Source organism: Ranitomeya variabilis, chromosome 1, assembly GCF_051348905.1.
Source record: "Ranitomeya variabilis isolate aRanVar5 chromosome 1, aRanVar5.hap1, whole genome shotgun sequence".
In the NCBI taxonomy this organism is placed as follows: domain Eukaryota; kingdom Metazoa; phylum Chordata; class Amphibia; order Anura; family Dendrobatidae; genus Ranitomeya; species Ranitomeya variabilis.
Window position 1 is genome coordinate 1,089,933,086 of NC_135232.1, and position 144,179 is coordinate 1,090,077,264.

Here is a 144,179-nt window from a genome sequence, read left to right on the forward strand (position 1 = left end):
CGATCGTGGGCATTTAACCCCTCTGATGCCGCTGTCAGTAGTGACAGCGACAGAGGGGCATCACGCAGGGACAGGGGCTCCCTGCGCTCTCCCAACGGAACAACGTAAAGCGATCGCGTTGTTCCGGTGTTCAGGAAGGAGTCCCCGGATCCAAAATGGCCACGTGGCTCCTTCTGGGTCCTTCACTGAGGTGGCTTGCTGGAAAGCCTCCTGCACTGCCTGTCAGATCGCTGATCTGACACAGTGGTATGCAAAGTGTCAGATCAGCGATCTGATGAAATATAGTGATGTCCCACCCTGGGACAATGTTATAAAGTTAAAAAAAAAAAAAAATCCCCAAATAAAGAAAAAAATAAATAAATGGATTTATTGGAAAATATTTATGTAAATAAAAAAAATAAATAAAAGTACACATATTTGGTATCGCCGCGTCCATAACGTCCCGCTCTATAAAACTATCCCACTAGTTAACCCCTTCAGTGAACATCGCAAAAAAAAGTGCAATAAAATGTGATAAAAAAAGACAGCTATAAATAACCATGGTACGCCTGAAAATGCCATACAGCATCATCAGCAGAAAAATAAAAGTTATAGCTCTCAGAATAAAGCTATGCAAACAATTATATTTTATATAAAATAGTTTTTGTGTAAAATCGCCAAAACATAAAAAAAAGATATGAGGTATCGCTGTAATCGTACTAACCCGAAAAATAAAGCTGCTTTATCAATTTTACCACACGTGGAACGGTATAAACGCCCCCGTAAAAGAAATTCAGGAATTGCTGGTTTTTGTTCATACTGCCTCCCAAAAATCGGAATAAAAAGCGATCAAAAAATGTCATGTGCCCGAAAATGGTACCAATAAAAACGACAACTCGTCCCACAAAAAACAAGACCTCACATGACTCTGTGGGCCAAAATATTGACTGCTTTGCACACTCTTGGCATTCTCTTGATGAGCTTCAAGAGGTAGTCACCAAGAATGGTTTTCACTTCACTGGTGTGCCCTGTCAGGTTTAACCCCTTTACTTTTAGTTTGTATGCCCTTAAATTAGAGTCACATCATACAAAATAGTTAATAAATAAGATTACTCACATGTCTGCTTTACAATAGCACAATTTTGGAAACATAATTTTTTTGTTAGGAAGTTATTAGGGTTAAAAGTTGACCAGCGATTTCTCATTTTTACAACAACATTTGCAAAACCATTTTTTTTTAGGGACCACCTCACACTTGAAGTCACTTTGAGGGGTCTATATGACATAAAATGCCCAAAAGTGACACCTTTCTAAAAACTACACCCCTCAAGGTACTTAAAACCACATTCAAAAATTTTATTAACCCTTCAGGTGCTTCACAGGAATTTCTGGAATGTTTAAAAAATATTGAACATTTAACTTTTTTTTTACTTCAGATCCAATTTGTTAAGCAGTAGGAGCTTAACATTTAACCAGGATGAACTATGTCAAAACCAAGCCAACACAGAAAAGCAAAGCCTTTAGGCTAACAGGGTGGGTGCTGTGTCCACCAATGATTGGCTCGGATTAAAGGATTTTATGGTGAGTACACAAAAATCCCTTTTTCTCCTACGCCTCATTGGGGGACACAGGACGTCCTAAAGCAGTCCCTGGGTGGGGAACAATCAACTGTAATTGCTCCTTGTACCCACAGTTTACAGATGCGGTACAGCCACCTGCAAAATTTGTCTGCCGACGGTCGCATCTGCCGAGGCCCGAGAATGAATATGGTAATGTTTTGTAAATGTATGCAGACTGGACCAGGTCACAGCTCTGCAAACTTGTGCTGCCGAAGCTTGGTGACGGATGGCCCAAGACATACCCACTGACCGAGTGGAATGAGCCTTAATCCCTGCTGGGACAGGATGACCTCTGACTCGGTAGGACTCCTGAATAGCTGAAAGAATCCATTTGGCTATTGTCGACTTGGAAGCGGGAAACCCCTTCAATGGCCCTTCTGGGAGCACAAACAGGGCATCTGACCTGCGGAAGGACGCAGTCTGTGAGACGTACCTCTTGAGAACTCTCACTAAATCCAGTGTGTGGAGGGCCTTCTCGAAGCGATGTACTGGTGCCGGACAGAGTGACTGAGACAATCTCCTGATTGAGATGGAAGGATGAGACAACTTTTGGCAAAAAGGATGGGGATGTTCTCAAAAACCACCTTATCCTGATGAAAATTCAGGAACGGAACTTGACAAGACAAAGCCTCCAAGCTCTGAGACTCGTCTAATGGACGTGACCGCAACCAGGAAGGCAACCTTCCATGAAAGAAAGGACAGGGAAACCTCCTGTAGAGGTTCGAAAGGAGCTTCTTGCAAGACTCCGAGGACCAGATTAAGGTCCCATGGTTCCAACGGCATCTTATAGGGCAGCACCTTATGGGAGACTCCCTGAATGAACGTCTTCACTTGTAATCTGTTGGCAATCCTGCGTTGGAAAACAACGGACAGGGCTGAAATCTGCCCCTTGAAAGAACTAAGGGTGAGACCTAAGTCCAAACCGGTTTGTAAAAATTCGAAGATGGAAGGAATGGAAAATTCAAGAGAACGTCCTCGGTCGTTGCACCAGGAAAAGAAGGTTTTCCAAGTGCGATGATAAATAAGCATAGACGTAGGCTTTCTAGCGCTGATCATGGTAGAGATGACTTCCGCAGAGAAAAGTGCCTGAGTTAGAACCCAGGACTCAATGGCCATGCCGCCAAACACAGGGCCTCGTAGTTCTGGTGGCCCCTGTGATAGCAGGTCTGCGCGATTCAGTAATCGCCAGGGAACATCAGCAACTAGTTGAACTAGTTCCGCGTACCACGCCCAGCGTGGCCAATCTGGCACAGTCAGGATTACTGGTACTCCCTCTGCTCTGATCTTCTTGATGACTCTCAGCAGTAAGGGGAGCGGGGGAAATATGTACGGAAGCCGAAAATGATGCCACGGGAGTACAAGTGCATCTGCCCCGATGGCTTTTGGATCGTGGGACTGAGCTATGAAGACGGGAACTTTGGAATTTAGCCGTGAGGCCATCAGATCCACGTCCGGAGTTCCCCAACGACTGCAGATTTGTGGGAAGATCTCAAGATGGAGAGACCACTCCCCGGAGTCAAGGCTTTGATGACTGAGGAAATCTGCCTCCCAATTGTCCACTCCCGGGATGTTAACCGCAGAAATCATTGAGTGGTTTACCTCAGCCCAACAGAGAATGTAGCCTACCTCGCTCATGGCTGTGATGCTGCGGGTTCCCCCCCTGTCGGTTGATGTATGCCACTGCAGTGGCATTGTCAGACTGAAACCTGATGGGACGACCCGCCAGGAAGGGATGGAACTGGAGAAGAGCTAACCTGATTGGCCGAATTTCTAAGATGTTGATCGGAAGGCGTGATTCCTGAAGTTACCAGCGGCCCTGAGCAGTGTGATGTAGGAACACCGCTCCCCAGCCTAGAAGACTCTGTTGTCACAACTAGCCAATGTACTGGAAGAAAAGACTTCCCTTGATTCAGGGAGGACTTCAATGTCCACCACCTGAGAGACTGTCTGACTCGCTGGGGAAGAAAGAACCAACGGTCGAGGGAGGACGGGTTCCTGTCCCTAACAGCCAGGAGGGCATGCTGTAAGGGACGGAGGTGTAATTGGGCAAATGGAACCGCCTCTTTTGCTGCTACCATCCTGCCGAGGACTCTCATACTGAAGCACAGAAAGTGCGAGGTTGAGAGAGCTTCTGCTGTAAGGCTGAGATCTTTTTCAGGGGAAGAAGCACCAACCCCTGACAACGAGTCCAGTATCATTCCTAGAAAGGAAATTCGCTGAGCCGGTACTGGGGAATATTTTTTTAAGTTTATCTTCCAACCCAGGCGAGAAAGAGAATCCATTGTGATGTTCACGGCCTCCTTGCAGGCGCGGAAAGAGGGGCCTTTGATGAGGATATCTTCTAGATACGGTAGCACCACCATGCCTCGGGTGTGAAGGATGGCCACGGCGGCCGCCATGACCTTGGTGAATACCCTGGGAGCGGTGGCAAGGCCGAAGGGCAAAGCAACGAATTGGAAGTGTTGTTCCTGAACTGCAAAGCGAAGGAACCTCTGGTGAGAGGGGAAAAATGGAATGTGGAGGTATGCATCCTGGCTGTCTATAGACGCCAGGAACTTGCCTTTTTCCATGGAGGCAATGACAGAACGAAGCGATTCCATTCGGAACCGTCGTACCCTGACGAACTTGTTCAGCAGTTTTAGGTCCAGTATGGGCCGTACTGTACCGTCCTTCTTTGGAACAATGAACAGGTTTGAATAAAAACCTTGAAACCTTTCACTCTGAGGGACCGGGATAATAACCCCGTCTTCTTTTAGACAGCTTATGGCTTGGAAGAACTCTGATGCCTTTGCCCTGGGAGAAGACAGGAAAAAACGATTTGTTGGGAGGAGAATTCTATCTTGTATCCGAAGGACACTAGGTCGCGGACCCATTCGTCATGAACGACCGAGAGCCACGCGTTGCTGAAGGAAAAAGCGGCCACCTACTTTGAGGGTGTCCCCCGGATACCACAGGGAGTCATTGTGTGGGAGATCTGCCCTGTCTGGACCCCCTGGATCCTGCTAGGCCTGCCTCTCCATGAAGGGGAAGGTAAGAGGTCTGGGGACCTCTATCCCTATGTTGTGCCCTGCCGGGTCCGGAAGATGTGGAAGTAGAGGACCAATTTGAGTTGGAGCAAAAAAAAAAAAGACAAATCGGGACCGAGCCTGCTGTTGCTGGTTCCAAAAGGGTCTCTGTTATTGGAGAAATTTACTCTTCCCTTCAGTGGCGTTGGAAATTAATTGTTCGAGTTTTTCGCCAAAAAGGCGACCGCTCTGATATGGTAAAGAAGTCAATGACTTTTTGGAAGCCAGTCCCTGAGCCATAAGGACCTCCGAATGGTGGAGTTTGCTGCTGCTTGAGACGCGCAGTCAGCGGCATCCAGAGACGTGGTCACTAGAAAATCCCCAGCTCTGGCTGAGTAGCAAGGTCTGCTACCTCGGGGGGAAGATTGGTATCCAGAACAGCTGAAGACAAGACCTCAGCCCAATATCTGAAGAGGATAAAATATATCTAGTAGCTAGGCGCGATACTGGAGGATCTACCGGAGGAGACTGCGACCAATCTTTTCTTAGATCAGGAGCAAAGAGATATTTTGACTCCATGGGCTTTTGCCCTGTGAAGCCTTTATCTGGACGGATCCTATGAGATTCAACGATTTCCTTAAATTTGGGATGATTGGCGAACACTCTGTGAGCCTGCTTGGTCCTCTTAAAGGACACAGCATGATCCGTTTTAGATAAAGGTTTCTCATCTAGCTTCAGGGCCTTGTTTACTGACTCAATGAGAGAGTCCAGTCTCCTGATCGTGTTGAAATTCCTGATCTAGGAACGTGTCAGAATCGTCCTCTGAGACAGGTTCTCTACTAGCCCCAAGGGAGGGGGAGCGAGAAATGAAACTCTCAGAATCCGATACCCGGTGATGGTCTGGGGACAAGGCATGAGTCCTTTTCCTGGAAGAGTGAGAGCTCCTTGGTAAGGTACGACCCCTAGTGTACAAGGGGTTCTGATCATCGGAAGCGTTGTCCGTAAGAGTGCCCTGGTTACGTCCCCGGTCGTTGGAGGAAGGGTCTCGGAACGAGTAACGCTTTGGCCAGGGATGCCATAGACCGGGTAAGGGAGGTAGCCCACTCAGGGGGACTAGGCTCACTGGGTTCGGTATCAGTAACAGGTGGTTCCTGAGTAGTCACTGGTTCACAAGCTGAGTATAACGCAGTATTGTGCCCCCGGGGTAGAGATACCTTACAAGAGGTACAAGCAGCAAAAAACAGTGTGGGTTTTCCCAGACTTTTTCTTAGGCTTTGATTGAGACATAGTGTAGCCTTGAGGAGAGCGCTTACTAGCAGGAAAGGGTTAAGCTATGTTTCTGCAGCTTACCCAGGTCCTGTGTCTTGAGTCCCCAGGGGAGGTCCGCAATGTCCACAGAAATCGCCCTGAAGCGGTGATTCAAAACGCTGGAGCAGTGCTGCAGCATCAGCCTGTGTGGTGTCAAAAGATGGCCACCGAGATCAGGAAGAGAAGGCGCTTCTCGCAGAACGAGAAGCGGCAGAGAGTGGGCGGCGGTAACTGCCGGTGGGCGGAGTCAACGTTCCAGCCTGGAAGAGGGACTAAATTTTAAGCTTGAGGTTGCGGCCTGTAACGCCGCTACCGCTATTTGTGCGACGTGACCCACAGACCCAGGCTTTAAAGGTATCTGCGGACCTCCCTTATCCCAGGGACCAGGACCCCCCAGCGCCTTGGCCCCGCAGGTGTACTCACGGTAGATGTGGTGGGCCGGTGCTCAATCCACCGTCGCCATAGTCAGGGAGGGGGTGGAGAGCTTCTGCCACCGTCCATCATCCGCTATAACAGTGGTGATGCAGTAGGGGGCTGCATGGACGCCATAAACATCATGTCTGGCTATGCACCGGGCTCCAGGAGAGGTAACTAGAGGGCTACTCCATGTGGTTGCCTGCTATGAAGGGGGGGGGGGGATCGGAACGCTAAGGAACCGTCGCCCGTAAAGTGAGCTCAGTGCTCGCATCCAACGGTGCAGGAAAGGGTATGGGCAGGGACGCTCCGCGTTCTTGCCTGTTGATGGTTCGGGGGAGATCGGAACCTAGAAAGGGTCTGTCGCCCCCATTCGCTCCGTTAAGGGAAAAATAGAATAAAAATAAAAATGGTGGGGTCTGAAAGTAGACCCAAGTGCCTCCTACAGACACTAAGCAAGAACTGGTTCACTTGGAGCCAGCAGAAGTGTATACTGCAGGGGAGGAGCTATTCTTTCTGTATTATTTAGTGTCCTCCTAGTGGCAGCAGCATAACACCCATGGTCCTGTGTCCCCCAATGAGGCGTAGGAGAAATGAAGCCTGCGTTAATTTTTCTTCGTTTAACCCTTCACACTAAGACTATTTAGTGCTGATGCATCACACACAAATCGTATTACAAAAAATATTTAAACACAGGTTGTAAAGTAACAATAGCTAAAAAGCAAAGGAGGGGTGAATACTTTCACAAGCCACTGTAGGCCATTTATACTGCATGGAAAGCTGTATGAGAGCCACAATTGGGGGATCATATTGCATTGGATTCTTCTGTGACTCCACCAAATATATATATTTTTTTCTTTTTTGGGGGAAGGCCCAATTAGAACTCCTGCTATGGGGCCCCATGATTTCTCTGTACGCCTATTAAGAGTGTTAAACAGCCAGGTGCAGTGCTGGTTTCCGGTGGAGATTTTGAGAGCACAAATAAGCACCTGGACGTATCGGTACATCCATTTTTGGGAATGTACTACAAAATAGGACGTAACGGTACATCAAATGCCGAGAAGGGGTTAAAGGGAAACTGTCAACATTAAAGTGCAGTCAAATCTGCAGGCATCATGTTATAGAGCAGGAGGAGCTGAGTAGATTATATTCACTTGTGATAAAAGATTCCTTATAACCCATGTTTTAGTCACTCAAACCTCTGCTATTTCTGGTCCAGTGAGCAGTCCTATCAGTGACCGCTTTCTTTGTATAAGAGTGCATACAGATATAGGCGTCAATCACCAATAGGACCACCCACTGGACCAAATGTCCCACAAGGAGCAATAAATGATTAAGCCAGTGTTTATGGCATATCTTCTCAAAAACAGTACATCAACCTGCTCAGCGCCCCCTGCTCTATAACATGGTGCCTGCAGAGTGGACTGTATTTCCATGACAGGTTTCCTTTAATGCTGGATTCACTCACCTGTGTTTCAAGATCATAAGCATGTATGAAGTTATGTTCGGGTCAGCAGACACTGTGGTCCGAACTTCATTAAAACATGGATGTGTGGACTCTGCCTAAGGCCTCTTACATAGGTCCATACTTAAAGGGAAGGTGCCATCAAAAAATTTTTTTTTACAGCAATTGTAAAAATGTAAAGAATTAATGTTTACATTTTCTTAAAAAATTTTATCATTTGTTTATAATTTAGTAAAATATGAAAAATAATTTTAAAAGTTTTGGAATTTCCACTTTTAAACACTAGGGGGAGCAGCTGCTGAAATTTCAGAAAAACCTCGTGTACAACAAGCTCACATTACAGCACTGCAGTAATTATGGGCGGAGTCTGCTGACGTGTGAGGTCTCCTCTCCTCCCCTTCTGGGTGTCTGCTAAGGGATAAGAGAGGATGATATTCAGGAACCCAGTGAGCAGCCATTTTGTTGGTGACTGCAGAGTAAGGCTGCCGTCACACTAGCAGTATTTGGTCACTATTTTACCTCAGTATTTGTAAGCCAAAACCAGGAGTGGAACACTTAGAGAAGTATAACAGAAACATCTGCACCACTTCTGTATTTATCACCCACTCCTAGTTTTGGCTTACAAATACTGAGGTAAAATACTGACCAAATACTGCTAGTGTGACCGCAGCCTTAGGCTACTTTCACACTAGCGTTGTTTGCAATACGTCGCAATGCGTCGTTTAGGAGAAAAAACGCATCCTGCAAAGTTGTCTGCAGGATGCGTTTTTTCCCCATAGACTAACATTACCGACGCATTGCGATGTATTGCCACACGTCGCAACCGTCGTGCGACCGCCGCCACAAAAAAAGTTACATGTAACTTTTTTTGTTTGTCGAGTCCCACCATTTTCGACCGCGCATGCACGGCCGAAACTCCGCCCCCTCCTACCCAGACCTTACAATGGGGCAGCGGAAGCGTTGTAAGACTGCTTCCGCTGCCCACGTCGGGCATTTCTTTCACAGCATGCGTCGGTACGTCAGGCTCCTCAGATCCTGTCCTGGCGATGTGTGAAAGTGAGACGACAGGCGCAGTCTGGGGTGACGCTGGGGGGGAAATGTAGCCATATAGTAACGATAAAAATGAGACCCCTCTCTAAAGCTGCCTCACCAGCCCTGACTGCACCTAACTGGAGGTCATGCTGCCCCCTCTATTACCCCAGACCCGCGTGCAGGTGCTCAGCCAGAACCACCATAGAATGGGTCCGCTTTCTGAAGATAATACTGCCATAGTGTTCTCACATAATACCGCCATATAGATCACACATAATACCGCCATATAAATCACACACAATACCATCAAATAGATCACACAATACTGTCATACAGTTCACATAATACCACCATATAGATCACACATACCGCCAGTGTTCTCGCATACCGCCATATAGATCACACAATACCGCCACATACTTCTCACAATGCCGCCATAGTGTTCTCACATAATACCGCCATATAGATCACACACAATACCACCATATAATTCTCACAATTCTGATCAAGCATAATACCACCATACAGATCACATAATACCGTCATATAGATCTCACATAATGCCATAATACAGCATGACCCCTGCAGCTCCTGTTATCGCACACATAGAGTTGTGTGTGCAATGGGGAAAGACATGCAGGGGGGAAAGGAATGCATAGGAGAGGATTAGATACACTGTTCACCAGACAGTATCACACAGGATAGGATTAGATATACGGCTCAGCAGCCAGTATCATACAGGATAGGATTAGATACACGGCTCTGTAATAGTATCACACAGGATAGGATAAGATACACGGCTCAGCAGAGAGTATCACACAGGAGAGGATTAGATACACAGCTCAGCAGTCAGTATCACACAGGAGCAGATTAGATACACGGCTCAGCAGTCAGTATTCCACAGGAGGATTAGATACACAGGTCAGCACAGTATAGGATTAGATACACAGGTCAGCATACAGTATCACACAGTATAGGATTAGATACACGGCTCAGCACAGTATCACACAGGAGGATTAGATACACAGCTCAGCAGTCAGTATCATACAGGATAGGATTAGATACACGGCTCAGCATAGTATCACACAGTATAGGATTAGATACACTGTTCACCAGACAGTATCACACAGGATAGGGTTAGATATACAGCTCAGCAGCCAGTATCATACAGGATAGGATTAGATACACGGCTCTGTAATAGTATCACACAGGATAGGATAAGATACACGGCTCAGCAGAGAGTATCACACAGGAGAGGATTAGATACACATCTCAGCAGACAGTATCACACAGGAGCAGATTAGATACACGGCTCAGCAGTCAGTATTCCACAGGAGGATTAGATACACAGGTCAGCACAGTATAGGATTAGATACACAGGTCAGCATACAGTATCACACAGTATAGGATTAGATACACAGCTCAGCAGTCAGTATCACACAGGACAGGATTAGCTACACGGCTCAGCAAACAGTATCATACAAGATAGGATTAGATACACGGCTCAACATAGTATCACACAGGATAGGATTAGATACACGGCTCAGCAGACAGTATGACACAGGAGAGGATTAGATACACGGCTCAACATAGTATCACACAGGATAGGATTAGATACACGGCTCAGCATAGTATCACACAGTATAGGATTAGATGCATGGCTCAACACAGTATCACACAGGATTAGATACACGGCGCAGCAGACAGTATCACACAGGATAGGATTAGATATACAGCTCAACATAGTATCACACAGGATAGGATTAGATACACAGCTCAACATAGTATCACACGATAGGATTAGATACACAGGTCAGCATACAGTATCACACAGTATAGGATTAGATACATGGCTCAACACAGTATCACACAGGATAGGATTAGATACACAGGTCAGCATACAGTATCACACAGTATAGGATTAGATACATGGCTCAACACAGTATCACACAGGATAGGATTAGATACACGGCTCAGCATAGTATCACACAGTATAGGATTAGATGCATGGCTCAGCACACAGTATCACACAGTATAGGATTAGATGCACGGCTCAACATAGTATCACACAGGAGAGGATTAGATACACTGTGCAGCAGACAGTATCATACAGGATAGGATTAGATACACGGCTCAGTTAGTATCACACAGGAGAGGATTAGATGCACGGCTCAGCATAGTATCACACAGTATAGGATTAGATGCATGGCTCAACACAGTATCACACAGGATTAGATACACGGCGCAGCAGACAGTATCACACAGGATAGGATTAGATACACGGCTCAGCAGACAGTATCACACAGTATAGGATTAGATATACAGCTCAACATAGTATCACACAGGATAGGATTAGATACACAGGTCAGCATACAGTATCACACAGTATAGGATTAGATACATGGCTCAACACACAGTATCACACAGGATAGGATTAGGTACACAGCTCAGCAAAGTATCACACAGTATAGGATTAGATGCATGGCTCAGCATAGTATCACACAGTATAGGATTAGATGCATGGCTCAGCACACAGTAGAGGATTAGGTACACAGCTCAGTTAGTATCACACAGGAGATGATTAGATGCATGGCTAAGCAGACAGTATCACACAGGAGAGGAGTAGATACACAGCACAGTAACACACATGGGAGGAGATAACTGCTCAGTCAGCACCACAAAGGAGAGGATTAGATTCCCTCTCCCCCTCCCCACTGATTCTCACGGCTGCCTGCTGAGTCCTTCTCCCTCCCGTCCATGGTCTCCTCCTCCTCCTATGACTGCAGGGCTCCTGCGATCATCCTGGAAAGCTGGCCTGGAGCCCACAGAGGCAGTGTGAGCTCCAGGAAGATGGCGCTGGTCTCCTGCCTCTGCCGTGCTGTGGACGGCTCAGGGGGCGTGACCACATCACAGCAGAAAGCAGCTTTATAATGGTAGGTATAGAGTCGGCTCCCGACTGCAGATCTCTATGCCCTGGGCTGCCGTAAATGCAGAGTGAAAGTGCCGTGCAGCTACACTTACACTCCTGCAAAGCAAAATGGCGGCGCCCAGTGGCTGAAAAAAAAATTAATAATAAAAAAATGTTAAAGTTAAAAAATGTAAATTTGTATTAAAAATAATTGTTTATATAAACAATCATTTTTAATACAAAAAATAAAATGCGGCACCTTTCCTTTAAATACATGCATGAAAAAACAATACTGGTGCCATCAGTGTTTTTCTAGTATGGTTAAAAAAAAAAATTAACTACATAGGTTCTCCCACTTAAAGGTTTTGAAAGAGACAATTTATAAAAGTAATAGGATTAAACTGAAAAATCTATATTACAAATAAAAAAAAACAATCACAAAGTGAAAGACAGTACTAAAAAAATGCCCCATAAAAAGTAAGGTAGTGTGATTTCATATATGAAAAAGCATGTGCAGATAGGTTACATAGTATTACATCAATTGCAGAAGATTACAATCTAACATAACCTTATTAACCTTCCCACGTGATCTCCCCCAGTGTGAAGTGTGGGGGATCCCTTAGGCAGCAACCATGGAGCATAATGGGATGATGATTTGTTACCCGACGCTGCCTCCTTGCCTCCCACCCCCCTTTTTTTCGTAATAAAGTTTCTCCAGTTTAATCATATTACTTTTATAAAGTCTTTTTCAAAACATTTAAGTGGTGGTCTTAACTTCTACGGTGTTTACCCCCACATATTACTACATTTTGATATAGTATGGGTCTAAAAATCCTTCTAAATTGTACTAACAGATGGCACACGGCTGCCATCCATGTGCTGTCCGTGTTTTTCACAGACCCATAGACTTGTATTGGCCTTTGTCAACCATGCAGCTGGAAAAAAAACTGACACAGGCTCGATTGTATAGCAGCATAGATTGTGTGTACGAGGATCTGAGGTTGAGGGCTATAAAAAAAATCACAGGCAGGTTAACGACGCAACTATTTTTTATTTTTTTTTTACTCCTTACGTCCATGGTTTTACCACAAATCCAGGTAGATGGCCAAAATACATTGTCCCCAGTCCACAGGATCTCCTCACAGGGCAGATACCCACGCTCCTCCAGATGACAAATAACCACCCCACCATGTATCCAGGAGCAAGAGTCCTTAAGAAAGTTCTTGAAATCCAGACAACAGATCCCTCAACTGTAGCAGTGGGATCCAACCGAGCCGACAATCGATCTCCAAAACTCCATAGGCCATCCACCCATGGCTCCAGGACCTCGGCCTAGATATTCTCCCCTCAACGTCACTTCAACAAATGCCTGACTAAATATGTGGTTTCTTTTCCTCTCTGGCCCTTAAATATTTGCTTTAAGCTCAAAGAATGAAGAATATTCCAGAAGCCCATCATCTGGGACTGCATGCGAGACCTCCTGTAGCGACGGCTCGATTGGGTCTACAATCCCCATCCACACAATGAGACTAGTAGCTGGAACAACACTGGAATGATAGCGGTACCTTGATTACTAATCTTGGGTTTGGTCTTATTCATGCATAAGATCTAGCCTGCACGCCTTCCTCTGCTTACTGTCACTGAATGGAAACATTGATTCCTGAGGCTGAACTGACAAGCAAGAAAATCTCTAATAAAACAATAATATCGACTCAACTCCTTGCTTGAAAGAGTCTGCATCCTTTAGAGCCGGGCACTCCGCTCTACGTCTATTTGTCCAATAGTCTTTAGTAAGTGGCCAGCTCCTCACAGTGTGGCATCCATGAAAAACACAGAAAACACACATACTGGAAACACGGAACCGTGAAGGAGGCCTATAGAGCATTGTTAAAAGATGAAAAGTTCAACTCAACTATAATTAGGTTGAAGCCAAATAAATGAAAAAAAAGAAAAAGAAAATAATAATAAAAATAAATAGACTTCACTTTATTGCGGTGCAATAGTTATATTGTGAATACATTGTGTGTCTGGATACAAATTTTCCTCTTTGTCTATAGAAATATGACACGGATTATTCCGCCTCTTCGTTGAGAAGCTTACAGAGATTCATTTTGGTTTTCTCCATAGCTATGCTTTTAGCTCTTCGTGATGGCCTTGTAGAAACAGGAACAGGCTCTGCCACTTTATCCTCCCTGAAAAACATTGATATAGACAGGTTACATCGGGATCCTGTGGGAGAATGACAGATACAAGGCACTAAACACCTTTATAAGCCATAAGGACTCAAGCACGCGGCTCTCGACGCTCCGCTTTATATGGAGAAATAAGAGGGCTCCCATTGAATTCAAAAGAAGAGAATTGTAGCATGTTCCATCAGACGGGCAGAATTATTAAAGCAGGAAAAAAAGACAGAGGGAGTTTCACTGTGGCTTCTACATTAAAAAAATTGCATAAGGCATAGTTGCAAAGAAAAAAAAAAAACAACAACCCATGTTTGACACTTATACTCGGCTCCGCGTTTCTAAATAGTGGGGGCACTTAACAGAGAAGACATGGCCAACCGTGTCCTGCCAGATCCACCATTATTTATGCTGTGTGAACAATTCTATGCAGATTTTTTCAACTCTGAGCCCTATAAACTTGAATGTTTATTGGATGAGGCTAAGGATCAAACACCCTTCAGCAAGGTGTGCAGAATTAATAGGCAGCTTGTTGTCCTCAAGAAAAATGGACCATAAAAAAAGATTTACCTGACTCTGAAAAGTCAAAAACTGTTACAAGTCTTACAGAGTGATGCAGCACTCAGATTGCTAAGATATTGGGGTGTGATAACAGAATAATCAAAAGTTTGGTTGCGAATAGTCAACAGGGTCATAAATAAAATGTTGCGTTGAGGGGGAAAAAAAAGACGCAGATAAAGGCTATGTCCACACGGTGAGCTGACGTGAGTTCACCGGATTTCATCAGCCAATCAGCTCCGATGATCTCCCTTACGGCAACACTGCTGCGTGAGAACTTTCTGGCTTATTTTTTTGTTGCAGGAGACGTTGGCTTCAGCAGATTAGGCGTTCGGTGAGTATGGTTTAATTTAGATTCAATAAAAGATTGTCATTTCAAATAAATGACTATTCTGTGTGTGTGTTTTTATAATATCACTATGGTATAAGTAATGGGGCATCTTATAGACGGATATTCATTACTAACCTGTGGGCTTGATGTCACCTGACAATACAAAGGTGACATCAACCACCCACTACCCCACTTGCCACCGCTAAAGGGCAAGTGGGAAGAGCGAGACTAAAGGTACCTTCACACGAAGCGACGCTGCAGCGATAGCGACAACGATGCCGATCGCTGCAGCGTCGCTGTTTGATCGCTGGGGAGCTGTCACACAGACCGCTCTCCAGCGACCAACGATGCCGAGGTCCCCGGGTAACCAGGGTAAACATCGGGTTGCTAAGCGCAGGGCCGCGCTTAGTAACCCGATGTTTACCCTGGTTACCAGCGTAAAAGTAAAAAAAAACAAACAGTACATACTCACCTGCGCGTCCCCCAGCGTCTGCTTCCTGACACTGACTGAGCTCTGTCCCTAACAGCACAGCGGTGACGTCACCGCTGTGCTTTCACTTTCACTTTAGGGCCGGAGCTCAGTCAGTGTCAGGAAGCAGACGCTGGGGGACGCGCAGGTGAGTATGTACTGTTTGTTTTTTTTACTTTTACGCTGGTAACCAGGGTAAACATCGGGTTACTAAGCGCGGCCCTGCGCTTGGTAACCCGATGTTTACCCTGGTTACCAGTGTAAAACATCGCTGGTATCGTTGCTTTTGCTTTCAAACACAACGATACACGGCGATCGGACGACCAAATAAAGTTCTGGACTTTATTCAGCGACCAGCGACATCACAGCAGGATCCTGATCGCTGCTGCGTGTCAAACTAAACGATATCGCTAGCGAGGACGCTGCAACGTCACGGATCGCTAGCGATATCGTTACAAAGTCGTTTTGTGTGAAGGTACCTTAAGCCCCAGATTTGGCACATCTTCTAGACGCACCTTTTCTGGGGTGGTCGAGAGCTGATGTTTTTAGTCTGGGAGGGGGGCCAATATCCAAGGCCCCTTCCTAGGCTATTACTATCAGCCGCAGCAGTCTGCCTAGCCTTTGCTGATTAGATTTTATAGGGGGGCCCTATGTCAAGTTTTTTCTGGGGTCTCCTAGCCAGTAAAGGCCAAATATACAGCTGTGAGCTGATATTAAATAGCCTGGGAACCTTTACAGCTATTGGTTCCTTCCCAGAATATTAACATCAGCCCTCAGCATGCACACATACCCTAACAGTAAAAGATCTTAGTATCAAACGTGAGCCAGGAAGCCATTATTCTCCAGTGAGGTCATATTCTAGGACTGCAACCTCTCTAGATGCCCAGAAAAACAAGGTCGAGGTAGGGAAGGCTGAATCCCGAAATCTCTTAACTGGGCCAAGAAATATATGAAGGTAGATTTTTCAGAGGTGACTTAGGATGAGAAGAAGGAAAAAAACAAAAATCTTTAAGTGAAGACAAGTTTCTTCCTGTGGAGAAGAGCTATGTAGGGAAACTGCAATGCTCCCCTGGGAATTTAAATATGCAAGGAGCCTAAGTTCACAAAATGCATACAATACAGGTTATTATTCTAATCTTTCATGAACTTCAATAACACCACAAGTAATGAAAAACAAAAAAGCATTTGATGAAAAGAAATCCCTAATCAAGACTGAGGATAAGACCTCAGTACAACATACCCCTCAGTCGCAGGATCCGCAGATCTGCTGCTCTTTTTCCTTGTACTTGCAGAAACAGCTTTTTTACGACCTGTAGGAAGTAAGAGTAACATTAGGAAGTGACCTGCACACTTGGAATACGCTTTCTCAAGAATTCGGGAGCTATGATTAACACTTACCACTTTTGCCAGTTTTGCTTTTCACAGACTTTTGTTCATCGAACACCTCATCGTTGTCATCATTCTGATTACCTAAAAAGGACAACAAAATGGCAGAGGTTTACACAATTACATATATGTGTAAAAGATTTGTAGGTCTGCAATGCAAGTCCTAACTATTCTGCCATTGTCGCTACACCGCAACTCCAGCAGATCTACATTAATCAGTATACATGTTTGCATCAGTAGATGTGGGACTTTACTGAAGAGTGAAAGGTGCTTAAAAAAAAAAATTGTCCCAAGTTACAAGATTTTCAACCCACAATGGTCGTCCTTGAAGGGGCCATTATATCTGGCTTTGGGAAAGATTATTGTCAACCAGTAAGGCCGTTATTACAACACCTATATAGGGTGTACGGCTCTGTTCACAACATATTTTTGCATCCTGGACAATGGAAGTTTTCAGTTGGGGTAGATACACCAATAAAATGGAGTAAAAAAATGATCCAAATTTATTTTGTTAGAACAGGATTCAGATGGTTTTGTTGTTTGTACGATATAAGCCAATAACATGACAGGTGTCTTGTTTCCAAAAGGCACTTTTTTCAACAATATTCTTTCTATTTGTGGGGGATTTTTTTTTACCAATTTATGGGAAGGGGATTATAGTTATAGACAATAAGGTGAGTAATAAAACAACATAGTGATGTAAATCTTGTTCTATTAAAGTAAGAACTATTCAAAGAATCAACAGAGGGGAAAAAAATAAGGCACTTTTACTCTGTCGCCTCATTGGGGGACACAGGACCATGGGTGTTATGCTGCTGTCCACTAGGAGGCGACACTATGCATAATCTGAAAAAGATTAACTGTGGCTCCTCCTGTGCAGTATACACCCCTGGACGGCATCAGCCTTCTCCAGTTTTTGCTTAGTGTCGCAAAGGAGGCACACCTAAAGATTTTTACTCCATTTTTACTCCGTTTCCCGTTTTCCGACGGGATTACAGATGAAGAAAAGAGGGTCTCCTGTGAGACCCCCGGCATGGCTCCTTCCTCGGCCCCCTATTATGGGGTGCCCAGTTGAAGTTGAGATGGCTATTCCCCATGCTGCTCCTTCCCCAACCCCTCGGGTGTTGGTTCGAAGTCGAGACCCCCCTCCTTCCCCAATTCCTTTTGGTTTCTGGGTTGAGGTCGAGGCGAGGATAAAGGCCCCTGAAGGTGTGACAAAAGCACCCTCCCTATCCCCCTCTGGGGGTATTAGGTTGAGACACCTCAGGTAGGGCCTGTACAGGCAGCATCCTACAGCTTCCAGCAATGGGCCAGCACACTGCGCCTGCATCCAGGGACCCCAGCCCAGCTGCGGGCTCCTGTTGGGGCCGGGGGGAGTGCAGGCAGGCATGGCACATACAGACACAAGGCTCCCTGCGTCCCTGTCTCTGCGGCAGCACCAGCTCTATACTGCCTCAGGGGGACCCCAGCCGGGCTCCCCCTTCCGCTTATAGCCCCACCGCCATCCTGCCTTCAAATCCGGAGGGGTCCGGTTCAGATCCGACCCCCTCCCGGACTTTCGCGCCGGCCTGGAGCCCTTCTGGGCCTCAGGCATCTAATTTAGGCCCCGGCTTCGGCCTAGCTGAAGCAGCAGCCTCCTCTCCGCCCCCCGGCCCGCCCCCCGGATGACAAATATGACACTCTACAGTGTCATACAAGGGGCGGATCGAGACAGAAAGGGCGGGTTTTTTATAGCCTTGCCGCCTTTTTCCAGCTCTCCGCCCCCTTCTCCTCCTCTGTCTCTGCAGCCATTTTCGGCTGCAGATTAACCCTGCATCTCCCGGTCTGCAGGACCAGGACCAGGCAGCCAGTCTCCGGGGGGCACAGGACTGTGGATTTTCGGCGCTGGACCTAGGGGTACACTGGTGGGGTAAGATCACAGCTGGGTTATCTTTACTCAGCTGTGAATCCATATTACCTATAAGGCTCCCCTGTAGGTTCTCTACCCCTGTAAGGTCCATCTGCTAGTGCACTATGCCGGGCTCAAGGTCTAAGAGAACCAGGCAGAACTGCTATTATGCATTCTGCACAGCCTGCGGGACCGCTCTCCCCAGTAGTAGCACGTACCCGCATTGTCAGAACTGTATATAAACTACTGTGTCACACAAGAAGCCCCTGCCAATGCCTCGGTGTCTAATGCCACGCCGGAATGGGCTACTCAGATATCGCAATCTATGACGCAGTCTATAGATAACCTAACTTCCACATTGCTTCAGGCTCTGCAGGGTCATGCCCCGGCTATGAACGTTACCCAGCAAAGGGAGAGCTTGACTCAGGAACAAGATGCCCCTGGCACATCCACGTCTAGGTCACGACGCAAGCGGATCCATACATCAAGTCCATCTGCGTCATCCCATAGCACACGGTCATCCCCCTCTAGGGAGAGACACCGTTGCTCCAGGTCATCTAGACCGTCCCATTCCAGGGACAGACAATGCAGATCTCCGCAATCCCCAACCAGAGAAGGCCTCCTCCCCAGCCCACTCAGCAGGGGACGCCTCAGTGATACACAGGATTCGGAAGGCATCTGCGTCTCTGACTCAGACAGAGAAACGGAGGGGTCCCTGATCCCAATCCCTCCTAGCAATACAGCGCTAGTTGAGGACATAATATCGTCCATCCATCGGGTGCTGGTCATTTCTGATCCGCCACCAGAGGCCCCGGAACATCAGACTTCCTTTGAAGGACCTCTGAAGCCGCCTAAGGTTTTCTCTAACCACCAGAGTTTAAGGCGATCCTTAAAAAAACAGCTCTCACAGCCTGAGAAAAAATTCGCTAATCGCAAATATCTGGAGGCGAGGTGCCCCTTCCCACAGAAGGACACCAAGGAATGGACAGATCCACCTGAAGTGGATCCCCCAGTCTCTAGGCTGGCAGCACAGACCCTCCTTACACCGCCAGATAGCTCAACCCTCAGGGACGCAGCAGACTGGCAGGTAGAACGCATGGCTTGTTCAATTTTCAAGGCAGCAAGGGCATCCATGGCTCCTGCGTTCGCTTCAGCTTGGGCTGCCAAGGCCATCCTGGCCTGGGCAAAGAATCTACAAGCCTTCCAAGCATCCGCTCCTCAACTGTCGGACCTAGCGGTTCAATTGCAGTTGTAGCAGATTACATGCTCCATGCAGCTCTGGTTTCAGCAAGGGGAGTCGCGGGGATAGCATCAAACCCCATCAGGCGTATCCTCTGGCTGCGGGAATGGAAAGCGGACGCAGCCTCAAAGAAGTCCCTCACGCACCTCCCCTACCTCAGTGGGAGACTTTTCGGTGAACAGTTGGATACTATGATATCCAACGCCACAGGGGGTAAGAGTACTTCTCTTCCCCAACTGAAACCTAAACGCACTTACCAGAAGCGTAACCAAACTCGATTCCGATCCTTTCGGAATTCCTCCGGCTGGTCCGTCTCACGTCCAGTACAAAATCGTAACCGTTCCCCACGCAGGGACAACTCACGATCGACGCAAAGGTCGGACAAGACCTGGCAGTCAAAAGCAGGCCAGTCTAAGCCCAGAGGAGGAAAATCTCAGACTTTCTCTTCCTCATGACTCACGGACTCCGGAAGACACCACACCGGTAGGCGGCCGACTTTTGCTCTTTCATCAAGTATGGCTGCCTATTACAGAAGACAGGTGGGTCATGGAACTAGTGTCTTCCGAATACAAAATAGACTTCACCTCCAACCCACCGGACAGGTTCTTCCTCTCTGTCCCCCCAAAACCGCCAGCCAAGGCTCGAGCCTACCACCAAGCGGTCTCCTCGCTTTATTAATCAGGAGTCATAGTACCGGTACCCACGACCGACCGCTTCCGAGGGTTCTACTCCAATCTGTTCGTAGTTCCCAAGAAAGGAGGCAGCGTACGGCCCATACTAGACCTAAAACAGCTCAACAAATATGTACGGGTCCGTCACTTCCGCATGGAGTCCCTTCGGTCCATCACTGCGTCCATGGAGAAGGGAGAATATCTCGCCTCCATAGACATACAAGACGCATACCTGCATATACCCATTGCACCTGCCCATCAGAGGTTTCTCAGGTTCGCAATAGGCCAGGACCACTACCAATTCGTGGCTCTCCCCTTTGGACTCGCCACGGCTCCCAGAGTGTCACCAAGGTCATGGCAGCAACCATGGACGTCCTGCATTCCAGAGGCATAGTAGTCGTTCCATACCTGGACGATCTACTCATCAAGGCTCCCACCTTCAAGGTTTGCGAGCTCAGCGTCTCAATCACAACCGATACTCTCAGTCGTATGGGCTGGTTAATCAAACTACAAAGTCATCACCAACTCCGAGTCAGTCCCTGACCTTCCTGGGAATGTTATTCAACACTTCCAGGGGTCTAGTGCTCCTTCCCAAGGACAAGGCACTGGCCCTCCGACTAGCAGATGAAGAAAAGAGGGTCTCTTGTGAGACTCCCGGCATGGCTCCTTCCTCGGCCCCCTATTATGGGGTGCCCAGTTGAAGTTGAGATGGCTATTCCCCATGCTGCTCCTTCCCCAGTCCCTCAGGTGCTGGTTCGAAGTCGAGACTCCCTTCCCCAATTCCTTTTGGTTTCTGGGTTGAGGTCGAGGCGAGGATAAAGGCCCCTGAAGGTGACAATAGCACCTTCCCTATCCCTCTCTGGGGGTATAGGTTGAGACACCTCAGGTAGGGCCTGTACAGGCAGCATCCTACACCTCCAAGCAATAGGCCAGCACACTGCGCCTGCATCCAGGGACCCCGGCTCAGCTGTGGGCTCCTGTTGGGCAAGTGGTCCTCAGCGGAAGCGTCCATGCCCATCAACATCCTGAAAATTCGTGCCATCCTTCTGGCATTGAGGGCTTTCCATCACTTACTGGCAGCCTCTTACATCAGGATACAGTCAGACAATACCACGACTGTGGCATATGTGACTCATCAAGGGGGGACCCGCAGTACCCAAGCGACGCGGGAAGTGTCACATGTCCTCCGCTGGGCGGAGGACACAGGGTCGGTCCTTCGGCGGTCCACGTTCGGGTGTGGACAACTGGGAAGCAGACTTCCTCAGCCGACAAGGAATAGACTCGGGAGAGTGGTCTCTCCATCCCGAAATTTTCCAACAGATCTGTCTCCGCTGGGGGACCCCGGATGTGGACCTAATGGCATCCCATTTCAATGCCAAGGTCTCCAACTTCATTGCCTGAACTCACGATCCGCGGTCGCTCGGAGCAGTCGCTCTGGTTCAGGACTGGACTCAGTTCCAGCTTCAGTATATTTTTTCCACCTCTCCCCCTGATATTCAGAGGGTGAGGAAGATCAAACAAGGGGGAGTTTCAACTATCCTCATTGCACCGGACTGGCCCAGACGCACATGGTACGCCGACATCGTACAACTCACAGCAGACGCCCCCTGGCGTCTCCCCGACCGCCACGATCTTCTATCACAAGAGCCGTTCTACCACCAGAACTTAAGGGCTCTCAACTTGATGGCGTGGCCCTTGAGACCTGGGTTCTAACCCAGGCAGGGTTCTCGACAGAGGTCATTGCAACCATGATCAGAGCACGGAAATCAGCCTCTGCCAAGATGTATTACCGTACCTGGAAAGTTTTCTTTACCTGGTGCGAATCTCGTGGCTAGATTCCACTCCCTTATTCCCTACCCAAAGCTCTTGGTTTTCTCCAAGCGGGTCTGGAGGCCAGTCTGTCATTGGGCTCGCCTAAAGCCAGGTGTCAGCCCTCTCAGTGTTTTTTCCAAAAGCGCATTGCTACCAAGCCGCAAGTAAGGCCTTTTCCTTCAGGGGGTTCCCCGATTGGTTCCCCCCTACAGACGACCACTAGAAACGTGGGACCTCATCCTGGTCCTGACAGCATTGCAGGAACCACCCTTCGAACCCCTTAAGGAGGTCCCGCTCCGCCTTCTTTCCCAGAAGGTGTTTTTTTTCCTGGTGGCACTCACCTCGCTACGCAAGGTGTCTGAACCGACAGCACTCTCATGCAGACGGCCTTTCCTGGCTTGTCACCAGGCCAAGGTAGTTCTTCGTACGGTCCCATCCTTCCTTCCGAAGGTTGTGTCAGACTTCCACCTCCATGAGGAAATTTCACTACCATCCCTTTGTCCGGTTCCGGTTCATAGAGTGGAGAAGGCTCTGCATACGCTTGACCTTGTCAGGCCTTTGCGTATATACGTGTCTAGGACTGCGTCCTTCCGGAGGTCTGATTCTCCTTTCCTCCTTCCAGAAGGCGGCCACAAGGGTAGGTCAGCTTCCAAAAGCTACTCTTGCCAGGTGGATCAAATCCACCATACAAGAGGCGTACCGCCTTAAGAATCCTCTTCCAGCCGGTATTACGGCACACTCTACACGGGCGGTAGAGGCCTCCTGGACCATTCGGCACCAGGCTTCGGCACAACAAGTGTGTAAGGCGGCCACTTGGACTAGCTTACACACATTTACTAAACACTACAGGGTTCATACCCAGTCCTCAGCGAGCCTGGGTAGATGTGTCCTGCAGGCGGCGGTGCCCTAAGTGTACGGGCCTGTCTGCACAATATTCGTCCATTGCTTCCCACCCAGGGACTGCTTTAGGACGTCCCATGGTCCTGTGTCCCCCAATGAGGCGACAGAGTAAAGGAGATTTTTGTGTACTCACCGTAAAATCTCTTTCTCTTAGCCTCTAATTGGGGGACACAGCTCCCACCCTGTTGCCCTTTCCGGGCTGTTGTAACTGTTGAGTTCTCATATTGTTTCTTGAGCTCGTACATAGTTGCCTTCTTACAGGCATAATTATGTTATTCATGTTACGTTCCTCCTACTGCTTTGGCACAAAACTGGAGAAGGCTGATGCCGTCCAGGGGTGTATACTGCACAGGAGGAGCCACAGTTAATCTTTTTCAGATTATGCATAGTGTCGCCTCCTAGTGGACAGCAGCATAACACCCATGGTCCTGTGTCCCCCAATTAGAGGCTAAGAGAAAGAGATTTTACGGTGAGTACACAAAAATCTCCTTTTTTCCAAGCTTAGAATAAAATGAAGAAAGAAAAAAAAAACGGGATGCAAAAAAGTGAAACATAGCCAGGATAGGACTCATCACTAGAGTCAACCAGTTGGTCAAAAATAACACCTTAGGACCCTGAATCGAGGACATAGTTGTAGAAAGTTTAGTTGATCCCCCTAAAGTACTCCTGTCACCGCTCCACATTAAGCTTGGACTGATGAGGTGGGGAACCTCAGGCCCCCGGGTCATTTACAACCCTCGATGACCTTTTATCCAGCCCCTGGGCAGATTCTCGGTGACCGCAGTGGTTGGGCAGGGAGCTGTATTTTGATTGCCACCAGCTCATTAATTTCCTCTTGCTCTATTAGCACACACAAGCAGTGTTCACTACTGAACACTGAAGGGCATGCAATGAAAGGTTACGTCCTGACACGAGTGCCGCAGTCAGGATGTACTTTGTGAGCAGAGTTTGTACGGCCCCCGAAGGATGGTATAAATATCCACATGGCCCTTGGCAGAAAAAAAAAAAAAAGTTTCCCCACCCCTGATCTAGTGAGTTAGTAGGACAAAATGAGAGTCATCTAGAAAGCACAGCCAGCTCCATTTTGTTGGGTTTATAATCTGAGAGTGATGACAGATGCTTTTGTGCCTGGAATGGAGTAATTGCAAGTGATATGGAAAATTACTTCAGGAGAGATCTTTCAATGACACAGAAAATTCAGAACCCACCCCGACTGAAGGAAGAGAGATTTTTACAACAAAAAGAGGTGACACCAACTGGACACAACCAAATACATAGAATACTTCAGACATTAGATACAATCCACCATCATAGACAAACAGGAGACAAGCATCCTGATGACAAGGGTGGTGCAATAGACATCAGACTACACGAAGACAGACAACTGAGGGACACTTGCCTCTACAAAAAAAAAATTGAGATCTGACCCCACACAGGACGATCACAAGGAACTAAAGTTGGAATCTTGTCTGCCTGATGAATCTATAAGAGCCGATGACCTGATAACACAGAGTCCTAAAATAGGAACATTCTACATGCTTCCCAAAATCCACAAATCTGGAAATCCAAGAAGACCAATTATTTCATATGTGGGCACCCTTACTGAGCAAGTTTCAGAATGAGTAGATGGTATTCTTAAACCCCAGGTAAAAGGATGCACCCAGCTACATTCGGGACACAACTGACCTATTGAATAAACTAGCAGCAATAGGTCTTCTACCAGATGGAACCATTCTGGCTACCATGGATGGAGAATCTTTGTGCTCGAATATCCCACACCAAGATGGATTAAGTGTCTGCAAAGTCTTCATGGAAAACTCGGGAACTGATGCGAATTCTGTGGTGAAACTTAGAAAATTCATCCTCACTCGCAATTACTTTGAATTTGATAACGCAGTGGGGAAAATAAGTATTTGATACACTGCCGATTTCGCAAGTTTTCGCAACTACAAACAATGGAGAGGTCTGTAATTTTAAGTGTATGTACATTTCAACTGTGAGACTGAATCTTATTAAAAAAAAAATCACATTGTATGATTTTTACTTAATTTGCATTTTATTGAATGAAATAAGCATTTGATACAATCAAGAACAGAAAACATTTTGTACAGAAACCTTTGTTTGCAATTACAGAGGTCAGACGTTTCCTGTAGTTCTTTACCAAATTTGCACACACTGCAGCAGAGATTTTGGCCCACTCCTCCATACAGTTCTCCAGATCTTTCAGGTTTCGGGGCTGTCTCTGGGCAACATTGAGTTTCAGCTTACTCCAAAGATTTTCTATTGTGCCTGTAGACTGGCTAGGCCACTTCAGGACCTTGAAACGCTTCTTACGGAGTCACTTCTTAGTTGCCCTGTGTGTTTAGGATCACTGTCTTGCTGGAATTTTCAGCTACGACCCATCTTCAACGTTCTTACTGAGGGAAGGAGGCTGTTGGCCAAAATCTCGTGATACATGACTCCATTAATCTTCCGTTCATTATGGTGCAGTTGTCCTGTACACTTTTCAGAAAAGCACCCCCAAAGTATGATGTTTTTCCCCACCATGATCACAGTTGGGATGGTGTTCTTGGGATTGTACTCATCCTTTTTCCTTGAAATACGGCGAGTGGAGTTGTGTTGTGAATTCCGTTCTGGAGCTCCCTCCTGTAGTTGCTAATGGTATTTTTGTGAGTTCTGCCCTTGGGCTCCCTCTGGTGGTTTCGAGTGGAACTGCTGCTCCTTTAGGTAGCTGTAGCAGCTGCCATCACTGATCGCCTTGCCTGGGTTTGTTATTTAAACCTGCTCTGGGCTTTAGTTCATGCCAGCTGTCAATGTCTTAGGTTGGATTTGGTTCTCTCCTTGGATTTCTCATATGGCCTGTCCTTGTCAGCAAAAGATAAGTTTCTGCTAGTTCTTGTTTGTCCATTTTCTGTGGACACTATTGCTTTGCAAATATGTCTCTTTTTGTCCAGCTTGTCACTATGTCATATTCAGGCTAGCTGGAAGCTCTGGGAAGCAGATTTGCCCCTCCACACCGTGAGTCGGTGTGGAGTTCATTTTTGTAAACTCTGCGTGGATTTTTGTAGTTTTTAATGCTGACCGCACAGTATCCTTTTCTCTGTCTATCAAGTTTAGTATTGGCCTCCTTTGCTGAAAACTGATTTCATTTCTGTGTATGTCATTTCCCTCTCCACTCACAGTCAATATTTGTGGGGGGCTATCTTTCCTTTTGGGGTTCTCTGAGGCAAGATAGCTTTCTATTTCCTTCTTTAGGGGTAGTTAATTCTTAGGCTGTGAAGAGGTGTCTAGGGAGAGTCAGGAACATCCCACGGCTATTACTAGTGTTGTTGTTAGGATTAGGGACTGCGGTCAGTAGAGATACCACCTCCTCAGAGCTCGTCCCATGTTGTGTTTTAGCCACCAGGTCATATCAGTGTGGCCTCTTAACCACCAGGTCATAACAGAATTGATACCAAAAAGTTCTATTTTGGTCTCATCTGACCTTCTCCCATACCTCCTCTGGATGATCCAGATAGTCACTGGCCAAATTCAAACAGGCCTGGACATGTTCTGGTGTGAGCAGGGGAACCTTTTGTGCAGGATTTTAATCCATGGCGGCATAATGTGTTACTAAGGTTAATATTTGAGACTGTGGTCCCAGCTCTTTTCATTTTATTGACCAGGTCCTTTCGTGCAGTTCTGGGCCGATTCCTGACCTCTCTCAAAATTATCCTTACCCCACGAGGCGACATCCAGCATGAAACCCCAGACCGAGGAAGATTGACAGTCATCTTGTGTTTCTTCCATTCTCTAATAATTGTGCCAAAAGTTGTTGCCTTATCATGCTGCTTGCCCATTGTCCTGTAGCACATCTTATGCAGGGCTACAATTTTGTCCCTGGCGTCCTTAGACAGATCTTGTGTCCGGGCCATGGAGGAGGTTGGAAAATGATTGATATGGATTGAGTGTGAAGATAGGGGTCATTTATAAAGGTAACGAGATCAAACAGATGCAATTAATACAGACAACGAGTGCAGAGTAGGAGGACGACTTAAAGAAAAACTAACAGGTCTGTGTGAGCCAGAATTCTTGCTGGTTGGTAGTTGATTAAATTGCATTTTATTGCTTTAAATAAGTATTTGATTATTTAAAAATCATTCAATGTGACTTTTTTATGTATAGATTGTCTCCCCAGTTGGTGTACCTACAATAATAAAAAAAACTACAGACCTCCCCATTCTTTGTTTTTGAAAAAACTTATAAAATCAGCAGTGTACCAAATAATTATTTTTTTCCACACTGTATAGCTACAGGAGACTGGTACAGCAATGGGAAGTAAAATGGCTCCTCAGTACGCAAATCCTTTAATGGCCAAGCTTGAAAGTGACTTTTTATCCTCATGTCCCATCAGGCTTCTGGCCTACTACCATTAAATTGACGATATTTTAATTAGAGTGAGTCTGAGCAATAGCTAATGACGTTTCATGAACACTAATCAGTTTCCTTCCATCAACTTAACATTCAACTACTCCTGCACCTGAAATTAACTTTTTGGATACCATCATTAAGCTACAGAACAAAGAAACAGGCATCCCTGTACCAGAAGCCAATGGACCATACAATATACCTTAAAGGAGTCAGTTTTCATCCAAAAACACAAACTATTGTCTACAGCCATGCCATCAGATAGGTTTCAAACCTATGCATAGAGATTAGCTCCATGGTGGCCTCAGAAAGACCTTTTTGAACCAGGGACACCATCCAAGTACAATTGAAAACCAGACTGCAAAAGCCGCCAGAATATCAAGTAATCATCTCCTACATTACAAAACTACTAGAGGCACCAGGTTGCTTTCTTGTTAAGTCACCTAAAATCCAAATCTGAGAGTGCTAAAAGGGAGCTGGCGGAAACTACAACCTTTACATATTTGTGCTATCGCTGGTTATTTGGTCACGTGTCGCCGGGGTTTATGGTGTTTTGTAATCCTGTCCTTTGTCTTGTTATTAGTGTGTTATTTTATGATATTTCTATTTAATACATTAATACTTTGTCATAAAGCTTCCTGTTTAACGGTTCACAGCTTGTCTGCAGAAGTCAGACATACAAACAGGCACACATCTGACATCAGGGGATTTGCTTGTACAATCAGAATCCCCCTGGATGTGACTGTGGGGAAAGGAGGCCAGCTTTTATAGGGAGCCAGAAGCAAGTTACGTCCACACTCCCCCAGCCCCTTTAGTGACGTAGTGTACCAAGAGGAGGGGAGCACTCAGGTGCTGCATCTTCATCACAGCACAAAGTGACAATTGATAGTCAATATGAGTATGAGCCTTTGCAATTTTATGTTGATATGAATACTTTCTTATATTATTGGAGTACCCCTTTAAAGAGGGCAAGTGCGGGCACTTTTTTTTTTTTTATTTCCTTCTTAGTGCTCCCGAGTATTGCTTTTTTTTTTTTCTTTGAATCTCCTATACGATTTAAGAGATTTTCTTTTTTTTTATTATTATTGCTGCCTTTATTATTTCCTTGCTAATTAATGTGGTCTTACAGGATGGTAATACAGAGCAGCCGAAAGACACGCCCCAGAGGATCCTATTACCATCCTCCCATCATAAAAACAATAAATATTAGTGCTAACTACAAAAGAACCATCTCTCATTTAAGAAAATAAATGTAGTAATCAGGGGAGCAGTGTGAATAAAATAAGAGCAAAGACTGGCAACTTTTGACCTGGTGACAGGTTGTCAACCCCTTAAGGACCAAGCGATTTGTTCATTTTTGCACTTCTGTTTTTCCCTTCCAATACTCCAAGAGCCATAACTTTTTGGTTTTTCTGTCGCTATAAAATGTGAGGGCTTTCTTTTTGAGGGACGAGTTGTACCTGTGAAGGAAATAATCTATTTAATCATATAATGTAACGGAAAGGATGGAAAAATTCCAAGTGTGGTGAAATGGCAAACACAAAGTGCAAAAAATAAAAAAGGAAAAAAAGAAAGCGTTTAGTGTTTTTTTTATTTACCAGTGTTCATTTTACTGTAAACAATACCTGATAAAATGATTAACCAAGTCTGTACAATTATGGCAATACCAAACATGCATTGTTTAACCCCTTCACCCCCAAGGGTGGTTTGCACGTTAATGACCAGGCCAATTTTTACAATTCTGACCACTGTCCCTTTATGAGGTTATAACTCTGGAACGCTTCAACGGATCTTGGCGATTCTGACATTGTTTTCTCGTGACATATTGTACTTCATGATAGTGGTAAAATTTCTTTGATATTACCTGCGTTTATTTGCAAAAAAAAATGGAAATTTGGCGAAAATTTTGAAAATTTTGCAATTTTCCAACTTTGAATTTTTATGCCCTTAAATCACAGAGATATGTCACACAAAATACTTAATAAGTAACATTTCCCACATGTCTACTTTACATCAGCACAATTTTGGAACCAACATTTTTTTTTGTTAGGGAGTTATAAGGGTTAAAAGTTGACCAGCAATTTCTCATTTTTACAACACCATTTTTTTTTAGGGACCACATCTCATTTGAAGTCATTTTGAGGGGTCTATATGATAGAAAATACCCAAGTGTGACACCATTCTAAAAACTGCACCCCTCAAGGTGCTCAAAACCATATTCAAGAAGTTTAACAACCCTTCTGGTGCTTCACAGGAATTTTTGGAATGTTTATATAAAAATGAACATTTAACTTTTTTTCACAAAAAATTTACTTCAGCTCCAATTTGTTTTATTTTACCAAGGGTAACAGGAGAAAATGGACCCCAAAAGTTGTTGTACAATTTGTCCTGAGTACGCCGATACCCCATATGTGGGGGTAAACCACTGTTTGGGCGCATGACAGAGCTCGGAAGCGAAGGAGCGCCATTTGACTTTTCAATGCAAAATTGACTGGAATTGAGATGGGACACCATGTTGCGTTTGGGGAGCCCCTGATGTGCCTAAACATTGAAACCCCCCACAAGTGACACCATTTTGGAAAGTAGACCCCCTAAGGAACTTATCTAGATGTGTTTTGAGCACTTTGACCCACCAAGTGCTTCAAAGAAGTTTATAATGCAGAACCGTAAAAATAAAAAATCATTTTTTCACAAAAATTATTTTTCGCCCCCAATTTTTTATTTTCCCAAGGGTAAGAGAAGAAATTGGACCACAAAAGTTGTTGTACAATTTGTCCTGAGTACGCTGATACCCCATATGTGGGGATAAACCACTGTTTGGGCGCATGGGAGACCTCGGAAGGGAAGTAGCACCGTTTGACTTTTCAATGCAAAATTGACAGGAATTGAGATGGGACGCCATGTTGCGTTTGGAGAGCCACTGATGTGCCTAAACATTGAAACCCCCCACAAGTGACACCATTTTGGAAAGTAGACCCCCTAAGGAACTTATCTAGATGTGTTTTGAGCGCTTTGACCCACCAAGGGCTTCACAGAAGTTAATAATGCAGAGCCGTAAAAATAAAACAAAAAATTTTTCCCACAAAAATTATTTTTCAGCCCCCAGTTTTGTATTTTCCCGAGGGTAACAGGAGAAATTGGACCTCAAAATTTGTTGTCCAATTTGTCCTGAGTGCGCTGATACCCCATATGTGGGGGGGAACCACCGTTTGGACGCATGGAAGGGCTCGGAAGTGAAGGAGCGCCATTTGGAATGCAGACTTAGATGGAATGGTCTGCAGGCGTCACATTGCGTTTGCAGAGCCCCTAATGTACCTAAACAGTAGAAGCCCCGCACAAGTGACCCCATTTTGGAAACTAGACCCCCCAAGGAACTTATCTAGATGTGTTGTAAGAACTTTGAACCCCCAAGTGTTTCACTACAGTTTATAACGCAGAGCCGTGAAAATAAAAAATCTTTTTTTTTCCCACAAAAATTATTTTTTAGCCCCCAGTTTTGTATTTTCCCAGGGGTAACAGGAGAAATTGGACCCCAAAGGTTGTTGTCCTATTTGTCCTGAGTACGCTGATACCCCATATGTTGGGGTAAACCCCTGTTTGGGCACACGGGAAAGCTCGGAAGGGAAGGAGCACTGTTTTACTTTTTCAACGCAGAATTGGCTGGAATTGAGATCAGACGCCATGTCGCGTTTGGAGAGCCCCTGATGTGCCGAAACAGTGGAAACCCCCCAATTATAACTGAAACCCTAATCCAAACACACCCCTAACCCTAATCCCAACAGTAACCCTAACCACACCTCTAACCCTGACACACCCCTAACCCTAATCCCAACCCTATTCCCAACCGTAAATGTAATCTAAACCCTAACCGTAACTTTAGCCCCAACCCCAACTGTAGCCCTAGCCCTAACCCTAGCCCTAACCCTAATGGGAAAATGGAAATAAATACATTTTTTTTAATTTTTCCCTAACTAAGGGGGTGATGAAGGGGGGTTTGATTTACTTTTATAGCGAGTTTTTTAGCGGATTTTTATGATTGGCAGCCGTCACACACTGAAAGACGCTTTTTATTGCAAAAAATATTTTTTGCTTTACCACATTTTGAGAGCTATAAATTTTCCATATTTTGGTCCACAGAGTCATGTGAGGTCTTGTTTTTTGCGGGACGAGTTGACGTTTTTATTGGTAACTTTTTGGGCACGTCACATTTTTTGATCGCTTTTTATTCTGATTTTTGTGAGGCAGAATGACCAAAAACCAGCTATTCATGAATTTCTTTTGGGAGAGGCGTTTATACTGTTCCGCGTTTGGTAAAATTGATAAAGCAGTTTTATTCTTCGGGTCAGTACGATTACAGCGATATCTCATTTATATTATTTTTTTATGTTTTGGCGCTTTTATACGATAAAAACTATTTTATGGAAAAAATAATTATTTTTGCATCGCTTTATTCTCAGGACTATAACTTTTTTATTTTTTTGCTGATGATGCTGTATGGCAGCTCGTTATTTGCGGGACAAGATGACGCTTTCAGCGGTACCATGGTTATTTATATCTGTCTTTTTGATCGCGTGTTATTCCACTTTTTGTTCGGCGGTATGATAATAAAGCGTTTTTTGCCTCGTTTTTTTTTTTTTTTTCTTACGGTGTTTACTGAAGGGGTTAACTAGTGGGCCAGTTTTATAGGTCGGGTCGTTACGGACGCGGCGATACTAAATATGTGTACTTTTATTGTTTTTTTTTTTTATTTAGATAAAGAAATGTATTTATGGGAATAATATATTTTTTTTTTTTTCATTATTTTGGAATATTTTTTTTTATTTTTTTTTTACACATTTGGAATTTTTTTTTTTTTTTAACTTTTTTACTTTGCCCCAGGGGGGGACAATACAGATCGGTGATCTGCCAGTTTGCATAGCACTCTGACAGATCACCGATCTGAGAGAAGTGCAGGCTGCTTCACAGTGCCTGCTCTGAGCAGGCTTCTGTGAAGCCACCTCCCTCCCTGCAGGACCCGGATCCGCGGCCATCTTGGATCCGGGTCTGGAGCAGGCAGGGAGGGAGGGAGGTAAGACCCTCGCAGCAACGTGATCACATCGCGTTGCTGCGGGGGGCTCAGGGAAGCCCGCAGGGAGCCCCCTCCCTGCGCGATGCTTCCCTGCACCGCCGGCACATCGCGATCATGTTTGATCGCGGTGTGCCGGGGGTTAATGTGCCGGGAGCGGTCCGTGTCCGCTCCTGGCACATAGTGCCGGACGTCAGCTGCGATAGTCAGCTGACACCCGGCCGTGATCGGCCGCGCTCCCCCCGTGAGCGCCGCCGATCGCGCTGGACGTACTATCCCGTCGGCGGTCATACGGGCCCACCTCGACGGGATAGTACGTCCGATGTCAGAAAGGGGTTAATAAAAAATTCGGAAATTGTTAAAAGAAAAAACAAAAATGTGACTTTTGTTGCCACATTTTAGCCGTAATTTTTTATTTTCGAACATGGAGCGGGCTTATTTTTATTTTACAGATCTCTCTTTGGTGTAGGTACGATGTTTTGATCACCTCCTACTGCATTTTCTTACTGCTACGGTGGCCAAAATACTGCAATTCTTTTGATTTTTTTTGTTGTCGTTACGTTACTTACCAATCAGATAATCAATATTGCCTTGCGCAGGCGTGTACTCCGGAGGACAGAGAATGAACTTCAATCCAATATTGCGGCCAGCATGCAGCCAGCGGGTAAGGAAAGAGTGAATCAAACACCCGAAAACCCCGCCCATATGACCCAAAACTGGTCCCGCCAAATTCAGGTGACAGGTTCCCTTTAACCAAAAGGAAGACCTTAAGACTCAAGAGACGCTTTGTATTTCTTAAAATGGATGCCTGCACACGTCACAGAGTAAACTATTTTGCTATCAACTTTAGATATGTTTGCGACAACAAAAAAAATTGTTACTAAGACACTGGCAGTAAAAGATACTAAAGCTCATCACAGCAGCCAGTTTCTCCAGACTTTAGTGGAAAAAGTTCTGCAAGATTATGAACTCAAAAAAGAACAGGTTCTTGCTATTGTAAGGCTACTTTCACACTAGCGTCGTGCACTGTACGTCGCTATGCGACGTTGAGGCGCAACGACGCTAGCAGTGAAAGCGCCGCACAACGGGGGCGGCGGATGCTGTTTTTCTGCTGCCTCATTGTGAGGTGCGGGGAGGCGGGGGCGGAGTTCCGGCCGCGCATACGCGGTCGGAATTGCTGCACACAACGCACAAAAAAAACGTTACATGTAACGGTTTTTTGTGCCGACGGTTGCGACGTGTGGCATTGCGTCGCACTGCGTCGCTAATGCTAGTCTATGGAGAAAAAACACATCCTGCAAGCACTTTTGCAGGATGCAATTTTTCTGCAAAACGACGCATAGCGACGTGCAGTGCACGACGCTAGTGTGAAAGTAGCCTAACTGATAATGCTTCAAACACGATAGGTACAATTAACCTGATGAATGAGAATAATGAAGGTGAACAGCAGCTAGAAGAACATTTCAGATTCAGCATGTTGGAAGGCCACAGTCCTGTTGCCATAACAGAGGAACAAACAGATTTTACTACGGAAGGATAGCAAAATGATTCTTTACAATTAGATCTTGTTGAAGCTGCTTCACACCTCTTTCCTATTCATCACATGCACTGTGTTGTGCACACGCTGCAGATGGCAATAAGAGATAGTAAGCAAGAGGGACATGCTGAAACTCTGATTACCAAAGTGAAGAAATTGGCTATTGCTGCCAGAACCTGTAAAATTGATCCCATCTTCAAGAGACGTGCTGGAAAAGGGGCAATTGTGGATCAAGCCACTCGGTGGGGCAGCACCTATTTAAAGGGAACCTGTCACCTGGCAAGATTGCATTGCGCAGGCGTGTACTACAGAGGACACAGCATGAACTTCAATCCAATATTGCGGCCAGCATGCAGCCAGCGGGTAAGGAAAGGGTGAATCAAACACCCGAAAACCCCGCCCATATGACCGCAAACCTGTCCCGCCAAATTCAGGTGACAGGTTCCCTTTAATGATTGAGCGATTGCTTCAGCTGAAACCCTTCCATGTAGATATGGCCAACCCTCAGGTAACACTACATGAAGGTCAACGGACACAGGTGGCTGAATTGAAGGAATTGCTTCATCACCCATTTACATTGACTAAAAAGTTACAAGCTGAAGATTTAACTCCCGACATTTTTTTTTTTTTTTTTATAAAAGGAGTGGAAGAACTTGTTTTGCCTGTCTCAAAGAGGATGTTTAATCGCAGATGGCATTGCTGCTTCAATGAAACGGAGACACTGCTATTAGAAAATAAAATTCTTCTGGCAGCTGTTTATGTGGACCAGAGTCATCGTATAATGCTGGATGATCAACAGCTTACTAAAGGAAAAGAAGCTTTGATTGAGGTAGCAGTTAGGATGAGTGGGCTACAGGACAGCCAAGAGCAAGAGGACTCGAGTCCTGCCAGTGCTGCTGCTGCCGTTCCTTCATCCTCATCATATTAGGAGTTTGATTTCGACAAGTATTTGGATGACATGGAGCAGGCAAAGCGTTGCTGGAGGGAAAAAGATTCCACTCCCATAGAAAACAGATTGACCATATTTCAGCAAAATTTTTCACTTGCAGTAGTATAAGAGTTCAATCGTTCATCAAAACTAACTGTGCACGAGGCAATTCCTTTATACCCTGAAATTGTTAGAGATGTCGCTCATGTGGGTACTGCTTTGCCACCAACCCAAGTTAGTGTGGAGAAGTTGTTCTCTAGCCTTAAAATAATTAGGTCAGATGTGAGATCATCTATGAAGGAGGATCTGATGGAGGCGATACTACTTCTCAGAACAAATTCAAAGACTGCACAAATGCTATTCAGTAAGTTTTTGTTGAAAACTTTTCCCTCACTTACTGCAAAGTCTATAATAAATTGTAAATATGCAAAGTTTTTTTTTGTTGTTCTAAAGTTGTATTCCAATAAATATTTCATGTTCTATCTAAATGGCTTGATTATTGCATCATAATAAAGATTAAAAGCCTGATGTTACCATTTTACTACAGTATATTTTTCACTTAAACATGAGCCATGTATAAGGGAGTCGGTGTCATGGGAATTGAGTCGGAGGTTTGGCTTACCGACTCCACAGCCCTGGATAACACGTGTCGGCAACGAACAACACAGGCAAATAATCCTAGTGATGATGCTGCAAAACAAGCCCTTACATTCCGGCTAGTACATTACCTTCCCCGCTCTGTAGGTCATTAGTTGCAGTGGCTTCTTGAGATAGTGCACTCCGCTCCTTTGGGTCCTTGTTACACAGCTGCATCTTGACCTTTTCCATTGCTCTTAAGCAAACTTTATCAGTAATATCCTAAAAAAAACATTGCAAGGTATAAAGGTTAGAATCTGAGCGATTCATGTCCGTGTCGGGTATGGCTGGGGATCTCACACACGAGGGGTGCAGTTAGTCACGGCTGATGTAAAGCCAAGCATAGTTTTCAATGTGGGTGCAGTGTTTACAGGTGAACTACGACTATTTTACACATTTCATGGTCGATTGTTTCATTGGACAACAAAGGTAATGTTTCCTTAAATGTAAAGCGTGAATCCTCCATTATTGTCTGCCTTTTTTCCCCCCCAGGCAAACGCTACATAACCAGCCCCTAAAAGCCTCACATTTCTCTATGAATGAGCAAAGGACCATAGATTAGGAGGCTGTAGTCCGAAATGGGGTGAAAACGTCCCACCCACCAGTCAGCTGACCTTGTAGCCGATTAGGTCACTGCCACTTCCTGTCTTGAAGCGGGAGCAGCACCCTTAGAGGAAGATGGGTGGTTTGATGGCAATATGCCTTCATTTTTCCCATTCTATCGAGTTGCAAAATAAAGTGGAAAAGCCGTTTAAATGTTTTCCCCAGCTCTGCTGTATCTGTGAGAATTTGTTTTATTGCTATCCATTATACAGTAGGTGTATAGAGCAGGTGAAATAACACACCGCCAATTTATAAAGTACCGTATTTTCTGGTGTATAAGACGACTGGGCGTATAAGACGACCCCCAACTTTTCCATATAAAATATGGAATTTGGGATATGCCCGCTGTATAAGACGGGGGTCATCTTATACGCCCAGTCATCTTAGGGCTTGTTTCCACTTGCGAGAAACACGTCCGTGTCTCATGTGGAAACCAAGCTCTGGCGCCGGCACTTTGGAGCAGAGCTGTGCAGCTCCATGTGTTCCTATGTGGCCGCACGCTCCGCTCCCAAGTGCCGGCGCCACAGCTTGGTTTCCACATGCGAGATACGGACGTGTTTCTCGCAAGTGGAAACAAGCCCTTATACGGCGTGTGGTTCCCAGGGTCTGAAGGAGAGGAGACTCTCCTTCAGGCCCTGGGATCCATATTCATGTAAAAAATAAAGAATAAAAATAAAAAATATGGATATACTCACCCCTCCAAGAAGCCTGGCTGTCACCGCTGCGTCTGCCTCCGTTCCTAAGAATTGCAGAGTGTGAAAGACCTTCGATGACGTCGCGGTCTTATGATTGGTCCGTGACCGCTCATGTGACCGGTCACCTGACCGTGACGTCATCGAAGGTCCTTCTCGCTCTGCAATTCTTAGGAACGGAGGCAGACGCTTGCAGCGGTGACAGCCAGGCTTCTCGGAGGGGTGAGTATATCCATATTTTTTTTTTTTATTATTCTTTATTTTTTACATGAATATGGATCCCAGGGCCTGAAGGAGAGTTTCCTCTCCTTCAGACTCTGGGAACATCCAGGATCTCTCCCTGCACACGCAGTACCCGGCGTATAAGACGACCCCCGACTTTTGGGACAATTTTTAGGGGTTAAAAAGTCATCTTATACGCCGGAAAATACGGTAAATATATTTGTAAAGGTGCTGCTGACATGAAACTCTCACTAGATGTCAGTAGCAACCCATCCAATCTATGCAGGCAAATAATTTATGGGCATCTATGGTTAGATTTAAGTCATGTAAAAGAATGAGTGGTGCAAAAACCCACGGCAAGCCACGATACCAGTTGAAATCTATCAGCAATTAGAAAGCACCGTAATCCTGCCACTTAGTGAAAAATTAATATCAGCTGGTGCAACTGATGGCATACAAAAAGGTGTCTCATTATCAAGTTGCCACACAACAAGCATCTCTTTATTTGTAAAACCAGTTAGCCATCTCAAGACCTTCGCAAGCTTATTGTCGCAAAACATACTGATGGCATTGGTTACAAAATAATTTCTAAACTACTGAAGGTTCCAGTGAGCACTGTTGGGATGATAATCCGGAAGTGGAGAGAACACAATTTCACAATAAAAGAGCCAGGTGCTCCCAGCAAGCTATCAGACAGAGGATGTAAAAGCATTATCAGATGTGTCCAAGAGCCAAGGATCGTCTGTGGAGAGCTGCAGAATGACCTGGAATCAGCGGGTACAATTGCTTAAAAAAACAACAATATGTAATGCATCCGGCCTAGAGGATACTATTAAAAATTAATAGTACTAATTTAGTTCTAGAATCACTAGTCAGATACGTTAGCTAGCACTCTTACTAAAGGATGGGAATGCTTTTTTGTAGTTTGTAGTACCTTGATAGGTGTTAGGTTTGGATTTGGTCTCTTGCTGCTCTCTTAAAGACAGAAACAAGGGCCTTTATTGCTTAATATACACAGTATGTAATGCACTCAACCTCCATTGCCTGTATGAATACTGACCGCGCAAGCTGAACGAAGAGCATGTTCAAGCGCATTTACATTTTGACAAGCCTGTGAAATACTGGGAGAATGTAGTCTGATCAGATGAGACCAAAATCTAAGTCTTTGGATGCCATAATACACCATGTTTGGAGGGCAATCTGCATATCAACCCAAAACCACCATACCAACAGTGAAGTTTGAAGGTGGGAACATTATGGAGTGGGGCTCTTTTTTTAGCATATGGCACGGTCAAACGTCATGTGACTGAAGGAAGGATGAATGAACAAATGTACCAAGATATTCTTGATAAAAATCTGCTGCCATCTACCAGTATAATGAAGATGAAACGAGGGTGAACACTTCAGCAAGACAATAATCCCGAACACACAGCCAAGGAAACGGAATTGGTTTCAGGGAAAATAAATAAAGCTGCTAGAATGGCCAGCCAATCACCTGACCTGAACCCAATAGAACATTTATGGAAGGAACTAAAGCTCAGTTTATAGAAGCAGACGGAACCTTCAGCATTTGAAGAGCATTTGTGTGGAAGAACGGGCCAAATTGGTGCAGCAATACATGCGACTAGCTTCTCCATACAGGAGGAGTCTTGAAGCTGCCAACAACAAAGGCTCTTGTAAGAAGTAATAATTAAATTTCAGTAGGCGTGGTCAATAGTTTTTCCTTGTGGCATTTCTCATTCTTACACAAGTTATGGACATCTATGGTCTGATTCCTTTGCCTATGTGGATTTGCTGGGTTCTTACAAAAATCTGATGAGAATAACATGTCAATAGCACCTTTAGAAATATATTTAAAGAAAATTTGTGGAGTGTTCAATACTTATTAACTATGAAAATACAGCGGGTGCAATAACTGGCAAATGAGCGTTCAAAAGAGGACTAATTACGGGCCTGTATAAAGATGCTGACAATCACCAGACAAAGGAGGAAAGATTATTCGTCGGGTGATTAGATCATATATGCCAGCTTAAAAATCATTGCTGTTCGCAGCATATCGCCCTATGTAAGACAGGGGATGAGCTGCCGACATATTTCTGGGTACAGAAAGATCGTATTCATAATGATCATTCTATTCCTGTATGTTTTCATACAGAACCCGACCAGTGTTTAACTCCAGAGTTGAGCGAATTTGTTTGGATTAGGCTCCGAATACGATCGGCAGCGAACAAAATTTTTTGCAGTATTCGTCGAACACAGCCAAACGTCATTGGAGTCAATGGGAGTAGACATTACCGAATATGTTCAGAACCGAACATCAAACATACATTCAGCACGAATAGGGAACCAATGTGGCATGAATATGGCAGATTCAGATTCAGAGACCAAATCCGAACAAATTCGCTCAGTTCTGTTTAACTCATACAAGTTGATCGATGCTCATTGATGTGCTGATATTGGTCCACACAGCACATAAAATATATTTTTCAATTCCCTGTAGAATAAAAACAGCAAGATTATTGCATGCCGTTAGCACTAATAGGAGCCAAGAACACATGAAATCTGCATGTTACGAGCGTCTGGAGACTCTTCAGGGTTTGTTTTTGGAGGAAATAAATACAGACTCCAATCCACTATAAAGAAAGTTATGAATTCGGCACATAGCTAAAATGAGATTTGTTCCTAAATCCCCCTAAGGACAATAAAGGTAACCCCTCACCTCCAAAGCAGCATCCAGTACAGGAAGCAGGTCTTTTGCAAACTCTTTCGACAGTTCGAGGGAACACAATGATTTTGCATAGATGCGAACATCTGGAGAAGTGGGATCTTTCATTATTTCGTTGCAAATTTTAAGAGCCAGGTTGTCGTGAACGGTGGTGATCTGGAAGAGGACAAGTCAGATTATCTTACCAGGAAAAAAAGATACCAAAAAATTGCAGACTCATTGGATCACTGCAACAAGGGCCAAGATCACACTAACCTGGTAGTCCGGAGGATTTTTCGCTTGCTGCTTCAGGCCGCTGGGTCTTGTAAGATCCACTAGGAGCTCAGCAACATTGTTAGCATCCACGTCAGCCAGCGGTGAGGAGGCCGGAGCATTGAACAGTGTTTGTAGGGTGGGAAGGAACGCCTCTGCGAAGCAGTCCTGATTTGTTCTATGGGACAACATGGACATGTTATCAAAAGGGATAAAAAAGGTAAAGTACATGTTTTATATTTAAAATGAATGTACAATAGTAAGGTTGGGGAAAAAAAAAATTATAGAAACGTTACGATATAAACTTTTGTTTAAGAAGGTTCTAAATTTTTTTGTTCATGTATTAACATATTTAAAGCGAACCCGTCACCAGGTTTGGCAGATATGAGAAATGGCCACCTTTTTTCAGGCCTGACATACAGCATTCTATAATGCTGCTTATATACCCCCAACCCGACCTCCGAGGCAAGAAAAAGAGCTTTTATTATACTCGCCTACAGGGCGGTCCAGTCAGAGGGGTGTCGCTGGTCCTGGGTCTCCCTTCTTGTGATGCCATCCTCCTCCTTGCTTCTGCGTACTTCTCTGCTTTGACAAAGGCAGGAAAAAGTACTGCAGTGCGCAGGCGCTGGGAAAAGTCAAAAAGCCCTGGGCGCATGTGCACTGCAGTAATTTTCCCTGCCTTAGTCAGTGCAGAGAAGTATGCCTGTGCCTGATGCCGGTGAACACTGGATGACATAGGGATGCATCGTCCACATGAAGCAAGAAGGAGGGCGGCATCGCAAGAAGAAGGGAGACGCTGGACAAAGACAAGTGACGCCTATCGGACCGGACTGTCCCGCAGGCGAGTATAATATGTCTTTCTTGTCTTGCAGGTTGGGTTGATGACAGATGTACAGCATTACAGAATGCTGTGTATCAGCCCTGAAAGGTGGTGGCCGTAGTTTTGATTCTGGATCGAACAGTTGCAACAAAGTGTAGTGCGATTCATGTGCATAGGGTTATGAAATGCTTGTGTACTGGTAGGGATTTTTGTGCACACTGCAGGTGCAAAAAGTCTAAGCAGACTATGATATCAAGTTGCAAAAGGGTGAAATCTTCAACTAAATCCCTCCAAACATCACCTTATTTGTAAACCAAGATGAACGTTACTTTTTGAAGGTATTTGGTCAATGGGGAAAAAAACAAAACACTCACCGACAAGAATAAGCAAATACGGGAAAGAAAACCCCCAGACAGTGGCGCAGCTTTGTATCCTCTTCTGTCACTGGATTGTACCAAAGCAAAACTAAACGAGACAAGAGCTTGGAGCTGACCAGTCGTCCGGAGAACATAAGCTTTGCCAGGCCCTCAGCAGTCTCCGTCCTTATTTCTGGAATCTAATGTCAGAGAAAAAAAATGGAATATACAGACACAACCAAATAAAATTTCTCTAGTGTGAATTGCATTTAACAAGCATGTCCCAACTCCAGTCACTGTAATTACAGTCTGAAAATTAAATGCAATGGGGTAAAAGGAAGAATTAGGCTTTTGCTTTCTATGTAAGTAACCAAAGAGTCAGCACAGTCTAGCTGTAGAGCTTGCCACTTAAAGAAGCACTACCATCAAAATATTTATCCACTTAATATATTGCAGTTATATAGCTCTGTGTACTTACAATTGCTCATTTTGCCTTTCTACTCAATTCTTCACTTTTCCATTAGGTCTATGACATTATGTCATTAAAAACAGACTAGCTGAATCCTTCTACGCTCTATGTAGCAACAGGAGGTCAATTTTCCCTGTATGACTCATGAGTCACTGCAAAATTCCCTGGCAGGGCGAGGAGGAAGCAGCTGGGTCAGAAGTTTGAAGAGGAGAATGATAAATGCACGGATAAGAAACTTCCTATCTCTACATAGAGCAGAGAAAAGAGGAATTAGCTGGGTAGAAAGGCAAAATGAGCAATAGTAAGTACACAGTGCTATATAATATCATGACTGCAATATTTTAAGAGGACAAAAACTTTTATGGGAGGACTTTTTTTTTTACCTATGGGCTAAGAACTTACTCTCAGGTAGTTGCTAACTTCCTACCTGTTCTCCCCTGTGAACAATACTGGCTTAGAGCGGTTACAAACCGCTCTTGCTGGCAATTATCAAGCTAATTATGACATGCCAGGCAAGCTTCTTTTTAGTTTTGCTTACAAGGAACGTCAATGTGATTGACAACAGGCTTCCTGCTGCCTAACCGCGGGGAGCTGGCTGTCAATCAGAATGTAATCAGCAGTGATGTCCCATTGACAGAGCAGAGGGCAGGAGAAGGAGCAGCTCTGTCAACGTTGCATCACAGGAGGCAAAATTGCCTTAAGAGATCGTTGAAAGGCAGAACACGCAAGTAGTTAGCGACTTCCTCCTCACTGACAAGCGTTTGGATGTATGACAAATGGCTGCAGGGAGTCATATCTGTAGTTGGACAAAAGGAATTAAATCCAGGAATCCCCATAAAATCTAGAAGATCCTTAGAAACGCCAAGAATAGTAATCCTGTGCCATAAATGGCCAAAAACCAAACTCGCAGTGTTTGTGCCTTCACCAAAACTATCTATCCAGTCTAATAAATGACGATGCTCCATTGGACAGTACAACATGGCAAGTTTCCTCTGTGACAACACTGATAAAGTATTAGAGATTGGAGGGATATAAATGTGACACGAACCTATAGCCCTCAATTGGTTCAACCAGTTGGATCAGTAGTTAAGGATCTCTCTACATACCTCACTGTCCAGAAAGTCAGAGAACAGCGTTAACATAGCATTCACAGCGGACAACTCTTTTTCTGTGTTTTCCTCTTCGGTTTTATTACAGACAGCTTCTTCAGTCTCAGCAGGTTCACTTGGCTCCTCAGGATTATTTGAGGGATTTTCAGCCCCATCTGACTTTGATTTTTCAAAAATGTCAAGTCCAAAGAGAAGGAGGAGGTCAATGACTGCATTCAGAGCACTGGTCCTGACTTTGACCTCATCGAGCTGTGAAATCTGCAAAAGGTCAAAATACATTAGTGGATACGTTGGTCACACATCACAGGGGTCTGCCCATGTTCTCCCTCAGCCGCTGTAGCTTGTGAGCTGTGCAGTTAGAGGTCTGGGTAGGCTTCCTCTAGGCCGGACAATACAGAAAGCATCAAATAGTACCAGACAGTCACATATTCGTCAGTGACAAAGCAGACAGATTTGCAGGGCCTTTAGCATCCAGGGATGTGGTTGGGAGTGGCTTACAGGTCAACTGAGGAGAAGGTTCTTGTCTAAATACCTAGCCTAGGGCACTAAGATGTTAATGTAAGTCATATGTTTGTAGTAGCATCCCTGGGGAGATGTAGAGAAGGGACAGGTTCACGGACTGCATCCCTGCAGGTTTAGGGCAGTAAAGGTGGTAAAGAGGTAATCCTGGGGAAATACAAATTTATTTACAGCAACATGTCAGGAAGAACCCTGGAGAGATCATACAGATACCACCACTTGCCACCAATTTGGATGATGATGCCACCAAATTGGGGATGCAACTCCACTGCCTTAGAGCAATAATGTAATTGACGAGGCGGTTACTACTAGGCCAGTTATTAGCCATCTTACAGTGTGCATATGGTATATAAAGCTCTGATTCCAACGCATGGAAATCTAGGTTCCACCGCATATGAAATAAATATTTAACAGGTCCGTTCTTCTTGCTCTGTAAACCACGCACCTGAAGCCATACACTACGTGTAACGGGTGTCCAATCAGCCTGTATAAACGAATGGTGGTGGCTGCTAGTAGTTCCTCTTGTTATTGTTGAGATGGCAGTGATATAATATTAATATACATACATACACATTTTGATGGAAGAGTTGCTTTTGAGTGCTCTCCTTCAGTTTTCAGAATCTGTGTCACTGATCAGGAGGCATAGCTTGCTTCTTGCTCAACTTCTAACCTCCTTCCCTGCAGTCAGATCAGGGAGGGCATGGCCTGCTTGTTATTCAAGCCAAAACTGCGGCCAAGCCCGATGTTAAGGTGTGTGACAGTTTGGACCATCATGGCTCATTTTCTGCTCGAGTTCCTCTATGCGCCCCTATGCTCACGGCCTGCTTTTTCACAGCTTGTATGTGACATCCAAACAAGCTTCTTGACATGTCACATACAAGCTGTGGATGTGCATGCTGAAAGCACAGAACAAAAATCACATCTGTACACATTATACACTGACATGACACGTTCTGTTCTACCCAGTCTACAGCTTGTATGTACCATGTCATGGTTCTCTGTCTGCTTCCCCAGTTCTCACTCCACGCTCCTTGATGTCACACAAAAGCTGTTGTGGTGGAGGCTGGGAGCGCAAAACCAGCCATGTCAGTATGTCACATATAAGCTGTGATAAAGCAAGCAGGGCAATTAATCATATCGATGAGATTTTTATTATTTTTGAGACTTTCAAAGTAAATATATTTTAATGTCTGTATACATAGTGGTCTAGGACTATGGTCGCGGTTTAATATCAGTGCCTATTATTGTCTTTAACGGCGAATGCAAGAATCTTGATAGTATAGGAAAGTCAATAGGTTGAATAGTTATTCTGGCCCGGCCCACTTCAGAATTATGTGGTAAACGGACTGGTGATTTCACATCTACAGGTATTTGCCTATTTGCAATGACGGATGTTGAAATTAATGGGATAAATCGAGTCATGAACTCCGAGTCCCATACCAGTGATCCAGTGCTTACTCACCTCTCTCTAGCATTGTACATGGAGACTGAAGGCTGACAATTCAGCTTGACGTCTCCTTCCTGCACAGACTACAGAGATAAGTGCAGAGTTGTGAAAGAGAAGAGAATGCAGCTATAAGGGTATGTGCACACGTTGCGGTTTTTGCTGCGGATCTGCAGCGTTTCTGCAGCTGCGGGTCCACAGCAGTTTCCCATGAGTTTACAGTTCAATGTAAACCTATGGGAAACCGAAAACGCTGTGCACATGCTGCAGGAAAAAACGCGCAGGAACGCAGCGGTTTACAATCCGCAGCATGTCACTTCTTTGTGCAGAATCGCAGCGATTCTGCACACATAGGAATGCATTGATGCGCTCACTTCCCGCATGGGGCTATGCCCACCATGCGGAAAGTAAGCGGATCATGTGCGGATGGTACCCAGGCCCTGGGAACCATATTTGTGTAAAAAAAAAAAAGAATTAAAATAAAAAATAATGATATACTCACCTCTCAGCGCTGCACGCGGCCGTCCGGTCGCAGGGTTGCTAGGCGAGCAGGACCTGCGATGACGTCGCGGGCACATGACCGTTACGTCACAAAGGTCCTTCTCGCGTAGCATCTTTGGAACAGGACCACCGCGTGCAGCGCCGAGGAGATCGGGACGTCGGAGGGGGAGTATAACCATTTTTTTAAAATTATTTTTAACATTACTATTGATGCTGCATATGCAGCATCAATAGTAAAACAAGTGCAGGAGTAAACCCGCAGCGGAAACCACAAGACAAACTGCGATAAATCTGCAGGGATAACCGCAGCGGTTTTGCCCTGCAGATTTATCAAATCCACTGTGGGAGAACCCGCAGAGGACCCTTCCTACGTGTGCACATAGCCTTAATGTATGGCTGCACAAATCCCTTTGTTTGTGTAAAGGCCCCGTCACACTAAACGATTTACCAACGATCACGACCAGCGATACGACCTGGCCGTGATCGTTGGTAAGTCGCTGTGTGGTCGCTGGGGAGCTGTCACACAGACAGCTCTCTCCAGCGACCAACGATCAGGGGAACGACTTCGGCATCGTTGAAACGGTCTTCAACGATGCCGAAGTCCCCCTGCAGCACCCGGGTAACCAGGGTAAACATCGGGTTACTAAGCGCAGGGCCGCGCTTAGTAACCCGATGTTTACCCTGGTTACCAAAAAAAAAAAAAACAGTACATACTCACCATCTGATGTCCGTCAGGTCCCTTGCCGTCTGCTTCCTGCTCTGACTGAGTGCCGCCGTACAGTGAGAGCAGAGCGCAGCGGTGACGTCACCGCTGTGCTGTACTTTCACTTTGCGGCGCTCAGTCAGTGTGGGAAGCAGACGGCAAGGGACCTGACGGACATCAGATGGTGAGTATGTACTGTTTGGTTTTTTTTACATTTACGCTGGTAACCAGGGTAAGGCCAGGTTCAGATTGCGTTAGTGCAATCCGTTTAGCGCGAGCGCTAGCGGATTGCGCTAACGCAATGTCTTTTTCGGGGCCGCGTTCAGGGGTCGCGTTAACGTCCCCGCTCTCGCAGATCCCCGATCTGCGAGAGCGGGGAACGGACCTCTGGCGCGCCGCGGACGCTGCAAGCAGCGTCCGAGGCGCGCTACAAAGGACCGGCACATCGCTAGCGCGTGCCAAAAATGACACGCGCTAGCAATGCGCTCTAACATTGCCGGCAATGGGAGCGCTAACGGACGCAGTGCACGGCGTTAATTTCGCCGTGCAACGCTGTCCGTTAGCGCTATCCCATTAACGCAATGGGAACCTAGCCTAAACATCGGGTTACTTAGCGCGGCCCTGCGCTTAGTAACCCGATGTTTATCCTGGTTACCAGTGAAGACATCGCTGGATCGGTGTCACACACACACCGATTCAGCGATGTCAGCGGGACCTCAACGACCAAAAAAAGGTCCAGGCCATTCCAACACGACCAGCGATCTCGCAGCAGGGGCCTGATCGCTGGTACGTGTCACACATAGCGAGATCGCTACTGAGGTCGCTGTTGCGTCACAAAACTTGTGACTCAGCAGCGATCTCGCTAGCGATCTCGCTATGTGAGACGGGGCCTTAAGACTTTCATGAGCTCAATGATCAAGGGGAAAGCTCATGGAGTAAGCTTGGGAGCCCTAAGGGTATGTGCACACGCTGCGGATTTTGCTGCAGAACCGCAGTGGTTTCCCATGAGTTTACAGTACAATGTAAACCTATGGGAAATGAAATCCGCAGTGCACATGCTGCGGAAAAAAATGTGCGGAAACGCAGCGCTTTATATTCCGCAGCATGTCAATTCTTTGTGCGGATTCCGCTGCGGGTTTACACCTGCTCCAATAAAAAAACTGCAGGTGTAAACCCGCAGCGGAAACCGCAATAGAAACCGCGATAAATCCGCAGCGGTTTTGCACTGCGGATTTATAAAATCCGCTGCGGAAAATTCCGCAATGGAATCTGCAGCGTGGGCACATGGCCTAAGAATGGAGTGGTTACTGAGAAGGAACAGTGTTCTGTTCAGGATTTGAAATCTGCTCCAAGATTTGGAAAACAGATGACACGTGTCACTCTACAGTATAAGAAATACACAAAAGAAGACCCGGCAATGGTGCTAGTCACACTGAGATGAGCAAATATAGGATGGAACAGTTAATAGGAGTGGGGCTGTAATGCATCATCAGTGTAGTAGATTATCTTCTACCATCAACACTAGTATAGCTGCAGAGTGAGTTTACATCATCGTTAGCCGGTATCTAGTAGAGCTCAACTCTCCTGCATTCACACAGAGCTTGTAATTACTAGATGCAGATGCACAAGGCCGTTCACAGCCAGGCCGTATTTGTTGCCAGCTGCCCACAGATCAGTGATGAGAAACTAGAGATAGAGGATTATCTTATGTCACATGCATCAAAAAGACCAGCATTTACAGTTTCACATCAGTGAGCTGTCTGCTACAGAAAAACACAGCTCAGCTTAGTAATTACAAGGTCCGTTTTGCAGATAAACAGTGATTTAAGTGGGTTGTTCATCACTGGGCCACCCCTTATAAATGGCTCGAGTGTGCAGTCTTAAATTAAATAGCTTCATACTTACCTAATGCACCGCTGCTGTTGCTCCTAAAGCCAGATGACATTTTGTCACATGACTGCTGCAGCCAAATCAGCAGCTGCTTACTGGCTGCACAGATGAGTTATTCATAAGGGGTTGTCCAGTGGTGGAAAAGAGGGATTTTTCGTACCGTAAAATCTCTTTCTTGGAGCCTTCATTGGGGGACACAGGTAACCATCGGTGTATGCTGCTGTCGCTAAGAGGCTGACACTATGCAAAAAAGGAAAATAGCTCCTCCTCCGCAGTATACACCCACCGACAGGCACAAAGTACCTCAGTGTTAAAGCAGTAGGAGAACCAACCAAAAACTCAACATATGTACCAACTCAACAACGAAGGAACATAGGCCCAATAATGGAACAAACAATTAGGGAGGGAGAGGTGTCCCCCAATGAAGGCTCCAAGAAAGATTTTACGGTGAGTACCAAAAATCCATATTTCTTTATCGTTTCATTGGGTGACACAGGCAACCATGGGATGTCCCAAAGCAGTCCCTAGGGTGGGAAACAAACTATGCAAGGAAAAACGGACTCAGGTCGTCCGATGCGTAACCGCCACCTGCAGCACCTTCTTTCCCAGGCCTGCATCAGACGAGGCACGGGTATAAACACTGTAAAAACTCGCAAAGGACTGCAAAGATGACCAGGCCCCGGCCTTACCATCTGGAAAGCCAAGGTCTGGTGACGAACAGCCCAGGAGTGCCCCACCGCCGAGCAGAGTGAGCCTTCACCCCCTGAGGAGGCTGTTTCTCCTGAACGCGGTATGCCTCCAATATTGCCGAACAAATCCAACGGCAATAGTGAACTTAGAAGCTAGGAGCCCATTACGACAACCTTCAGAGATGACGAACAGGGCATCAGATTGAAGAAAGGGAGCAGTCCTTGAAAGGTAGACTCAAATAGTTCTGCGGGATCCAGCTTGTGGAGGGACTTCTCCATGAGATGGACTGGAGAGAGAAACAGAGAAGGAAGGACAATGTCTTCATTAATGAGAAATGAAAGGACCATCTTCGGTAGGAAGGAAGGAACAGGACTGAGAACTACCTTGTCCTGATGTAGAGTCAGGAACGGGGAACAGCAGGAGAATGCCGCTAACTCGGAAACTCTCCCGATGGACATGATACAACTAAGAAGACAACTTTCCATGACAGGAGGGAAACGTGGTGTCTTGAATGGGCTCAACAGGAGAGCGCCAAATACAAGATTAAAATCCCATGGATCTATTGGAAAACGATAAGGAGGTGCCAGGTGGGCGACTCCTTGAAGGTCTTTACCTGGGAACGAGAAGCCAGATTTAGTTGGAAAAGAATTGACAGAGCAATAGACCCGAGTAAAGACCTGCTTATAAAAAACAAGAATGGAAGGAAGGGAAAAGGACATCGGGACCAAACCATTGTCCTCACTCCACCAGAAGAACGCCTTTCTATATCTGTAGTAGATACGCAAGGATGCTGTTTTCTGGCCCTAATCATGGTCTGAAAGAAAAACCAGCCTGTCTCAGGACTACGGCCTCAACGGCCATGCTGTTAAACTCAGAGAAGATCTGGACGGCATGGAAGCTTTCAGGGGGCGTCCATGAGCATGCTCACCAGGCCCTTCCGGAACTATCAGGAAAACGGGGATCCCTTCTGCCTTTATCTTTTTCACGACTCTCGGATCAAGGCGGAAACAGATAAGGCAGTTGGAATTGTGACCAGAGGATTACTAGAGCATTGCAACGGATGGCTAGCGGATCCCGGGACCTGGCTACGAACTGAGGAACCTCGTGGTTCATCCGAGACGACATCAGGTCAACGTCCGGGGAGTCCCATTTCTTCATATCTAGACGAAGAGGGAAGGGCTGTGCGACCACTCGCCCGCAGCAAGACCCTGATGGCTCAGAAAATCAGCTGCCTGATTTTCTACCCCCGGAGTGTGCACGGCTGATATGGCGGAAACGTAACATTCTGCCCATCGCAGAATCCTTGTTACCTCTATCATAACCCGTTTGCTGCGAGTTCCGCCTTGACGGTTTATGTAAGCCACGGCACACACTATGCAGACTGGCTGGCCCATGAAGAGGGTCTGCCAGAGGTGAAGGACAAAGAAAATTGCCCTGATCTCCAGGAGCTTGATGGGGAGAGCGGCCTCTTGGGCGTTCCAGCAGCCCAGCGCTGGGTGACTGGAAAATAAATAAATAAAAATTGCTCCAACCGAGGAGACTGGCGTCGGTGGTGAAGACCTGCCACTGGAGAGGAAGGAAGGACTTCTCTCATAGGACTGACAGCATCACCAGGTGAGGGACTGCCTCACCTTGAGAGGTAGAAGCAAGGGCCCATCCAGGGAGACGGTCCTCTTGTCCGAAGCCGACCAGAGGGCCAGCTGAAGAGGACAGGTATGGAACTGGGCAAAAGGAACGGCCTCTATGGTGGCAATCCTCTTCCCTATAACTCTCATTCAGGATCGTAGGGGGAGAGAAGCTGTTTATAGTACGGATCCCCTGGTAGAGGGATGAAAAACTTCCCCTTTGGAGAGAAGACACTAGCTTGGGTCGGTCGAACCATATACCCAGAAACACCAGGTGCTGAGCTGTAGTCAGGGAGGACTTCTCTCTGTTGATAGTCCAGCCAAGATGGACCAGAGTGTCCAGAGTAAACTGAAGACTCTGGTCGCAGTCTTGGCGGGGCAGCCCCTTGATCAGAAGATTGTCCAAGTAAGGAATTATGAGATTCCCCTTGGAGTGAAGGATGTCCATGACCGCTGCCGTAACCTTTGTGAATAGTCTGGGGGCAGAGGCCAGGTCGAAAGGAAGAGCCGTGAACTGATAAACATCCTCCTGGATCGCAAACAGTAGAAACCTCTGATGCTGAACACAAACAGGAATGTGAAGAAATTCTCCCGGTTCCATGGAAGCGATTACCGAACGTAGGGACTCCATCCTGAAATGGCGGATCCGAACATGACAGTTTAATCGCTTTAAGGTCCAAAATCGGACGGAGCGATCAGTCTTTCTTCGGGACTATGAAAAGAATAGAGTAGAAACCTAAAAACCATTCGTTCCTGGGGATGGGTACGATTACTCTTGTGCGTGGTTGGGAAGAGACGGCCGGAAGAACCCTTGGGGCCTGCGATGCATGTCTTGGCGGGCGAGACAGAAGGAAACGTCTTCCTGTGGGGGAAGAAAAGTCGATTTTGTAGCTGGAAGTCACTATCTCTCTCGAGATTGAAGCAACCTTTTCCTATTAAGAGGACGTTTAGACTTGGATCGGGGAAGCGAGGTGCTTTTCCCGCCGGTGGCATCCGAATATATTTGATCCAGCTTGGACCCAAAAAATCTAGAGCCTTGGAAGGCAAAGCCTGTGAGGGACTTTTTTTTGACAGCAGATCCGCCTTCCACACTTTCAGCCAGAGAATGCGGCATATAGCAACGATGTTGATGGTAGTCTTGGCGGAGCAACCAGCCGCATCAAAGGAAGCGGTCACGAGATATTTGCCGGCATGGGCAATCTGATCTGTCATCTTATCAGGAGGAGATGCCGCTAGAATACCCTGATGAAGCATTCTTGCCCAGGCAGACATGGACTTTGCCATCAGGTGGAGGCAAATATGGGATAGAGGGAGGCGCCAGCTGCTTCAAGGGCTAACTTAGCCAAGGATTCAATCTATCTATCCGTAGAATCCTTAAGAGATGCACTGTCCGGTAGAGGCAAGACTGTCTTGGAAGACAGATGAGAAACCGGCGGATCCACATTAGGGGATTCTGCCCATCTAACAACGAGGTCTGGGCTAAAGGGATAGAGAATGTTTAGCCGATTCCTTCCTGGGAAACACTTTTCAGTGTGCTCCCAGTGTTTAGACATAACCGTTACAAATTCCCTGAGATTAGGGATAAAAAAGGACATTTTACCCATTTGAAGGAAACAGAGTGCTCCTGAGCAGGTGCCTTGTCCTCCCTTAGGTTAAGAATTTGGGTAAATGCTAAGATGAGGCTATTGAGCATATCCTGCATCTTTTAGGTCTGGTCCGTATCGAACTGAGACTCAGACTGGGAATCCATATCCGACCCAAAAGCCACCTCCAAGGAGGGGGCATGGGGTGAGGAATGCATCCAGGAGGATGTAGAGGGACCAGGAGGACTAGAGGAAGAACTGGAAAGAGTCCGCTTCCTTTGCTTTGTCCCTGTGAAGGTGGCAGTGAGGTGCGCGCGAATCACCGTGAGGCGTTCCGAGCACTGGTGGCAGAAGTGAAATGTGGAAGTCGCTCCAGGACCTGGAACTGTGAAACTTTGTAAGGAAAGAGACCGACAGTGACATGGCAACAGCCCACTCCGGAGAGAGAGGAGTGCTCTCATCTGGGGAGTTAGAGGGCTTCTGTGTAGACACGGTGGAGGAGCTGCAGGACAACCAGAAAAAAAAAGGAAGACTGGCCTGAATGCCACTTTTTTACAGATGGCACAGGCATCATGGATTTTAGGGACAGGAATGGTCCTCCCTGAGATTGGACAGGGAGTAGGTCTACTGCTGGGGAGAGCTAAGCCCTTGTGAAGAGAGAAAATAACCAGTCTGGGCTGGTCCTACCTGATAACAGAGACGGCGCTGTCACTGCTCAAGCTGCGGTGTCCCCCAGATCCAATGCAGATTAGTGATGGACACCTGCTGTGCCCTTTGGAGCCGGAAGTCGATGGTGAGACAGATGCATGAATCTTCACACGCCTTGCAGACAGAGACACGCCATGGGGGGTGTGTCTAGGGTGACAGGGATAGAGAAAACACACTCATTAGGCCAAAAAAAGTGCTCATCGGAGGGGGCCGCACTGATTGTCTGAGGGTCCAGTAAGGAGGCATGGCTGAGCGGAAAGCGACCGCTGATTGGCCGGGGAGGAGGGGGGTAAGGGGGCGTGGCTACAGAGAGACCAGGAGAAGGCCCAAAGCCTGGGGCTAAATTAACAGAGGACCTGGAATTTGCTGTGACGCCTCGGCACCCGCAGTGACAGGACCGGTAAATGGTGTTAATGAAGGTCCTAGTCCAGGCATGAAAATCGGCTGCGTCTGTACATCGGTGGGCTTGGCTGGCCGATTTGTGCCAGCCGGTGTCAGGGAGTAGGGGTCCCTCCTATTAGCTGTGTCGCCGGAGGTATGCACCGGGCAGGGAGAGGAGGCCCCGTGATAGGGGGAAAAGAGAGCAAAGAATAAGCATGCTTAATGTGGGGGGCATGGCTCTGGCCAGCACAGAAGGAGAGAGAGCCGGTCCTCTGATTGGGCACAGTAGCGCGTGCTACAGGAAAGGGGTGTTACCGAAGCACTAGCTGGGTTGAAGAAAAAATGGCTGCAGCCGTTCAGTGCCGCCATATTCTGTGCAGCCTCCTGTCTTGGGTAAACAGTGAGGCAGGCAGGTAGGTAGCTGTCAGGGACAGAGAAAAGGACATAGGCGAGTCCCGAATCCCTCTTCAATGACAAGGACATCATCAGGAGCCCTCGGATGGATGAAGGTCACTGGTAGAAAAGGGTCCTCCTTCCCGCACCGTCTCCGGACAGTGCAGAAGACTGCATCAACCCCGTACACAAAAGGGGGAGGCCACCGCTAGTGATCGCAGTCTTCCTCTCAGCCCTCTCCGAGGAGAGGGGTGAGGAGGGGAAAAAGCAAGGACCGGCCACCAGTAATCAGCCTGAAAGAACCGTAAAGGTGACAGGGGATAAAGTCCTGCCTGCGGGTCCAAGAGTGGGCGATACCACACTGCTCTCGCGGTCGCTTAAGTGTGGGAAAACTGGGTGAGACATTACACCCTGTTACCTCGAAGATGAAGAAACCTGAAAGATAAAGGAAGAAGATTAATAAAAACACAACAGGTGACCTGAAAAGGAAAAGACAGATCTGGGATCAGATCCAGGTCCGCCTCCTACAGACAAAGCTTAAATTGAGGTACTTTGTGCCTGTCGGTGGGTGTATACTGCCGGAGAGGAGACATTATCCTTTTTTTGCATAGTGTCAGCCTCCTAGCGACAGCAGCATACACCCATGGTTACCTGTGTCCCCAATGAAGCGATAAATTCCTTTAATAGCTACAAAGGTTGTCACAATGTGCACTGTACACCATGGTACTTCATAGGAGTCTCACCTGTAACAGCAGGGTCAGCTGCTGCTGTGCAAAATCTTTGCTTTGTAACGCACAACATCCAATACATAAGACGGCCATGTTTCTCACAGAGGGTTGAACATTGGTTATGCCTGGTAGGATCTGTGACAGAGCAGCAAAAAGCCAATTAAAATCAGACAATATCTAAGAGGGACAACAGAGTTAGATAAAGGAAATACGATATTGATAGATAGATAAGAAAAATTGGAGGCAGCACACCGTTTGTAGTGAAAAAGAGCTTAATCAGCCCAGAAAGAGACGTTCCTGTTGGGACTGAAACGTCGCTTTCTGGGCTGATTAAATAAGCTCTTTTTCACTACAAACGATGTGCTGCCTCCAATTTTTCTTTTTTATAATTGAGGTTTGGTATTTGCCTGGGGGGCTCTGCACCTGGACTTTTTTTTTGCTTTTGGAAAGTTCCTTGGCAGGATGAAGAATTTCTGAAATTGCTGATAAACACACACTTTTACAATATAACAGCCATGATAAGTAATTAAGCTATTCTTCATCCTGCTGTCAATCATGCGTCACTCTCCATTACCAGTAGGATGTGAACGGCCGTGATAGCAGAAACAATTATTTACCATCACCGCAACCACAACGGAAACTAATTTGCTCCGAGACAATGACGCCGCCAGTGCAAACACTTACCAGTGACTGAATCATCTCGTTCAATGTACCTCCGAGTCCTTTAGAAAGGGAGATCTGCTTTAGCAGTTCATTGCACATGATCAGGCACTTCAGAAGTGTTTCAGGGTCATTCTGTAGGAGGAATTACCGCTTTTAAAGCTAGAAAGCAAGAAAAAAAAAAAAAAAAGAAAGCAATGCACAACAAAAAGAAACTAAAACCTTTTCCACTCGGACTTCTTTAAGTTCTGGCTCTTCGGCCTCTTTAATCAGCTGGGCCTTTAATTTTTCCAGCTCTGCCACTTTCTCCTTTAGTTTGGAGGCCTGGCTGAAGTCTTGTGAAGCTATGGCGTCGTCTAGCGCTTGCTTGGCTTCGTTGAGCTGCAGTTTTACCGACGCGATCTGCATTATGGAACACATGTACGAAGAGTAATCCCCAGCATTAACCCAACAAATATAGTGTAACGGGGTTCTTCCAGTATACTTATGGCCGATTTCTATATGCGAGGTCTGTCCTCTAACACCCATGATCTGCAGGTTGGAGGACTGCTCCCATTGATTGAAGCCAGCACGGTGACGTCCGTATGTATGAAGCGGTGCCGGCACAGAGAAATCTCAGTGCTGTGCAAAGGAATAGTCTCAGAGACCAGACTCAGCAGTGTGCTTAGGATTCATGAGGTATCGGACCTCCAATGATCACACACTGATGGCCTCAGGGTGGCTCATTGGAGGCATGCTAGTATAAAGAAATAAGAGTTCGGAAATGCAATAGCAAAATGTCATAAGTTTTAATAATGGGGGCTCTGGAAGGCAAGACCCCAACAAGCCCCCCAAAACCAGGGCTGCCTCCCCCACTTGGGGTACCCCTTTACGCAGTAAACATATTAACATCATATCTTACTTGCCCAACGTACCTGTACTTGCAGTTTTCTGGATTCTGTGACATCCGGTGGGTTATCCACGCTGACAATTGGCTCTCGCAGCTCAGAAATTATTTCTGCCACCTGTCAAACATGGTTTTGTAGTGAACAAATTACGATCCCCCATAAATTAATCAAGCTCCCCACCCCCATTAACAACATATAATGCCTACAGACAAAAAAAACAAACAAGAAAAAAAAAAAAACACACACCAGCTACATTATAGTATTTATAGAGAAATATAACCAATTCTGTGTTTGCTACTATAAAAGAGTCAAAGGAGAGAAAGGTGAAGATTACACAGCTCTACACACCGTACACACAGGAAATGAATCAGGCAGCGAACACTCCATAGATGGACATCCAGAAACGGTTTAACCTAATACCTAGTCCGGGGGGTACAGGAGAAACTAAATGCTTATGGTTTACAGTGCAAAGTGCATATGTGATTCTTCTGATGAAATGCACAACGTAGGGGTGAGGAGCTCATCCACATCTGGCCCTCAGGATAAAATATTACATAGTCCTCCATGCAGAATAAAGGTTCCCAGGCCTCAGGATGATTATATTTGTTCCGCAATGCTGGGAAACATTCTGCATGGAGGACTATGTGGGGTCCCTTATTCTGCATGGAGGACTATGTGGGGCCCATTATACTGTATGAAGGATTGTGTGGGGATCAGAGCTGTGGCATCACACTGTGATGGGTCCCCATACTTTGCTGGGGAGGTTCAGTAGGATCGTCATACCGTGCATGAAGTATACTGTAGAGGAATTCACTGTGAGGGTATCATACTGTGTTTGGGGAACACTTGTTGGCATCATACCTTATTGTCTGTACTATTAATACAAGGTTTTTTTATCCCTTCTTGGTACATATTTAAATTACGCCTTATGCCTTTACTGCTTATATTAGCATATCTGCATCATCGCTGCAACAGTGCCCACAACGGAGGCGAGAACAGGCCGTTTATTTTATACTAGATGGTGGCCCGATTCTAACGCATTGGGTATTCTAGAATATGCATGTCCACGTAGTATATTGGTCAGACACGTAGTATATTGCCCATCGACGTAGTATATAGCCCAGCCACGTAGCATATTGCCCAGCCATGTAGTATATAGCCCAGCCACGTAGCATATTGCCCAGTGACGTAGTATATTGCCCAGTGACGTAGTATATTGCCCAGTGACGTAGTATATTGCCCAGTGACGTAGTATACAGCACAGAGCCACGTAGTATATTACCCAGTGACGTAGTATATTGCACAGCGATGTAGTATACAGCACAGAGCCACGTAGTATATTGCACAGCCACGTAGTATATTGCCCAGCGACGTAGTATATTGCCCAGTAAAATAGGGAAAATGGTGTGCACTCAGGTCATAGGATAGTGAGGTGCTGGTAAACTGACCATATGGTCAAGTCTATCATAGAAAAAATTACCGCACACTCAATTTTGATATGATGCAGAAAAAGGTTTATGCCAATTTTATTCAAGAAAAAACAAAGTGATAGTTCGCCACAGTGATAGAGCAAAACCCGACGTTTCGACCCTCCCGGGTCTTATTCATGGGGTTACTGAAAAAACACAAAACACTTTATAAACAATTGTTTGACATACATTTGGCAAAATTACATTTTATAATAAAAAAATCAAATAAAAACAAAACAAATCACCAAGAGGAAAAACAAACAAATTATATACAAAGCAACTCAAGAAGATGACAATGGTCATACAATCAGGGGCGGCGAAATTGTACTGCCATATAGTGCAAAAGGTCATGAAAAATAGAGTATACAAAGTTTACCTCTAGTCCTTTGGTATGTATGCATAAAGGATGGCAGTAGTAGACGAGGACCAAGCGATCCCTGATTTAGAGAGCATAACCTGTCAGTGACAAGGTGACAATATTATTAGATATAACTAATGTGGGTATGAGGTAAAGATCCTATCAGTCAAGAATGGGTACCAGACACGTGTATTGTTGATACGATGTTATGTATGGCCACATTGGTAATGGGGTGTTAGTCCGGGCATAGTAGTAACTTAGATATTGGGGTGCCTCTAAAAGCAGAGGAAATATGCCAGTTATAGATAAGTGCTGTACAAATAGTGTCCCATTGGGGGTGCCTTCACTGAAGCGAAGCAGAGGAACCCTCCTAATCACCAGGTCATTGCATGTGAAATACCTTAGAATGAGGCCAGTAAGGGCTGCTGTCCCAGAAAACTTATTTAGAAAGGGCCGTGCATTTCATGGTGGACCTGTGGATTAGGTGGAGAGACAATGGAAAAAATGGTAACCAAGTGTAAGCGGTTGGGATTGACCGGCAGATGTAGGAAAAGCGACGCCATATAAATACCTGATAGGGGTCTTATGTGGGGTCAGCGGCGCATCCCGCGCCCTGCTGCGCAGTCCAGAACGGAGGCTTGGCAAGTGAGGGTGGACGGGAATGCCGCCCTAAAATATTGCCGGACCGGAAGTCCCGGACCGGAAGTGACGCAGCTGCGCATGCGCACTCGGCCCTGCGTGTATGTATGGGCAAAAAACCTTGCCCAAGAGTGGGAGTGGTGTAGTGCTGTTAGAAGTACTGGTGGAAAATTGTAAACAGAAACCATATAGAGGCGCCCAAGGAGAAAATTGTAGTATGGTCGTAGCTGGGATAACTAGGGGATATATAGGTAGAATTGATGGCTACAAAAAAAGTTATATATAAAAAAGGATAAATAAATAAATGAAAAAATGGAAAAATATAAATATAGATATGAAAAAAATGAAAAAATGGCCATACTGAAGATGAATAGTGGGAAAAGGATACTACTGGTGGGAATGAACATTTGCGAAAATGAAATAAAGAAAAATAGGGAAAAATAAGAAAAATGAAAAATAAAAAATGAAAAAAAATAAAAAACTAAATAAAATTAAAATAAGGAAAAAATAAAAAATAAATAAAAATAAATATAAAAAAATATAAATATACGTATATACTTGCATAGTATGCGAGTATGGTAATGAGAAAAAATAATAAAAATATGCGACAGAGGACTCACCTAGTGGGAGGTAGACTCAACGTGTCTGGAAGGTAAAAAAAATTAAAGGATTAGTGAGACATTATAGTAACCAATCGATCTCCCTGTTGAGACCCTTAGGGCTTAGGGTTTCCAGTTTGTGGATCCAGAACGCCTCCCTCATTTTCAGTTGTTTAATATGATTCCCACCTCTTCTGGGTCTAGGGACCTGCTCAATAACCTGGTATTTGAGCTGCGCCACAGTGTGTCTGCACCTAATGAAGTGTTCGGGGATAGGTAGCCACGTTTTACTACATCGAATGGTGGATTTGTGGCTTGCTATACGGTCTTTCACATGTTGGGTTGTCTCTCCTACGTATAGGAGGCCACATGGGCATTTAACAATGTAAACAACGAAGTTCGAGTCACACGTATAGTATCCACTGATCGGGTAGGTTTTGCCTGTCCTGGGATGTGTTACGCTATCTGCTTTGATAACATTGGAACAGGAGGCGCAATTGAGACACGGAAATGTCCCTGTGCGTTGTGGGATCAGTACAGATTGGTTTGTAGTGGGGCGTGTGCTGCCTATATCAGCCCGAACCAGTTTGTCTCTTATGTTAGGGGCTCTTCTGTTACACATGAGAGGTGGTAAGGAGAAACTAGTAATGTTTGGGTAGGCTTTCTCTAGGAGGGACCAGTGTTTATGGATCACTCTCTCAACTTTGGGCATAAGGGGGTGGAACGTGTGGACAAATGGGATCCTGTTCTCGTTGGTGTTGCCCGAAGGTGAAGGTAGTGGTTGTAGGATCCGTGTTTTTTCACGGTCGAGTAGACGTTGTGGATAGTTCCTTTCCCTAAATTTCTGGGACATGTCCTCTAGGCGTGTAGGGAGTATAGCCTGATCGGAGACGATTCTGGCCACTCTGGTAAATTGTGAACGCGGAAGGCTATTGCGTGTAGCCTTAGGATGACTGCTAGAGTAGTGCAAAAGACTATTACAGTCAGTTGGTTTGCAGAAAAGGTCAGTTGACAGACGGCCCTGATCATCCTTACGGACAAGAGTGTCTAGAAAGGAAATTTGATTTGGATCAAACTGCATAGTGAATTGTAGTTCTGGGTAGATGGAGTTAAGTGTCTGATGAAATGCCTGCAGTGTGTCAATAGGTCCTGACCAAATAAAGAAAATGTCATCTATATACCGCAAGTAACAGTTAATGTGTTTCTCATATCTGGCATCCGTATAGACAAAACTCTCCTTAAATGTGTTCATGTACGCATTTGCATACGCCGGTGCGACAGTCGAGCCCATCGCGGTACCCTGGCATTGTATGTAGTAGGTATCTTCAGAGAGAAAATAGTTTTCGTATAGTACTAGTCTTAGTAAGTCTATGCAGAGCTGTGTGAACGTAGTAGATTTACCTGAATATTCTAACAGTGATTTGGATGCTGCAATGCCTTTCTCGTGGGTGATGGAGGTGTAGAGGCTGTTGACGTCCATGGTGACTAGGAAACTGTCGGGGGGTACACAGTTAAGTTGTCTCAATACTCTCAGGAAGTGGCCAGTGTCCAGTATGAAGGACTTGTTATTCTTGATCAATGGTGTTAGGATTTTTTCAAGAAAAACTGATAAAGGTGACAATATAGAATCAGTGGATGCCACTATAGGACGACCGGGGGGATTTGTTAGTGACTTGTGGATTTTAGGTAGTATATAGAATACCGGGGTAGTTGGGTGGAGGTTGTTGAGGAATTTCGCTGTTTGCTGGTCAATCGTACCATTATCACTATAAGTTTTGGTGACATATTCAATTTTTTTGCGGATCTCAAAAACGGGGTCCCTGGGAATAACCTTGTATGTGTTGGTATCTGATAATTGGCTAGTACCTCGGTGGAGTATAATGTGCGGTCTAATATAACTACTGCCCCGCCCTTGTCCGCTGGTTTAATAATAATGGTTTTGTTGTTGTGGAGAGAAGTGAGTGCTTGTTTTTCGGACGGTGTCATATTAGCCCGTGTAGGGAAGAGACCCAATCGATGTTGGTGAGATAGATCCTTAACGTCTTTATCGACAAAAGAAATAAACGTTTCAACAGGATGAAATGTATGGGGTGGGTTAAAGGAACTAGGTTTCCTTAAGCCCAATGATGCCAGAGGGATCTCCGCAACAGAGACGTCCCCATTAGGAGACACTCTGTTCTCGGAGTTTCCCGTCAATGTCCCGAAGTGAGTCTTCAGTCTCACTAGACAATACATGGCTACAAAAAAAGTTACATATAAAAAAGGATAAATAAATGAAAAAATGGAAAAATAAAAATATAAATATAGATATAAAAATAAAGATAGATATAGAAAATAAAAATAAAAAATAGAGATAAAATGAAAAAGTGAAAAAAAGGATCCTTGCGGACCACCAAAAATTCCTGGAGGAGAGAAAACGCCAAAAGTTTCAACGCGACAACGACGATTATACCCACAACAGGGTATACCGATGGAGCGATTCTACAGGCAATCATCCCTGGCGCCGTCCCTACCAACGCAAAACAGGCTCCTTCAGCACGGAGAGCGACTCGTCTACAGGTTCGAGCAGACCTCATTTTTTGTCCAAAGGCCGCAGGGGAGGTCACCAGCGTACCGACCAACAAGAAGATCGAGGAAAAATGACAACTCTGTCACAGGTAAGACACCTAACCTAGTCATTAATATTTCAGGATATACGCTCTCCCCTGCGGAACTCGATGTATTACAAAAAGGACTGTCGTTCTGTCCCACTCCTATCTGGGATAGCTTCCAGCTGGAGCAGGACCTACAAAGACTATATCGTCTAGTGAGACTGAAGACTCACTTCGGGACATTGACGGGAAACTCCGAGAACAGAGTGTCTCCTAATGGGGACGTCTCTGTTGCGGAGATCCCTCTGGCATCATTGGGCTTAAGGAATCCTAGTTCCTTTAACCCACCCCATACATTTCATCCTGTTGAAACGTTTATTTCTTTTGTCGATAAAGACGTTAAGGATCTATCTCACCAACATCGATTGGGTCTCTTCCCTATACGGGCTAATATGACACCGTCCGAAAAACAAGCACTCACTTCTCTCCACAACAACAAAACCATTATTATTAAACCAGCGGACAAGGGCGGGGCAGTAGTTATATTAGACCGCACATTATACTCCACCGAGGTACTAGCCAATTATCAGATACCAACACATACAAGGTTATTCCCAGGGACCCCGTTTTTGAGATCCGCAAAAAAATTGAATATGTCACCAAAACTTATAGTGATAATGGTACGATTGACCAGCAAACAGCGAAATTCCTCAACAACCTCCACCCAACTACCCCGGTATTCTATATACTACCTAAAATCCACAAGTCACTAACAAATCCCCCCGGTCGTCCTATAGTGGCATCCACTGATTCTATATTGTCACCTTTATCAGTTTTTCTTGAAAAAATCCTAACACCATTGATCAAGAATAACAAGTCCTTCATACTGGACACTGGCCACTTCCTGAGAGTATTGAGACAACTTAACTGTGTACCCCCCGACAGTTTCCTAGTCACCATGGACGTCAACAGCCTCTACACCTCCATCACCCACGAGAAAGGCATTGCAGCATCCAAATCACTGTTAGAATATTCAGGTAAATCTACTACGTTCACACAGCTCTGCATAGACTTACTAAGACTAGTACTATACGAAAACTATTTTCTCTCTGAAGATACCTACTACATACAATGCCAGGGTACCGCGATGGGCTCGACTGTCGCACCGGCGTATGCCGTACATGAACACATTTGAGGAGAGTTTTGTCTATACGGATGCCAGATATGAGAAACACATTAACTGTTACTTGCGGTATATAGATGACATTTTCTTTATTTGGTCAGGACCTATTGACACACTGCAGGCATTTCATCAGACACTCAACTCCATCTACCCAGAACTACAATTCACTATGCAGTTTGATCCAAATCAAATTTCCTTTCTAGACACTCTTGTCCGTAAGGATGATCAGGGCCGTCTGTCAACTGACCTTTTCTGCAAACCAACTGACTGTAATAGTCTTTTGCACTACTCTAGCAGTCATCCTAAGGCTACACGCAATAGCCTTCCGCGTTCACAATTTACCAGAGTGGCCAGAATCGTCTCCGATCAGGCTATACTCCCTACATGCCTAGAGGACATGTCCCAGAAATTTAGGGAAAGGAACTATCCACAACGTCTACTCGACCGTGAAAAAACACGGATCCTACAACCACTACCTTCACCTTCGGGCAACACCAACGAGAACAGGATCCCATTTGTCCACACGTTCCACCCCCTTATGCCCAAAGTTGAGAGAGTGATCCATAAACACTGGTCCCTCCTAGAGAAAGCCTACCCAAACATTACTAGTTTCTCCTTACCACCTCTCATGTGTAACAGAAGAGCCCCTAACATAAGAGACAAACTGGTTCGGGCTGATATAGGCAGCACACGCCCCACTACAAACCAATCTGTACTGATCCCACAACGCACAGGGACATTTCCATGTCTCAATTGCGCCTCCTGTTCCAATGTTATCAAAGCAGATAGCGTAACACATCCCAGGACAGGCAAAACCTACCCGATCAGTGGATACTATACGTGTGACTCGAACTTCGTTGTTTACATTGTTAAATGCCCATGTGGCCTCCTATACGTAGGAGAGACAACCCAACATGTGAAAGACCGTATAGCAAGCCACAAATCCACCATTCGATGTAGTAAAACGTGGCTACCTATCCCCGAACACTTCATTAGGTGCAGACACACTGTGGCGCAGCTCAAATACCAGGTTATTGAGCAGGTCCCTAGACCCAGAAGAGGTGGGAATCATATTAAACAACTGAAAATGAGGGAGGCGTTCTGGATCCACAAACTGGAAACCCTAAGCCCTAAGGGTCTCAACAGGGAGATCGATTGGTTACTATAATGTCTCACTAATCCTTTAATTTTTTTTACCTTCCAGACACGTTGAGTCTACCTCCCACTAGGTGAGTCCTCTGTCGCATATTTTTATTATTTTTTCTCATTACCATACTCGCATACTATGCAAGTATATACGTATATTTATATTTTTTTATATTTATTTTTATTTATTTTTTTTTTTCCTTATTTTAATTTTATTTTGTTTTTTATTTTTATTTTATTTTTCATTTTTTATTTTTCATTTTTCTTATTTTTCCCTATTTTTCTTTATTTCATTTTCGCAAATGTTCATTCCCACCAGTAGTATCCTTTTCCCACTATTCATCTTCAGTATGGCCATTTTTTCATTTTTTTCATTTATTTCATTCTCTTCATTCTTTTCATTTTCCTTATTTTTCTTTTTTTTCCCCTTTTTTTCACTTTTTCATTTTATCTCTATTTTTTTTTATTTTCTATATCTATCTTTATTTTTATATCTATATTTATATTTTTCCATTTTTTCATTTATTTATTTATCCTTTTTTATATATAACTTTTTTTGTAGCCATCAATTCTACCTATATATCCCCTAGTTATCCCAGCTACGACCATACTACAATTTTCTCCTTGGGCGCCTCTATATGGTTTCTGTTTACAATTTTCCACCAGTACTTCTAACAGCACTACACCACTCCCACTCTTGGGCAAGGTTTTTTGCCCATACATACACGCAGGGCCGAGTGCGCATGCGCAGCTGCGTCACTTCCGGTCCGGGACTTCCGGTCCGGCAATATTTTAGGGCGGCATTCCCGTCCACCCTCACTTGCCAAGCCTCCGTTCTGGACTGTGCAGCAGGGCGCGGGATGCGCCGCTGACCCCACATAAGACCCCTATCAGGTATTTATATGGCGCCGCTTTTCCTACATCTGCCGGTCAATCCCAACCGCTTACACTTGGTAACCCTTGGTTACCATTTTTTCCATTGTCTCTCCACCTAATCCACAGGTCCACCATGAAATGCACGGCCCTTTCTAAATAAGTTTTCTGGGACAGCAGCCCTTACTGGCCTCATTCTAAGGTATTTCACATGCAATGACCTGGTGATTAGGAGGGTTCCTCTGCTTCGCTTCAGTGAAGGCACCCCCAATGGGACACTATTTGTACAGCACTTATCTATAACTGGCATATTTCCTCTGCTTTTAGAGGCACCCCAATATCTAAGTTACTACTATGCCCGGACTAACACCCCATTACCAATGTGGCCATACATAACATCGTATCAACAATACACGTGTCTGGTACCCATTCTTGACTGATAGGATCTTTACCTCATACCCACATTAGTTATATCTAATAATATTGTCACCTTGTCACTGACAGGTTATGCTCTCTAAATCAGGGATCGCTTGGTCCTCGTCTACTACTGCCATCCTTTATGCATACATACCAAAGGACTAGAGGTAAACTTTGTATACTCTATTTTTCATGACCTTTTGCACTATATGGCAGTACAATTTCGCCGCCCCTGATTGTATGACCATTGTCATCTTCTTGAGTTGCTTTGTATATAATTTCTGTTTGTTTTTCCTCTTGGTGATTTGTTTTGTTTTATTTTTATTATAAAATGTAATTTTGCCAAATGTATGTCAAACAATTGTTTATAAAGTGTTTTGTGTTTTTTCAGTAACCCCATGAATAAGACCCGGGAGGGTCGAGACGTCGGGTTTTGCTCTATCACTGTGGCGAACTATCACTTTGTTTTTTCTTGAATAAAATTGGCATAAACCTTTATCTATATTGCCCAGTGACGTAGTATATTGCCCAGTGACGTAGTATATTGCACAGCGATGTAGTATACAGCACAGAGCCACGTAGTATATTGCACAGCCACGTAGTATATTGCCTAGCTACATAGTAGATTGCCCAGCCACGCATGTCACAGGTTAAAAAATAAACATATACTCACCTTCCGATCCGAGGGCCCCTTGTAGTTCTAACATACTCACCATATTTGTAGTTCTGTCGCCTGTGCCCGGTACAGGCGGCAGCTGCCGGTCCCAGGGTGTGATGACGTCGCGGTCACATGACCGTGACGTGACGGCAGGTCCTTCTGCCATACGATAATTGGTACCTGAACCTGCCGCTTGCACAGAGCGGTTACCGGAGGGTGGCGAGGAGCAGGAAAGGCAGCGGAAGGTGAGTATATAATGATTTTTTATTTTTTTTAATTATTTTTAACATTACATCCTTTTACTATTGACGCTGCATAGGCAGCGTCAATAGTAAAAACTTGGTCACACAGGGTTAATAGCGGCAGTAACGGAGTGAGTTACCCGCGGCATAACGCGGTCAGTTACCGCTGGCATTAACCCTGTGTGAGCCGTGACTGCGGGGAGTATGGAGCGGGCAGCCGGCACTGACTGCAGGGGAGTAGGGAGGGACTAATTGGACTGTGCCCGTCGCTGATTGGTCGTGGCAGCCATGACAGGCAGCTGGCGAGACCAATCAGCTAATGAATAACCGTTACGGAAGTTGCCGACAGACGGAAGTGACCCTTAGACAATTATATAGTAGATGGGGGAATTGAGAAGGTGATGTCCGCATAGTGGACAACATCTTTATCCACCATCAGGTTATGTGCACACGTTAAGTATTAGGACATTTTTACATCAAAAACGTTTTAGTTTTTTTGGCAGGAAAAACAAAGCATGAGAAACAAGCGTATTTTCCCCATTCATTGGAATGGGTGAAGAAAGCTGCAAAAACGCTGAAAGAACTGATGAGCTACAGATCTGAAACTGCTTCACATCTGCAAGGAAATAATAAGCAGTGTGAACATGAAACTTCAAAGATCGTACTCCCTTTGCTGGAACAGTAAAATGCAGCCTTTTTCACTGAAAAAAAAATAAACAAACAAAAAAAGTGTCGGGATTTTATTAAACCTAGGTTCACACATGTATCAAACCTGTGGATTTATTTTTTTTTTTAGACATTTCAACTGTGCTCCTTTCTCTGTTAAAATGAAAGTACACAAAAACATCTCATGAAAGTCAGCGGGGTACGGCCGGCTTGGTTTGGGTCCATTATGAAAGGATTGGTTAGGATTAGATAGTGGAAAATATTATTGGTAGTGAAAAAAAATGAACAAATGTAAAGATAAAAGAAGACATACAAAACAGACAAGACACGAGATCACCAAGTTTCGGGCTACGTACGGTTAGGATTCTGCGGTTATCATCTCTGAGAATGTTGAGCAAGATGGTCACAAGAGAAGACACGAAGGACGTGGGGACATTGGGCATTATTAGTATCTCCTGAAGGATGGTAAGAAGTCGCTTCCTGTAGAGAATAAATACATTATGTCGTTTTTTTACCTTCCTTGACAACAGACAGCAACTATGGATGCTGCCAAGTGAGAAAGACATTATTACTGCTCACTATTCACTGCGTTCTCTTGGATGTCTGCAGGTTGTCGCCCTCTGTAAACTGAATGGACTTTCAAGGTTATTGGGAGCGCTCCTAATTGGTTAGGGTCTGACTAATGGGACCCCCGCTAATCAACAGGACAGCATTTGGTCAGTATTTTACATCAGTATATTTGTAGCCAAAACTGGGAGTGGAACAATGAGAGAAGAAGTACAGAAACACGTCACCACTTCTGTATAACTACTGATCGCTGAAACCGCCACTTCTCTGTAAAGCAAAGTACCGGAAGCGCTCGGCCACTGAGACGTTCCATTGAGGCAGTCTTCTGCTGTTAAAGGTTTTCTGCACATGTGTGTATCTTGGACATAAAGCCTCACAGTTTGGCAGCCATTTGTATTCGGACTTTACACAATTGGTGGAAAGTCTAATGATTTATTTCTGCAGAATTCGCACATTTACTGGACTGGTGTAACGCGGTCAGAAGTAACAGGACATCATGAACTGGTGGGACGGTGACGTGGCCACATCGCGGAGAATGGCGACCTACCTGCCTCCCTCCTCACTGGTGTCCAGGCAGCCGACGAGGTGGATCAGCTGCTGGCCGATGAAGGCTTTAGTCATCAGGTCTTCAATTCTAGTCATATCGGCCATCTCCTCGTCGGCGAAAACAGGGAGCGTCCGGAGATAACTGCGGTGAGGGAGACACCGGATAACGAGCATTAGGGCTCGTTTCCATTTGCGAGAAACACGTCCGTGTCTCGCATGTGAAAACCAAGCTCTGGTGCCAGCACTTGGGAGCGGAGAGTGCGGCCGCATAGGAACACATGGAGCTGCAAGCTCCGCTTCAAAGTGCCGGCGCCAGAGCTTGGTTTCCACATGCGAGACACGGACGTGTTTCTCGCAAATGGAAACAAGCCCTAACTTGTAGAGTAGCACACAGATCAGACCAGGCGCGGCACCCTGCCGACAGGCACGGCTATGTCATTTACTCACATGTTTATTAAGTCGGGATACAAAAGAAAAAAATATATATATATAGATCGATGGATATGAAGAATCACAAAGCATTTTTTTTTTAACCCTTCAATAACCTATACCCAACCCATACATTTTTTACTTTTTCACATTTGGCTAACCCTAACCGTTCATTTATTTCATCAAATTGGGTGTATGATGCCGTGCGTTGTGTAGGATATCTTGTATTATTTTGGGCACTTTTTGGGAGCAACATACAAAATTAAACATTAGATAGGGAGAGTGAGAGATCAATGCTGAAAGCAACTAAGAAATAGATATGTTTTATTAATATTACACCAGTTCGTTTCAATCAAGACAAATACATTTTTTCCCTCAGTCACTGAGGGCTGCTATTTTTTTCTTGCTGGTGTGTAAGTTTTTTTAACGAGGCACTTAAATGCAGCAAATATGTCAGCCGACCACATCTCCTGTACGGTGGCTGCCACAGTGGTGAACTGGAGTCCGGTGACATTACATTGTAGCCCAGAGCATAGAAGTGGGCTACAATTTCCTTCTGTCAAGGGTCTTTACATTGTTCAGAGTGGAGCCATGAGGTTGTGAGCTGCAGCCCTCCAATTTGAGCGCTCACCGGGATCGGGCACCAGCTCTGTACTGCAGCTTTAGCGTTGAGTACATATCACTCAATGAAATGGCTGTCACAGTTATAGTTTGATCAAAATCTAAAATTTAATTAACCCGATTGGTAAACAGATGTAGGTACCCAGACCTGATGAACACTCACCCAAAATTACTGTGATCTGAGGGCTGCAGCCAGGAAGGATATGACTGCTGCTCTTAGATCTCTGTAAGAGGCGGAGAGCAACTAAATGCCGCCCTCCCTCACGCCTTCTTATACAGCAGGTTAAGATTCTGCTATCTGTTCTTGGGACCAGCTTTCCCACAAACAGATAAAAATAACAACTGAAGAACCTTGTACCATAGTAGGGGGTAGGGTCAACGCATTCCCACCCACACCGCTCCTCAACATCCGCACCTGTCACCGCACAAACTAAAAAAATCTAAAAAATAAACTAACATTTGATCATCACAATCCTCAAAAGTCTGAACTATGATTATACAAACAGCTCCACCCACTGCTGTTAAACTCTAAGCTATGTGCACACGATGCAGATTTGGTGCAGAATTTTCTGCACAAAATCTGCATCTTCTGGCAGAAAACGCACCTGCGTTTTTTATGCGTTTTTAGTGCGTTTGTGCGTTTTTTGCAGTGCAGTTTTGGTGCAGTTTTTTTAGTGCGTTTTTTATGCTGATTTGTCAGCTTAATAAAGCTAAATAAAGAGATTAAAAAAAAATAAAAAATTACGTGATGTCATTTCCTAGTCCAACCTCTTCTCAATCTCCATTTTGGAAAGCCATAACCACTTTCTGACAGGCCTTACCATGAGTGCTGGTAATGAAGAACACAGGGAAGAAAGTAGCCCACCGCATACTGAACAGCATGTTACTTCTGTGCGGATACGCAGGCCACAACGCCTCCAGATGATTGGGGTTTTACTGGAGTATCTGAACCAGCAAAGATTGCAGGTAAGGCTAGGTTCACATTAGCGTTGTGCGGCGCAGCGTCGGGCGCTGCAGTGGTGACGCATGCGTCATGCGCCCCTATATTTAACATGGGGGCGCATGGACATGTGTTGCGTTGCGTTTTGTGACGCTTGCGTCTTTTTTGGCGTTTTTTCGCATGCGTTTTCGGCAACGCATGCGTTTTAGGATGCGTGCGTTCATTTGCAGAAATGCAACCTGTAGTAATTTCTAGCGGCGTTTTTTTGCCGCAAAAAAACGCATGTGTTTATTTGCGGCAAAAAAATGCATTGCTGTCTATGTAAACGCATGCGTTTTTAAGCACATGCGTTTGCGTTAAAAACGCATGCGTTTTTATAGAAAAAAAAAACAGAAAACAAACTGAAAAGCCACCCACCACCATCAAGGTGATAAAGGGATCCAAACCCTAACCCTACCCCTAACCTCACCCCTAACCGTTTAATGAACATTTTCTGACATAGTGCCACGTATTTCAGTCACGTTTAATGAATATTTTCTGAGTCATAGTGCCACGATATTTAAGTGCCACGATATTTAAGTGCCACGATATTTAAGTGCCACGATATTTAAGTGCCACGTATTTCAGTGCCACGTATTTAAGTGCCACGTATTTAAGTGCCACGTATTTAAGTGCCACGTATTTAAGTGCCACGATATTTTGGTGCCACGTATATAAGTGCCACGTATTTAAGTGCCACGTATTTAAGTGCCACGTATTTAAGTGCCACGCATTTAAGTGCCACGCATTTAAGTGCCACGTATTTAAGTGCCACACATTTAAGTGCCACACATTTAAGTGCCACACATTTAAGTGCCACGCATTTAAGTGCCACGCATTTAAGTGCCACGATATTTCGGTGCCACGCATTTAAGTGCCACGCATTTAAGTGCCACGTATTTAAGTGCCACGTATTTAAGTGCCACGTATTTAAGTGCCACGATATTTCGGTGCCACGTATTTCAGTGCCACGTATTTCAGTCACGTTTAGGATTAGGGTTGATATTCATAGCCTAGAGAGGGGCCATGGATATTGCCCCCCCCAGCTACAACTACCAGCCCGCAGCCGCCCCAGAAATGGCGCATCTCTAAGATGCGCCAAATCTGGCGCTTAGCCTCTCTCTTCCCACTCCCGTGTAGCGGTGGGATATGGGGTAATAAGGGGTTAATGTCACCGTGACATTGTAAGGTGACGTTAACCCCAGTTAATAATGGAGAGGCGTAAAAAAAATTGGCGTAGGCTCCCGCCCAATTTTCATGTCCAGAAAGGGAAAGCCAGCGACTGCAGGCTGCTAATTTGTAGCCAGGGAAGGGGTTAATCTTCCCAGGCTATGAATATCATCCCACAGCTGTCTGCGTGGCCTTACTGGCTATTAAAATAGGAGGACCCCAGAAAAAAAATGACATAGGGTCCCCCTATATTTTATAGCCAGAAAGGCTACGCAGACAGCTGCGGGATGATATTCATAGCCTAGAGAGGGGCCATGGATATTGCCCCCCCCCCCCCCCCCGGCTACAACTACCAGCCCGCAGCCGCCCCAGAAATGGCGCATCTCTCTTCCCACTCCCGTGTAGCGGTGGGATATGGGGTAATGAAGGGGTTAACGTCACCTTGACATTGTAAGGTGACGTTAACCCCAGTTAATAATGGAGAGGCGTCTGTAAGACGCCTATCCATTATTAACCCCAAATTACTGAACACAAAAAAAAAAGAGACAGGAAAAAGTATTTTAATATTCTAAATTTTACCATACTTACAAATCCCTTGATGATCTGTAGTCTTTTCCGACGTAGTCCATTAATATCGAGTGTCCCACGACGATCTGCCATGGAAAACAGCCACACCAGGAGATGTGACTGCTCTCCATGGCTGCCAAAACACACTGACAGGAGCAAAAGCTCCTGCAGTGTGCCTGCGCATGCGCGCGAGTTTACCGGCGTTCAATGAACTCCGGGACTCTCGCTTTACGACACTGCTGAAAAATTTTACAGCAGTTCAATTGCCGTAAAGTGAGCTCCCGGAGTTCATTTAGCTCCAGGAAAAGAACGGGCAGCTCCGATACACTGCAGGAGTGATTAACTCCTGCAGTGTATCACCGGAGGACGTCGTGGGACAACCTATTAATGGATTACGACGGAAAAGTTTTTTTTTTGGGGGGAGAAGAATGATCGAGGAAGGTGGCCTTCGGGGACGTATGTGGTGAGTATGTACTACATGTTATATGTGTGTTTGTGTTTTTAACCCATTGTAGTCAGTCGCCTGACGATGGGACAACTCTCCCATCATCACATTTCGATGGGAGCAGTAGTCCCACCCGACGAATGACTACAATGAGTCACTACTGACAGACTGACTGACAGACAGACACACAGACACACACACAGAGACACTATACATACCATTTCTACCATACGCCTCACATCGATCCCCATCCGACTGTACGACTCCATTTTCGCTACACTCCGCCCACTCACTTCCTCCTCTGACGTCACTTCCGTCTGCTGCGGTTTTGACACCCAAATCCGCATAAAATCTGCAGATGGTATATACATCTGCAGTTTTTATGCGGATTTGACCCACCGAATGGGAGTCAATGGGTGCAGAAACGCTGCAGTTCTGCACAAAAGAAGTGACATGCACTTCTTTGAAATCTGCAGCGTTTCTGCACGGATTTTTCTGCACCATGTGCACAGCTTTTTTTTTTTCACATTGATTTACATTGTTCTGTAAATCACAGTGCAGTTCTGCAGCGTTTCTGCTGCAGAAAAAAACGCTGCAGAACTGCACTAAATCTGCATGGTGTGCACATACCCTTAAAAGCAGCTGTCAATTGATGACCATGGCGTTTACAGTGTGCGTCTCGGGCAGGGTGGGTGTGGGAGGATGAGGAGAGGCAAAGTCACAGGATGCCGCTGGCAATGACAACTGGGGGTCTTCTGATCACCCCTGTGCCGACAGGATGGTACTTCTGAGAAAGTTAGCCTGTGACGGACGTTCATAGACCGTGATTTTTGCAATGTACAATAGTCAATAAAGTGATTGACAAATACAAGAAAAAAGTCAAAATAAGTAAAACAAATAAATAAATAAAATGCACGAAGTTCAAGTAACAAACCCCTTTCCCCCAAAAAATAAATATATATATAAAAAAAACAAACAAAAAAAAAATGCACGTGATACACATCTCCACGTTCCTTAACCCCTTCATCACCTTGGGATTTTCCATTTTCCCGTGTTCGTTTTTCACTCCTCTCCTTCCCAGAGCCATAACTTTTTTATTTTTCTGTCAATTTGGCCGTGTGAGGGCTTATTTTTTGCGGGACGAGTTGTACTTTTGAACGACATCATTGGTTTTACCATGTCGTGTACTAGAAAACGGGAAAAAAATTCCAAGTGTGGTGCAATTGCAAAAAAAAAAAAAAAAAGTGCAATCCCATGCGGGTTTTTTGTTTGGCTTTGTTGCTAGGTTCACTAAATGCTAACACTGACCTGCCATTATGATTCTCCACATCATTACGAGTTCACAGACACCTAACATTTCTAGGTTATTTTTTATCTAAGTGGCGAAAAAAAAAAAATTCAAACTTTGCGTAAAAAAAAAATAAAAATCCGATACCCATAGCGTCTCCATTTTTCGTGATCTGGGGTCGGGTGAGGGCTTATTTTTTGCATGCCGAGCTGGCGTTTTTTAGTGATAGCATTTTGGTGCAGATACGTTCTTTTGATCGCCCGTTATTGCATTTTAATGCAATGTCGCAGCGACCAAAAAAAATGTAATTCTGGCGTTTCAAATTTTTTTCTCGCTACGCCGTTTAGCAATCAGGTTAATGCTTTTTTTTAATTGATAGATTGGGCGATTCTGAAAGCGGCGGTACCAAATATGTGTATATTTGATTTTATATTTATTGTTTTATTTTGAATGGGGCGAAAGCGGGGAGATTTAAACTTTTATATTTTTTTTTATTTATTTCATATTTTTTTAAACATTTTTTTTTTTTTTTTTTTTAACTTTTGCCATGCTTCAATAGCCTCCATGGGAGGCTAGAAGCTGGCACAACTGGATCGGCTCTGCTACATAGCAGCGATCATCAGATCGCTCCTATGCAGCTGAATTACAGGCTTGCTATGAGTGCTGACCACAGGGTGGCGCTCACAGCAATCCGGCATCAGTAACCATAGAGGTCTCAAGGCCCTCTATGATTACTATCTTGACGCATCGCTCACCCCCGATCATGTGACGGGGGTCGGCGATGCGTGCATTTCCGGCAGTGCGGCCGGAAGCGGTAGATAAATGCCGCTGTCAGCGTTTAACAGCGGCATTTAACAGGTTAATAGCGGCGGGTGAATCACGATTCCACTCGCCGCTATTGCGCGCACTTGTCAGCTGTTCAAAACAGCTGACATGTTGTGGGTTTGATGTGGGCTCATCACCGGAGCACACATCAAAGCAGGGGATCTGACCTCGGACGTACTATTCCGTCTGAGGTCAGAAAGGGGTTAAAAGTTTCATCTAACAAAATATAAAACTTAATTAACCCAATCGGTAAAAGCTTTTTTAGAAAACAGAAGGAAAAAAAAAAGCCAAAACTGCAAACTGCAGGTCTTTTTTCTAGCTGCAGCAAGAGGTGATCAAAGAACCAACATCAGCTCAGGGCACAAAAATACAAGCCTTTTTGTAGCGCCATCATCTGAAAATTGAAGATGTCACAGCACTCAGACACTAGCGATACAAAGATATTTAGGATCAAAAAGTCAACATTTGTTTCAGACCAGCCTTTTAAGCAGCTACGCTGTAATAAATGTAATAAAAACAAAGACAAAATGAACGTCACCTCAGCAGATACTCCACATACACCGCTGGCTCGGGTAAAATCTGTTCCAGTGCAGCCTCCCCCTCATCAGCTTTGGACTTGAAGTATTCACAAAGTGCTTTCCAGTACAAGACATTTTCTGGAGTCAAAGTGTCCAAAGGGATCAGTTTCCTAGGGAAGAAAGAAAATGAGATCAGAAATCCCAACAACTCAAAAAGCAAAAAAAAACAGGGTACAGACACACAACACTGTGCCCACTGCACACACGGCAGGTACGCAGATCGCTCATGTAGGCCACGTTGACCGCAGCACAACCACTCACAGATATTATTATTATAGCGCCATTTATTCCATGGCGCTTTACATGTGATATTGGACGTACATGTACAGGCTGCTTTGGAGAGTGGAGGGTGTTGGCCTATCAGTAACATTAAAAATAAAATAAACAAATGGAATTTTTTTTTTTTTTTTTTTAAACTTAGAAGTTGGAACGACTTTCAGCTTTTTATTTCATAACTTAAAAAAAAAGAATATTTGGTACTGCTGTGTCTGTAAGAGTACAATCAAAATATAGCCTTAATGTAGACATAAAATATAGGTTTGGTATTGTAATCACACGGACTTATAGTCATGGGCGCAGGTCATTCTTATCGCATACTGGACAATGTAAGAATGAACCTCTAAAACCACTCGTGTAATTTTTTTGGTTTTCCAATACATTATATTGTAAAGCAAATGCAGTCAATCATAATTACAACTCGTTCTACAAAATGAAACTCTCAAGTTACAACAGAACATGAAAATGATGGCTCATTGGAGAAAACAAAAGAACAAAAATATAATTTTGTTCCGATGTGAGGGTGTCACATCACCTGCCATATTTTCTTTGAACTGTCTGCTGCCGTTCCTCTGTTATTCCCAATAAAAAAAATGAATAAATTGACAACTGGGCGTTACTAGTCGGGGGGGGGGTGTCTTTAAAGAACAGAATTGTCCAATCAGTGTTGAAAGTGTCAGTGTAGGGACACCTGTGAGCAGGAATGGTAGCGCCCAGTTGTCAATTTTTAACTATTCTGGAGGAATTCCAGAGGAACGTCTGAATGCAGAGCTCTACATAAAGGTGTTAGGACATGGAGGACACGAGTATACTAAGACAGGCTTGCCAGGAAAGATCACATTTTTACCTTTCATCAATGTTTTTACACTTCTCCACAAGTTCACTGACAGAGGAGAGAGCGAACATTGTATTGAGGGCAGACACTGCGACTTCGGGAGAGTTTTCCACGTCCAGACGGTGGAGCAGCTCTAAGACGTTGCCCTCGGTGTACTTCAGCCACGACTGCAATAGCTTCTTCTGCATGATGTCTTTTACTGCCTCTGTGAAATAAGAAGCGATAATGTGGCCGCCATATAGGAACCAGACGAGGTGCGGCTTTCACATCACTCACCGGAGCGGTCGTTCAGCCCCAGCTGCAGGAGGCTCACCCTCTGTGCGATCGTCAGTGCCCTTATGTGGACCTTTTCTGCCAAAACCTGTGTGCGATGGGGTACAAACGCGTCACCTGGCAGATTCAACCTGTACCATTGGCCATATGCTAAACAACCGGAAACGGCCTCCTTACCTGGTACGCCAGCTTCCTCACAAGCTCCTTCACATCCTTGGTCCGGCCGACAATCTTAGGCAAAGTCCGGGCAGATGGAGCGATGCACGATAACACGGCTCTCCGCACTTCTGGGTTCAGGTCGTTTTCCAGTAGATGCATGTAAACTGGGAAACAAAGGCCCAAAATGTAAGTGAAGAGGGACATTGCGGACAATCGTTACTCGTCCATTCATAGTTCTAAGAGGACCGATCAATAACCGAAGAGAAAATGCAGTCTATGATCTAAAAAAAGGGTATTCCCACCATGGACTTGTATAGCATAGCCATAAGACATGACAAATGTCTGACATATGTGGATCTCGCTTCTGAGAATAGGACCCATGACCCACATGGTGAAGTGGGACCAGCAACTATCAGACAAAATGGGGTATTCTATGTGTGAAAAGAAGAAAAGCAGCAGGGACCTGGACAGCAGCGGTACCAGAGGAGAAGCCAGGGATCGGTAAGTGCTCTACTTAGACCACCCGTTAAACCTTCCTCGAGATTCATGGACTTTTCACTTATGGAGGCTCCAAATGAGAGACAACTCCCATATTAACTTCTAAAGATAAAATCCCCGAGAAAACCCTTTATGCAGATATCACCACAAGAGCCACTTATGGCAGATCAATAGGATAGTATAAATGTCTGATGGATTAGGGTCCAGCACCTATCTCCACAATAGGGGTCTCCCCACCAGGGCTATGGAGTCTGAGTTGGTGTCAATTTTGGTGGAGTCAGTATAAAATGGACAGACTTCTAAAATATGTAATATATTGGGTACAGTAGTTCAATAAATGTCCATTAAAAAAAAAAATTGAAAGCCAGCTCCCCTGGACGGTTGATGGCAAACAGTAGCACAGGAAAGGAGGACATCCAGCTTCTTAGTCGAAATCCATGGTGATCTAAAAGCAACACGCTTCAGACACAGACGTGTTTTATTCAAAAGCTGAGCTGTAGACAAAGAACACGCCTGAGTTTGGAACGCGTTGCTTTTAGATCACCATGGATTTCTTACAATTTCATTTTTAAATTTTTGAAAATAAACTGCATATTTTTTTCCCCTAAGAAGCTGGATATTCTCCTTTCTTTGTTACAGTAGTTCAATGCATTCAGCAACAGTCCCAGAGAAAACACATTTTTTTAAATCCATAGGGGAAAAAAAAAAAAAAAAAAAAGTGCTTAAAGGGAACTTGACAGCAGGATTGTGCACAGTAACCTACAGTGTCAGGTCGGCACCGTTATACTGATTACAATGATACCTTGGTTGATGAAATCAGTCTTGTGGTTGTTCTTTAATCTTTATTTTCAGGTTTGTAATTAATGGGATTCTCGTGCTCTAAGGCGGGGTTTGGGTATGTGGTGCTCTGATTTTATATTTTCCTAATGCAGCCTGCTGATAGGTCACTTCCAGCTAGGGAAAAAAAAAAAAAAAAATTGAAAAATGGCGCCTGCGCAGTAGCAGCTATTGGTGTCTATAGCGGTGATCTGATAGATGCCACGGTGCGTGTGCCAGCAGCACCATCTTACTGGAGAAGAAAAAAATCCACAATGGCGCTGCCGGCACAGTAGCAGCTCTCGGATCACCGCTATAGACACCAATAGCTGCTACTGCGCAGGCGCCATTTTTCAAATTTTTTTTCCCTAGCTGGATAACATCAAGAAAATGTATTATTGGCACATGAAACATGCGATTATGTTGCAGAGCAGGGGCCACATCCGGCCCCCGCCTGCAGAAGCATTTTGGTCCCTTTCTTCGGTATGTTAGGTATTCATTATGTAAACTAGGGGGCGGGTCATTCAGGGAGCAGTGACCTATCAGCAGTCTGCATTATGAATATATAATCAGAACACCACATACCCAAACCCCGCCTTAGGGCACCAGAATCCCATTAAAGGGAACCTGTCACCTGAATTTGGCGGGACCAGTTTTGGGTCATATGGGCGGGGTTTTCAGGTGTTTGATTCACCCTTTCCTTACCCGCTGGCTGCATGCTGGCCGCAATATTGGATTGAAGATCATTCTCTGTCCTCCGGAGTAAACGCCTGTGCAAGGCAATATTGCCTTGCGCTGGCGTGTACTCCGGAGGACAGAGAATGAACTTCAATCAATATTGCGGCCAGCATGCATCCAGCGGGTAAGGAAAGGGTGAATGAAACACCCGAAAACCCCGCCCATATGACCCAAAACTGGTCCCGCCAAATTCAGGTGACAGGTTCCCTTTAATTACAAACTGAAAATAAAGATTAAAGAACAACCACACGACAGATTTCATCAACCAAGGTATCATTGTAATCAATATAACGGCGTCGACCTGACACTGTGTGTAGGTTACTGTGCACAATCCTGCTGACAGGTTCCCTTTAAATACACCTAGGTATCCAGTGCAAGAATACATAGGTGAATTTAAGCACCTTTTTAACACCATAAAATTTTTTTAAAAATTTTTCCTAACAAAGTTGTTTTTAAAATATTTTTCCTCCGGAACCATTGCTGGATTAATTCTTCTGACTAATTTTCTCCTTGGCTTCACATCCCTGCACTACCGGTGGAACAGAACGCACATGTCGGTGAGCTGGATATAAATCCCCTTTTAGTAGTTCAGTGCTGTACATTTTTAATAATAGTTTGGTAACGTTATGAAATGTCCTTTAAGTGTCTGTTCTGTTCCTGATCTCGCCTTTTAGTTTAAATGTGTTGTGCTTTATGTACATGCTCAGTAGTGATCAGGGCTGTGGGGTCGGAGATGAGATGAATCTGTGTTGTGCTTTACATACATGCTCAGTAGTGACCAGTGCTGTGGGGTTGGAGATGAGGTGAATCTGTGTTGTGCTTTACGTACATGCTCAGTAGTGACCAGTGCTGTGGAGTCGTAGATGAGATGAATCTGTGCTGCACTTTATGTACATGCTCAGTAGTGACCAGTGCTGTGGGGTTGGAGATGAGATGAATCTGGGCTGCACTGTATGTACATGCATGCTCAGTAGTGACCAGTGCTGTGGGGTTGGAGATGAGATTAATCACATTTAGCATTTCCTATTCCCTCACTACCTCTTCATCTCGCCCCCTCTCTGTTGGTGTCCCCCTCAAGGCTCTGTACTTGGGCCCTTTCACTTCTCAATCTATACACTCGGCCTGGGACAACTCATAAGGTCCTATGGCTTCTAGTACCATCTATATGCTGATGACACTCAGATCAACCTCTCTGGCCCAGATGTCACCTCTCTGCTTTCCAGAATCCCTGAGTGTCTGCCATATCCTCCTTCTACTCTCGCTTCCTCAAGCTCAATGTGGACAAATTTGAACTAATTAATAGCAATGAGGGAATATACTCGGTACTTCCCGAGCACGCTCGGGTGTCCTCCGGGTATTTGTAAGTGCTCAGAGATTTAGTTTTCTGCGCCACGGCTGAATGATTTACAGCGATTAGCCAGCTTGATTACATGTGGGGATTCCCTAGCAACCAGGCAACCCCCACATGTACTTATGCTGGCTAACAGATGTAAATCATTCAGCTGCGGCGATGAAAACTAAATCTCTGAGCACTTACAAATACTCGGAGGACACCCGAGCATGCTCGGGATATCTCGAGTAACGAGTATACTCGCTCATAACTACTAATTATCTTTCCTCCATCTCACATATCTTCCCTACCTGATCTATCTATCAAAATAAATGAAATCACACTTTCCCCTGTCCCCAAAATCCGCTGCCTCGGAGTAACCCTGGACTCTGCCCTGTCCTTCAAACCGCACATCCAAGCTCTCACCACCTCCTGTCGCCTCCAGCTCAAAAATATTTCCAGAATCCGTCCTTTCCTCAACCCACACTCTACCAAAATGCTCGTGCATGCCCTAATCTCCCGCCTCAACTACTGCAACATCCTCCTCTGTGGCCTACCTTCTAACACTCTCGCACCTCTCCAGTCCATCCTTAACTCTGCTGCCCGACTAATTGATCTCTCTCCTCGCTACACTCCTGCTTCCCCTCTTTGCAAATCCCTTCACTGGCTCCCATTTTCCCAACTTATCCAGTTTAAACTACTAACACTGACCTACAAAGCCATCCATAACCTTTCTCCTCCGTATATTTCCAAACTAATCTCTCAATATCTTCCCTCACGTAATCTCCGGTCCTCCCAAGACCACCTCCCCTCCTCCACGCTTATTCGCTCATCACCCAATCGCCTCCAAGACTTCTCCCGAATATCCCCCATCCTCTGGAATTCAGTGCCCCAACACATCCGGTTATCCACCACATTTGGATCCTTCAAAAGAAACCTGAAAACCCATCTCTTCAAAGAAGCTTACAGCCTGTAATGACCACACGGCCACCTCAACACCATCGGAGCTACTGCAACCCTCAACCTACTGTCTCCTTCCCCATAATCCTGTAGAATGTAAGCCCCCAAGGGCAGGGTTCTCTTCCCTCTGTACCAGTCTGTCATTGTTTTGTTTACTGTAAGTGATATTTGTATTTTGATGTAACCCCTTCTCATGTACAGCACCATGGAATTAATGGTGCTATATAAATAATAATAATCTGTGCTGCACTTTATGTACATGCTCAGTAGTGATCAGGGCTGTGGGGTTGGAGATGAGATGAATCTGTGCTGCACTTTATGTATATGCTCAGTAGTGACCAGTGCTGTGGGGTCAGAGATTAGATGAATCTGTGCTGCACTTTATGTACATGCTCAGTAGTGAGCAGTGCGTGGAGTCGGAGTCAGGAAATTTATGGGTTGGAGTCGGAGATTTGGTTACTGACTCCACAGACCTGCTCCCAACCCGCGGTACTGTGGAGAGCTGGCCGCATACAAGTCAGCCCTCTCTATCCACTACTCCTGGGAGATTCAAGTACAGGTGGTCAGATGCTCTTAGCTGTATTAAGAGCTCAGATAAGAAATGAACGAGACGCATGTGCTGCCAGCTCTCCCCTCATCAGTGGTGAGGAACCAATAGGAGCAAGAGTTTGGCAGACCACCATTCTGGAGATAGAAGAGAGTCCTAGAGGTGGGACCAGCACTGATCAGACATTGATGGCACATCCCATATGCAGCAACGTCATTCCATTCTTACCATTGATAACTGGGCAGTTCACGTCACTTGGGTCCTGGAGCCTGGCTAGAGCCAGCACTGCCTGGATCCGAACATTGGGCACTTTGTCTGTTACGCGAATAAGCATGGCATCGTGGATTTTGTCAAACAAATCGTCGTCAATCAGAGCATTTTCTGGCAAGTTTACCAACAGCTTATAGATGAGCTGGCAAACTCTAAACCTCACTGCCATGCTGTTGGCAGCGTGAGACTGAAAGAATGAAAAAAATAAATAAATACAAATTATATAGAAGTATTACATATGAATATAGTGCAAGTACATGGACATAACACATAAGCTGCAATTCTTCTGGGTCTTTCCCAGACCACAATCGCCATCTAGTGGCCAAACAGTGTCATAACAAAACAGAAGAGAATTTTATGAACTGGACAATTTAAGAATCAGAACAGATTCTCCTTTCCAGACATTAGAGGGTTAGCCCTGCTCAGATCACTTCCACATGGGCAGGGGAGCAGAGGAGTGACATCCCATGTACAGGACACGTGTGCGAGCAGCAGGTGTTGTGCACCTGTCCCAGTTACCGCTCTAGTCTGATCCTACGGGCAGATCACCTTACAGATGCCCGGCTTACTAACAAATGAAATGCATGTCAGTAAGACTTGGGTGACAAACACAAGGGAGTGCGGATGCAGGATGACACCAGACATACCTTACACTCAGGCCTGCAGAGAGGACCCCGACACAAAACGGAGAGGTTTAATCAAGACTATATGCAACGTCACAGGGTGATTCCAATCTATGGGATCTACACAATGCGGACTATAAGGCCATGTGCACACGTTCAGTATTTTTCGCGTTTTTTTCGCTATAAAAATGTGATAAAAACACGAAAACAACGCTTACATATGCCTCCCATTATTTTAAGTGTATTCCGCATTTCTTGTGCAAATGTTGCATTTTTTTCCGCGAAAAAAATCGCATCGCGGAAAAAAAAGCAACATGTTCATTAAATTTGCCGAATTGCGGGGATTCTGCACACCTAGGAATGCATTGATCTGCTTACTTCCCGCACGGGGCTATGCCCACCATGCGGGAAGTAAGCGGATCATGTGCGGTTAGTACCCAGGGTGGAGGAGAGGAGACTTTCCTCCACGGACTGGTCACCGTATAATTGGTAAAAAAAAAAATAGTGATATACTCACCTTCGATGGCCCCGGAGTCTTCCCGCCTCTCAGCGGTGCATGCTGCCGCTTCTGTTCCTATAGATGGTGTGTGTGAAGGAACTGCGATGACGTCGCGGTCACATGACTGTGATGACGTCGCGGTCACGTGACCGCGACGTCATCGAAGGTCCTGCACACACCATCTATAGGAACGGATGCCGCTGAGGAGATCGACTGTCTGCAGAGGGTGAGTATAACCATTTTTTTTTTTATTATTATTATTTTTAACATGATATCTTTTTACTACTGATGCTGGATAAGCAGCATCTATAGTAAAAAGTTGGTCACACTTGTCAAACACTATGTTTGACAAGTGTGACCAACCTGTCAATCAGTTTTCCAAGCGATGCTACAGATCGCTTGGAAAACTTTAGCATTCTGCAAGCTAATTTCGCTTGCAAAATGCTAAAAAAAAAAAAAAAAAGCGAAAAAAACGCAAAAAAAAAAAATGCGGATTTCTTGCAGAAAATTTCCGGTTTTCTTCAGGAAATTTCTGCAAGAAATCCTGACGTGTGCACATACCCTAAAACTGGCCACAGGATGGAGTTCAGTGTCAGCCATGAAAGGCACAGATGGGAAGAAGTCTTCAATTTATTAGTATCAGTCACCAGATTTCACTATACAAACAGCAAACATTATCACACTATTAAATAAACATCAAACTTGACATGGCTGGTGTACTTACTGTCAAAATTAGTGATGAGCGAATATACTCGTTACTCGAGGTTTCCCGAGCACGCTCGGGGGTCCTCCGAGTATTTTTTTAGTGCTCGGAGATTTAGTTTTTATTGCCGAAGCTGAATGATTTACATCTGTTAGCCAGCATAAGTACATGTGAGGGTTGCCTTGGTTGCTATGGAATCCCCACATATACTCATGCTGGCTAGGAGATGTAAATCATTCAGCTGCAACCCTGAGCTGTTAGCAAGGTTTGTTATCAAGAATAGAGGGGTCCCATTTCTGTTTTTTAAATTAAATATTAAAAAAAAAAAAAAAAAAAAAAAAAAAAACACGGCGTGGGGTCCCCTCCATTTTTGACAACCAGCCTTGCTAAATCAGACAGCGGGGGGGTGGTATTCTCAGGCTGGTAAGGGGCCATAGATATTGCTCCCCCAGCCTAAAAATAGCAGCCCGCAGCTGCCCAGAAAAGGCACGTCTATTAAATGTGCCAATTCTGACGCTTTGCCCAGCTCTTCCCACTTGCCCTGTAGCGGTGGCAAATGGGGTTCATATTTGTGGGGTTGATGTCACCTTTGTATTATCAGGTGACATCAAGCCCATGGCTAAGTAATGGAGGGGTGTCTATGAAAGACACATATTCATTACTAATCCTATAGTTGTATGGTAAAAGACACAGCCAGAATAAAGTCTTTTGTTAGAAAGAAAACAAAACACATTTTTCCATTTTCATTTAAAAATAAACACCGTTATACTCACCTAACGCCTAATTCCACCGAAGCCCTCGTTCTCCTGTAATAAACCAAAAATAAAAAACAACCATATCACCCACCTTGTTCTGTCCCACACTGTAATCCATGTCTGGGGGATAAATAGTTATCAACCTGGATGGTGCGGTGAATTTCAACTGCGGTGAACTCGCCTCTGCACCGTGCGACTTTCTCACGTTGCTATTGGGGATCTCACAGAGGTCACCGCTAGTCACTGACTCTGCGCTCCCAGCAACTCATTCACCGATGGTTCTCAGCCTGGACGGTCGCATCTTGGCACCGTCCAGATAGAAAACTACATTAATTATCCCCCAGACATGGATTACAGCGTGGTACGGAACAACGGAGAAGTGAGGGTTATGGTTGTTTTTTATTTTTGGCTTATTACAGGAGAACAAGGACTTTGTTGGAATTAGGCGAGGTCGTAAGTATGGTTTGAGATTATTAACCCCTTAAGCCCCAGGGTGGTTTGCACATTAATGACCAGGCCAATTTTTACAATTCTGACCACTGTCCCTTTATGAGGTTATAACTCTGGAACGCTTCAACGGATCCCAGTGATTCTGACATTGTTTTCTCGTGACATATTGTACTTCATGATTGTGGTAACATTTCTTCGATATAACTTTCATTTATTTGTGAAAAAAAAAAAAAACGGAAATTTGGCGAAAATGTTGAAAATTTTGCAATTTTCCAACTTTGAATTTTTATGCTCTTAAATCACAGAGCTATGTCACACAAAATAATTAATAAGTAACATTTCCCACATGTCTACTTTACATCAGCACAATTTTGGAACCAAAATATTATTTTTTTTTTTTAAGGGAGTTATAAGGGTTAAAAGTTGACCAGCAATTTCTCATTTTTACAACACCAATATTTTTTAGGGACCACATCACATTTGAAGTCATTTTGAGGGATCTATATGATAGAAAATACCGAAGTGTGACACCATTCTAAAAACTGCACCCCTCAAGGTGCTCAAAACCACATTCAAGAAGTTTATTAACCCTTCAGGTGTTTTACAGGAATTTTTGGAATGTTTTAAAAAAAAAAAATGAACGTTTAACTTTTTCACAAAAAATTTATTTCAGCTCCAATTTATTTATTTTACCAAGGGTCAGAGCTGTCAAAATAAAAAATCATATTTTTTCACAAATATGATCTTTTCGCCCCCAATTTTTTATTTTCCCAAGGGTAAGAGAAGAACTTGGACCCCAAAAGTTGTTGTGCCATTTGTCCTGAGTACACCGATACCCCATATGTGGGGGTAAACCACTGTTTGGGCGCATGGGAGAGCTCGGAAGGGAAGGAGCGCCGTTTGACGTTTCAATGCAAAATTGACTGGAATTGAGATGGGACACCATGTCACGTTTGGCGAGCCCCTGATGAGCCTAAACATTGAAACCCCCATAAGTGACCATTTTGGAAAGTAGACCCCCTAAGGAACTTATCTAGATGTGTTTTGACAGCTTTGAACCCCCAAGTGTTTCGCTACAGTTTATAACCCAGAGCCCTGAATTTTTTTATTTTTTTTTTACAAAAATTATTTTTTAGCCCCCAGTTTTGTATTTTCCCAAAGTAAAAGGAGAAATTCGACCCAAAAAGTTGTTATCCAATTTGTCCCGAGCACACTGATACCCCATATGTGGGGGGGAACCACCGTCTGAGCGCATGGCAGAGCTTGGAAGGAAACGAGCGCCATTTGGAATGCAGACTTAGATGGATTGGTCTGCAGGCGTCACGTTGCATTTGCAGAGGCACTGATGCACCTAAACAGTAGAAACCCCCCACAAGTGACCACATATTGGAAACTAGACCCCCCCAAGGAACTTATCTAGATGTGTTGAGAGAACTTTGAACCCCCAAGTGTTTCACTACAGTTTATAACGCAGAGTCGTGAAAATAAAAAATTTTTTTTTTTCCCACAAAAATGTTTTTTTTTAGCCCCCCTAATTTTTATTTTCCCAAGGGTAACAAGAGAAATTGGACCCCAATTGTTGTTGTCCAATTTGTCCTGAGTATGCTGATACCCCGTATGTTGAGGTAAACCCCTGTTTTGGCGCACGGGAGAGCTCGGAAGGGAAGGAGCACCGTTTTACTTTTTCAACGTAGAATTGGCTGGAATTGAGATCGGACGCCATATCGCGTTTCGAGAGCCCTGATGTGCCTAAACAGTGGAAACCCCCCATTTATAACTGAAACCCTATCCCAAACACACCCCTAACCCTAATCCCAACCATAACCCTGACACCCCTAACCCTAATCCCAACCGTAAATGTAATCCAAACTCTAACCCTAACTTTAGCCCCAACCCTAGCGATAACCATAGCCATAACCATAGCCCTAACCGGAAAATGGAAATAAATACATTTTTAAAATTTTTTTATGTTTCCCTAACTAAGGGGGTGATGAATGGGGGTTTGATTTACTTTTATAGTGGGTTTTTTAGCAGATTTTTATGATTGGCAGCTGTCACACACTAAAAGACGCTTTTTATTGCAAAAAAATTTTTTTGTGTTACCACATTTTGAGACCTATAATTTTTCCATATTTTGGTCCACGGAGTCATGTGAGGTCTTGATTTTTGCGGGACGAGTTGACGTTTTTATTGGTACCATTTTTGGGCACGTGACATTTTTTGATCGCTTTTTATTCCGATTTTTGTGAGGCGGAATGACCAAAAACCAGCTATTCATGAATTTCTTTTTTTTTTTTTTTGGGGGGGGGGGCATTTGTACCGTTCCACGTTTGGTGAAATGGATAAAGCAGTTTTATTCTTCGGATCAGTACGATTACAGCGATACCTCATTTATGTCATTTTTTTTGTTTTGGCGCTTTTATACGATAAAAACTATTTTATAGAAAAAATAATTATTTTGCATCGCTTTATTCTGAGGACTAACGTTTTAATTTTTTCGCTGATGATGCTGTATGGCGGCTCGTTTTTTGCGGGACAAGATGACGTTTTCAGCAGTACCATGGTTATTTATATCCGTCTTTTTGATCGCGTGTTATTCCACTTTTTGTTCGGTGGTATGATAATAAAGCGTTGTTTTTTGCCTCTTTTTTACGGTGTTCACTGAAGGGGTTAACTAGTGGGACAGTTTTATAGGTCGGGCCGTTACGGACGCGGCGATACTAAATGTGTGTACTTTTATTGTTTGTTTTTTTTAATTTAGATAAAGAAATGTATTTATGGGAACAATATTATTTTTTCTTTATTTAGGATTTTTTTTTTTTTTTTTTTAACACATTTAAAAATTTTTTTTTTTTACTTTTTTACTTTGTCCCAGGGGGGACATCACTGCATATTGACAGATCGCTGATCTGACACTTTGCAGAGCACTGTGTCAGATCAGTGATCTGACATGCAGCACTCCTGGCTTACCAGCGCCTGCTCCGAGCAGGCACTTGGTAAGCCACCTCCCTGCAGGACCCGGAAGTAGCCCCGTGGCCATTTTGGATCTGGGGCCTGTAGGGAGCAGACGCTCGGTACAAGGTGAGCACATTGCCTTGTACCGATAGTCTCAGGGAAGCACGCAGGGAGCCCCCTCCCTGCACGATGCTTCCCTGTACCGCCGGAACACTGCGATCATGTTTGATCGCAGTGTGCCGGGGGTTAATGTGCCGGGGGCGGTCGGTGACCATTGCTGGCACATAGTGCCGGAATTCAGCTGCGATAGTCAGCTGACACCCAGCCGCGCTCCCCCCATGAGCGAGGCCGATCGCATATGACGTACTATCCCGTGACTGGGATTTAAGTCCCAGGTCACCTTGACGGGATAGTACGTCATATGGGATTAAGGGGTTAAAGGAGTGTGTCATTTTTTCAATTAAAAGGACTTTTTCTTGGTATGTGTTTTTTTATACAATGTGACTATGGGGTTAGTAATGGAAGAGTCTTATTGACACCTCTCCATTACTAACCTTGGGGCTTGATGTCAACTGACAATACAAAGGTGACATCAACCTCCCCCGTGGCTAGAGGGCAAGTGGGAAGAGCGAGGCTAAGTGCCAGAATTGGCACATCTTATAGATGTGCCTTTCCTGTGGCTGCTGAGTTGATGTTTTTAGCCTGGGGGGGGGGGCACCAATATCCATAACCCCTTCCTAGGCTATTAATATCAGTCTGCAGCTGTCTGCATAGGCTTTGCTGTTATTAATTATAGGGGGACTCTAATTTTTTTTTTTTTTAGGGGGGGTCCCCCATTTTAACAGCCAGTAAAGACTAAGTATACAGCTGTGAGCTGATATTAATAGCCTGGGAAGCTCCATGGGTATTATCCCCTTCCCAGGCTATAAACATCTGCTCCCAGCCGTCAGCATTCCCTCTGCCCACACCATTTGTTTTTTCAGAAAAAGAATCTTTTAATAAATTAAATACATGTACAGTAAGCCGCACACACTGTACTAATTGTATGTCACTGACATTTTTATATCTACCTATTATATTTGTATTCACTGCATGTAATCCATCTATTCTATCTGCTTCTGCTGTGATTTTACAGTACACGTCAGATGAATTGCGGGCTTTTCTTCTATGTAATATATACAGTATACATATATATGTATGTCACTGACATTAAATTATCTATGTATTCTATGTGTATATATCTATTCTATTCTAACCTGTCACTGTGATTTTACTGTACGCGGCATATGAATTGATGGTTTTCAAAGGATCTAGAAGTATGGTTCTACAGGAAGTCTTTCTCTGGGGGAACTCAACTTTATTAGCATGCACAAAGATAAGTTAGCCCCAAAAACGCATGAAAAAACGCACCAAAAAGAAAAAAAAAAAAACTGCGTTTTTGCAGCAGCTTTTTTCCTGCAAAGAAATTAGGTTTTGCTGCAGAAAAAAACGCAGCAAAAAAGCCCAGTGTGAATTTACCCTTAGATTGCTGTACAGCACCATTAGGCCCCTACATGGATCTGCATCAGTCCCTGCGTACTGCTGTGTCAGGTACCGATTGCCATAAAAGTCCCAATCCCATACAGAGGGAAAAAGAGTAACAAAGCTAAGCAGTGTTCACACCAACCTGAAGGAGGAAGTTAAAGAGGTAATTCACAGGGGAGTTCTCTTCATCCATTTCATCCTCCTCCTCGCTGTCACAGTTGTGGAACGATGTTACAAACTGGGCCACAAAATCCATCACTCTTTCTACAGCGGGTTCCCTCCTGTACACTATTAATGGGTACTTCAAGTAATGGATAAATTCCTCCAGGAAAATCGACTTCTCTTCAATCTGTAACATAAAAAAGTCAGAATTATTTTCAAAAGTTATATTTAAAAATAACTGCAAATATTATACAAAGACAAACAGTTTGAGAAGCAACAAGCCCTTTAATGGCAAGCAACACTGCTGGTTTAGAGGACAGGTCAGCCATCGAAAATGCATACGGAGCCTCTGGACGGAAGACATTTAGGGAGAGAAAATCAGCCGTGTTAGAGCTGGTTATCCCTCAAAAAAATGCAAATATTAAAAGATAAGGGGCCTAAACATGAAAATATAAATGGTAATTACATTATACCAAGTATTGTAGAACAGTTTTCGCTAGAACGACGGTGTAAAATGGTCAGAAGTATCTCAAAATTGTTGCACAACTCAGAATGGCGTAAAGGAGTACAGAAATGTCCTCCTCCATCTCATGACTGCAATGTTGCACAGCAGACGGGGGACCAACAAATTCATTAAGAGGAGCTCACTGGTAACACATTTGGTGACTGTCACTTCCGCGCTGTCTGTACAAATCGCCAGCTTTGATGAGTCGGGTCCCACATTTACACTTCGTCCATAGCTCCAACATAACAGATGCCCACAATGGCATCGTGAACACAGGCAACACTTTCCGACTTCTGGCAGAGTGGCCGTCTAGGTCTCTGGACACGTTATCTGTCGCTGCCCACAAGCCAAACGGTTTAGGTTCACAAGACTGATCAATGTGCCTATGACAATCCAGAGATGACACTGACAAGACTGCTGCAGACAATCATCACTGATTGGCTGTAGCCTTGATGTTCTGCCTGAGCCGCAAGACTCACTCTACTCCCTCTTCTGAATCACCGCTTCAGCCAATCAGATAATACCCCCTACCACCTTCTAACTACCTCCTGTGTCAAATTAAAGGGTTTTTCCGTCAAAGAGAAACAATTCATTTTAAACAATAACTTTGCTAATTTCCGAACACAGTTTTATTAGGCCAGGTGCCAAGATCCTTTGCTGGCCATTTCAGCCCAGGTCCCAGGCTCCATACTTTACCAACACTGACCCGATGCAGATGGATAACAGCTGGTCGGTCAGACCCCCCCCCCCGATCTGATACTGATGACTAGTGATGAGCGAGTGTACTCGTTGCTCGGGTTTTCCCCAGCACGCTCGGTTGTCCTCCGAGTATTTTTTAGTGCTCGGAGATTTAGTTTTCCTTGCCACTGCTGAATGATTTACAGCTATTAGCCAGGTTGAGTACATGTGGGGGTTGCCTGGTTGCTAGTGAAACCCCACATGTAATCAAGCTGTCTAGTAGCTGTAAATTATTCAGCTGAGGCGATGAAAACTAAATCTCCGAGCACTAAAATACTCAGAGGTCAAAAATTCCAACATGGTGCGTTAGCCCCGCCGCACACCGCAAAAAAAACGCATGCGTAAGCAAACGCAGATGAACGCATGCAACTGCGTCTACAATGTTAAAGATAGGAAATCAAGACGTAAGCGGATGTATGCATACGAAAAGCTGCGGACACAACCGCAAATGTGAAACCAGCCTTAGACTCCAGCGCTGCAAAACAACAGTGCTACCCACTGAGCCACCGTGCTGCTGCACCTATATAATATAGATATTTAAATACATACACACTTGCCCAGTTATCAAAAATATGTACATTAACAGAACACAAAACGGGCATTTCCCTCTCCATTCTCAGCTACACACAGGTAATGTGATGTGATCAGGAGACGATATACAAGTGTATTCACGGGAGAAGCCATCACTAGTGTTACCACCTACATTCTGGCCCCCTGCAGCTCCTGACAGAGGGCGGGCTTGGCTCCTCACCAGGGCTGCTGATAGACATGGGGAGCAGTCCTGCACCTGGAACCCCCCCCACATGGCACGCAGTCCTGCACCTGGAACCCCCCCCACATGGCACGCAGTCCTGCACCTGGAACCCCCCCCACATGGCACGCAGTCCTGCACCTGGAACCCCCCCCACATGGCACGCAGTCCTGCACCTGGAACCCCCCCCACATGGCACGCAGTCCTGCACCTGGAACCCCCCCCACATGGCACGCAGTCCTGCACCTGGAACCCCCCCCACATGGCACGCAGTCCTGCACCTGGAACCCCCCCCACATGGCACGCAGTCCTGCACCTGGAACCCCCCCCACATGGCACGCAGTCCTGCACCTGGAACCCCCCCCACATGGCACGCAGTCCTGCACCTGGAACCCCCCCCCACATGGCACGCAGTCCTGCACCTGGAACCCCCCCCACATGGCACGCAGTCCTGCACCTGGAACCCCCCCCACATGGCACGCAGTCCTGCACCTGGAACCCCCCCCACATGGCACGCAGTCCTGCACCTGGAACCCCCCCCACATGGCACGCAGTCCTGCACCTGGAACCCCCCCACATGGCACGCAGTCCTGCACCTGGAACCCCCCCCACATGGCACGCAGTCCTGCACCTGGAACCCCGTCATATGGTTCGCCGTCCTGCACCTGGGACCCCCATAAATACACCAATAAAGGGCTATTCCTGCCCCGTCCCCCCTCACCTCCAATAAGTGGTGAGTGGAGGTGAAGTTCTCCTTTACTCTATCACTGGGCCTAACAATGTACAGTGTCCCCATATGACACATTTCCACGTCCAGCAGTAACATCAGGTCACGGGATCTCCTCGCCCACCTTGTCATAAGTGACTCTCAGGCCGGACACCAGCTTGGCGATATTCTGGTGAGGCTTCTGCGCCAGGTCCAGCGCTTGTTTTATCTGGAGCCCTTTCTTCTCCACCGTCATGTTTGCTATCAGTGTATCAGAGCCGCCGCCGCTCCCGTTATCACCGCGACACAACGACACGACCTCCGTTACACCAGAACCCGCCAGCTTTCAAACTCTGCGCCTGCGCACAGTGGAATGGGAAATGCCTGTCACGTGATCTGGTCACGTCGCTCTACGTGCACTACTTGCGCGTTCCCGACATGACAGGAATTTGGAGGCAGACGCATGCGCAGCTGTCTTCCGTGTTGTAAATGTTCTTCTTCTGTTATTATTTTTCTTTTTTAACGTTTCTCAGGCAGTGCCGTAAAGCGGTCTGCAGCCGTCACCAGGACAGCACGGTGCTTCACTGGGATTTTATTTTGTAGATATTTATGACCCCTGTAGTGCACAGACCCCATAATGGTCATGAAGCCATATTATCCCAGTAATAGAGGCAGGGAGCCCCCCAATGAGCCACAACGTGTCCCTGAGCAGTGACAGCCTGGTTTTGGGGGGGAAAGAAAAGGGATTGACAGCACTTAACCCCTTCACGACCTTGGGATTTCTCCTTTTTTTCGCTCCCCTTCTTCCCAGAGCCGTAACTTTGTTATTTTCCTTCAATATGGCCGTGTGAGGGCTCGTTCTTCGTGGGAAGAGTTGTACTTTTGAACGACACCATTGGTTTTGCCATATCGTGTAAGAAAACGAATAAAAGTCCAGGTGTGGTGAAATTGCAAAAACAGTGCAATTCCACAATTGTTTTTCTCGTTTGTTTGCCATTCTGATTCTCCAGGTCATTACAAGTTTGTAGATACCAAACATGTAAAGGTTCTTTTTTATTTAAGTGATAAAAAAAAAAGCAAAGTTTGTAAAAAAAAAAAATGACACCATTTTCCAAGACTCGTAGCGTCTCAGTTTTTTGTTATCTCGGGCTTATTTTTTTTGCACACCGATCTGAAGTTTATAGTGATACCATTTAGAGGTAGATACAATCCTTTAATCGCTCATATATTGCATTTTATTGCAATGTTGAGACTACCCAGTTAATGTAATTCTGGCATTTTGAATTTTTTTCTCATGCGGTTTACCCATCAGATTAATTATTTTTATATCTTCATAGATCGGGCAATTCTGAACTCGGCGATACCAAATATGTGTATTTTTTAAATTGTTTTATTCTGAATAGGGCAAAAAGGGGGTGAGTTGAACTTTTATACATTTGTAATATTTTTATAACCTTTTTTTTTTTTACTTGCTTCACTGATCTCCTTAGGAAACTTGAAGCTGCGATTATCCGATCGCTTATGTTACACATAGGAGGGCTTCAGCCCTGCTACAAGTAGCTAAAATCATCATCTGCTATGAACGTTGGCCACGGCCCGTCTTTCATAGCAGATCAGCAATGACGAACACTGGTGTCTTCTGCAAACCCCCAGTAATCATGTCAACCCATCAGCGCCCCACGATCATGTGACAGGAGCACCGTGGGGCGGTGTTTGTGACACGCTTCCAGCACCATCATGTTAAATAACAATGTCAGAGATTGACAGCGGCATTTAACATGTTAACAGCCATGGATGGATTACGATCAAATCAGCTGTCATGTGCCGGAAAAGATGCAGGGTCAGCGTCGGATCCCACATCTATACATCACAGGTCGCGACGGGGTTAAGGACACAGCATTTTTGCGTTTTCGTTTTATTCCTCTTTTTCAAGACCCTTATTTTTTAATTTTTTTTCCGTCAACATAGATGAATCTGCCCTTATTTTTGCACAGTTTGTGGTTTTGAATGAGGCCATTCATTTTACCATACAATGTAGTGAAAAATAGAAAAAAAATCCAAGTGGGATGAAATGGTGACCCCCAACCCCACAATTCTACCATCATTTTAGTTTTATGGGTTTTGTTTTTATAAGATTCATTGTGACTTTTTTTTACGTTAATTTACTTTTTTTTTGTATTGTACTATAAGTTGCCGAATTTTGTGCCAAATTTTTAAAAATGGTACACACGGGTTGGTCAGTTTTGAACAAAATCATAATGACTCCTTTTTTGGCACCTTTATGAAGTAAAAATTCACATGATCCTTTAAAATGTCGCAAGTTCGTCAACTGCGCAAAAATCGAAATATAGTTTGTACTTCGGCAGGGTGCTGGAGTACAACTGTGGAAAAATGGGACGTTTTGAAAAATCTACTATATAATTGTCTAAGGGTCACTTCCGTCTTTCTGTCTGTCCTTCTGTCTGTCTATCTTTCTGTCACGGATATTCATTCGCTGATTGGTCTCGGCAGCTGCCTGTCATGGCTGCCGTGACCAATCAGCGACAATCAGTCCGATTAGTCCCTCCCTACTCCCCTGCAGTCAGTGCCCGCTCCATACTCCCCACAGTCACCACTCACACAGGGTTAATGCCAGCGGTAACGGACCGCGTTATACCGCAGGTAACTCACTCCGTTACCGCCGCTATTAACCCTGTGTGACCAAGTTTTTACTATTGACGTTGCCTATGCAGTGTCAATAGTAAAAGGATCTAATGTTAAAAATAATTTAAAAAAATAAAAAATTATTATATACTCACCTTTCACGCTCCTCGCGACGCTCCAGTGACCTCTCCATTCAAGCGGCAGCTTCCGGTGCTAACGATGGTACGGGAGAAGGACCTGCCATGACGTCACGGTCATGTGACCGCGACGTCATCACAGACCCTGCGCGCCTGCGTGAGAAGGACCTGCCATGACGTCACGGTCATGTGACCGCGATGTCATCACACCCTGGGACCGGAAGCTGCCGCCTGCACCGTGCTCAGGCGACAGAACTACAAGGCGCCCTCGGATCGGAAGGTGAGTATGTTAGAACTACAAGGGGCCCTCGGATCGGAAGGTGAGCATGTTTATTTTTTAACCTGTGACATACGTGGCTGGGCAATATACTACGTAGCTGGGCAATATACCACGTGGCTCTGTGCTATATGCTACGTGGCTCTGTGCTGTATGCTACGTTGCTGTGCAACATACTACGTCACTGGGCAATATACTACGTGTCTGGGCAATATACTACGTGTCTGGGCAATATACTACGTGGGCTGTGCAATATACTACGTGACTGGGCAATATACTACATGGCTGGGCAATATACTACATGTCTGGGCAATATACTACGTAGCTGGGCAATATACTACATGACTGGGCAATATACTACATGTCTGGGCAATATACTACGTAGCTGGGCAATATACTACGTGACTGGCCAATATACTACGTGGCTGGGCAATATACTACGTAGCTGGGCAATATACTACGTGGCTGGGCAATATACTACGTGGACATGCATATTCTAGAATACCCGATACGTTAGAATCGGGCCACCATCTAGTCATTAATAATGAACGTGGCTAAAACATCTGGATAAGGAAAGCCAAGCCCACATTGAGTAAAAAAACAGACAAAACCAAACAAAGTTAACTTAAAAAAGGTGAAAATGATATAATGAGTAAGACAGAAGTTAAAAAAAAGTCACAGTTAGAACCAGTTTTACTCCAGAAAAAAGCCCCAAAGTCCAGTCCCCGCTTGTAGTTGTCGCTGCTTTATACTTTAAAGCAGGCAGTGGGCAGGTATGATACACCTAGTAGGCAGCACTTTGGAGTTGTGTTTCTGGGGTAAGAACACAAAAATGAAAGTTTTTCGTCAATGCACCCCCACCTGATTGCCTCTCACATTCTGCACTTTTAGACATGGTGTATTTACTTCCCTGCAGTTCAGCCTATTGGCTCCTATTCTGACTCTGACTTCTATTCTGAGTTATAATGTACCAAAATAGGTAAAAAAAAAACAAGGGAGGTGGGTAGTGATGAGCGATTATACTCGTTACTCGAGATTTCCCGAGTATGCTTGGGTGTCCTCCGAGTATTTTTTAGCGCTCGGAGGAATAAAGCAAGTACTGTTAGCAAATGTATGACCTACTTCATAGTGATAAACAGAAGATAGGGGCAAAGAAACAGTAAAGCGAAGAATCTTAGCTGGAATCTCACAGGCTGGCTCCAAACATCAATAGAATGTCAGAACATCTAAATGAAACTATCACCAGCAGGAAACTCCAGCTGGGGGACAGAATATAAAGCTGCACCTAAAAGGAAATAGGCTCAAAAATGAAAAATTAAGCTAAGCAGACTATAACCAGAAAAGCTGACCCCAAACACCCAGAGAAAAGGTGCGACTCCTGTTGCTCGCCAGAAAGAGAAGCCGACCACAGAACACAAAAGAATCCAGAAGCGTGACCACGAGCTGTTGGTTACTACCAAATTACTATCCATTTCTATGGCGAGGTCAATTTAACAATAGAACAATAGAACTCATGCCGATGTTAGTTTTTCAAGTGTACATGTTTTTGACATGCATAACTCTTAGGCCATGTGCACACGCTGCGGATTCCATTGCGGAATTTTCCGCAGCGTTTTTGATAAATCCGCAGTGCAAAACCGCTGCAGTTTTTACTGTGGATTAATCGTGGTTTTTATTGCGGTTTCCGCTGCGGTTTTTCACCTGCAGTTTCCTATTGGAGCAGGTGAAAAACCGCTGTGGATTCCGCACAAAGAATTGACATGCTGCGGAAAATAAACCGCTGCGTTTCCATGCGTTTTTTTCCGCAGCATGTGCACTGCAGATTTCATTTCCCATAGCATTACATGGTACTGTAAATGCATGGGAAACCGCTGCGGATCCGCAGCTGCGGAAACGCTGCGGATCCACAGCAAAATCCACAGCGTGTGCACATAGCCTTACTCATTATAGTTTATGGGGCTGTTCATACGTCTGAGTATTTTTGTGGACCCAGTGGTCCATACGAAAATACTAAGTTTTGATTCAAGTTATGGATTTCAGTCATTTGTGCAAGACTAATTTTAAAATTAAAAATGGTTCGTGCAGCCTTTTTTAAAAAAAAACACTAACTTAATTTTCCATCAATAGAGCTGTGTGAGGGCTTGTTTTTTGTTTTTTTTTTGCTTTGCAAGCTATTTTTTTTTATTTTCTCCATTTTGGAGGTAGATATGATTTTTTGATGCTTATTATATTTTATGAGGTGTGGTGGGAACCAAAAATAGCACAAATGTTGTGTTTTCCTGAGCCCACTTCAAGCACTTTAGCACGCTCCATGATGGTATGGAGTGTTAAGGAGTTAAAAAGCTTCAAAGGGGTTGGATACAGTCCTATGAGACATAAGAGTGTTACACACATATTTTAAGGGCAATTGGAAGCCTTTCAGTATTTCGGTTCACCACACTAAGAATGGCCGCGAATCAAATTTTGGGGAAAAATTTGTCAAACCTTTGCAAATTTGAATTTAAAATGATTCAGTTATCGCTGATGAACAGTAATTTAAAAAAAAGGAAAAAATATTTCCAACAATGAGAAAATACACATGTAACCCTGGTAGTGTTACTTTTAAGTGAGAACTTCATAAACTACAAAATACATAAAGCAGATCGGTCACCTACATAATTTGCACTATTTAAATGCAGCATATTACAAGACAGGTCTGCGCTATTAGATAAAATAGATTTAAAAAAATATTGTGCTTGTGGATAATAGTTGTAGTAAGAGAAGACAGTGGACTCATTGTTATTTATAATACCTATAAATACATAGGAAGCAGTTGCCAAGTAAAAAATTACTAAACACTGTAAAACAAACACTTTAAAAAAAAAGTTATATATTTTTCAGTGGGTATACACCAAATGGATCTGCAAACACAGGAATATTCTTGCCAAAATATATGTGTGCAATATTATTTTCTTTTAGATAACTTAGGACAGAGGAGGAATCACCATTAATAAAATCCAAATTTTTGAAAAAAATGTTCATGCGGTTAGTGCTTGTAAAATTTGACGTAAGTATGTAAACATAGAATTTCCCTACATCACTAGACTTCTTAAAGCAATAAATTCAAGTGATTTAATGATATAAAAGGAGGGTCAGTAAGCCGTTTGTGCTAGTCTATTCACCAAATAATTTCCAACAAAGCAAGTTGAATCACATAGTAGTGAGAGAACCGAAGGACTAAGGGCTCATTTCCACTGGCGAGAGACAAATCGGTCCGTAATCTGGACCGAAAAAACGGATGTAACGTATGCGATTGTCATGCGAGTGACATCCGTATTACTGTCTGATTTGTACGCACTGGTGTCCTTTGAAAAGCCGGCAAATCAGTGCTGTGTACAGTAAAATCACACTGACAGGTTAGAATAGAGTAGATATATACACATAGAATAGGTATATATACATATATATATGTCAGTGAGACACCTATATATGTATATTTATATTTAATTCAGCGCTAGATAGCATTAAAGCCGCTAATTCAATTGCCGGCTTTTCATTTCTCCTCCCCAAACCCGACATGATATGAGACATGGTTTACATACAGTAAACCATCTCATATCCCCCTTTTTTTTGCATATTCCACACTACTAATGTTAGTAGTGTGTATGTGCAAAATTTCGGCACTGTAGCTATTAAATTTAAGGGTTAATTCGTGGAAAAAATCGGCGTGGGCTCCCGCGCAATTTTCTCCGCCAGAGTGGTAAAGCCAGTGACTGAGGGCAGATATTAATAGCCAGGAGAGGGTCCATGGTTATTGGCCCCCCCGTGGCTAAAAACATCTGCCCCCAGCCACCCCAGAAAAGGCACATCTGGAAGATGCGCCTATTCTGGCACTTGGCCACTCTCTTCCCACTCCCGTGTAGCGGTGGGATATGGGGTAATGAAGGGTTAATGCCACCTTGCTATTGTAAGGTGACATTAAGCCAGATTAATAATGGAGATGCGTCAATTATGACCTATCCATTTTTAATCCAATTGTATGAAAGGGTTAAAAAAACACACACACATGATTAAAAAGTATTTTAATGAAATAAACACACAGGTTGTTTTAATATTTTATTGCTCTCTCAATCCATGTGATGACCCTCGCTTGGAAAAATAATAAACCAACAATATACATACCCTCTCTGATGAACTGTCACGTCCCACGAGGTAATCCATCTGAAGGGGTTAAAATATTTTACAAGCAGGAGCCCTGCAATAATGCAGCTGTGCTCGTGCTTGTAAGCCCCGGGGAATGAAGGAAATGTAGGTCAATGACCTATAGTTACCTTCAGTCGCAGTGATGCGCCCTCTGCTGGTTGTCCTCATATGACCTCGAGCGTGGGAAAAAGTTCCCAGGCTGCTGTTCATGAGGACATCCACCAGGGGGCGCATCACCGCGACTGAAGGTAACTATAGGTCATTGACCTACATTTCCTTCATTCCCCGGGGCTTACAAGCACTAGCACAGCTGCATTATAGCAGGGCTCCTGCTTGTAAAATATTTTATCCCCTTCAGATGGATTACCTCGTGGGACGTGACAGGTCATCTGAAGGTATGTATATTGTTGGTTTATTATTTTTCCAAGCGAGGGTCATCACATGGATTGAGAGAGCAATAAAATATTAAAACAACCTGTGTGTTTATTTCATTAAAATACTTTTTAATCATGTGTGTGTGTTTTTTTAACCCTTTCATACAATTGGATTAATAATGGATAGGTGTCATAATTGACGCCTCTCCATTATTAACCTGGCTTAATGTCACCTTACAATAGCAAGGTGACATTAACCCTTCATTACCCCACCGCTACACGGGAGTGGGAAGAGAGTGGCCAAGTGCCAGAATAGGCGCATCTTCCAGATGTGCCTTTTCTGGGGTGGCTGGGGGCAGATGTTTTTAGCCAGGGGGGGCCAATAACTATGGACCCTCTCCAGGCTATTAATATCTGCCCTCAGTCACTGGCTTTACCACTCTGGCGGAGAAATTTGCGCGGGAGCCTATGCCAATTTTTTCCGCCATTTAACCCTTTATTTTACACGCTACAGCGCCATATTAATACAAAATTCCCCATATAGAAGTAAATAGGGAATAAAGAGGCATAAGCAGAGAAATCACATAGTTAAAATCATTTATTTAATGCCAAAAATAAATAAAATACAATAATGTCAAACAGGAAAATGTGAAGTAAAAACAAAACCGCTGGGGACTATATAATAGATAATCTAATGCAATAACAGCAACCATGCATAATGTATAAAATACACAAGTAGCAAAGAGAAAATGCGGCTCTATGCAAATCTATCAAACACCCCTAGCCAAAGAATAGCCTTACAATAAGACCGTGTATATACAGGTAATAGGATAAGAGGCAAGCCTAAATATCCAGAAACAAATGTTCCGATAAACCTATACACAGCCCTCAATATGTGGAAAGATCCCTTAATGACGCATAGGCATATGGCATAGGGCTATATAGCAGGAGAAAAATCCTATTAGTGAAGGGCCACAAATGCATGAAGATTGCTATAACCAGGTGTACTGAACAAGCATGTGAATGGTTGCTGAAAAAAGGTGAACTTACATAGATGTAAATGGCAATGTCCCACCGCGACCCCGACAGCGCCGTTTCGCCAACTGGCTTCCTCAAATAAGGGGCATAAATGTCTATAATGCACGGCTAGACGCTTATATCTGGCTCAAACAGCTGCAGATAGTGTCGGCATAATTGATCCAAGACGTGCGCATGCGCCTGTATACACGCCTCCCATAGTAACAAGTGACTTCCGTAACCCTGCGCCTGGAACGCAAGCGTGAGACGCTACGCCTTCCTGGTGGTACAGGGCAGGAAGTCACTAGGACGCCATCGACCTGCGCATGCGCCGACAAAAAGCCGAGACTCAGAAGGAAAAGAAATACGTGAGCCGTAATAAAAGGATATCTAATAGAAAGTAAATGGGATAAAAAAGGGCAGCAACTTATAAAGCCTATTGGAACCTCCCTGACCTAATAATGGAATTAAGAAATAACTACATAATTCATTAGTTAAATGTAATAACAAAAATATATATATACATAATAAATAATTACTACATATAAAAATCAATAGGGAGCTAGTGATAATTAATAAGAAAACCTAGATAAATTGGTGAAAATTGTTTTTTGTTAAAAAAATACATCATTAATACTAAAATTAATATCTATTAGTATAACTTGTAAGTGCTGGTGAATAACCATTAATAAAACTACTGTAAATAAATATGTATAAATACCTAGTGCAAAAAAGTATTAGAACATATATACGTATATAAATATATACATAAAAATACATATATATATATTTTTTGAAACCTCTAACCTGTAAAATGCCACAACCATCCCAGTAATGCTAAACATATACTAATATAATCATATCACACAGGTGAATAACTAATAGTAGAACCCATATACACCTCTACCAATATCTAATGCCCATAATATATAAAAAAAAAAAAATATATAAAAATACATATACATATATATATATATATATATATATATACACAATATAAAAAATATATATAATATACACATATAACAATATATATACAATATAAAGTGCAACGTGATAAATAAATGATTAATGTAGTCTTCTGTTTATTCCTTTTTTCCTTTTTTCCTTTTAGTATATTATCTTCTATATCCAACCCCGGATCCCTGATGAAACATCTCCGAAGTGGGACACGACAGGAGAGATCCCAAAAAAAGGTAAGTTGCCACCAATACTAAAGCAATAAATATAAAATAGATAAAATCAGTACATAACATATAGACACAAACAATTAAAACAGAACCACTATCTACAACCTCAAAAAAACAACAAGTTAGGGAAAATTACTGTAAATATTATGGGACACAGTACATCAAGTACAGGCAGATAAATACGACAGGCAGGCGAGTAACTCAAGAATTTATAAAAATGCATTTATGCCTAAAGTCTCATTAAGACCTTGTGGCGCCATTGTTCCCAAAAGATAGATCCATTTACTCTCCCTTTGGGCCAGGGCTTTAGCCAGATTTCCCCCTCTTACTCCCAAATGGACCTGATCTATTGCTTTAATTTTTAGGCCCCTAGGGTCCGAATGGTGATGTAATCTAAAATGCCTCGGTAAGGTCTTTAATGTACTGGGATCAAGTTCAGTTACAGACTTCTCTATATCTCTAACATGCTCTCTTGTCCTTATTTTTAGTTCACGTGTCGTTAATCCGATATATATTTTTTTTTTTTACACGGACAGCTGGCATGATAAATAATACCCTTAGATGAACAAGTAAGCTTTTTTCGTATATCAAAGGTCCTTGAGCCATCAAAGTTAGTAAAGGTTTTACATTTAACTAAATTATAGCATCCTTTGCACATGTTACATGGAAAAAAACCATTACCTTCAGGAATCGTAGACATTTGGCCCCCCTTGGCATAATGGCTGTGTACAAGTAGATCCTTCAGATTTTTGGATCTCCTCGCAACCAGTAAGGGACGATTGGGTAGCAACTGCTTGAGTACAGGATCCGATTGTAGGATCCCCCAATGTTTCTGCATAATATTAGTTAGTTCGGGCCATTGCTTGTTAAATCTCGTAATAAATCTAACTTCACTCTTATTATCCTTTGACTCCTTTTTACGTCCAGTGCCATATATAAGTTCTTCTCTAGGGGTTTTATTAGCTTTCTTGAGTCCCCTTTTAATCTGTCGGTTGCTGTAACCTCTGTCATGGAACCGTCTAGAAAGTTCAGATGATTGTTTTTCATAATCTTCTCCGGTTGAACAAATCCTCTTGATCCTAAGAAATTGTCCTGTGGGTATTCCATTAATGGTGGATCTATGATGCGCAGAAGAAGCGTGTAATAAGGTGTTAGTGGCTGTAGCCTTTCTAAAGACATCTGTCACTATCTTACCATCTCCCAAAGTTTTTATTTTAAGATCTAAAAAATCAACAGTTCTTCCATATTTATACGTTAAATTTATATTGAACTGATTCTGATTTAACTTAATCATAAATGCGTCTAATTTCTCGATGGAATCTTCCCAGATGAACAGGATGTCGTCTATATAGCGACTCCACCCTTGTATAGCTTGACTATCTCCATCCTCTACTTGAAAGATAAGGCGTTCCCAATACCCCATGAAAAGGTTTGCGTACGAGGGGGCACATGTGGCCCCCATCGCCGTACCCTGTTTCTGGATAAAAATATCTTTGTTAAAAATGAACACGTTATGCTCTAATACAAATTTCAAGAGAATAAGAATAAGTTCAATAAGTGAAGATTCAAGATTACTTTCTCCCAAATAGTGAGAAACTGCTCTTAGACCATCTTCGTGTCTGATGGAAGAATATAGAGCTTCAACGTCCGCTGTAACAAGGACGGCCCCTTTCTCCAACTGTACAGAGTCAAGTTGTTTTAACATCATAGTTGTATCTTTAATGAAAGAAGGCAGCGTCTGTACTAATGGTTTAAGATAATAATCAATAACTGTACAGATTACTTCACAAAGGCTGCCATTCCCTGCCACTATGGGCCTGCCAGGAGGGTCTATCGGATTTTTGTGCAGTTTCGGCAACAGATAGAATGTTGCCATTCTGGGCTGTAATTTTGTAACCACCTCAACCAATTTTTTAGGGATGATACCGTCATTAAAGGCAGACTCAAGGATCAAAACCAATTCATGCTGGAATTCAGTTAAAGGATTGTAGCATAATTTTTTATAACTGCTAGTATTATGGAGAATTTTATGAGCCTGTTTTTCGTACATTTTACTTGGCCACAATACCGTGTTGCCACCCTTATCTGCCTGTTTAATGACGATATCATCCCATGTCTGCAGCTCTCTAAGAGCCCTCCTCTCACTGGCATCAAGATTAGAAATCCAATTAGGAACAGGTAATAGGCTTTCAACCTCCCTAGTCATGACCTTAACAAATACGTCTACCGCTGGACATGTACTGAGGCTAGGAAATTTGTTAGATTTTCCTAACAATTGCATAGGGAACTTACCCTCAGCCTCTTTATTATTTTCCTCCATGAGTTCTTCCAAACATCTCAAAGCCTCTTTTTCAACCTCAGTGGGAAAAAGTTCATCCAAATCCGTCCTGTGATGTATTTTCTGCAAGATAATCTTGCGCGCAAATAAATGTAGGTCTTTGACTACTTCAAACTTATCTAGATATGAGGAAGGTGAGAATGTTAAACCCTTTTCTAATAGATGTACCTGAGATGTAGTCAAAATTCTATCTGACAGGTTAATTACCTTCAGTTTGTCATTGCCACGTCTATTATTTTTCTTGTTATCAAAAATATCAGGGTATCTCCTATTTTCTTTATTTGACCCTCTAGTACGTAACACATATTCTCCAGAACTCTCAGCCTCACTACACGAGGTGCTGCTCTCAGCATATGAGGCTTGTTCACGAGATGAACTTGCCATATTGGATCCGGAAATAATAGTAGATTTTTTCTTCTTTGGGAGTTGCCATCTAAATATTTTATCCATTTCAAAATCATTGGTGTCTCTGATAAATTTCTTTAGTTTAAGATCACTAATTTCAGCCTCTTTTTTGTCTATCTCTTTCTCCAAAGATTGTATGAAATTCTCCATTTTGTCAGCCACTAATTGTTTTTTCAAAATTTGGTGTACTTCTTCAATCTCTTTATCTAGTATGTTCATACTCATAGTATTTTTGTCAATGATGATTTTCATAAATTCTATTGAACAAGAAATCGCGGCTTTTTTCCACCTCAGTATCAATTCTGAATCCTCCAGATCAAACGAAGGGTAAACTTGCACCCGTAAACCTCTTGGCACAATATTGCGAGTCACATAATTCTCTAACGTGGTTTTATTCCACCATATCTTGGTCTTTTTCTGCACCGCATTTTTATACTGATTAAAAAGATCCCTATTTTCCGATGATAGATCTTGTGGTCCTGAGAACACTCCCTGTTTGAACAAATCAGAAGCCTTGGACCGCCAATTATTTTCTCTGGCTTTAAGGTCCATATTATAGCAAAGGGACAATCTGTTAGAAAACAGAAAAATAACTATATTTTTATCATAAGTCCGAGAAAATAGTAGTGCACACCTCAACGCATACATATTAATACAAAATTCCCCATATAGAAGTAAATAGGGAATAAAGAGGCATAAGCAGAGAAATCACATAGTTAAAATCATTTATTTAATGCCAAAAATAAATAAAATACAATAATGTCAAACAGGAAAATGTGAAGTAAAAACAAAACCGCTGGGGACTATATAATAGATAATCTAATGCAATAACAGCAACCATGCATAATGTATAAAATACACAAGTAGCAAAGAGAAAATGCGGCTCTATGCAAATCTATCAAACACCCCTAGCCAAAGAATAGCCTTACAATAAGACCGTGTATATACAGGTAATAGGATAAGAGGCAAGCCTAAATATCCAGAAACAAATGTTCCGATAAACCTATACACAGCCCTCAATATGTGGAAAGATCCCTTAATGACGCATAGGCATATGGCATAGGGCTATATAGCAGGAGAAAAATCCTATTAGTGAAGGGCCACAAATGCATGAAGATTGCTATAACCAGGTGTACTGAACAAGCATGTGAATGGTTGCTGAAAAAAGGTGAACTTACATAGATGTAAATGGCAATGTCCCACCGCGACCCCGACAGCGCCGTTTCGCCAACTGGCTTCCTCAAATAAGGGGCAAGTAATAAAACTACTGTAAATAAATATGTATAAATACCTAGTGCAAAAAAGTATTAGAACATATATACGTATATAAATATATACATAAAAATACATATATATATATTTTTTGAAACCTCTAACCTGTAAAATGCCACAACCATCCCAGTAATGCTAAACATATACTAATATAATCATATCACACAGGTGAATAACTAATAGTAGAACCCATATACACCTCTACCAATATCTAATGCCCATAATATATAAAAAAAAAATATATAAAAATACATATACATATATATATATATATATATATATATACACAATATAAAAAATATATATAATATACACATATAACAATATATATACAATATAAAGTGCAACGTGATAAATAAATGATTAATGTAGTCTTCTGTTTATTCCTTTTTTCCTTTTTTCCTTTTAGGTCGATGGCGTCCTAGTGACTTCCTGCCCTGTACCACCAGGAAGGCGTAGCGTCTCACGCTTGCGTTCCAGGCGCAGGGTTACGGAAGTCACTTGTTACTATGGGAGGCGTGTATACAGGCGCATGCGCACGTCTTGGATCAATTATGCCGACACTATCTGCAGCTGTTTGAGCCAGATATAAGCGTCTAGCCGTGCATTATAGACATTTATGCCCCTTATTTGAGGAAGCCAGTTGGCGAAACGGCGCTGTCGGGGTCGCGGTGGGACATTGCCATTTACATCTATGTAAGTTCACCTTTTTTCAGCAACCATTCACATGCTTGTTCAGTACACCTGGTTATAGCAATCTTCATGCATTTGTGGCCCTTCACTAATAGGATTTTTCTCCTGCTATATAGCCCTATGCCATATGCCTATGCGTCATTAAGGGATCTTTCCACATATTGAGGGCTGTGTATAGGTTTATCGGAACATTTGTTTCTGGATATTTAGGCTTGCCTCTTATCCTATTACCTGTATATACACGGTCTTATTGTAAGGCTATTCTTTGGCTAGGGGTGTTTGATAGATTTGCATAGAGCCGCATTTTCTCTTTGCTACTTGTGTATTTTATACATTATGCATGGTTGCTGTTATTGCATTAGATTATCTATTATATAGTCCCCAGCGGTTTTGTTTTTACTTCACATTTTCCTGTTTGACATTATTGTATTTTATTTATTTTTGGCATTAAATAAATGATTTTAACTATGTGATTTCTCTGCTTATGCCTCTTTATTCCCTATTTACTTCTATATGGGGAATTTTGTATTAATATGTATGCGTTGAGGTGTGCACTACTATTTTCTCGGACTTATGATAAAAATACGCTACAGCGCCAACATTTTGCACATACACACTACTAACATTAGTAGTGTGGAATATGCAAAAAAAAAGGGATATGAGATGGTTTAATGTATGTAAACCATGTCTCATATCATGTCGGGTTTGTGAAGGAGAAATGAAAAGCCGGCAATTGAATTACCGGCTTTTCACAGATATCGCGCTGACTTAAATATAAATACAGTATATATATACACTCACCGGCCACTTTATTAGGTACACCATGCTAGTAACGGGTTGGACCCCCTTTTGCCTTCAGAACTGCCTCAATTCTTCGTGGCATAGATTCAACAAGGTGCTGGAAGCATTCCTCAGAGATTTTGGTCCATATTGACATGATGGCATCACACAGTTGCCGCAGATTTGTCGGCTGCACATCCCTGATGCGAATCTCCCGTTCCACCACATCCCAAAGATTTCATGTTGTTTACGCCAAATTCTGACCCTACCATCCGAATGTCGCAGCAGAAATCGAGACTCATCAGACCAAGCAACGTTTTTCCAATCTTCTACTGTCCAATTTCGATGAGCTTGTGCAAATTGTAGCCTCAGTTTCCTGTTCTTAGCTGAAAGGAGTGGTACCCGGTGTGGTCTTCTGCTGCTGTAGCCCATCTGCCTCAAAGTTCGACGCACTGTGCGTTCAGAGATGCTCTTAGGCCTACCTTGGTTGTAACGGGTGGCGATTTGAGTCACTGTTGCCTTTCTATCAGCTCGAACCAGTCTGCCCATTCTCCTCTGACCTCTGGCATCAACAAGGCATTTCCGCCCACAGAACTGCCGCTCACTGGATTTTTTTTCTTTTTCGGACCATTCTCTGTAAACCCTAGAGATGGTTGTGCGTGAAAATCCCAGTAGATCAGCAGTTTCTGAAATACTCAGACCAGCCCTTCTGGCACCAACAACCATGCCACGTTCAAAGGCACTCAAATCACCTTTCTTCCCCATACTGATGCTCGGTTTGAACTGCAGGAGATTGTCTTGACCATGTCTACATGCCTAAATGCACTGAGTTGCCGCCATGTGATTGGCTGATTAGAAATTAAGTGTTAACAAGAAGTTGGACAGGTGTACCTAATAAAGTGGCCAGTGAGTGTATATGTGTGTGTCTCAATGACATATATCTATATATACATACTGTATCTATGTTTTAACGAAAATTTGAGCACATAAATCCATTAGATGTCGGTTTTGCAAGCCTGCGAGAAAATCTCGGCATACGGATGCCATACGGATTACATACGGATGTCAAAAGGATCATTTGATGCGAGGAAATCGCATCCTCACACTGCACACGGATCACTGTTTTGGAAACATTTGTGCGATTCTCGTCCGTGTAAAACGGACCGTATTTTTATACGTTGTGTGTGTAACCGGCCTAAAGGTAGAGAGGTGAAGAGCGGCGCTCCCGCGCCCTGCTGTGCTGTAACGGTACAGCACAGCAGGGCGCGGGAGCGCCGCTCTTCACCTCTGTAGCTACAGGCCCCACTATCTAGCGACGGCTAGCCTTCAATTGGATGCTTCCTACATCTGTACTAGCATATCTGCCCAGTGCAATATTCTATCCCGGCTGGGATACTTACAAATTCTCTTTACTACATATCATTACAAGCGTTATATGAGTAAGAACCCGGTTGGGTTCGAAACGTCATTTATGTATACGCTTTCTATTGCATAAATTTGCACTGCTGTCTTTGATGTGTATGTACACTAATAAATTGTTGTATGACTTATTTGCAATATATTCCATCCGTGAGTGCGGTGTATTTTCTTATTACTATTACTTGGGACTTTTTGTCCGTTACACCAGCACCTTCTATTGATATAGCATGAGTGCAGACTAATCCCTCCCTGATAGTATTGTATATCCGCATATTACCACAGGTACACTTTTTTCTGGTTGCCATTTTTGACTGTTCTAGCTTGCATAATTGTGTATTGCTATTGTTTACACAGGAATTGGGTTTATGTGGTGGAGTGTTGCATTGTTTTTAATTGCTTTTAACCTTGTTGCCAATAAAGTTTCCTGTTTTATATTACATGATTTTGGGTGGTGTGTATACCATATAGTGGCTTCTTTTTTCTTCTTTTGCCATGTCTGACTTGGACAAATTAATTACAGCCTAATGGTATAATATGAATTTATTATACCACTCATCTTGGAGATATTTGTGTATAGCCTCAGTTGTAAGCAGAAGAAATAAAGTAACACTTATCTAAAACATGCATAATGTGGTCTGACTTGTATAGCCATTATTGAATCCTTTTTACAGTGAGAAGAGTGTATTCAAGGGGTCTTCATCTTTCAATTTAAGCAAGGTTGGGTTAACTAATATGACTTGGAAAGACCCTTCAAACATAGACTCCAGCCTTTTCCTGACATACAATTTCATAACCACAGAATCTACAGGCCCTAGTGAATGACAGTCCTTCAATCTTTCTGAATCACATCTTACTTCAACTTCTCGGCTACTCCTTTTTGGTTACCTCTGCACAAGATGATGCCAGAGGCATAGTTTTCAGTGGGGAAAAAGTATTTAGTCAGCCACTAATTGTGCAAGTTTTCCAACTTAAAAAGATGAGAGAGGCCGGTAATTGACATCATAGGTAGACCACAACTATGAGAGTCAAAATGAGAAAACAAATCCAAAAAATCACCTTGTCTGATTTGACAAGATTTATTTTGCAAATTATGGTGGAAAATAAGTATTAGGTCACATAAAAACATGCATGATTTCTGGCTTTCACCGACCTGTAACTTCTTTAAGAGGCTCCTCTGTCCTCCACTCATTACTGTTTGAACTTGTTATCAGTATAAAATACACCTGTCTACAACCTCAAACAGTCACAATCCAAACTCCACTATGGTGAAGACCAAAGAACTGTTGAAAGACACCAGAAACAAAATTGTAGCCCTGCACCTGGCAGGGAAGACTGAATCTGCAATAAGCAAGCAGCTTGGTGTGATGAAATCAACTGTGGGAGTAATAATAAGAAAATGGAAGACATACAAGACCACTGATAATCTCCCTCGATCTGGGACTCCATGCAAGATCTCACCTCGTGGGGTCAAAATGATCACTAGAACGGTGAGCAAAAATCCCAAAACCATACGGGGTGACTTAGTGAATGACCTGCATAAAGCTGGGACTACCGTAACAAAGGCTACCAACAGTAATACGCCGCCAGGGACTCAGATCCTCCAATGCCAGACGTGTCCCCCTGCAAAAGCCAGTACATGTCCGGGCCCATCTGAAGTTTGCTAGAAAGCATTTGGATTATCCAGAAGAGTATTGGGAGACTGTCATATGGTCTGATGAAACCAAAAGTAGAACTGTTTGGTAGAAACAGAACTCGTCGGGTTTGGAGAAGACAGAACCCAAAGAACACCATACCTACTGTGAAGCATGCGGGTGGCAACATCATGCTTTAGGACTGTTTCTCTGCGAAGGGACCAGGACGACTGATCCGTGTACGTAAAAGAACGAATGGGGCCATGTATCATGAGATTTTGAGTGCAAACCTCCTTCCATCAGCAAGGGTATTGAAGATGAAACATGGATGGGTCTTTCAGCATGATAATGATCCCACGCACACCGCCAGGGCAATGAAAGCGTGGCTTCGTAAGAAGCATATGAAGGTTCTGGAGTGGCCTAGATCTCAACCCCTTAGAAAACCTTTGGAAGGAGTTGAAAGTTCATGTTGCCCAGCGACAGGCCCAAAACCTCACTGATCTAGAGGAGATCTGCATGGAGGAATGGGCCAACATACCACCACCAGTGTGTGCCAACCCTGTGAAGACTTACAGAAAATGTTTGACCTCTATTGCCAATAAAGGATATATAACAAAATATTGAGATGAACTTTTGTTAATGACCAACTACTTATTTTCCACCATAATTTGCAAAATAAATCTTGCCAAATCAGACAAGATGATTTTCTGGATTTGTTTTCTCATTTTGACTCTTATAGTTGTGGTCTATCTATTATGTCAATTACAGGCCTCTATCATCTTTTTAAGTGGGAGAACTTGCACAATTGGTGGTTGACTAAATACTTTTTCCCCACTGTATCTAACAGCTTAAAGGTCACAGGTACATCCTGCTCCACACTACCTACATAGTTCTCTGGTAGTGGCTTAATTGTGGCTTCTTAATCAGCAGTGTCCGCCACCCTTTGCTTTCAAAACAGCATCAAAGCATCAGTTCCTTTATATATACTTGCAGACAGTTTTTGAAGAAAATCGTCAGTGAAGTTGTTCCAAACATGTTGGAGAACTAACCACAGATTTTCTGTGGTTGACGCTAGTGCATATTTTTCTGTCTCTTTATTTCATTCCGCACAGACTTAACTGCGTTGCGGTCAGGGATCTGTGGAGGCTGTATCATCACTTCCAGGATTTCTTGTTCTTTAAACTGAAAATAGTGTTATATGGCCACCCCTCAGTATAGGGAGTCAGGGCAAAGTAACATGAGTACTTTGGAGTCTTCAAGGGATTTCACTCAGGGCGACCATTAACCATAATCTTTCACAGTCATGAGGTAACAGTTTCTAGGCTGAGGTTGATCATAAAGTTTTAATCAAGCTTCTTTCCGTCACACAGAATCACTTCTCTTTATACAATACTTCCAGCAGACATACCTTCTCTGAACAAGCTGGTCTCTATAACTTATCTTTGTTCAGTCTCACTGGAGTGTCTCTCTGACACACTACTTCTTCCTGCAGATCCTGGACACAACAATTTTCCCAGAATCCCCTGGGGATGGATGTGCTAACCACTCTCTGTCTCCTGTAACTAATTTAACCTATCTATAGTTTCTGTATGATTCTAAATCATCAATGCCGCTTCTACTTGTCACAATAGTTCTTAATTGGCTTAATTCGAGAGAATCCGACGACGCTACGATCACACTCTAATCAGAGTGTATAATTAACATATTTGATTTGATTTTCTCAGCTGACAAAAAATACCCTTGTCTGCTCCTAGCCTAAGAGTGTCCCGTACCGTATAATCAATATTATGTCCTGTTCTTTCACTGCCGATTCAAACACAATCAATTTGCAGAATAAAATACACATAAAAGGGGTTTTCAGTTTAGATGGCACAAGCCATTAAACTCATAGGTAGCAACCTGTACCTTTGAAAAAAGATCAATGCGAAAGGGAGTAATAGGATAAAAAAATCGTAAGTTTAGGGAAACAACTCTTCCAATAAACTTTTATGAGATGTAAAATTGAAAATTGAGTTCAAAAGCAAGAATTGAGTTCAAAGGCACTTAAATGAGAACTTTTTTTTACTGTATAAAGATGTTTAAAATTGAAAATGCAGGATTTAAAAAAAAAATCCTGTATTTTCCCGTATTTTCAATTTTAAACATGTTGATCAAATAAAACCTGTATTTTCTCACTTAACTGCTTTTGAACTCAATTCTTTATAGGTTTACATTATTATTCTGAGATCGCACCTGTTATTGTAGATTCCATCTTCACTATTTCAGTGTTGGTATATCTTTCTACGCTTGTTATTATATATACTATTTTTCCCATTTTGACTTTTATGAGATGGGTCATAGAGTATTTGATCTGAAATGGTTTATTTTAGAGGAGTTCTATGGGTCAGATGAACAATCGGTGAGCATTAGATAGCTTCTGTTTTATCTATGCTCTCGAGATACTGAGCCCAAAGAGGCTAAATGAGTGTTGTAATTTTAACAGCTTTCTATAGAAATATTAAGATTATTTTCTTATAAACACTCAATCCTCAGGCAGGTTGAAGTTGGTTTACGTGGTGTGGAAATAACATGTAAGGTTTTCTTAAATTGTTGCTGCTATTTTGAAATGTTTTACTTTATCATTTATTAAAAATAATATTTTTATTTATGGGGAATTGTGTATTCTAGATTTTTACTTGTTTAGAATGATATATTAGTGTAATAACATTTTCAAGGAGTTTGTATGTTCTCCTCGTGTTTGCGTGGCTTTCCTCCGGGTTCTCCAGTTTCCCCCTACACTCCAAAGACAGTGATAGGGAATTTAGATTGTGTGCCCCAATGGGGACAAAGATGGTGATGCCTGTAAAGCGCTATATAATGTGAGGGTGCTAAATAAGTGAGTAAAATAAATACATTTGAGATTTTTCCTTGACACATGAGGAGCAGTCAAAGAGTAGTGAGTGCATGTTAGATGTACACTACAACCTTGTTCCATCGTGTTCTCGAATTGCCCAAAGATGTGCAGACAAGTGAATATACAAACAAATGTTCCTCTCGAACCTCAAGTGGTCAAAATGGATGAGACTCTATTTTATACACATGATACCTGCTATTTGATGTTCCTAGTGTTGATATTGAATATAATCAATTTTCTAATGAATAAACGTGTTGCTATGTATTGAAGCTTATGAAGGTCTACTGGCTATAAACAAGAAATGAGAAACCTTTCTTCTTCTCAAATCATTTGTGTTCTAATCGGTTTTGAAAGTAAGGGTCATATTATTGATTATATACATCAGAACTGCATCAAATGGGCAGTTTGACCCAGTTCTATCTCTGCTGTGGTAAAAGCGTGTTCCTCCATGCCTCCATTTTTTCCCAAAAAAGCAAATATAAGGATACAGTTAGGAAGAAAATCTGTCATAAACTTCTACATTAGAACTTTTTTTTACAATAAAGCAGCACTGATCTCTTCATTTCAAAAGCATCCTCCCTCGCACTCTCTTCCATGCAGAAGATGAGTGCTGATAGAGGGGCATGTAAGCATCCTTTTTCCATCAGTGTCCATCCGAAACGCTGCAAACTTAATGCGAAACTGGTCAATACACAGTGCCATGATAGTGAGTGTTTGGTACTTGTCATTCTACTCTTGGCTCTGAGCCATCTCATATGGTGACTTTCACCATCCTAGCCTCTGTGGCGATGATGACTCTTGGCTCCGTTACCAGCTACACTGCTTCTCCATGAACACAACTTCCACCAATGATTTTTGATTCTTCAATTTGGGGATCTTCTGTATCTTCCTACTTGGGTTTTAGTTAAAGACCAGGAAATTACATTGACTCTACGCCCCAGTCTAGCCAAAGCCAAATGGATTGTGACACGAGAATTCACATGTTCAGAACATGGCTATACTGTATATTGAAGTTTTCAGTAAGCTCCTTATCATAAGAATCAGGATTATAATTCACAATAGGTGATGTCATAGCTGACCCCCCTCGATTCAAAACAACCTTTGCACACGATCATTAAGATGCTTCAATACAAAAGATAAGGCCTGAGTCAGTCTGTTTTTAATGCTCCTATGGATTTCCTAAAACAACACTAACTTTAAGTTTATATAGTCCCAGTAGTCAGTGTAAAAACTGCAAGATTTTTAATTTTTATTGTATTCTAATATTTTTAATTTGATTGTGATTTGTAAAAAAAAATGTCATGATTTAGAATATAGGTCATTTTTTGACATTGCATTTAAACCACAGACTCTTAGCCGCAAAAATACATTTTTATGATTTACTTTTTCAAAATGTTGCGCTGTAATACAACATTGTATGAAGGTGTCCATGAATGAAAACTTCTGGGTGGTATATTCACAATTTGCCAGCGGTATAGCATGATTTCAGGTTGTATAAGTATAAAAATATATACTGTATATGTATACTATCCTGACCAAAAGTGTTGGCACCCTTTTTATTTTGCTATTTAATTTTTTTCTTGATAGATAATATATGCATGATAGATGAGAGATAATAGATAGACACAGGTATGGCCGAAAGTGTTGAAATTGTTTCAGAAAATGAACTATTTCTCCCAGAAAATTGGCCATGACTGTATATACAGTGTGTCCGTAAAGTCATGGTGCACTTTTATAGTTTACATTTTGGCACCCTTTCTCTGGCCCAATCATATTAGACCAGTTCATGGGAGATAACAAGAACCAACCAAGCAACACAAACTCATTATGGGTATGTGCACACGTTGCGGATTCTCTGCGGATCCGCAGCGTGTTTTGAGGTGCACAAACGTTGCAGATCCGCAATTGATTTACAGTACAATGTAAATCGATGAGAAAAAAAAATGCTGTGCACACTTTGCGGAAAATCCGCTGCGGAAACGCTGCGGTTTAAAAGCAGTAGCATGTCACTTCTTTTTTGTGAATCTGCAGCCTGTTTGTACCCATTCCATTATAGAAAACCGCATGGGTAAAAAAACCAGCAAATCCGCAAGAAAACCGCAGCAAAAACGCACAAAAAACGCTGCGGAACCGCACAAAAAAGTGACAAATCTGCAGGTGCGTTTTCTGCCAGGAGAGGCAGAATCCGCACCAGAAATTCCTAAGCCTAATCCTCAACGTATGCACATAGACTAAGGCTGTATGCACACGTAGCAGATTTTTCGTGTTTTTTCGCTATAAAAATAAAAAAAAAACGCATACATTATGCATCCCATCATTTAGAATGCATTCCGCAATTTTTGTGCAATTTTTCGTAGAAAAAAAACGCATCGCGGTAAAAAAACGCAACATTTCCCACTATATTATTGCTTTGGGAACCTCCGGAAAAATCCGCAAAAAAAACGCACCAAAAGCGCACCAAAAACACGGTAAAAACGCAGTAAAAAAACGCGAGAACAACGCATGCAGATTTCTTGCAGAAAATGTCCTGTTTTGCTCAGGAAATTTCTGCAAGAAATCCTGAATGTGTGCACATAGCCTTAAGCTATTGCTGAGCCCCCAGTCAGATTAACCCCTGATAAACTGAACTCTGATTAGTACACTGACAGGTCTGTGACATCATGCAACCACAGCTTATGCTATCATTTGGATGTGTGTAGGGCAACAAATGGAGCCCACATCGAACTGCACTGAGTAGGTATGAAACTGGGAGAGTTTTTCTTTTATTTGGAGCAGATTTCACATTTCTATCATTTTTGTTGCTTTCCAGTGACTGGACAAAAGTGCACCATGACTTTACGGACACACTGTATATTGAAATGGAGAACTGTTAAAAAAGTGTCCAAGCCATGGAAAAATGAACTAGGTTGTCTCACCGCAGCAACCCCTGTCCATAGGCCGATGATCATCAGAAGGGGATCCCCAACTTGGGATCCCTCCTCCACATGAGGTGCTCTGTCAGATCCAGTGAGTCTATGTTTTAGCATGAACATTCATTCAATGGAGGACTTATGTTTAGAAATACGGTCTCATATGTGTTGGGTAGTCTCACCAACATACACGAGACAGCAAGGACATTTGACAAGATAGACTGCAAAACTGGAATCACACGTATTTCTTTTGATGGGGTGACTCTTACCAGTGTGAAGGTGGTGTACCCTGTCAACTTTAAGGACATGGTTACATTGATGACAATGTAAGCAGGGAAATGTGCCACACTGTCTAGGTATTTTCTCCAAAATACCAATGTCTGCTCTGACCAATTTATCCTTTAGATTACGGGGCGTCTAAGACACAAAAAAGAGGGTTCCTTGGATTCCTATACGTCAGGATACCCTGTTTTTAACCTTAATGCTCTGTTCGGGTCATAGTGACCCGAACAGACTTTTGCGGCCCTGTAGATTTTTTTCTGTAAGTCTATAAAACTTGAGACTCCTTGACTTTTCCTCATTTGGGGGGACCTACCTATGAGTATTTTTTTTTTTTTTTTCGTTTACTTTTTGCTACATGCAAAAAGTTACACTTGTTGTGTTCGGGTCATAGTGACCCAACATCGTTCTTTACAGCTGTGAGGCCATATTTTCAGTGAAATAAAGGAGTTATAACCTCAGTTGGGTCTATTTATTGCATCTACTATTGTATATCAATTGATTTATTTCCTAAATTATTTCAATGGGGTCGTACACGCGCTCTACCGGGGGTATGCATTGAGATCTGCGCACCATAAAAATGGCTTTATATTGATTAGTCTATTCTAAAATGTAGAGTGCATCCGGAGAGATCACTAGGTGTGCACTACACGTGTATATTATGCGCAGAGCGGACTGCTCAGAACGCGCTGTCTAAGACGTTTTTTCTTTTGTAAAGCTGAGCTGTAAAGTCTTGCAAATAATTTTTTTTTGCTAAGTAAGTCTGTCTTCCTGGCTTATCTGCTTGTTTTCAGAAGGGTTCTTATCTTCTCTGCTCTTATCAGTACACATGTTTTGTTTTTGTTTTTTTACAAAATATGTGTAGTTTTCTATTTTCGTTTTGCTCATTGATCTGTTTTTTCAGAATAAAAACAACAAAAAAAAAGATTTCTAGTTCATTTTTCTTTTTTTTTTACTACCAAACATGTTCACAAACAGTCTAGTAAGCAAAAAGTATTAAAAAAAAAATGGAGTTAGAGTGTCTAAAATCAAGGTTTAATAAGCCGGGTCATAGTGACCCGGAACACTACAAGTGTATAGTAAATGCGAACAAAACAGCAGGGTTAAGATGTTCCAATGTTTCCGTACAGCCCTTTGTAGCCTGTATGTGTAAGGGTACCGTCACACCGTGCAATTACGATCGCTACGACGGCACGATCCGTGACGTCGCAGCGTCGTATGAGTATCGCTCCAGCGTCGTAGACTGCGGTCACACTTTGCAATCACGGTGCTGGAGCGATGCCGAGGTTCGCTGGTAACCAGGGTAAACATCGGGTTACTAAGCGCAGGGCCGCGCTTAGTAACCCGATGTTTACCGTGGTTACCAGCGTAAAAGTAAAAAAAAACAAACCGTACATACTCACCATCTGATGTCTGTCAGGTCCCTTGCAGTCTGCTTCCTGCTCTGACTGAGTGCAGCCGTACAGTGAGAGCAGAGCGCAGCGGTGACGTCACTGCTGTGATCTGCTCTCACTTTCCGGCCGGCGCTCACAGTCAGAGCGGGAAGCAGACTGCAAGGGACCTGACAGACATCAGATGGTGAGTATGTACGGTTTGTTTTTTTTTACTTTTACGCTGGTAACCACGGTAAACATCGGGTTACTAAGCGCGGCCCTGCGCTTAGTTACCCGATGTTTACCCTGGTTACCAGCGAACTCATCGCTGGATCGCTGTCACACACAACGATCCAGTGATGACAGCGGGAGATCCAGCGACGAAAGAAAGTTTCAAACGATCTGCTACGACGTACGATTCTCAGCAGGGTCCCTGATCGCTGCTGCGTGTCAGACACTGCGATATCGTAACGATATCGCTAGAACGTCACGAATCGTACCGTCGTAGCGTTCAAAATTGCACTGTGTAACGGTACCCTAAGGGTGGAATCTATGATTGAAAGTTATCTGGTCAGGCCTGTTGGTTTGATCTTTGGGAGTGATAGTGCGACAATTATCTTAGAAGGGTAAACTCTATTCAAGATTTTGTTGTGCTTCTCATCCAAATTTTTAAAGCATGTCATTCATCTTTAACTATTCATCTAACTTGTTAGAATTGAGAGATCAGAATAGACTTTTCATGGAGCAGGGTGAAAATTGTCAAATGTAAATTATTACTATTGGTTTCTTTGGTATAAAGATCAGTGGTAAGTAACCATGTCATGTCTTTAACGACAGACATGGCAAGGAAATTTAGCCATGTGAATCATATTGTAAAGTAAATCTCAGCCCTAGCCAAGCAAAATTGAGAATCTGATGCAACAAAAAGAGAGTTCAACGTGCTGCCCCATATGTAAAAAATGTTGTCGACATACCACTTCCAGAGTAGGCAAATGTTTTGAAACAACTAAAATTTCTGTAGAATGACATATTACTATACCCATCTTATTATTAGCTTGCGGTGTTGGATTGAAATGACATGCATTGACAGGATCCAACTATTGAAAAGAAAATTAAGTTAGAAAGTTCTTGCTGTTTGATGCCAATATTTAAAAGAAGCCACTTATACTGAGATGCATAATATGTTGGTGCCATATGACACAGGTTAGCTGTAAAATAATTTTGATCCAGTAAATGACATTATGTTAATTTCCTCAATAAGGTTAAGTTTAATGTATATATGTAGCTAAATCATGTATTTCAAATTTTACCAAAAGTTGGGATTGCCTGTTCTTGCCAATTTACTGCTGATGACTTTAACCACAGTTCGGGCTGTCTGACTGTATTGAATTATTTATGGGAAACGTTACATACTCGGCGTCTGGAGTTATTACATAATGATGCAATTAGCACAATATGTCATTGCACTTTCACAGTGATTTTTTATAATGCCTCTGTTCTGAATCTGTTCTGAAAATGGCTCATTTTTATTATGTTAATTAGGTTAGTGCTTCTTTATAATTCTTTCAGACATAGGTTTGCAGCAGACTGGGTGAGACTGATGTTAGATTTCATGGAAACAAATATGATCATCTTTTTATCTTTAACTCCATGAGCTTTTTAAAAAGCACATTAGATGGATGAAAATTTAACATTGGTCGAAATAAAAACTATACTTCACATTCTGACCCCACTACTCCAATAAACCTCCACCAGAGGGAATCATCCCCTCATTTGTCAGCAGTCACCCCACACAACCCAGTAGTCATTACATCCCACTTCCCAGCAGACACAGCACACTTCCTCTTCCCAGTTAGTCATAATAAGCCCCGATTAAGCACAGCCATCCATCCATAACATCAGTAGGCCTCCCCTTATCCTTCTTTTTCTCACCAAGAAGTGATGGTAGAGGACTTTCTACAGCCTTCGTTTTGTCATTAGTAATTTTGGTCAGGGCAGTTTTAGTGGAGTGGTGGGGCGGAAGCCAGATTGGAGGTTGGCAAGGAGAGAGTTAGATGAGAGGTGGGAGAAAAGTTGAGCATGGACATGCAAATGGGAGCAGTGATATGGGGCGATAGCTGGGCATAGCAGTTGGGTCAAGGTTAGTTTTTTTTGAGGATGGGTGTGATGGTGGTATGTTTGAAGGCAGAGGGGAAGGTACTAGAAGAGAGGGATAGGTTGAAGAGATGGGTTAGGGCTTGAATGAGCATGTTAGTGAAGTTGGGGAGCAAGTGGGAAGGGATGGGGTCAAGTGCACAGGTGGTGAGGTGTGATTTGGAAAGGAGGCGAGTAAGCTCTCCTTCAGTGATGTTGGAGAGGGAGGTTATTAGGGAAGGGCAGAGGTCTGGTATATCGAGTGGTTGGGGTGGTGGAACAGTAAAGGTTTGCCTTGTTTGGTCGATCTTGTTTTTGAAGTAGGTGGCAAAGTCCTCTGAAAAGATGAGGGGAGTTGGAGGTGGCAGTGGTGGGCGGAGGAGAGAGTTAAATGTGCTGAACAGTTGTTTTGGGTTGTAGGATAGTGAAGATACAAGGTTAGTGAAATAGGTCTGTTTAGCAGAGGTGAGGGCTGATTTGAAGGCAAGTGCAGCTTGTTTGAAAGCAGTGAAGTCATCTGGCAGGCGTGTTTTCTTCCAACGCTGCTCCGCGACCCTAGATGCTTGTCAAAGTGTTTTGGTGAGATTGCTATGCCAAGGTTGCCTATTGATTTGTCGCACTTTGCCATGCATGAGAGGGGCGACTGAGTCTATGGCTGATGTGAGGGTGGAGTTATAGAAAGCGGTGGCGCTGTCCGTGTTGTGGAGTGAAGATATGGAGGATGGGGTAGAAGAGAGTCTGAGAGTCTGTGAATGTCTAGGTGTGTGAGGTTTCTGCATGGATGTGGTAGAGGCTGGACATGGAGGGCGGGTTGTTGTTGGCAACTTCATGTCATCCCACTGACGTAGTTAAAAATGTACCAATGGGAGAAATGACAAGAATCAAAAGGAATACTTCAGACACTATATTTTGGAGCAGGAATCTACAAATATGTGCAATAAATTCCGTCGTAGGAATGACCCAAAATGGATCTTAGATCGGGTGAGTGCAATAGTGGGCAATATGGATAGAGAAGATGTGCTAGTAGACAATAAGGGCAAAAATAAGGAATTTACTATGCAAGACATAGACAGAATTTCATTTTCTACTAACTATAGCATTGAATTCGAGGAAATTAAAAACATCATACAAAGGAATATCCCAATGTTGTTACAGTATAAAAAGTTAAATGAGATACTAAAGCACCTATTAACTATATAGCCAAAAAGGACCCTTCTTTGGGAGATATATTCTCTCCCATATTATTCTCCATTAATAAATCTCCTACGCCTACTTGGCTAAGAAACGTGAGATTCCATAAATGTGGCTATACAAGGTGCGTGTGTTGTAATTTTGTAGTCAGAACTGACAAATTCATATCCCTAGTCACTAATAAGGACTACAATATTAAATCCTATATAAACTACAAGACACTGCGTTTGTAGATTATTTGATTAGAAGAAGGCATACTTCTAACGCTGACAATAAATTAAGAATTAAAAGTTCTGCAGCCTTCAAACACTTCATCGACCACCATAATGGTGATACTAGTACATATAAAATTATAGTTATTGAAAAAGTCCATAGACCTGCTCGTGGTGGTGATCATAAAAGGAAACTTATCAATAGGGAGTCATGGTGGATATATGTGCTAAAACCATGGGTACTGCAAGGTATGTACAGCTCTGGCAAAAATTAAGAGACCACTGCAAAATGTTCAGTTTGTCTGATTTTTCTCTTTCTAGGTATATTTTTGAGGAAAATGTAAATTGTTCTTTTGTTCTATAAACTTCTGACATGTCTCCGAACTTCCAAGCAATAATTATTTTTTTTTACCTGAAAAGGAGAAATGGTCAAAATTAAAAAAAAAAACAGTGCTTTCAGACCTCAAGTAATGCAAAGATAACAAGTTCATAATGATTTAGAAACCACAATACTAATGTTTTAACTCGGGAAGAGTTCAGAAATCAATATTTTGGGGAATAACCATGATTTTTAATCACAGCTTTCATGCGTCTTGGCATGCTTTCCACCAGTCTTTCACACTGCTCCTGGTGCAAAAATGTAAGCAGTTCTTCTTTGTTTGATGGCCTGTGACGATCCATCATCCTCTTGATTACATTCCTGAGGTTTTCAATGGGGTTCAGGTCTGGAGATTGGGCTGCCCATGGCAGGGTTTTGATGTGGTGGTCTCTTAATTTTTGCCAGAGCTGTATGTCCTTCTTGCCGTGATACACGATCATCCGTGCAGAGGAGATCCTCGGTCCGTGGGTGAGCTGAATGTCAGGTTACCGCAAGATTTCCTTTGACTTTTCAGCTGCAGGTACACTACATAAATAGCATCTTCATGAGAGGAATTACAGAAACACACCAGTGCCAAAGAAATGAAAAAAACCTTCAGAGATTTTCTTGAAATAGTTTGCAGAGTCCATTTGCAGAGTTCCTAACTACCAAATCAACAGAAAACCCCTTAAGTGACCCTATTTTAAAAATTACACCTGTCTGGGAATCTATCTATGGGTGTAGTGATGATTTTGACTCCATGGGTGTCTTCCAGAAACAAGCAGCAATGGATGCTGTAGAGAGAACATTGTAAATATGTCATTGTAGTGCCCACTACGTTGTAATGCCCAGTACATTATGCTCAGATTGTGCTTCTGGAGACACATACCCCATAAATTAAGTGGACTCCCCTCACTACAGTAATGCCAAACATATGGACAATGACTGCAGTTTAGGTACACTGTGGGGCTCAGAAGGAGGACGGCATTCGGGTTTGGGAGCACTGATTTCACTTGATTACTTTTGGGTGCAGCCATGTTGCTTTTCCAGACCCTTATGCTACCACTAACCTTGAAACCCCCTACATTTCTTTTAACAGATCATGGAGCTAAGTGGGGTCTTGTTTTTTGTGGAGTTGAAACTTTAATTGGTACCATTTTGGGATACATAACACTTTTAAGTCTCAGTTCACATTTAACTTGTGCGTTACGCTGAGCAATTACATCAGGTTTGCCATCTAAATCTCCAAAATACGTGATTCTGACAGAACCCTGTCTGATCCATTCTCTATAATGAGGCAGCAGAGTTACTCAGGACTGTTCAATGGTGTCCTTCTTTCCAGAGGTGCACAAAAGAGTGGTCGACCGCACTTTTGTACATGTTTAAAATAACAAACACAGATGGATCATAGACCAAATTGACTAGATCAGCCTCATTATAGAGAATCTTCCAAGATTTTGTCAGAATCATGTTTTCTTGAGATTTGTTCAGAGTGAACAAATAAATTGCAGTTCAAAAATTGCTTTTACTTTTTTTTTACTCTGTTCACCATGCGGTAAGATAAGTGATAAGACGACTTTATTCTTTGGGTCAGTACGATTACAGCGATACCAGATTTATATAGTCTTTTTTGGGTTTGGCTATTTTTACACACTACTAAAAACAGTTTTTTACATTAAAAAAAATTGTGCATTGCCATATTTTGAAAGCTGTAATTTTTCTATTTTTCGTCCAACAGTCATGTCGTTTTCTGTGGCATAGCATGAAGATTTTATTGGTACCATGTTAGGGCACATGACATTTTTTTAATCACTTTCTTTTCCAATTTTTGGAGGCAAAATGATCAAAAAACAACAATTCAGGATTTTATTTTGTACGCCTTTCATTGTGTGGTAAAAGTGAATGATTACAGAGATAATTTGGTTAGGTTTTGTTGTTTTGACACACAAAGCAAAATTTTTTAGAGAAAATAATTTTTTTGTATTTTTGCATCACCATAGTATGACAGCTATTCCTTTTTTGCTTTTTCCACTGACAGAGCTGAGTGGCGGCTTGGTTTTTTGGGACAAGATGATGATTTCAGCTATACCATTTTTATTCACATACGATTTGCGTATGATCACTGGTCTCATACATTGCAATGCATGATACCTTTCGGATTTACACTGGCAGATCGCCGGTTAGACCCTGCTTCTGTCGTGGTCTACTAGGCCACTATAACTGGCAAATAATTACCTCCAGCTGCCATGTCTACTCACTGTGAGTGCGTTGCAGGGGTGCTGATAGTGTGAGAGAGGGAGCCCACTCCCTCTCACAACCTTCTAAATGCCGAAATCGCTAATGATCTCGCCATCTAGAAGATATGACAGCCAGGGGTTGGCATACATGGGGATAACATCTGAACCAATCAGGTTCCCCAAGGCATGAACGCTCATGGTAAATTTAGAGTGACACTGCCCAAAGCCCAACAAGCGCCAATATATATTTACCATTGGTATTCATGAAGTGGTTAACAAAGTTAATTCAAAGACTTATTCTAACCAGTGTGGCAAAAAAGGGCTGGTGAACACTATTCTTGCTAGTGTGGCAAAAAAGGGCTGGTGAACACCAGTAACCAATTCCAAAGAATCTGCAACAAATGTACAGTACTTCAGTTCAAAACCTCCAAAAACATTGTAGAAACATTTTTTGAAGCAGTTATCCTTCAAGCTTTTAGAACGGTTGTGAGGAACCTCAGGCTCACCAGCTGGTTACGGCCCTCGATAACCTGTTCTCCGGCCGCAGGGCAGATTCTCGGGGACACAATGCTCAGACCAGCAGCTGCTATGCTGCTGACGTATAGCTCATTACTGAAAGCTATGGGACATGCAATGAAAGATTATGTCCCGACACTATCTAGGGCCAGGACGTACTTTGTGGGGGAGGATTTAGCTTGCAATGTGCTCAAGTCCCACAGATGAAGACAGCAGCGGCAAGTTGTTTGGAGACCCCCTGATGTACCTTAACAGTGGAAACCCCCCAATTCTAACTCCAACCCTAACACAGCCCTAACCAAAACTCTAACCCCAACACACCCCTAATTCCAACCCTAACCATAACCCTAACCCTAACACCACCCTAACCCCAACACCACAACCCTAACCCCAACCCTAGCCCCAACCCTAACCCTAGCCCCAACACTCACCCTACCCCAACTCTAACCCTAGCCCCAACCCTAACCATAGCACAACCCTAACCCTAGCTCTAACCCTAGCCCCGACCCTTACTATAGCCCAACCCTAACCCTAGTGGAAAAATGGAAAGAAATACTTTTTTTATTTTATTATTTTCCCTAACTAAGGGGTTGATAAAGGGGGGGTTTGATTTACTATTTTTTTATTTTGATCACAGTGATCAATAGGAAAAATGTCCTATTGTTGCCGGGTGCCGGACGGCAGATCTCGGGGGGGCACTGCACATGCGCCTGCCATTTTCTTCCCTGAAGAATATGTCGCCGGGGGACATCATCAGGGGATGCAGGAGGTTCTAGGGACACCGGAGTACCAAGGGACCCCATTTCTCTCTCCTCTGATGTGCTAGATCACATCAGAGGAGAGAGAAATTAAATGGGAAAACTGATTTTTTTTGCGGTCGCCGTTATTACCGTGAATAACGGTGATCACAACACTGAGGTCGGTAAAAACTGGGGGTGCTATGCACTTATTTCTCAGCACCTTTTTAACGGTGCTGAGGAATAACTACCCTTAACTGCCGCCATTAAAAGGAGTAACGGTGGTTGTTAAGGGATTAAGTGATGTATATACAGCAGTTTCTGTGTCTCATGTGTGATGCGTATACGGCAGTCTCGGTGTCTCCTATATGATTTATATATGCAAATCTGGAAAAGCAGTTGCAAATAGCAACATAATCAATAACATCTAACATCACATCTACACCAAAGAGAAGCAGCTCCAGTCATCATATTAGGGGTGAGTTAATTACATTTTTGACCAAATCTAGCACTTTCCTTTTCTAACTGATAAGTTTGTGTGCCCCCCAAAAGATGGTATAAATATACAAATGACCTTTGGAAGAAATAAGATTACCCACTCCTGTTTTAGGACTAATTGACTCAAGCTAAATTAGTACAATCCGGTAAAACATAGAGAAAAAATAAGATTTCTGCTGTGATTTTCAGTCTTCTTTCGACCGCCAGAAAAATTTCATAGAAGCACTGGCCCTTCATTTTTAATAACCTAATTTAGAAAATATATCATCCCTTCAAAACTATCATCACTTCAACAGAGCCAGCGCCATCAAAAATGTACTGGTATCCTATCATCTCTGTTCAAAGGCGACTGAAAAAATGAAAGAGCAAGTAACAAAACCTTCAGTTAGCCAGGGAAAATATATAACGCTGCAATTTTTTTTTTGCATGGGGAAATTATCAAATGAGATAAGCTTAACCCCATAGTGACCACCAATACGTCTTTTTACTGACCTGCAAGACTAGCATCCCCCGATGGGTGACAATCCAGCAGCTGTTGGCTGTACACTATAGCTGACAACTTGCTGCATCAGCCACGATCAGTGTTTGCAACGTGTAAATCTGTTTAACCCCTTAAGTGCTGCTGTAAATAATGACTACAGCATCTAGATGGTTAACGGAATGTGGGGGCTTCATCATTAACCCCATCGGCACCCTGAGGTCATGATTGTGTGGTCCTGATGTTTGCGATGGCAATACATGGACAAATAAATGCCTGTGACCTGTTCATAAGTTAGAACATTTTAGGTGGTAAAAATAATTGAACTTCTTCATTGCCATTTTGCATTAACTCCTGAAAGGCATCTGAAGGGTTAATAAGCTACCCTGAAAGCAATTTTGAATATATCGAGGGGTGCGGTTTTTAAAATAGTATCACTTTGGGTAGTTTCCAATATATAGGACCCCCAAAGTCATTACAAAACTGAATAGGTCTCTAAAAAATAAGTTTTGTAAATTTCCTTGAAAAAAAAAAAGAAAAATTACTGCTACATTTTTAAACCTTCTAAAATTCTAACAAAACAAATCAACATTTTACAAATGGTGCTGGTGTAAATCAGACATGTGAAAAATGTTACCAATGTTTTTGTGTGGTATGATTATCTCGATTAAAGGGATAATCATTGTAAGGCACCAGTACGAGTGAATAGGCAGTGACCCACAAAGTTCAAACATAAAAGTCTCTTTAATGTGTTATCTTCACACAGAAAAGGTTCCAAGCATATAAATGTCACGCGGGTACTGGGTAGACTACAGCTGATTACCCGGGCCCCTGCGATATCCCTCAGACTAGGGAAAACCCTGTCTGTCCCTCTCCCAGAATTTACACTGATGGTGTGCATGTCTGGGCTGCCAGGCCTGACTCCTGTTTCAGTCCTATGCTGAAACCTCCACCCGCCACCCAGTGATAAGACCACACACCAACCCCTACAGAAAGCACAGACAGGGAAAACTAAAAACGCACACCACGCCGCAGACACACAGGAAAACACTATAATGTGCACAGGGCAAAACAAATACAAATATAGGAAGGAGAAATATGACAAAGGATAATACACCACCAGATACGATATTACTTCTCCTAGACCACCACTCCTGACCGAGACCACCAGGCACAAGACACAAGCTATAATCGGCAACGTCCAAAGTCCAGAATGACTATTTAAAGGCCACGGGCGTGACCCAGCCTCCAACCAAATTACCAGCTAGATTAACCCTGGACAACCTGGATAAAATCTAGCCGGCGCCACTGAGCGTATAGTGGACGAATGTGGAATTACCACTGTCTGTCGGACGCCCTAGTGTGAATAGCGTCCGACATGGCAATAACTTAAATGCACATAGCTTCAGTGTTCAGTTAACACCAGTTCATTACAGCATCCTTTAGATTGCAGTCACTGCAGATGCTAGTCCTCCTCTGACTAGTTCCATGGGTGTCCTGCACCGCTGTATCACAGTCTCTACTCACAGCCATACACAGACCTTGACATCCTCCTGTCTGCAGCTGTGACATACGCCAGTCCTTCCTTCGGGCACAGGACAGTCTACCTTCGGTTCACCTCCAGGCACAAGACCTGTCCACATCCGTGACCATTCATCGTGGACAGCAGCACCACTGTGTATGCTGTGGGTTGTCAGGTTTCACTCTGGCCCTGACACACACCTGAGACTCCTCAGACTCAAATCTAAAACCTCTCTATACTACTGGGCTTTTAACAATTGTAATCACAGCCACACCTGTGACTGTAACGCCCCCTCATGGCCTCACTACACCTCTGTGCGCATCCTGGGGAGAGCAAACAGTGCCCCCTAGCTGTAACAGGGGTCACTGTCTCACATCATTTAAAGTTTGAAAATTAGGTATTTTTGGAAAAAAAAAAAAAAAATTCTGATATTTGTATAAATAATTGCAGAAAATAACACTATAAATTGACCACTATCATAAAGTATAATATGTCACAAAAAAATCAATCAATGGGATATGTTGAAGAATTCCAGAGTTATTACCACATGAAGTGACATTCGTCAGATTTCAAAAATTTGGCCCGTTCAGTAAGGGGTTAAACATCACTGAATATGTCATTGTGGTCCATTTTTTGTACATGTTTTATCTTTTAAAGAAGAAATTTTACTACTAAAAGTGCTGGATTGTGTTCATCAGAAGATTACCGCCAGTGGAACTTCCCGCTTCTTCCATGATCACCTGCAGGTTGGAAGGCTCCCTGCACAGTGCATGAACAGAACTGTTCTGAAATTCCTTGGGTGATGAGCTATAGCTTTTTCCTCCTGGGATCCGGTAAATGGAGTGGCTTGCACTAAGCCTATCTGTGATAGCCAGTTATAGGGCTACCTGGCAACCACTGACAGACCATCATTACAGAAGAAAAGAGGACAGCAGAGGAAGATTTTTGTCAGTTATTGCAAGCCCGCCAACTAAATAATGTACTCTACACAAATCAATCAGTGTAAAGGTGTAAATGGCATGATAGCTATACAATTTTTCATGATACCGATTAAATATAATTATGCGATGTCTAGTTGGACATGTTAAACTTTTCTTCTTCTTAATATGGGAGCCTATAGATGACAGCTGGATTTATGTCATCCATTAGAGTCATCTATCATAGTTATCTAGTGAAAAACATAAATCTGTTTTTAACATAGTTGCCTAAGAGTGATGGATGCTTAAGGTATACTTAAGACTTACATATTTTTTTTCATGTTTGCTTGATATCTTGGGATAAATTGAGTTTAGAGACAAGTTAAAGGGGATGTGTGCACCATTGTATTCAGTTTGCAATAGTTTTAGTACGTCGCCACATGACTATCAACATTCCAGATTCTGGAGGATTTGATAACGTGCTGATAAGACAGAAGGATGGTTTTCTCTTGTGCTCTGAATTGTTTCGACATGACCAGTTGCGTCTTTATCATCACTCACAAGCCAACCTTTTTGATGGTGATTTCAGTGGGTGGGAATTCTGGAGTTAAGGAGAACAGGAATAGTTAGGTCGATGCTAGGGCTAACGGTGAGGCCAGCGTTATCCATTATGGGCTGAGAGAAAATAAATAATAAAAAAGGAAAAACGTGAATCAAGAAGTAGAAATTGTCAATCAGGGCTAGTGGTGCTAAAGTGAAAATGGCCATGAAGGAAAGGTAGAAACATTGCAATATTATTGTGAAAAAAATGTGGGGGCCAGAAAACCTCTTTAACCCCTTTCTGGCACTGGATGTACTATTCCGTCCATGTGACCTGGGCCTTACTTCCCATGGATGGAATAGTACGTCATACGCGATCAGCCACCCTCATTGGGGCCGATCGCTGCTGGGTGTCAGCTGATTGTCACAGCTGACACCTGGGACTAAGTACCAGGAGTAGTCAAGACCGCTCCCGGCACTTTAACCCCCAAAACACTGCGATCAAACAAGATTGCAGCGTTCCAGTGGCATAGAGAAGCATCGAGCAGGGAGGGGTCTCCCTGCATGCTTCACTGAGACCCTCACAACAACGCGATGTGATCACGTTGTTCTGAGGGTCTCCCTGCCTGCAGACACCCAGATCCAACATGGCTGTGGGGTCCTTCCGGGTCCTGCAGGGAGGTGGCTTGTCAGTGCCTGCTGAGAGCAGTACCTGAGAAGCCTCTTTCACTGCCTGTCAGATCGCTGATCTGACACAGTGCTGTGCAAAGTGTCAGATCAGCGATCTGACTTTATACAGTGATGTCCCACCCTGGGACAATGTAAAAAAGTGAAAAAACTAATATACTGTGTAAATATATATTTTTTTAATTCCTAAATAAAGAAAAAAAAAAATAAATATTGTTCCAATAAATACATTTCTTTATGTAAATAAAAAAAAATAATAAAAGTACACAGTCCGTAACGAACCGACATAGAAAACTGTCCCACTAGTTAACCCCTTCAGTGAACACCGTAAAAAAAAAAAACTAGGCAAAAAACAATGCTTTATCATCATACCGCCGAACAAAAAGTGGAATAACGCGATCAAAAAGACGGATATAAATAACCATGGTGCCGCTGAAAACGTCATCTTGTCCCACAAAAAACGAGCTGCCATACAGCATCATCAGCAAAAAATTAAAAAAGTTATAGCCCTCAGAATAAAGCGATGCAAAAATAATTATTTTTTATATAAAATAATTTTTATTGTATAAAAGCGCCAAAACATAAAAAATATGATATAAATTAGGTATTGCTGTAATCGTACTGACCCGAAGAATAAAACTGCTTTATCAATTTTACCACACATGGAATGGTATAAACACCCCACCCAAAAGAAATTTATGAATTGCTGGCTTTTGTTCATTCTGCCTCCCAAAAATCGTAATAAAAAGCGATCAAAAATGTCATGTGCCCGAAAATGGTACCAATAAAAACGTCAACTTGTCCCGCAAAAAACAAGACCTTACATGACTCTGTGGGCCAAAATATGGAAAAATTATAGCTCTCAAAATGTGGTGATGCAAAAACTATTTTTTGCAATAAAAAACGTCTTTTAGTGTGTGACAGCTGCCAAACATAAAAACTCGCTATGAAAACCCGCTATAAATAGTAAATCAGACACCCATTTATCACCCCCCTAGTTAGGGAAAAATAATAAAATAATTTTTTTTTATTTATTTCCATTTTCCCATTAGGGTTAGGGCTAAAGTTAGGGTTAGAGTTGGGGCTAAAGTTAGGGTTAAGGTTGGGGCTAAAGTTAGGGTTGGGGTTAGGGTTTGGATTATGTTTACGGTTGGGGTTAGGGTTGGGATTAGGGTTAGGGGTGTGTCAGGGTTACGGGTGTGGTTAGGGTTGGGATTAGAGTTGGGGGTGTGTTGGGGTTTGGGGTTTGGTTAGGGTTGGAATTAGGGTTAGGGGCGTGTTCGGGTGAGGGGTGTGGATCGGGTTATGGTTAGGGTTGGGATTAGGATTAGAGGTGTGTTCAGGTTAAGGTTGGAGTTAGAATTGGGGAGTTTCCACTGTTTAGGCACATCAGGGGTTCTCCAAATGTGACATCGCGTCCGATCTCAATTCCAGACAATTCTGTGTTGAAAAAGTAAAATGGTGCTAATTCTCTTCCGAGCTCAGCCATTTACTGTTTAGGCACATCAGGGGCCCTCCAAATGCGACATGGTGTCCGATCTCAATTCCAGCCAATTTTACATTGAAAAGTCAAACGGCGCTCCTTCCCTTCCGAGCTCTGCCATGCACCCAGTGGTTTACCCCCACATATGGGGTATCTGCGCACTCAGTACAAATTGTGCAACAACTTTTGGGGTCCAATTTTTCCTGCTACCCTTGGGAAAATAAACATTTGGGGCGAAAAGTTAATTTTTATTAAAAAAAATATGATTTTTTTATTTTACGGCTCTACATTATAAACTTCTGTGAAGCACTTGGGTGTTCAAAGTGCTCACCACACATCTAGATAAGTTCCTTGGGGATCTAGTTTCCAAAATGGGGTCACCTGTGGGGGGTTTCTACTGTTTAGGCACATCAGGGGCTCTCCAAACGTGACATCACGTCCGATCTCAATTCCAGCCAATTCTGCTTTGAAAAAGTAAAATGGTGCTCCTTCTCTTCCGAGCTCTGCCGTGCACCCAAACAGTGGTTTACTCCCTACATATGGGGTATCAGAGTACTCAGGACAAATTGCCCAACAACTTTTGGGGTCCAATTTATCCTGTTACCCTTGGGAAAATAAAAAATTGGAGGCAAAAAGATCATTTTTGTGAAAAAAATATTATTTGTTATTTTTATGGCTCTACATTATAAACTTCTGTGAAGCACTTAGGGGTTTAAAGTGCTCACCACACATCTAGATAAGTTCCTTAGGGGGTCTGCTTTTCAAAATGTTGTCACTTGTGGGGGGGTTTCTACTGCTTAGGCACATCAGGGGCCCTCCAAACACGACATGGTGTTCAATCTCAATTCCAGCCAATTTTGCATTGAAAAGTCAAACGGCACTCCTTCCCTTCTGAGCTCTGCCATGCGCCTAAACAGTGGTTTACCCCCACATATGGGGTATCGGCGTACTCAGGACAAATTGTACAACAACTTTTAGGGTCCAATTTCTCCTGTTACCCTTGGGAAAATAAAAATTGGGGGTGAAAAGTTCATTTTTGTGAAAAAAATATGTTTTTTTTATTTTTACAGCTCTACATTATAAACTTCTGTGAAGCACTTGGGCGTTCAAAGTGCTCACCACACATGTAGATAAGTTCCTTAGGGGGTCTACTTTCCAAAATGGTGTCACTTGTGGGGGTTTCCACTGTTTGAGCACATCAAGGGCTCTCCAAATGCGACATGGCGTCCGATCCCAATTCCAGCCAATTTTGCATTGAAAAGTCAAACGGCGCTCCTTCCCTTCCGAGCTCTGCCATGCGCCCAAACAGTGATTTACCCCCACATATGGGGTATCGGCGTACTCAGGACAAATTGTACAACAACTTTTGTGGTCCAATTTCTCCTGTTACCCTTGGTAACATAAAACAAATTGGATCTGAAGTAAATTTTTTGTGAAAAAAGCTAAATGTTCATTTTTTTTTTTTAAACATTCCAAAAATTCCTGTGAAGCACCTGAAAAGTTAATAAACTTCTTGAATGTGATTTTGAGCACCTTGAGGGGTGCAGTTTATAGAATGGTGTCAATTTTGGGTAATTTCTATAATATAGATCCCTCAAAGTGACTTCAAATGTGATGTGGTCCCTAAAAAAAAAATGGTGTGGTAAAAATGAGAAATCGCTGGTCAACTTTTAACCCTTATAACTTCCTAACAAAAAAAAAATTGGTTCCAAAAATGTGCTGATGTAAAGTAGACATGTGGGAAATGTTACTTATTAAGTATTTTGTGTGACATATCTCTGTGATTTAAGGGCATGAAAATTCAAAGTTGGAAAATTACGACATTTTCAACATTTTCCCCAAATTTCCATTTTTTTTCACAAATAAATGCAGGTAATATCAAAGAAATGTTACCACTATCATGAAGTACAATATGTCATGAAAAAACAATGTCAAAATCACCGGGATCCATGGAAGAGTTCCAGAGTTATAACCTCATAAAGGGACAGTGGTCATAATTGTAAAAATTGGCCTGGTCATTAACGTGCAAACCACCCTTGGGGGTAAAGGGGTTAAATGGAAACTGTACTGAGAGAAAAAGAGTGGAAGGAAAAACAGTGCAGAATCTAGCTTATCCCAGTGCTACATTCCCATCTACACTGCTCAGTATGCTTTCATGCTTCTAATCATTGTGTGTGTGCTACCACAGGGATAAAGTGTAATCTCACAAACCAAGATCCTAGTATTCTCTGATTAAAGAAGATATATATGCTTACAGTATGTTAAAAATGTTTGTTTAATTAAAAAAATATAAAAACCATTGCTAAATTAAAAGCAGAGGAAACCTGCATGAACAATTAACATGGAATCACAGATATATCACAGCAAGAGGGACCTCATAAAGTCTAAATTAGTAAATGATGATAAGATACCATTCCAATATAGATCTAATTAGATGTAAACTTAAGATTATCATAAAGGACTCAAATACACAAAATGTCTAAACATTAACGAATCAGATGCAATCAGGGCCGGACTGGGACTAAAATTCAGCCCTGGCATTTGAAGTTACACAGGCCCACTTGTCGCATGGTGACTGTATAATATCTTTGTACACAACACTTGTAGATTACAAGAAATGAGGGGAGTGTAACACGACTATATATCAAATAATCACAGCTCAGTCCTATTTATTGCTTTTAGTTGCAGTACCAAGAAAAGCCGCTACTTTACCTACATAACTGGATCTCGTAGATAACCTCATTCTGATGCTCCATAAACTTTGCCTACAGCCACTTTTGGTTCCGCTGCGCAGCACGAGACCCGGTGACTCTGAAGAGTGGTGACATCAGTAACGTCACCGCTCTTCAGATATTCCGGGTCTTGCGCTGAGCTCGGCGACTGTGAAGAGCGGTATTGTTACTACCATCACCGCTCTTCAGAGTCGCTGGGTCTTGCCAGGTCTGGGATAGTAGTGGGGGTGTCTGATACACCTCTCCATTACTTACACCAGGGATTGATAGCAGCTGACATTACGCAGCTGACATCAACCCTAAAAATCATTACACATACCAGAATTAAATGCTCTGGCGGCTGGGAAAAGCAGTAGAGTTAGCGCTATTCCCAGGCGCCGGGTGCTAACTACAACTGTCATCATCCTTGCCTGGTCTCCCTGCAAAGCATTTCTGCTGTATTTAAATGCACTGATCTCAGGCCGCTAAATGAGTGTGATCGACAATACTGAAGTCGTTCGCTTGTTTCCCGGCCTCTTTGCACCAACTTGAGAAAGAATGAAGGGAACGGAACAATCACAATTAGATCAATCTGTCCCCATACAGCATCATGTTATCAGCAGCACATCTACAGTTTACACAGGCGATACCTATACACCATAAGGTATGATGTTATCATTATGATATGTATGTATTAACTGGTGTTGCTAATATTTGGGGATGTATATGCTGTTACTTGTTGTACATTTGGGGTTATCATGCTGCTCCTTCCGCCTTTGAATATGCGGCACGGTTTGTCACCTTTTAGCCATATTTCTGCCAATTGACCTTTTTGTAATAATAAATTTATCCTTTGCAATTATATTTATATATTAGTCTGGACTTTCTTCCACTGAGCTTTTAGTGGTAGTTCTCTTATTGACTTCAGTGGGTCCGTATTTAGTCCGATACTCCGGCTATGGATTACATTTTTATATTTATATTACCTTTTACATTGTTTTGACCATGTTGTATTTCTATACCTGGGTGTGTTTTTCTGCTTGTTACCCTGTGTATAATGTAACCCCCCAGAGAATATAATGCAGCCCGCTCATATAGTATAATGCAGCCCCTGCATATATAATATATGGTAGCCCCCTCATAGAGCATAATGCAGCCCCCCGTAGAATATAATGTAGCCCCTTCATAGAATATAATACAGCACCCATAGAATGTAATACAGCCCTCCCCATAGAATGTAATGCAGCCAGCCCCCATAGAATGTAGCGCAGCACAGCCCCATAGAATGTAATGCAGCACAGCCCCCATAGAATGTAATGCAGCACAGCCCCCATAGAATGTAATACAGCACAGCCCCCATAGAATATAATGCAATACAGCCCCCATAGAATGCAATGCAGCACAGCCCCATAGAATGTAATACAGCACAGCCTCCATAGAATGTAATGCAGCCAGCCCCCATAGAATGTAATGCAGCCAGCCCCCATAGAATGTAATGCAGCACAGCCCCCATAGAATGTAATGCAGCACAGCCCCCATAGAATGTAATGCAGCACAGCCCTCATAGAATGTAATGCAGCACAGCCCCCATAGAATGTAATGCAGCCAGCCCCCATAGAATGTAATGCAGCACAGCCCCCATAGAATGTAATCCAGCACAGCCCACATATAGTATAATGATGCCACCCCAGAGTATAATGCAGCCACCCCACAGAATATATTGTAGCCCACTAAGTATAATGTAACCCCCCAGAGAATATAATGCAGCCCCTGCATATATAATATATGGTAGCCCCCTCATAGAGCATAATGCAGCCCCCCATAAAATATAATGTAGCCCCTCCATAGAATATAATAAAGCACCCCATAGAATGTAATACAGCCCTCCCCATAGAATGTAATGCAGCCCAGCCCCCATAGAATGTAATGCAGCACAGCCCCCATAGAATGTAATGCAGCACAGCCCACATATAGTATAATGATGCCACCCCAGAGTATAATGCAGCCACCCCACAGAATATATTGTAGCCCCCTGAGTATAATGTAACCCCCCAGAGAATATAATGCAGCACAGTCCCCATAGAATGTAATGCAGCACAGCCCCCATAGAATGTAATGCAGCACAGCCCCCATAGAATATAATGCAGCCAGCGCCCATAGAATGTAATGCAGCAAGCCCCCATAGAATGTAATGCAGCAAAAACCCCATAAAATGTAATACAGCACAGCCCCCATAGAATGTAATGCAGCACAGCCCCCATAGAATGTAATACAGCACAGCCCCCATAGAATGTAATACAGTACAGCCCCCATAGAATGCAATTCAGCACGGCCCCCATAGAATGTAATACAGTACAGCCCCCATAGAATGTAATGCAGCACAGCCCCCATAGAATATAATGCAGCACAGCCCCCATAGAATGTAATGCAGCACAGCCCACATATAGTATAATGATGCCACCCCAGAGTATAATGCAGCCACCCCACAGAATATATTGTAGCCCCCTGAGTATAATGTAACCCCCCAGAGAATATAATGCAGCACAGTCCCCATAGAATGTAATGCAGCACAGCCCCCATAGAATGTAATGCAGCACAGCCCCCATAGAATGTAATGCAGCCAGCGCCCATAGAATGTAATGCAGCCAGCCCCCATAGAATGTAATGCAGCAAAAACCCCATAAAATGTAATACAGCACAGCCCCCATAGAATGTAATGCAGCACAGCCCCCATAGAATGTAATACAGCACAGCCCCCATAGAATGTAATACAGTACAGCCCCCATAGAATGCAATTCAGCACAGCCCCATAGAATGTAATGCAGCCAGCCCCCATAGAATGTAATGCAGCCAGCCCCCATAGAATGTAATGCAGCCCAGCCCCCATAGAATGTAATACAGCACAGCCCCATAGAATGTAATGCAGCACAGCCCCCATAGATTGTAATGCAGCACAGCCCCATAGAATGTAATGCAGCACAGCCCCCATAGATTGTAATGCAGCACAGCCCCCATAGAATGTAATGCAGCCCAGCCCCCATAGAATGTAATACAGCACAGCCCCCATAGAATGTAATGCAGCACAGCCCCCATAGAATGTAATGCAGCCCAGCCCCCATAGAATGTAATACAGCACAGCCCCCATAGAATGTAATGCAGCACAGCCCCCATAGAATGTAATGCAGCCCAGCCCCCATAAAATGTAATACAGCACAGCCCCCATAGAATGTAATGCAGCACAGCCCCCATAGAATGTAATGCAGCTAGCCCCATAAAATGTAATACAGCACAGCCCCCATAGAATGTAATGCAGCCAGCCCCCATAGAATGTAATGCAGCACAGCCCCCATAGAATGTAATGCAGCTAGCCCCATAGAATGTAATACAGCCAGCCCCCATAGAATGTAACACAGCACATCCCCCATAGAATGTAATACAGCACAGCCCCCATAGAATGTAATGCAGCACAGCCCCCATAGAATGTAATGCAGCACAGCCCCATAGAATATAATGCAGCCAGCCCCCATAGAATGTAATGCAGCCAGCCCCATAGAATGTAATGGAGCCAGCCCCCATAGAATGTAATGCAGCCAGCCCCCATAGAATGTAATACAGCCAGCCCCCATAGAATGTAATGCAGCACAGCCCCCATAGAATGTAATGCAGCACAGCCCCCATAGAATGTAATGCAGCCCAGCCCCCATAGAATGTAATACAGCACAGCCCCCATAGAATGTAATGCAGCACAGCCCCCATAGAATGTAATGCAGCCCAGCCCCCATAAAATGTAATACAGCACAGCCCCCATAGAATGTAATGCAGCACAGCCCCCATAGAATGTAATGCAGCTAGCCCCATAAAATGTAATACAGCACAGCCCCCATAGAATGTAATGCAGCCAGCCCCCATAGAATGTAATGCAGCACAGCCCCCATAGAATGTAATGCAGCTAGCCCCATAGAATGTAATACAGCCAGCCCCCATAGAATGTAACACAGCACAGCCCCCATAGAATGTAATACAGCACAGCCCCCATAGAATGTAATGCAGCACAGCCCCCATAGAATGTAATGCAGCACAGCCCCATAGAATATAATGCAGCCAGCCCCCATAGAATGTAATGCAGCCAGCCCCATAGAATGTAATGGAGCCAGCCCCCATAGAATGTAATGCAGCCAGCCCCCATAGAATGTAATACAGCCAGCCCCCATAGAATGTAATGCAGCACAGCCCCCATAGAATGTAATACAGCACAGCCCCATAGAGTGTAATATAGCCCAGCCCCATAGAATGTAATACAGCACAGCCCCCATAGAATGTAATACAGCACAGTCCCCATAGAATGCAATACAGCACAGCCCCATAGAATGCAATACAGCACAGCCCCATAGAATGTAATACAGCACAGCCCCATAGAATGTAATACAGCACAGCCCCATAGAATGTAATATAGCCCAGCCCCATTGAATGTAATATAGCACAGTCCCCATAGAATGCAATACAGCACAGCCCCATAGAATGCAATACAGCACAGACCCATAGAATGTAATACAGCCCCCCAGTAGCCCCGCAATCCAGTTATCACTCATTGATATATTTAAAAAAAAACCAAAAACACTCTCCTCACCTCTCCTCTTGCCCCGCGCTGCTCCCAGCTCCGGTCTCAGCAGCTGCAGTCTGCCCGACACAGCAGGTGCACAATGATATAACGTCATCGCGCACCTGCAGTGTCAGAGGCAGAGCGGGGAATGATGGGAGAGGGAGCATCAGCAGACGCTCTCTTCTCCATCAGTACATTCAACTGTAATGGCGTCATAGTATAGTTGAATGCGGCGGCGCTGGCGGGGGGGGGGGGGAGTCGTCAGCGACTGCCACCGACCCTTCTGGCATTTGCCAGAACTGCCCGATGGCCAGTCCGGCCCTTGATGCAATATAAATTAAATATAAAGTGCATAATGCAGTTATAGACACCTTTTCATTTGCTACAGTCAGCGGTAGATATGTAGTTTATACTGCATAACATAAGCTATAAGATGAAACAACCTAAATATAAGGTGGTTAGTGCAATTCATAAGGCATTCATCAAGAAAAATCAAGAGAGATGGTAAATACTTTGTTGAAAACAAATAGAACAAGAAGTCCGAAAAACGTACTTAGAATTAATTAATCATGTCCACATGTGAACAAAAAGACCCCGACGCTGCCGTTTTGCTGATGCTTTTTCCAAGTGGCGTGAACAAGGGTAAGGAGGATTTTCCTTAAATATATTGTGATAACCATTGTGTGAATATCCAGCGTAAAAAGTGGGAAATCATTGTCCAGAGAGTACGTGTTGCATGAGCCACTCACTGGTCACTAGTAGATCAAATAGAGACTTCCGGTTTCTGCGCTTGGAACACATGGTGGAAGCAATTGGGACTTTAAAATATTCCTTCAGATCAGCACCACTTATATATGCCATCCGCTTTGGGCTACATTGTGTATATACAGAACTATTGAGACTCATGAGTTACAGGCTCCCCCAAAAACATTGCTCGGAGATCGTGCACATGCGCACTCGTGGCACTAAATGACTTGCAGTTATGCGCACTCAGAGCAGCATGCATTCCAAGTGCAGGGACTGGAAGTCTCATTATGAGTGACCAGTGAAAGGGTTATGCGCCGCCTACTCTCTGGACAATGATTGGCCGCTTTTACGCTGAATATACACCTCCTTCCCCTTGTTCATGCCCCTCGGAAAAAGCATTGGTGAAACGGTGTCGTCGGGGTCTTTTTTTCACAGACCTTTTCGGCATAGAGACTCATCAGCATTGCAGATGCTTGTGATGCGTCTTGGGTCAAGACCGTGGCTTCGACCGCCAGGCGTGTATTTGCCACGCTGCTCCGTCCCTGGGTAAAGCGCATCCGAGCCCCACACAGAAGGCCAGGCAACAACATTTGTAAATGGTTTGCTAAGATCTTCACCAGGAGTTTATAATCATGGTTGAGGAGTGAGATTGGGAAGTATGATTGTGGCAGTAATGGGTCTCTGTTAGGTTTAGGGATCACTATGGTGCATGAGTCAGTATGTCGATCGATAGAAGCCCCCTGAAGGAAAGCTGCATTGAAAAGGTTAGTCAGAATGGAAAGTAACTCGGGATAGAATCTTATAATATTCATCAGAGATATCATCAGGGCTCAAGGTCATACTATTGGATGCGTCAGTTATAGCCTGTCTCACTTCACCTTCCTTTATTATTGAGTCTAACTTCACTTGTTGGTCAGTGGTCATGGATATGAGATTAATCGAGTTAAAAAAGGAGTTAATTGCCGGGAGTTTGGTAGGGGAGGCTCTATATAGGTCCTCATAATAATCACTGGAAATTTGCATGATCTCTTCACGGTCAGTAGTCTGAGAGCCAGTATGAGATTTTGAAGCTTAAAGGGAACCTGTCACCAGGTTTGGCCGATACGAGTTAGGGTCTCTGCCTTTCAGGGCTTACCTGCAGCATTCTATAATGCTGTAGATAAGCCTCCGATCTGAATTGCAAGTGAAGAAAATTAAGTTTTATTATATTCACCAGCAAGGCGGTTCGGTCCGAAGGGTGTCGCTGGTCTTGGTCTGGCGCCTCCCATCTTCTTGTGATGCCACCCTCCTGCTTGATTCATGGCTCCCCGGCACCGTGCTCCTGCGTTGGTATACTTATCTGCCCTGTTGAGGGCTGAGTAAAGTCCTGCAGTGCGCAGATGCCGGGAAAGGTCAGAGAGGCCCAGCGCATATGCACTTCAGGACTTTGCTCTACCCACAACAGGGCAGAAAAGTACGCCGGCGCAGGAGCGCAATGCCATGAAGCAAGCAGAAGGGCGGCATCGCAAGACGATGGGGAGGCGCCGGACAAAGACTAGCAACACCCATCGGACCAGACCACCCTGCAGGTGAGTATAATAAAACTTATTTTTCTTCACTTGCAGGTCAGATTGGGGGCTTATCTACAGCATTATTGAATGCTGTAGATAAGCCCTGAAAGGCAGTGACCGTAACTCGTATCGGCCAAACCTGGTGACAAGTTCCCCTTAGGCTACTTTCACACTAGCGTCGTGCACTGCACGTCGCTATGCGTCGTTCTGTAGAAAAAACGCATCCTGCAATATTGCTTGAAGGATGCGTTTTTTCTCCATAGACTTGAATTAGCGACGCAGTGCGACGCATTGCCACATGTCGCAACCGTCGTGCGACGGTTGCGTCGTGTTGCGTCAGACCGTCGGCACAAAAAAACGTTGCATGTAACTTTTTTTGTGCGTCAATAGCGTCTTTTCCGACCGCGCATGCGGGCCGGAACTCCGCCCCCACCTCCCCACACATCACAATGGGGCAGCGGATGCGCTGAAAAACAGCATCCGCTGCCCCCGTTGTGCGGCGCTTCCACATTATGCGTCGTGCGCTGCAACGTCGCATAGCGACGTGCAGTGCACGACGCTAGTGTGAAAGTAGCCTTAAGCTTCAAAATCTCATACTGGCTCTCAGACTACTGACCGTGAAGAGATCATGCAGATTTTCAGTGATTATTATGAGGACCTGTATAGAGCCTCCCCTACCAAACTCCCGGCAATTAACACCTTTTTTAACTCAATTAATCTCCCATCCCTGACCACTGAGCATCAAGTGAGATTAGACTCAATAATAACGGAAGATGAAGTGAGACAGGCTATAACTGACGCATCCAATAGTATGACCTTGAGCCCTGATAATCCGTCTGATGAATATTATAAGATTGTATCCCGAGTTAGTTCCCATTCTGACTAACCTTTTCAATGCAGCTTTCCTTCAGGGGGCTTCTATCGATCGACATACTGACTCACGCACCATAGTCATCCCTAACAGAGATCCCTCACAACTTATTCAGAAACGTTTTTTATAAGTATATTTCCTCTGTAAAGTGGTTGTCCGGACTAAAATTAAAAGTCAGTGGTCACTCAGTGTGACTGCAGATTAGTGAATCCTCCTAGCACATGCACTGTGCGCTGCGAAGATTCACCATTCTCTGCCCCGGGAACGGAGGTCAGGTACGCAATATGCATACTCCCAGGCAGAACCTGTCTAGTGGGTGCAGCATCACCAATACAAGTGTGTCCTGTCTACGAATCTTACTTCAGTCGGTGACTGGAATGAGATTTGGGAAACACTCCTCATGAATTTGATGATCGGCAGTTGCCACGCCTTCGTCTTGTTCCAGCTCTACGTTGCTGATCTCTGAAATGTGTGTACTCAAAAAAAAAGTGGACAAAGCTGAGACTCTAAAGTGAAAACCAAAGTGAAATGCCACACTAAGGCCAAGTAGATTAATGCAGCAAGCGGCTTGTCCAATAATTAAAACTCAAGAAAAAGAAATTTAAAAAAATACATGTATACAAATCGTATTAGTTAAGTGATTTTTTCAGAGACTCCAAATGGCTTAGTTGGCAGAGTTGTGCCCAGCGTTGACAGATTTCCACTAACCTGGCACAATGCCAGTATCTAATGCATCATGACACAGGGGATTTAGTTGAATGAATGGGCCGTATTGTTAATAGTCTGCAGCTTTAGGCTAAAGGATTATCCTTGAGTTTCTTTTACCTATTGCAATTATTGCTAACTATTGATATTTCAATGCAAAAACACATCACAGTACAAAATAAATTAATGACCACAACAAAACTCAAATGTTGGAAAATAAGGCGAGTGTGAAGCCGCAGTGCCAGAGATACGATACACAGTAGGAAAACGAATGGAGTGTAGATGTGGGTTTATTTGTCAACATGTTTCGAGATAATCCAACCTCTTCATCAGGACAAACCGCAATATTGTGCCCCTGCTGTGTACTGTGTAATGACTGTGTTTGACCGTACAGGAATATGGTCTGATCGTACCACATCTCCTGAGCAGGGGAGGAAGCAAAAGACAGTATACAGACAGGACAGCAGGGGATCTCAGAAGATTTTTTTGTGTGATAAAGCATTTCACTGCCTCTTTTTATAAAATGCTTAACCTCAAAGAAATAATTATTTGCATCCTATGCTGTAATCTCTGTATACTTTTTTGCTTCCTCCCCTGCGCAGGAGATATGGAATGACCAGTCCCTGTACAGTCAGACACAACCATTACACAATATGCACTAGGGGCACATTTATAAGATTATCTCAGCACATGAACATTTTTTAAAACACATGCAATTGGAAAAATTATTATTATTTCGAGATGTATTGATTAAAATTAACTTTGTTTATGGGACAACCCCTTTAAAATAACATAGAATTAACAAGTTATCCTGAACTAGGAAGTGGAGGTCCAAGTGTAGGAGGAGGCTGAGGAGGAGGTGGAGGTGGACATGGCGGTGTAGGTGGAAGAGGCAGAGGAGGAGGTAGCCAACACTGTTTTTTTGTTTCTTTGTTTTTTTTCTTTTTTTGGGAGATAGGCCCCAAAACATTGGGAATGGGAAATAGAACAAATAAACTGCAGTGGAGTATAACAATGGCTGGGTGCAACTGGTCTACTTCTCTAGTCAGCCAAAGATACGGACAAGTCCTGTGGGATCCAAGCCTGGTTCATTTCACTGAATGTGAACTTGCCAACATTGGCTATGTATATGTATAATCAAAAGACACCAGTATAACCTGTAACTGAGGGTATATATCCCTCCCTGGACACCAAAAGCGGGTCCGATTTAATGGACAACTCCAATCAGATGCAAACCGAAGAACAAGGAGTATATAAATCCAAAACATCATATTAAAACCAAGAACAAACCTTTATTAAATATATTGCACAATAACAGTATGTCTAAAACAATTCAATGTACACATATAATATTCAGTATATACTGACACAGAGGTTTCAAGAAAGGAGACCTAACGGTAGCCGGGTCAGATGCATGCCACACAGTACATCCCTAATATGAGTATTCTGTGCAGGGGTAAATCAATGGGGCCGGGGCCGCCGGGTGAAGTGCAGGCTACTCCCCTTAAACCGTATATGGGTAAGTGCGTATTCACAATGGCTTAATGGTGGGCTGTGGACCCTTTGCTCCATTTGGGGATGGTATATACTGTGCACTTTGCACTACTTGTGATAGCGTCCCGGTTACCACCATTGATTTACCCCTGCACAGAATACTCATATTAGGGATGTACTGTGTGGCATGCATCTGACCCGGCTACCGTTAGGTCTCCTTTCTTGAAACCTCTGTGTCAGTATATACTGAATATTATATGTGTACATTGAATTGTTTTAGACATACTGTTATTGTGCAATATATTTAATAAAGGTTTGTTCTTGGTTTTAATATGATGTTTTGGATTTATATACTCCTTGTTCTTCGGTTAACATTGGCTATGTGCAGGTGAGTGCGCCTGTCTGTGATCACACCCCTTGCCATGCTAAACACACGTTCTGACAGTACACTTGCAGCAGAGCAGCCAGCACCTCCAAGGCGTAAAGGGAAAGCTCAGGCCTTGTGTCTAATTTGGAGACCCAGAAGATAAATGAGGCAGACCCATGAGTATGT

The 144,179-nt window shown here is 43.6% G+C and overlaps 1 protein-coding gene across 1 annotated transcript; it reads right to left on the bottom strand.

The window, feature by feature from the left end:
- Positions 1-13,697: 13,697 nt before the first annotated feature.
- On the bottom strand, positions 13,698-92,041 carry NCAPG (non-SMC condensin I complex subunit G). The gene is made up of 21 exons (XM_077280001.1): positions 91,773-92,041; positions 88,908-89,114; positions 81,215-81,443; positions 76,116-76,261; positions 75,942-76,026; positions 75,678-75,870; positions 74,515-74,664; positions 67,654-67,794; positions 66,896-67,019; positions 55,726-55,815; positions 55,034-55,213; positions 54,836-54,946; positions 54,167-54,286; positions 42,984-43,244; positions 41,427-41,608; positions 40,236-40,410; positions 39,975-40,136; positions 35,831-35,960; positions 16,667-16,738; positions 16,509-16,578; positions 13,698-13,922 (listed from the first exon to the last, which is right to left on the bottom strand). The coding sequence occupies exons 1-21, from the start codon at positions 91,881-91,883 to the stop codon at positions 13,802-13,804; spliced, it is 3,060 nt and encodes a 1,019-aa protein (XP_077136116.1). The 5' UTR covers positions 91,884-92,041; the 3' UTR covers positions 13,698-13,801.
- Positions 92,042-144,179: the final 52,138 nt, after the last annotated feature.

Bases quoted from the DNA above. Each gene is read 5' to 3' on its own strand.
- NCAPG (XM_077280001.1), bottom strand. From the start codon at position 91,883: ATGACGGTGGAGAAGAAAGGGCTCCAGATAAAACAAGCGCTGGACCTG. The intron at 55,816-66,895 runs GTACGTAGCCCG...CATGTTTGACAG, and splicing joins ATAACCGCAGAATCCTAACC to GTGGCAGAAATAATTTCTGA. The intron at 40,411-41,426 runs GTGAGTGTTTTG...GTTGTCCCATAG, and splicing joins GTATTTGCTTATTCTTGTCG to AACAAATCAGGACTGCTTCG.